The sequence below is a fragment of the Daphnia magna genome, linkage group LG4 (genome assembly GCF_020631705.1).
Source record: "Daphnia magna isolate NIES linkage group LG4, ASM2063170v1.1, whole genome shotgun sequence".
In the NCBI taxonomy this organism is placed as follows: Eukaryota; Metazoa; Arthropoda; class Branchiopoda; order Diplostraca; family Daphniidae; genus Daphnia; species Daphnia magna.
The window spans coordinates 7891740-8015757 of record NC_059185.1 but is presented as its reverse complement, the minus strand read 5'-3'; the positions used below and the strand labels follow the sequence as shown (position 1 = coordinate 8015757).

Here is a 124018-nt window from a genome sequence, read left to right as displayed (position 1 = left end):
TCCCCTAAGACGCATACTTTTCGTAGTATACTGAACCGGAATCAACATAACCTTTGAAACTTTTAACAACTAACAAGACCTGGGGTTAGATGAGGATCCCTCGAGACATCACAGACTGTGGAAGATGTAGCCTTCATACCTGCCCGTAGGTTGTTTCTGGTTTTAGTGCTGTGAGGTTATCTTTGAACAATTGTTTAGTGCTGGTTTGTGTTTTTAGTGACGATGGCGGAAGCGGTCGAAGAAGTACGCCAAGATATACGAGTGACTTTAGTTCCTGGTACACGGAAGAATTCCTTTAGATACAACACGGAATCAGGTTTTATTTTTTACAAAAAAGAAATGAGGTTAGTTCATAGTTAAATGGAAGGTTATTTAAGTGAGTAACAATAATTTACCCTTTAGAGGAGATACACTACGCCTAGAGTGTATTAACCGGAAGATTGGCTGCCACTGCAGAATGACAATGCGAGATGGAGTTTTTACCCAAACTGGTGCACATAATCATGATGCCCAGTTTGGAGAACAACATCGGGCAGCTGCAGTGAATGAGTGTTTAAATTTAGCACGGGCTCCTCGAATGGGACGGCTAGCACCAAAGAGGATTCTCGAGGTGGCTCGCTCTGTGCATTGCGAAGCCAGAATTGCTTTACATCCAGCGCTAGAGCGACGGATTCAGCGGCAGAAGAGAAGCAACCAGCCACTCCAAACTGTATCGATCGACGATATGATGGAGTCCATGGAATTTCACCCTGTTTTCAAGTAAAAATATTTAACATATCATTTATGAACAAAACTAATAATTTTTGTTTTGTTTAGAGAAACCATCCTTGGCGACCTTTTCTTCAATGGGACTGTCCGTTCTGATGAAGACGACGACGTTCCGGGGGTTGCAGAGATGTGCACAAGCAAATTTTGTTCAAGCAATTTTCGATTAATCAAGTAAATTTTTGCTCGAGTAAATAAATAATTTTTTTTCTTGCTTGGGTTTGTTTGAACAAAAGTCAAACAATTTCAAACAATTTTTCCATTGTTTTTTGGTTTTGTTCAAACAATAAAAAAAAAACTCAAAAGTTTCCAAGTTTCCAAGGAAATGATGACTAGCGCAACATGTTTCTCAGTGACAGTAACCAGTCAAGCAAAGTTCGACACCAACAGAAAACTCAACGTGGACAGCAAATACGACAGCGCCATCATTCATCTAGCAAAAAAATCAAAATACCGGCCTTGTACGGCATCGTCTTGGATGCGGAACCTGCTACAAATGGAACCCGAGAAGAGCTTCTGAAGGCTGAAATGCAAAATTCCTCGCCATTCCAAGATTATCTGCCGATGAAATGGACCAGCTAGATATCTTGTCTTGGTGGAAGGGGCGTCAATACGATTTTCCGCTTCTTGCAATATACGCCAGACAAATATTAGGGATACTTGCTACCTCGGCACCGTCTGAAAGAGTCTTTAGTACCGGAGGAAATGTTGTCACTCAACAACGCCAGCGTTTGGATCCACAAAATGTGGACAAATTAATCTTTCTCAGTGCAAATTCTGCCGCCAAAAAAAAGTAAACACCTGTGAATTCTAATCAAAAATCATGTTAACTGTGATTACTTTTACTATTATTCTAAGTCTTTGACATCCAGTCAATAAGGAAATCAAATGTTTTCGAGCCTGTAACGTTTAAAAAAGAAAGTCAAACCTTTTGTTTAATTGTTTCTTGGATCTCTGTTGTTATCCAAGAAAATGTAACCGTTTTTTTGGAGCGTTGTCTGCGTTGCCGAAATTTTTTAAAGGGTTTTTGTTCAAACAATAAATTTTGCTCAAACAAACTGTATTGTTCAAACAATTTTATTTGTTTATGAACAATTTTGGACGAGAAAATTGTTTGGCAAATTGTTCAAATAATTCTCAATTAATCGAGCAAACAAACAAAAATTGGCAATTGTTTTTGTTTGTTTGAGCAAGAAAATCTTTGCTTGCGCACATCTCTGGGGGTTGGCTTGATTTTCGTTTCCCTTCTGCTTCTTGGTCAACTTGGAGAAGCGACTTCCATGCACCTTGATGGCACTTTTCATACGGTGCCAGCGTTGTTTTATCAACTACTGACAATTCAATAATAGCTTATAATAAAGTAGCTATAGAGTTTTTGGGTAAATTAGAAAAGTAATTTAATAAACGTATTTTAGGCATTTCCAGTGGCATTCGTTTTGATGACGAGAAAGACCCGTGATCTTTACACTTCCGTCCTGCGATTTATTATCCAGATTTATGAAGATCGCTTCCCTGAAAAGCCAATCGCAATCTACGACATGGTCACCGATTTCAAACTTGCCTTGATGGGGGCAGTTTCCGATGTCATGGATGTTGAATCAAGAGGCTGTTGGTTCCATTACGGCCAGGCCATCATAAGAAAGTCAGGGATGCTGAATCTCAACCGGAACTATCGGAGGGGGGGTTGCGGTAGCCCATATTATACAGGAGTTAATCGGCCTTGCCCTCTTGCCGGCAGAAAGAATCTATGAGGGATTTGAGGTAAGTTTAATTAAATAAAAATAGATACATTGCAATAATATATCATACTTGCCTTCTGAAGGACATACGGCGATCCCATCGTCGTCATTTGGCTCTCGAATCTCGGGAGACTAATCAGGCAATGAATTCTTTATACACATATTGGACTGGACATTGGCTTGGCACTGTCACTCCAGAACGATTTAGCTGCCATGGAAAAGAAACTAGGACAAATAATTTCATTGAGTCATGGCACAGATGGTTCAACAAACGCTATGTCTATTCCCATCTAAATGTCTGGGATTTTCTTGGTAAGCAATTTCTTTTGTTTTTCTTTTATTTAAAACATTTCACCTTAATTGTGTTTATTAGATGAATTAAAAGAAGACGAAGAGTCTAAGTCCCGTGATTTCTTAACGGCTGAGAACGGTGACGCGATTGGGCGTGGGTCAACACCAGCCCAGAGGAAAAAAAAAATCGTAAGAAATTCGTCCCTCCTTGAAGACGGTTATTTAACTATCCGCGAATTTCTCGAGCGGACTAGGAAAACATTTAATGTTCCAGTATGATGATCAAATATCTATCCCTGAGTTGATATAATTAGATAAATGCTTTGAACTTAATTTAGTTACCTGCTGACGACGAAGCCGCGGAAGACGAGCTCAACGAAGAAGAAGCCCCCGAAGATATACAAGGTGATGTCTCTAATGAGGATATTCCAGATATTCCTTACGGTCACGGTCGACAACGATTCCGTGCAGAAGTCTGCCTCACTGCCCGTCAACGCAGAGCAATCGAGCGGCGGGATAGGGCAGCAGCACGGCATAACCGCCGGGAAATTTTGGAAAATCTGCCTGCGCGGAATGAAAGTCCCCCACCAGGCTCCCCCAACTCCGGGTTCTCCTCTAGCGCGTCCGGTGACACCTCCAACTCGCCCAGATACCCCACTATTTCCTCCTCGTCCGGTAACCCCATTGGTGTCCCCGTTTCGCCCAGAAGCCCTAGAAATACCTCCCCCGGTTACTCCGGAAACACCACCAATTCGCCCGCTGACTCCGGAAACTCATTTTCGCTCGATGGCTTCACCATCTGACCTAATGTTCGCCGATACTTCTCCACGCCAGGTACGCCATAAATGACATAGAAAAAAGTATCTCCGAATTCCTACGTTGCGGCGCATTCATCATCACCCTCAGAAAATACTTGAACAACGGCTTTTAGCACTACGTGCTAATAGGGTTGGACAACATGACGAATCCCGTCGTCTCCTACGCGAAGAAATTGCGGGCCATCAAAGGAGAGCTGTAGCCAGAAACCTCTCTCCACCAAAAATGAAATGTTGATAAGTATTAATGTTAACGTGTTTAAATAAATTTCAATGTTTATTGAACCCAGATTTTAAAAAGTACACTGTCAATGTCCTGCCACAAACAGCATCCATTCGTCATTAAGTGCAGTACTTCAGTATTCTGTCAGTTGTGGGAATGGCACAACTGGGGAACCACAGGTGGCTTTTCCAAGGCATACCAGGTAGGTCGCGCGCCAGTCATGAACTAGATCACGCTTATGGTATCATCTATGATTACTGGTCAACTTGGTTTCTGTCCTTTCGTAAAGCTTTAAAACAATAAAGATAAGAAATTAGAAATCATGGCGAGTATTCAACAAACATATGGAGTATCTGAGTGATATAACAGCTCAGGTCAGGATTGTTTTCCGACGGCTGGTCAAGCAATAACGATCCATTTCTGATGAACAACCTGTTTAAATGAGCAAACTCTGTTACACTGAGATACTCAGTCAGGTTGCATCCATTCAGGACATAGTCTTCAATTTGTATGAATTTTCAACAGTGACGTGCTGAAAATCCATCGGTCCAGTGGTGGGTTGGACATCATTCGTGCCCGCCATCTCAACACAATCGTTGAGAATCTGCCTGTTAATAGCTCGCAACTTGATATTTATGATTTCAGATAATCAAAGATGCAGTTACCAGTAATCTGGTTATCTGAGACGCTTTGTTTGAAATTCAGATGACCCACCTTAAGTAAAACCAAGAGTGACATCCTTTTTGACAGCGATAGGATAGGGTGTTTTCTTTGTTCCACAGATTGTTTTGGAGTCTGCCATATTCACCACTTGACTTAAATATTCCTGTGTCTTCATGTCCCGTCTGGGAATAGCACAACTGACAGAGAACATTGAACTCGATTGTTCATTCTTGATATACGACCGTAACACCGTAAACCGTAACCATAAACAAACAAACAGTATTTGAGAAAGACGTGTTTACTTTGAAAACTCAATTGAGAAACTAGTTCATAATCGACCGCTAGATGGAAAATGAGTAGGATTTTTTTTTTAGGAACACAATTAAAGTGAGGGCAAACCGGTTGCCATATCTACGTAGTAAAAACGAATTTCAGAGGGGGGATTTGGGGGGGCTGGTGTCGTGCTTCTACACGACACCAGCCAACCTTTACTTGAACGAATTTAAAAGAGGGGGGGTTAGGGTGTTTCACTTCCGCAGTATTTTGGAAATTAATATCGGCGTATAGACATCGAGGTGTCTTTTGACTTAAATTGTTTACTGAATTTTTTATTTGATTTTTAAAATAATGTTTAAGGGTCGCCGTTTAAAAAAAACGAGCTTTTGAACCTTTTTTCTCACTTAATTTAATATATATTTTTTTATTAATAGAATTTAATTACGGCATGTTCAGAAGTTACTAATAAGAATAAGAAGAACTTAAGTTTAAAATTTGAAAACCATCGGACTTAGTTTAAGGGTCGCCGTGATTAAAACTCTTTAAAATTCTTCTCAAATTTTCGCCAATTTATTTGAAATCCCTCTAACGATATATTATTTCTTGACAGAATTTAAATTTTTTTCAGCATAGATGGAATATTCTTTCTGTGATCTTCTACATCTTGTAAGAGAAACTGGCGCTGTGTTTCGTCATCTGTGTAGTCCTTGAAATCGTCGATCAGTTTGACTCCTCTTTCTGCGCAATCGTTTGTGACTTCAAGTCTCTTGACGAAATCCCTAGCGTAGCAGTAATCGCTCATTAGAGGCCAAAACGTTGGTGGCAACTGAAGCCAATCTTGAGACTTATTTAGCTGTAGTATGGAGAATAAAAGCCAGGATCTTGGTCCGATGAACTGGTGAAACAATGGAGGTGTGTCCAAATCAATAGTGGGAAAAGTTGGCTTGCCAGGTTTAAACGAAGTAGGCCGGCGAGTATAAAAAAATTTTTTCGTCATAAGCATCCTGGTAAAATCAGATAGGCTCTCATTGAACAAGGCTAGAACTACCAGCTCTTCTGTGAGATACCACAGATGCCTCTTGATTGAAGCGAGGACTGCGGTAGCGATTTGATCATCTTCTTCTTGATACCATAACATCGAAGCTAAGAAGTGAAAGTCATCGTTTGGGGCGAAAACAGATATTTTTGAACGAAGAAACAACTTGGCATAAAACAATGCAATGAAGTCAGCCATTCTATGTACAATTCGTCTTTCTTCCGGCAACATGTGGAACAAATGGGACAGCAGCTCGATTTTCAAAAGATATATCGACTGTGACATGAACCGGGCGTGATGAACCGCACCTGGTTTACGGAATCGAAAACTTGTCACCTTTCCCCCAAGGTATACTACCGTCAACTGTACCAACTCTCGATAATCTTCTCTGGGGAAGGTATTGTCTTTCAAGCATTGTTCTGCCCAAGTTAAGACAGATTTTGCTTGAATCCAGACGCGAGATAGTTGGTCCGCTGGCCATTCAAATAAAGTCAAGTTTGAATAATCGATGTCGAAACTGGAGTAATCACTTTGAAACCTCTTGAATATTGGTTCATCTGGCCAATCACGTTCGCCTCTAAGAGCAGTGAATGCGTGTTGGATGTGCAGTTCGCAGTGATGGTGACGACAAGCTAAATACAGGAGTGCTCTTTTAAGTTCAGATTCGATTAAAATAGCAGCGCCTTGTCTAGCACCAGTATTACTAGCAGTCGTGTCAAAACAGACTCCAATAATATTATCTTCTATTTGCCATTCTTTCGCCATTTGAAGGGCGGCTTGAGATTGATTCAGTCCAGTAGAATTTTCCATTGGTGGTATACCAATAAGCTTTGGCCTTTAAACAAAAAAGGTGTTATGTTCGTATTCGGTGAAATTGTACAAAAAAATATCTTTTACCCTTCAACTGAGCCACTGACTAGTACTGCAACTCGGTCTTCTTTTCGACCAGAAATAAGAGTAATAAGCTTTGAATCCCAATGAAGTACACAAAACTTTGGTTTCGTCGACAACCATTTTTCTTTTAAGGCCGCAACAGTTTTTTCACGCGCTGCTCTCCTTTGACGAAAGACAGATGAAACCGACATTGACATTTCATCCAAAGAACCGCCGTTGCTGGTTACAATAGTAGATTGTATGAGGAATTTTTGACGAATAGATAACCCACTGCGATCAGCTGCTGATGCCACGACCTCCGATAATCGCTGAGATGGTATTTCGAGAGAAACTGTTTCTGCTGTTCTTCTCCTCTTTTGATTCGAGGGAGTAAACATTACCGAGTCTTCCAGTTCATCCTCGCTTACTTCTGAAAGTTGTTCTCGATTTTTATCATCGGCCAAAGGAGATATAGATGATTGACATTCAGAGGCTCTTTGTTTCTGTGACTGATATTTGGATTTCCTTGAAAGTTGTCGTTGAACAAACCCAGAAACATCCCTGTCGTGTTGTGTCATATAAAAGGTTCTATTTCCTCTCTGATTTTCCAAAAAAGAATAGTCTTCTTTCCAATTCGGGCGACGTGATTGAGAAAGCTTCTCATATGCATCCTTAGCAGAGATGTCACACAGTTGATTAAGTTCTTCTTCAAACTTATCAATCTTTGACTTCGATGTCTCATTTTCCATGGTACGATTTTTCTTTTCCAATTTTTTTACGATTTCCCAATGTTTGAATAAGCACAAAAACTGTTCAACGCACATTCGATCTGGTTTGAGAGGTACACCTGCTTTTTCCCATACAACTCTCATCTCGATGAAAATATTTTTAAAAATTTGTCTTGTAGTTTCAGTTGAAAACTTTGAACGTAAGTGGACATATCTCGCCAAAACAGCTTTGTTGGTAGGAAGTCGAATTGAACGAGACAAACTTTCACTATCACTTTGGCCGATTAACCAACAATTTTTTCTCAAAATTATTTTTGAGATCCTCTTACCTTGAGTAACCGTAGCTGACCTCGGCAATGGGAACTGAACTGAGTTAACATCTCTCTCGAAGTAACGTCACGTGTCAGAAAATTAGGCACGAAAAGACGGAAAACAACGTTGCAAATTGTTATTTTAATCACGGTGACCCTTAAACTAAGTCCGATGGTTTTCAAATTTTAAACTTAAGTTCTTCTTATTCTTATTAGTAACTTCTGAACATGCCGTAATTAAATTCTGTTAATAAAAAAATATATATTAAATTAAGTGAGAAAAAAGGTTCAAAAGCTCGATTTTTTTTAAACGGCGACCCTTAAACATTATTTTAAAAATCAAATAAAAAATGCAGCAAACAATTTAAGTCAAAAGACACCTCGATGTCTATACGCCGATATTAATTTCCAAAATACTGCGGAAGTGAAACACCCTAGGGACTCTGGTGTCGTGCTACTACACGACACCATCCCCCCTTAACTTGAACAAATTTTACAAGGGGGGGCTGGTGTCGTCTTTTGTGCGACACCAGCCCCCCCCCATCACATAGTGGGGGAACAATATCGGGGGGTGGCTGGTGTCGGGAGGGGCTGGTGTCGAGGTGGGGCTAGTGTCGGGGGGCTGGTGTCGGGGTAGGGGTGGGGGTTGGTGTCAGGGGGTCCACTGTCCGCATGCCCTGAGGAAGGGTGAATTCATGTGAAGATGGCGGGAAGAGCCAGAGGAGGCTGGAAAATAAAACCAAGAAAAAAAAATTTTTCAACTCCCCCAAAGAGATGTTAATCCTGAGGACCTCCAGGAAGCCATTATTTCCGTGAAGGAAAGATGGCGTTTCTGGTTCGTGTATTTAGCGATAGATGGCGATGCGTTATCTATATTTACAGATATAGACAATCGTTATCGTAGTAAACGATATCGATATATATCTAAAAGAAGCGATATATCTATTCGAGTACAGATATTGTAAGCTATTGATATTTTAACTTACTTTTTCATTGTCGTTTCTTGGAAAGTATATTTGCAGTAGCACAAAAAAATTGGGGAACAACTCTTTACGAACTGAATTGTGAAAGGTGTCTCTCTATTTTCTATAGAACCAAAAGTTTTTATACGGGGTTCGTGAAGGTCGAACTACAAGAAAATCAAGTTGAATTTTTTGAAGGGTAAAGCAGTCTGTAAGACGTCTAAGGAAGAAATTACATAGAAAAGAGGGGCGTATAAAAAATTAATATTACGTAAGAATAAAGGGTAGGAAAAAATAAGGAAAATAATAAAGAATAAATTGTTTTGGTTCTTTACAATGTACACACTGCAACCTTTGAAAAATGAATGAAATACAAAGTATAGAATTTGTCGTCTGCAACTTGAAATTATCCGTATGTGCATGTTAAATTTTAAAATCTATATATATAAAATTTACACTCCATCACATAATTTCCAGAAAACTAAAGTATAACTAGATTTACTTAAATAACTAACAAACAAATAAAGTCAATTAAGAATCATTCATGAAAACTATAAATTACATAAATGTATATATAAAGTCACAACACTGGATAAACTATCTACTGCTGTCATCTGCTACAAATTCAAAAACATCAAAACTACAATTACATATATATACATATATATTACGTATATTATAGTATAGTATAGTATAGGTTAGTATAGTATAGTATAGTATAGTATAGTATAGTATACTATACCGGATTTTTTACCCGATTACCCGAGTTTTTCCCTGAAATCAAGTGACGCCCTTTGAATTTCTCGCCACAAAAAAATTTTTTTTTGCCACCCTCCCTTTTAATTTAACTTGGGGCTTTGCAAGCCGCCATTTTCCAAGATGGCGGTTGTATTTTGTTTTACGAACGCACCTTGGTGTTTTAAGATTAGCTTTTGCGGCTGGAAGCCATGTTTGTTTCGAGATAAGCATGGCTGCGCAATTTTCTCTTAAAATAGTAAGTTGCGTTCGTAAAACAGTAGGGGGTACGCGTCAGTCACTTGCTCTATAGTACAATATAGTATAGTATAGTATTTCTAACTTTATTATCATAGACATACAATAGTTAACTAAACTATACTTTTTAAAATGTTGAATTAATAGTAAAGTAAATAGTACATTCACTTTGTCATCTAAATAACTAATTGAATATACTATATACTTAACATACAATGTTAAATATACATCCAACAACTAGATTTGAACCAAGATCCTTTTTCTAAGTAATCCAGTGCTATATCACTGAGCTAGCACAGTTATGACTTCACACAAATATTTTGCAATATCTATATACGTATTTAATAGATATTACCAATTAATGACGGCAACATTGCATTCCTACCTTTGGCAACATTAGAATTCTAGCAGAGCATTTATTCAGTTTACAAGTAGATACAGATCAGTTCAGTATACTAGGTTCTCTGAATTCAGTAAAAGTATAGTAACAATACAGTATATTTGGTCGGGTAAAATAGATTTTATCCCACGTTTATTTAGTTATAATTAGAGGCATTAATTTCTAATAGTGTTATTTAAGGTTAAGCTATATACATATGTTAAGTGTGTTCGCTTCGTTTCCAACACACGAAATATTTCAAAATATCATTACTGTATTATTTTACAGTGTTCTGCCGAATAAGAAAAAAATTTATTTGAATATGAATACGAATAAAATGAAAATTGAATCGAATAAAGAATAAGAATAAAGAATAAAAATAAAAAATGAAGAATAAAGAATAAAGAATAAAAATAAAATTTATTTTTATTCGTATTTCGAATAAATTTTCGAATAAATTTTCGAATAAAATAAACTCTAATGATTTTCTTAATTTAACGATGATGTTTCGATTTTTGAATCATAAAATTAAAAACAATCAATAGTAAATAATTAAGCAAGTGATTTATTTATTTTAGTGACACAGCCAGTCCAATCAAATCAAACAAAAAAAACTTCAAAATCAACGGAATCCAGATTCATGGAACAGTAACAAAACGGAAACGGAAAAAATATTGAAACAAGTCCAAATCGAATTAAATGCTTTTGTTGATTTTCAAAATTAACAGCGTTTCAAAGAATTCGTCAGATAGACGATTTCGTCTTGCAGTTAAAATAAGCGGACCTGCACTAAACAAGCGTTCAACAGGAGCGCTTGACGGAAGTCCTGTGTTGAATCGAAGAAAAAGAGCTTTAATCCGTGGATATTTGTGAAGGGACTCCAAATTAATATCCGGATCAACCATAAACAAATCTAATTCGTTCATATATGGGGTAGCTCTTGATGGGATATAAAGAAGATCATCTGTTTCAGTTTGGGCCCTGACATTTGTAGTTGAATCTAAAGGGCATAACTCTTCAAGTTTTTGCTCCAAAAGACGACGAACATCAGAGGCCAATTCCTCGTCTTCTTTAGGAATCCAATTGAGTTTGAAGCGTGGGTGGAGGGTAGTTGCAAGCATGAAAGACTCCTTTTTTAAAATGGGATCAAACCTATATTTTAGTCGTAAAAAAAGTTTAATGAAAGTTTTATCTTTATGGCAGCGGAAAAGTAAAGCTAGAACTTATGTCAGTAATGTGGCAAAGTGTTTACCTCCGGTTTATATGATTCACAAGTCCACGTCGAATGTTTGCACCATAGCCATTGGGAGCGATATCTGTCACGTTTGCTATAGCTGATTTAATCTTTGTTATGCAAGGGATCACGCATCCCAGATAGGTGTTCCTTTCTCCTTGCATCACATCAAGATAAATAGCTATGGGACCCATTACAGCTAGATACTCTTTCAAGAGTATGCGATCACCGACGTTCAGAGGTACGAGCTTCAGTTTCTTGAAAACTCCGTCAAGTTTTACTTGATCTTGCTCCATTATGAAGTTAACGGAATCGTACTCCGAGTTCCAGCGAGTAACTACAGGAGTTTTTAGTTGGCAACCTGTAATTTGTGATACGTGAGAAAACAAACTATTAGTATAAGCAAATTGTTTTTAGAAATAGCTTTAATATTAGAGAATGCCTACCCAAGTCATTGTAAATAATTTCGGACGACTGAATGCTTCTATTACTCAAGTTCCATATTTTTCTAAGCTTTCCAAAAGCTTCTTCATGACTACTTTTGAAAGTAACTGGTCGAATAGCGTCAAGAACTTTTGGAAATCCACGGTTGCTACTAAGTCTAACGAATGCGAAGTGCATGGGATGTCCTCGCATAGTTTAGCAGGAATATCATAGTCATATGGTGCTGCTACCACAACTTCTTTCAGAATTTCAGCTACTGATAGCTCTCGCATTTCATTTTCAATGAAGTCCTCATCCAATTCAATATCCAAATCTAAATAAACCATATCGTCGTCGACCTCCGTTTCGGTGTCGTCAACTTCCATCATTGATTCGTTGGTTTTAGAAGGATTGTCTAACATTTGAGATACAAAAATAAAAATTAATTATTATGGCATATAGTATTTCAGAAAAGAAAGTCAAACCTTTTGTTTAATTGTTTCTTGGATCTCTGTTGTTATCCAAGAAAATGTAACCGTTTTTTTTTGGAGCGTTGTCTGCGTTGCCGAAATTTTTTTAAAGGGTTTTTGTTCAAACAATAAATTTTGCTCAAACAAACTGTATTGTTCAAACAATTTTATTTGTTTATGAACAATTTTGGACGAGAAAATTGTTTGGCAAATTGTTCAAATAATTCTCAATTAATCGAGCAAACAAACAAAAATTGGCAATTGTTTTTGTTTGTTTGAGCAAGAAAATCTTTGCTTGCGCACATCTCTGGGGGGTTGGCTTGATTTTCGTTTCCCTTCTGCTTCTTGGTCAACTTGGAGAAGCGACTTCCATGCACCTTGATGGCACTTTTCATACGGTGCCAGCGTTGTTTTATCAACTACTGACAATTCAATAATAGCTTATAATAAAGTAGCTATAGAGTTTTTGGGTAAATTAGAAAAGTAATTTAATAAACGTATTTTAGGCATTTCCAGTGGCATTCGTTTTGATGACGAGAAAGACCCGTGATCTTTACACTTCCGTCCTGCGATTTATTATCCAGATTTATGAAGATCGCTTCCCTGAAAAGCCAATCGCAATCTACGACATGGTCACCGATTTCAAACTTGCCTTGATGGGGGCAGTTTCCGATGTCATGGATGTTGAATCAAGAGGCTGTTGGTTCCATTACGGCCAGGCCATCATAAGAAAGTCAGGGATGCTGAATCTCAACCGGAACTATCGGAGGGGGGTTGCGGTAGCCCATATTATACAGGAGTTAATCGGCCTTGCCCTCTTGCCGGCAGAAAGAATCTATGAGGGATTTGAGGTAAGTTTAATTAAATAAAAATAGATACATTGCAATAATATATCATACTTGCCTTCTGAAGGACATACGGCGATCCCATCGTCGTCATTTGGCTCTCGAATCTCGGGAGACTAATCAGGCAATGAATTCTTTATACACATATTGGACTGGACATTGGCTTGGCACTGTCACTCCAGAACGATTTAGCTGCCATGGAAAAGAAACTAGGACAAATAATTTCATTGAGTCATGGCACAGATGGTTCAACAAACGCTATGTCTATTCCCATCTAAATGTCTGGGATTTTCTTGGTAAGCAATTTCTTTTGTTTTTCTTTTATTTAAAACATTTCACCTTAATTGTGTTTATTAGATGAATTAAAAGAAGACGAAGAGTCTAAGTCCCGTGATTTCTTAACGGCTGAGAACGGTGACGCGATTGGGCGTGGGTCAACACCAGCCCAGAGGAAAAAAAAATCGTAAGAAATTCGTCCCTCCTTGAAGACGGTTATTTAACTATCCGCGAATTTCTCGAGCGGACTAGGAAAACATTTAATGTTCCAGTATGATGATCAAATATCTATCCCTGAGTTGATATAATTAGATAAATGCTTTGAACTTAATTTAGTTACCTGCTGACGACGAAGCCGCGGAAGACGAGCTCAACGAAGAAGAAGCCCCGAAGATATACAAGGTGATGTCTCTAATGAGGATATTCCAGATATTCCTTACGGTCACGGTCGACAACGATTCCGTGCAGAAGTCTGCCTCACTGCCCGTCAACGCAGAGCAATCGAGCGGCGGGATAGGGCAGCAGCACGGCATAACCGCCGGGAAATTTTGGAAAATCTGCCTGCGCGGAATGAAAGTCCCCCACCAGGCTCCCCAACTCCGGGTTCTCCTCTAGCGCGTCCGGTGACACCTCCAACTCGCCCAGATACCCCACTATTTCCTCCTCGTCCGGTAACCCCATTGGTGTCCCCGTTTCGCCCAGAAGCCCTAGAAATACCTCCCCCGGTTACTCCGGAAACACCACCAATTCGCCCGCTGACTCCGGAAACTCATTTTCGCTCGATGGCTTCACCATCTGACCTAATGTTCGCCGATACTTCTCCACGCCAGGTACGCCATAAATGACATAGAAAAAAGTATCTCCGAATTCCTACGTTGCGGCGCATTCATCATCACCCTCAGAAAATACTTGAACAACGGCTTTTAGCACTACGTGCTAATAGGGTTGGACAACATGACGAATCCCGTCGTCTCCTACGCGAAGAAATTGCGGGCCATCAAAGGAGAGCTGTAGCCAGAAACCTCTCCCACCAAAAATGAAATGTTGATAAGTATTAATGTTAACGTGTTTAAATAAATTTCAATGTTTATTGAACCCAGATTTTAAAAAAGTACACTGTCAATGTCCTGCCACAAACAGCATCCATTCGTCATTAAGTGCAGTACTTCAGTATTCTGTCAGTTGTGGGAATGGCACAACTGGGGAACCACAGGTGGCTTTTCCAAGGCATACCAGGTAGGTCGCGCGCCAGTCATGAACTAGATCACGCTTATGGTATCATCTATGATTACTGGTCAACTTGGTTTCTGTCCTTTCGTAAAGCTTTAAAACAATAAAGATAAGAAATTAGAAATCATGGCGAGTATTCAACAAACATATGGAGTATCTGGAGTGATATAACAGCTCAGGTCAGGATTGTTTTCCGACGGCTGGTCAAGCAATAACGATCCATTTCTGATGAACAACCTGTTTAAATGAGCAAACTCTGTTACACTGAGATACTCAGTCAGGTTGCATCCATTCAGGACATAGTCTTCAATTTGTATGAATTTTCAACAGTGACGTGCTGAAAATCCATCGGTCCAGTGGTGGGTTGGACATCATTCGTGCCCGCCATCTCAACACAATCGTTGAGAATCTGCCTGTTAATAGCTCGCAACTTGATATTTATGATTTCAGATAATCAAAGATGCAGTTACCAGTAATCTGGTTATCTGAGACGCTTTGTTTGAAATTCAGATGACCCACCTTAAGTAAAACCAAGAGTGACATCCTTTTTGACAGCGATAGGATAGGGTGTTTTCTTTGTTCCACAGATTGTTTTGGAGTCTGCCATATTCACCACTTGACTTAAATATTCCTGTGTCTTCAGGTCCCGTCTGGGAATAGCACAACTGACAGAGAACATTGAACTCGATTGTTCATTCTTGATATACGACCGTAACACCGTAAACCGTAACCATAAACAAACAAACAGTATTTGAGAAAGACGTGTTTACTTTGAAAACTCAATTGAGAAACTAGTTCATAATCGACCGCTAGATGGAAAATGAGTAGGATTTTTTTTTTAGGAACAGAATTAAAGTGAGGGCAAACCGGTTGCCATATCTACGTAGTAAAAACGAATTTCAGAGGGGGATTTAGGGGGCTGGTGTCGTGCTTCTACACGACACCAGCCAACCTTTACTTGAACGAATTTAAAAGAGGGGGGGTTAGGGTGTTTCACTTCCGCAGTATTTTGGAAATTAATATCGGCGTATAGACATCGAGGTGTCTTTTGACTTAAATTGTTTACTGAATTTTTTATTTGATTTTTAAAATAATGTTTAAGGGTCGCCGTTTAAAAAAAACGAGCTTTTGAACCTTTTTTCTCACTTAATTTAATATATATTTTTTTATTAATAGAATTTAATTACGGCATGTTCAGAAGTTACTAATAAGAATAAGAAGAACTTAAGTTTAAAATTTGAAAACCATCGGACTTAGTTTAAGGGTCGCCGTGATTAAAACTCTTTAAAATTCTTCTCAAATTTTCGCCAATTTATTTGAAATCCCTCTAACGATATATTATTTCTTGACAGAATTTAAATTTTTTTCAGCATAGATGGAATATTCTTTCTGTGATCTTCTACATCTTGTAAGAGAAACTGGCGCTGTGTTTCGTCATCTGTGTAGTCCTTGAAATCGTCGATCAGTTTGACTCCTCTTTCTGCGCAATCGTTTGTGACTTCAAGTCTCTTGACGAAATCCCTAGCGTAGCAGTAATCGCTCATTAGAGGCCAAAACGTTGGTGGCAACTGAAGCCAATCTTGAGACTTATTTAGCTGTAGTATGGAGAATAAAAGCCAGGATCTTGGTCCGATGAACTGGTGAAACAATGGAGGTGTGTCCAAATCAATAGTGGGAAAAGTTGGCTTGCCAGGTTTAAACGAAGTAGGCCGGCGAGTATAAAAAAATTTTTTCGTCATAAGCATCCTGGTAAAATCAGATAGGCTCTCATTGAACAAGGCTAGAACTACCAGCTCTTCTGTGAGATACCACAGATGCCTCTTGATTGAAGCGAGGATCTGCGGTAGCGATTTGATCATCTTCTTCTTGATACCATAACATCGAAGCTAAGAAGTGAAAGTCATCGTTTGGGGCGAAAACAGATATTTTTGAACGAAGAAACAACTTGGCATAAAACAATGCAATGAAGTCAGCCATTCTATGTACAATTCGTCTTTCTTCCGGCAACATGTGGAACAAATGGGACATCAGCTCGATTTTCAAAAGATATATCGACTGTGACATGAACCGGGCGTGATGAACCGCACCTGGTTTACGGAATCGAAAACTTGTCACCTTTCCCCCAAGGTATACTACCGTCAACTGTACCAACTCTCGATAATCTTCTCTGGGGAAGGTATTGTCTTTCAAGCATTGTTCTGCCCAAGTTAAGACAGATTTTGCTTGAATCCAGACGCGAGATAGTTGGTCCGCTGGCCATTCAAATAAAGTCAAGTTTGAATAATCGATGTCGAAACTGGAGTAATCACTTTGAAACCTCTTGAATATTGGTTCATCTGGCCAATCACGTTCGCCTCTAAGAGCAGTGAATGCGTGTTGGATGTGCAGTTCGCAGTGATGGTGACGACAAGCTAAATACAGGAGTGCTCTTTTAAGTTCAGATTCGATTAAAATAGCAGCGCCTTGTCTAGCACCAGTATTACTAGCAGTCGTGTCAAAACAGACTCCAATAATATTATCTTCTATTTGCCATTCTTTCGCCATTTGAAGGGCGGCTTGAGATTGATTCAGTCCAGTAGAATTTTCCATTGGTGGTATACCAATAAGCTTTGGCCTTTAAACAAAAAAGGTGTTATGTTCGTATTCGGTGAAATTGTACAAAAAATATCTTTTACCCTTCAACTGAGCCACTGACTAGTACTGCAACTCGGTCTTCTTTTCGACCAGAAATAAGAGTAATAAGCTTTGAATCCCAATGAAGTACACAAAACTTTGGTTTCGTCGACAACCATTTTTCTTTTAAGGCCGCAACAGTTTTTTCACGCGCTGCTCTCCTTTGACGAAAGACAGATGAAACCGACATTGACATTTCATCCAAAGAACCGCCGTTGCTGGTTACAATAGTAGATTTATGAGGAATTTTTGACGAATAGATAACCCACTGCGATCAGCTGCTGATGCCACGACCTCCGATAATCGCTGAGATGGTATTTCGAGAGAAACTGTTTCTGCTGTTCTTCTCCTCTTTTGATTCGAGGGAGTAAACATTACCGAGTCTTCCAGTTCATCCTCGCTTACTTCTGAAAGTTGTTCTCGATTTTGATCATCGGCCAAAGGAGATATAGATGATTGACATTCAGAGGCTCTTTGTTTCTGTGACTGATATTTGGATTTCCTTGAAAGTTGTCGTTGAACAAACCCAGAAACATCCCTGTCGTGTTGTGTCATATAAAAGGTTCTATTTCCTCTCTGATTTTCCAAAAAGAATAGTCTTCTTTCCAATTCGGGCGACGTGATTGAGAAAGCTTCTCATATGCATCCTTAGCAGAGATGTCACACAGTTGATTAAGTTCTTCTTCAAACTTATCAATCTTTGACTTCGATGTCTCATTTTCCATGGTACGATTTTTCTTTTCCAATTTTTTTACGATTTCCCAATGTTTGAATAAGCACAAAAACTGTTCAACGCACATTCGATCTGGTTTGAGAGGTACACCTGCTTTTTCCCATACAACTCTCATCTCGATGAAAATATTTTTAAAAATTTGTCTTGTAGTTTCAGTTGAAAACTTTGAACGTAAGTGGACATATCTCGCCAAAACAGCTTTGTTGGTAGGAAGTCGAATTGAACGAGACAAACTTTCACTATCACTTTGGCCGATTAACCAACAATTTTTTCTCAAAATTATTTTTGAGAATCTCTTACCTTGAGTAACCGTAGCTGACCTCGGCAATGGGAACTGAACTGAGTTAACATCTCTCTCGAAGTAACGTCACGTGTCAGAAAATTAGGCACGAAAAGACGGAAAACAACGTTGCAAATTGTTATTTTAATCACGGTGACCCTTAAACTAAGTCCGATGGTTTTCAAATTTTAAACTTAAGTTCTTCTTATTCTTATTAGTAACTTCTGAACATGCCGTAATTAAATTCTATTAATAAAAAAATATATATTAAATTAAGTGAGAAAAAAGGTTCAAAAGCTCGATTTTTTTTAAACGGCGACCCTTAAACATTATTTTAAAAATCAAATAAAAAATGCAGCAAACAATTTAAGTCAAAAGACACCTCGATGTCTATACGCCGATATTAATTTCCAAAATACTGCGGAAGTGAAACACCCTAGGGACTCTGGTGTCAATGCTTACGACACCATCCCCCTTAACTTGAACAAATTTTACAAGGGGGCTGGTGTCCCCGTTTGGGACACCAGCCCCCCCCATCACATAGTGGGGGAACAATATCGGGGGGGTGGCTGGTGTCGGGAGGGGCTGGTGTCGAGGTGGGGCTAGTGTCGGGGGCTGGTGTCGGGGTAGGGGTGGGGGTTGGTGTCAGGGGGTCCACTGTCCGCATGCCCTGAGGAAGGGTGAATTCATGTGAAGATGGCGGGAAGAGCCAGAGGAGGCTGGAAAATAAAACCAAGAAAAAAAAATTTTTCAACTCCCCCAAAGAGATGTTAATCCTGAGGACCTCCAGGAAGCCATTATTTCCGTGAAGGAAAGATGGCGTTTCTGGTTCGTGTATTTAGCGATAGATGGCGATGCGTTATCTATATTTACAGATATAGACAATCGTTATCGTAGTAAACGATATCGATATATATCTAAAAGAAGCGATTTATCTATTCGAGTACAGATATTGTAAGCTATTGATATTTTAACTTACTTTTTCATTGTCGTTTCTTGGAAAGTATATTTGCAGTAGCACAAAAAATTGGGGAACAACTCTTTACGAACTGAATTGTGAAAGGTGTCTCTCTATTTTCTATAGAACCAAAAGTTTTTATACGGGGTTCGTGAAGGTCGAACTACAAGAAAATCAAGTTGAATTTTTTGAAGGGTAAAGCAGTCTGTAAGACGTCTAAGGAAGAAATTACATAGAAAAGAGGGGCGTATAAAAAATTAATATTACGTAAGAATAAAGGGTAGGAAAAAATAAGGAAAATAATAAAGAATAAATTGTTTTGGTTCTTTACAATGTACACACTGCAACCTTTGAAAAATGAATGAAATACAAAGTATAGAATTTGTCGTCTGCAACTTGAAATTATCCGTATGTGCATGTTAAATTTTAAAATCTATATATATAAAATTTACACTCCATCACATAATTTCCAGAAAACTAAAGTATAACTAGATTTACTTAAATAACTAACAAACAAATAAAGTCAATTAAGAATCATTCATGAAAACTATAAATTACATAAATGTATATATAAAGTCACAACACTGGATAAACTATCTACTGCTGTCATCTGCTACAAATTCAAAAACATCAAAACTACAATTACATATATATACATATATATTACGTATATTATAGTATAGTATAGTATAGGTTAGTATAGTATAGTATAGTATAGTATAGTATACTATACCGGATTTTTTACCCGATTACCCGAGTTTTTCCCTGAAATCAAGTGACGCCCTTTGAATTTCTCGCCACAAAAAAATTTTTTTTTGCTACCCTCCCTTTTAATTTAACTTGGGGCTTTGCAAGCCGCCATTTTCCAAGATGGCGGTTGTATTTTGTTTTACGAACGCACCTTGGTGTTTTAAGATTAGCTTTTGCGGCTGGAAGCCATGTTTGTTTCGAGATAAGCATGGCTGCGCAATTTTCTCTTAAAATAGTAAGTTGCGTTCGTAAAACAGTAGGGGGTACGCGTCAGTCACTTGCTCTATAGTACAATATAGTATAGTATAGTATTTCTAACTTTATTATCATAGACATACAATAGTTAACTAAACTATACTTTTTAAAATGTTGAATTAATAGTAAAGTAAATAGTACATTCACTTTGTCATCTAAATAACTAATTGAATATACTATATACTTAACATACAATGTTAAATATACATCCAACAACTAGATTTGAACCAAGATCCTTTTTCTAAGTAATCCAGTGCTATATCACTGAGCTAGCACAGTTATGACTTCACACAAATATTTTGCAATATCTATATACGTATTTAATAGATATTACCAATTAATGACGGCAACATTGCATTCCTACCTTTGGCAACATTAGAATTCTAGCAGAGCATTTATTCAGTTTACAAGTAGATACAGATCAGTTCAGTATACTAGGTTCTCTGAATTCAGTAAAAGTATAGTAACAATACAGTATATTTGGTCGGGTAAAATAGATTTTATCCCACGTTTATTTAGTTATAATTAGAGGCATTAATTTCTAATAGTGTTATTTAAGGTTAAGCTTATATACATATGTTAAGTGTGTTCGCTTCGTTTCCAACACACGAAATATTTCAAAATATCATTACTGTATTATTTTACAGTGTTCTGCCGAATAAGAAAAAAATTTATTTGAATATGAATACGAATAAAATGAAAATTGAATCGAATAAAGAATAACAATAAAGAATAAAAATAAAAATGAAGAATAAAGAATAAAGAATAAAAATAAAATTTATTTTTATTCGTATTTCGAATAAATTTTCGAATAAATTTTCGAATAAAATAAACTCTAATGATTTTCTTAATTTAACGATGATGTTTCGATTTTTGAATCATAAAATTAAAAACAATCAATAGTAAATAATTAAGCAAGTGATTTATTTATTTTAGTGACACAGCCAGTCCAATCAAATCAAACAAAAAAACTTCAAAATCAACGGAATCCAGATTCATGGAACAGTAACAAAACGGAAACGGAAAAAATATTGAAACAAGTCCAAATCGAATTAAATGCTTTTGTTGATTTTCAAAATTAACAGCGTTTCAAAGAATTCGTCAGATAGACGATTTCGTCTTGCAGTTAAAATAAGCGGACCTGCACTAAACAAGCGTTCAACAGGAGCGCTTGACGGAAGTCCTGTGTTGAATCGAAGAAAAAGAGCTTTAATCCGTGGATATTTGTGAAGGGACTCCAAATTAATATCCGGATCAACCATAAACAAATCTAATTCGTTCATATATGGGGTAGCTCTTGATGGGATATAAAGAAGATCATCTGTTTCAGTTTGGGCCCTGACATTTGTAGTTGAATCTAAAGGGCATAACTCTTCAAGTTTTTGCTCCAAAAGACGACGAACATCAGAGGCCAATTCCTCGTCTTCTTTAGGAATCCAATTGAGTTTGAAGCGTGGGTGGAGGGTAGTTGCAAGCATGAAAGACTCCTTTTTTAAAATGGGATCAAACCTATATTTTAGTCGTAAAAAAAGTTTAATGAAAGTTTTATCTTTATGGCAGCGGAAAAGTAAAGCTAGAACTTATGTCAGTAATGTGGCAAAGTGTTTACCTCCGGTTTATATGATTCACAAGTCCACGTCGAATGTTTGCACCATAGCCATTGGGAGCGATATCTGTCACGTTTGCTATAGCTGATTTAATCTTTGTTATGCAAGGGATCACGCATCCCAGATAGGTGTTCCTTTCTCCTTGCATCACATCAAGATAAATAGCTATGGGACCCATTACAGCTAGATACTCTTTCAAGAGTATGCGATCACCGACGTTCAGAGGTACGAGCTTCAGTTTCTTGAAAACTCCGTCAAGTTTTACTTGATCTTGCTCCATTATGAAGTTAACGGAATCGTACTCCGAGTTCCAGCGAGTAACTACAGGAGTTTTTAGTTGGCAACCTGTAATTTGTGATACGTGAGAAAACAAACTATTAGTATAAGCAAATTGTTTTTAGAAATAGCTTTAATATTAGAGAATGCCTACCCAAGTCATTGTAAATAATTTCGGACGACTGAATGCTTCTATTACTCAAGTTCCATATTTTTCTAAGCTTTCCAAAAGCTTCTTCATGACTACTTTTGAAAGTAACTGGTCGAATAGCGTCAAGAACTTTTTGGAAATCCACGGTTGCTACTAAGTCTAACGAATGCGAAGTGCATGGGATGTCCTCGCATAGTTTAGCAGGAATATCATAGTCATATGGTGCTGCTACCACAACTTCTTTCAGAATTTCAGCTACTGATAGCTCTCGCATTTCATTTTCAATGAAGTCCTCATCCAATTCAATATCCAAATCTAAATAAACCATATCGTCGTCGACCTCCGTTTCGGTGTCGTCAACTTCCATCATTGATTCGTTGGTTTTAGAAGGATTGTCTAACATTTGAGATACAAAAATAAAAATTAATTATTATGGCATATAGTATTTCAGAGCTTTAATGGAATATTCACTTTCAGTTGTTGATTGCTTCACTTTCTTAGCCTTGCTTTTCTCAGATTTATTCCCTGCCTTTTCCTGCCGTTTAGCTTTCGCAGCTTCCATGGATTCCAGTCGACGAGCATTCTCTCTTTGTTCTGCACAATCCTGCATCGATCTCACTGCCTTTCTTATATTGGCACCGTTATCTGTAACAATACAGACAACTTTTCCACCAATTTTGAATTTGTTGATCTGTTCTTCAATAAGTCCAGATATTAGATCATACGTGTGGCTTCCTATTTATTAAAATGTTAGTTTTGGGCATAGTTCAATTATAACATTTAGTTTCTGACCTTTGATTCTCTTGCAACAAAGAGCCGCCGATTTCTTCTCCAGAGTTTTTTCATCTAACCAATGGGATGTCATCCCAATCCAGCTACGGTGAGTCGTTGACCACATATCGGCAGTAAGACAGACGTTGGCAACCGAGCTACTTTAGCTTTAACCGAGTTACTTCTTCTTCAAATACATTTCGCTCATTTTCAATCATTCTTCTCAACTTTTTGGCCCCATAACACTGGCTTTGGAATTTAGACCAATGATCATGGCCATAAAAGCTGTGTCGTCGACGGTACTCACTGGTCTGGCATTACTAATGACATAATTCATTATCAAGACATCTATTTTCTTTTGAAGAAATGCTGGCAAACGTGATGGTGTTTTGGCCGACTTAAATTCAAGCTTTGATTGTCTTGTTCTTTCTCGCTTTAGTCTTCCAGCTATCTTTTTAGCAGAAACAGGATTTGAGGGATCTAGATTTCGCTTCAGTTCTTTGTCTTTTATGTAACCAGTATGAAGTGTAGGGTGTGCCTGAATATAATCATAATTAGATCAGTAAATAAGATGCCATAATCTAGGAGGTATGTTACCTTTTTAAGATGATTAATCCAATTAGTCGTAGAAGAAATCCTACCAGAAACAGTTTTGTTGCACTTCTTACATTGCCCTTTAATATTTTCATGTGGCATTGGACGTGTTTTCTTCAGTTGAGCTCCAAAAGTAAAGTATGACAAACTTAAACTGTTGTACCATTTTTTTCCCTCTGATTCATCTTCGGATACAGCTGTAGCACTTGGCGCAGTAGAGTTTGGTAAAATTGCTTCTTCAGACTCGGGATAGTTATCTAGAGCTGAACTTTCATCTGAATCATCCTCTGGAGATATACCTTTGGCAACCTCTGAATCATACTCAGAACTATTTCCAGCTTGTCTTGGTGTTGAAACTGATGCCATGATGACAAGCAATCAGCCAATTACACTTCCAGTCAAATGACTCCACGTTTCTGAAGAGCTCACACCTGTCTTACACTCACACGAGTCACACCTATTCAAAATTCAAATAGCCCTATTGTATATTAGCATTCAATTATAAAAATAAATGGCATTATTAGATAATTTTATTACCGAAATGCCTAATTCCAGTTGCAAGATTTGATACACTTTAATACGTATACGTAACAGCTTAGTTTTATACTTTAAGTTCTTCCAGAAGTAGTATCACTAATTCAAGAGTGTGCTAGTAGCAGACAATTATTGGCCTCATGACATTTTCAATGGCTAAACGGAAAAAATAACTCCAAACAAAAGAGCAACGGCTAGCGGAAACAAAGATTTTTAAACTTAGAGGAACTTTATTTTTTATTCGATTTTTTCATTTAAATTTTGGATAATCGAATAAAAAATAAAAATAAAATACAGGTAAAAAATATTCGAGAATAAAGAATAAGAATAAATCGAATAAAAATTTATTCGAAATAAAGAATAAGATTTTATTCGTATTCTTATTCAGAATACGTTTTTTATTCGAAAGAGCTTTATTCGGCAGAACACTGTTATTTTATTTCAAATGTATTTCATTATTTAACATACAAAATACAACAGTTCCAAAAACACACATTTGAAATAAATTTATTCCTGAACTACCTAGATGCATTAAATAATGCATTAGTTTAAAAGAAAATGTTAATTGTTTTATAATTTGAACTTGGAAAATTTTTTTTTAGGGAGTTCTGTAGTCCTTCGAAATCATGTGATTTGGAATCCCAAAATGTGAAAAATAAAAATGAAAAGGCTAATATGAAGACTTTACCAATTTAAATGTATTATAATTAAGTTACCTGATTGTTTAATGTATTGATTTATTTTCTAGTGGTACCAAAGTTGATATTTTTCACCATAGTGGAGAATTTTCTTCGTGTGTTGGAAACGAAACCAACACACTTAACATATGTATATAACTTAAACTTAAATAACACTATAAGAAATTAATGACTCTAATTATAACTAAATAAACGTGAGTTCCTGTCAAAGAATTAATTGAATTGATTAGTTATTTACAAAAATGTTAGATTACCAAATAGAGGATTCCTCGTGGAAGTGAAATACAAAAGTTTTGCTCATTTAACGTTTATTCTTTCCTACCAGGAGTAAAATACATACATTTTATTATAAAATAAACACACATTTTAATCTAGCTTCAATAAAACTTACATTGTAGCAAATAAACAAGAAACAAAAAATATAAAATAAGTTTTAAAAAAGTAAACAAAACAGCTGAGAAGTTGTCAACGAAACCACGGGAAAGAAAACATATGAAGGCTGTGCCCCGTGTGCCATGGAACAACATAGGGTCCTATGACTAAAATTGGGCCGCTGAGGGCAGCACATTGAAAGACCCGACGTAACGGTACGACGAAGTGGTGGTCACATTCGTCCTAACGGTCCGACACGTTGGCTGATATCAAGTTGACGGAACGCCAAATTACCCCCTAAAATTTCAGCACCTCGACTAGGGCCATTTATTTTTTTTTTTGCAGAAAATAATCACCATCCACCAACACCATATAGCGACCACGATACGCACCTTTTTAAAATCCCACCCACTGGAGGAGGAGCTGAATCACTATCGATCTCTACAACCATTTCCAACAATTAATATCGATTTTATTGTGCCAGTGCAGATAAAGGTGAATGTCTCTGTGATAATAAATTTGTTTTTGTTTTAAAACCAGTTTTAAAACAAGACACAAAAAAGAAAAGAAAACAATATACAATTTTGTCTGATTTTATTAAAGTAATTAATACGAAATTATCATTTCTGATTCGCTTGCAGCAGAAGATACATCAAGCTTGGGAAGTCAAATTTGCAACCGAAATAATAGTTTTGGCAATAATTACTAGAGGCTTGGGTCAAAAATGTTCTTTTTTGAATCCCACTTTCAGTCCGACTTCCTCTGTGGGCTTTTGATCTAAATTAAATGCCACTTCCAGTTTTTGTTTATTGACCCCTTGGATTTGTTCTAGGATTCCATGAATTGCAGGCGAAGGGTTGCTATCCGAGCAGGGACAAGCAGGGCAAGTCTTGGGAGGGGTTAAAATGGATGTCATTACCACAATAAACATGAAAGTAGCAATCAGGGTTGTTAATATCGCTAAAATAAAGTATGTTCGATTGCGATAGCAATACTGGTGTTTTTTTTCATTGCCGACTAACGATCGATGAAGTTTCAAAAAAGTATCGGTGCGATAATCGCCGATAGTCGCCGATACTTTTTACAACGTTGCCAAATTGAAAAAAAAATTCAAATATTTTTATTAACATTTTTTTTTCAAAAGCAGAAAAGCTATATTTTTAAGTTTTTATTTTACAAGCTCGACAGAAAAGAATAATTTGATTTTAAAAACACGATAATTTCAAAATGAGTATCACTTAAAAGAGTTCGGGTAGGGGTCAATACACGACCACCAAGAGAAAACAATCTCTCAACAGCAGCGGAAGATGGAATTCCGGCATTATATTTACAAAACAATGTTTTTAAGTTTGGGAAGGAGTTGAGACTTTGTATATCAGATGTCGTTTTTTCATTTAGATACTTTGTTAATTCAATGTTTCCATTAGAGAGTGGCTGCTGATATTCAGCTGCTTGGCGTAGAGATGCGTAAAAGTCATGAGGCTCTGTAGGACTGGTTTCTTTGGTGTTGGTCGGCACGGTTAGATCTTGTAAAAGGACTTCTACTTTAGATACTATTTTTTTCGAAGCTTCAGATCCTTTTCGCTGTTCCCAAGCCAATTAAATTTAAATTGGGGATGTAGCACGGCAGCTAATTGAAAGTGTTCTACATTGAACAAATTACCAAATCTCTTTTCTAATCCAGCCAATAGTGCGTCAACAAGAGTAAGAGCTACTAAAAGTTGGTTAGCACCTTCTAAATGATTACGTTTTAGGGAATTTAACGAGTTTCTAATGACAACGATTGATGGCAAAACATTTCCAGAAGAAACGTTGTGTTCTCCCTGCAATAGATCTAGACCGATAGCAATGGGCTTCATCACCTCAACATATTCCGAAATAAATTGGTAATCCGTAGAATTGAGGGGTGTGACTTTCAATGCTTCGCAAAAGCAGTCTGCTGAAATAAAAAACTATCGCTATCGCGTCATCGGCGATGAAAACGCGATTATCGATCGATACTCATTTTAAAACCTATCGCGCGATAATCGCTCGAACAAAAAATTTCATTTCCGATGACGATTTCATCGTTCATCGCGGCGATATTAACAACCCTGGTAGCAATTAGAGCTACAAGGAAGAAGGGCTTCCACGATTTTTCCAAATTAAATTCCGACGCTGTTATTCCGGTACCACCAACTCTAATTCTACCTTCGTTGTAATTTTCCGTGTTTGATCTGCTACGCACTGTAGCGGCTGATGGCTCTGGCGAGTAGTAGAGCGGTAGAGTACCTTCCTGGGGTATGCCAAATAACCATCCGATGAATAGGTAGAGCCGTTCTAGCATTTTTTTTTGCAGCTATTCGCAGACGATTTGATTCAAATGCATTCGGCTCTACTTCAGTAGTCCTGTAGACAAAAGACCACTGATAGAACTATATTTGGACCAATAGTTCCAGCTATTTGAAAAAGTATCATTTTTTCAGACATTATCCATGCGCCATTAGATTTGAAACTATTTTTCGCATATATTTCGTTATATTTATAGTTTTTTTAACAATTATGTTTATAAACTAATTTAGAGTTATTCATGACGCCCGTCAACGCCCACAAGACAATTGTGGTTGTATCCGATATTGCATCAAGCAGCGCCTCTGGCGCCTACTTGTGAAGCTTAGCAAAAAAAGGGGAAAAAGCATAGCCTACTAAATCACAGCCACTCAGCTGGCTATCTCTCCTGTACCGATAAACCCCGCCTAGTGACGTCATGGTCAGATCACGTGCTCTTCTCTGAATGGCTGCCCCTTTCGTTAACTTCCTTCTATCGCGGGCGCTCCAAATCCACACAGTCCTCGTCAGTAAACTGATACAGATCCGATTCCGTGTTGGTCAAAAACGGATCCCCCAAGTGGTGGAGAATGGATTCGTTTCCGTTCTGTGACGCTGTAGTTGCATAAAGGAAATAACATTTTGCTACTCCCTCACTGCTTCAGAATCGGATTCGTTTCAGTTAACCGACATTTCAAAATCAGCATGTTATATAAATCACTAAACGGACCCGTTTCCTTTCTAAGATTAAAATTATTAACGGATTCGTTTCAGTTTAGTATCAGCTTGTTTTACTAATAAATAAACGGAAACATTTCCGTTCAACGTTGACAGATTCGTTTCCGTTTAGACTACTACGTTTTTAGTTAACGTATTGTTTGGTTATTAAAATACTGCATGTGATTATGTTAATGCACATTTTTGGCTTTTTTTATAATGCCTATTTCAGAAGAACTAAGGGTAAATCTGGTTATTTTCATAATATTGTCACGTACAAGAAACGTTTATTGGCTATTTGGAGTCGGGGGTGGTTCACCCCCTCAACCCTCGATAGGTTAAGGAACAAGGGGAAACTAAAACGTAGTTAAGTCGTAGTTAAGTCGTATAGTGCTAGTCTGTTCGGGGCTCTGTCTGATTGTGGATGTGAGCCTGTTGTCTGCGCCGTTGTTCCGATTCGGCCAGCGGCTTGGTGAGCACGACCAGCAAGTAGTGAGGCGACGTGAACACCCTCCCCCTATCCGTGTGAGCGTGACAATATAATTAAGAAGAAATAAACCTTATAGCCTATTTGGTTGTTTTAGAAACTTGTTGCTGAAGGAAAAGTAAACAAGAAAAGGCCCACAGCAGAATCATTGACAATAGGGAAAAGATGGGATAGAGTCCAAACTGTAAAAATTAAACTAGGAACACTTAATGAAGAAAATGAGGTGCAGTATGCTGTGTTCATGGTGTACCCCAATCCTAAAGGGGATCCTTCACATTATCTCTTCACGCAAGGAGAAGAAATTGGAAAGTTAGTAAAAGAAAGCCAACTATTCAGCGAGTCTTTTCTCCAGGAAGCTGCGGTAAAACCTCGAAATATGATAAAAGTTCAGTTCTTAAAACAAGATGAGAAATTCACGAAATGATACACACTAACACAGCGAGAATTGTATTCAAACAATTAAACGTCGACACAATACAAAGGTTCCCCATTCTCTATCATGAGCTCAATTAAATTGGTTACAGCGTGAAAAAAACGAGGGTGTCAATTTAATGAATGGCGAAACCTTTGACTCATGCAACAAAACCGTTTTATTCTCTAAGCTCTAATGGTAAGCAGCCCGGGCTGATAAGTCAAAGGATCGAGGTTCGATTCTCGGCTAAGTCAAAATAGAATTTTCCAAAAAAATTGAAAATTGAAATTTTAAAAGACATTAGCACCAGTCACTGCAATATCATGCGGTTACATGTTGCATTACAAAAGTCAATGTCCTGGGTAATGGATAGCAAGCAACCAATTGGACCCATTGTTTAACTCGATATCGCTATGGTGTAGTGGACATCAACCTGGGCTGACACTCATGGGAATTTAAATTCGATTCAAATTCGAATCTCGATAAAGTCGACAAGAGAACTGAGATTAATTTTGAAGAGATAAATCGTTAAAAAGCTTCCGGAGTTGATGGAAGACGAAGATCGGTGGTAAGTCTTCACGACCGCGACAAGATCGTGAGGACTGTGGAGAGGACAATGGAAGAAGATAGAGATCATCCAGAGCTTCAAAATGAGTATAATGTCACATTTTTAAATGTTCCTCGACTTCTTCGTTAATGACTAACTGTAAAAAAAGGAGGTAAGGAAATTTTTCATGGTCAAAACATTTATTAAAATCAAGACAAAAAACATTAAACAAAAAGAAGTAATAACGAAACAAAACTTAATCCGTATTAGCAGCTTATGATCTTCTCGACGAAAAACTGCGGTATAAAGCTGTCAGAACACAACTCAATAAAAAAAGGAGAATAAAAAAATTTCTTGTACAACTCTTGTAGTTTAATATGTAAATAATTACAATTTGAATTAAACAAAAAAAAATGTTAAATCTCAACAAAAGTGACTTTCATGTCAGATTTTTTAACACTGTAAGAATTTTGGTACGCAGTGAGATCTGCAATCACAAACGCACTCCCGTCAGGGGTTTTAACCCCAATAAATTGATACGAAGCTTTAGCCGTCTGGACTGGGATGGGAAGGGGAATCTCAATAACTGCTTGAGGAATAGCATCCACCGAATCACGGTTGTTTTCCAATTCATTGTTCAATGCAACTATTTTGGGGTGAAACTGGGAGATTTTTTCGTTTCTTATGCTAACTTTGGCAAACAACGAATCAATGTCGAACATCACAGGGGGCCAACTATGTTTAATATGGGTGGTAGAAAAACCAGGGCCGTTGCCAACCAAAGAGAATTCTACCTCGGTTGAGCCTCCTGGTAGAGATATAAGAATGAAGACCTTCTCTTGCAGTGTTTCAGGATCTTTGTACACGGTGACAAGTGCAGGCTGATTGTGATGAACAATTTGCAAGTCTCGGCCCTCTAAATCCTTCTCTTGAGTGTCATCAGTAAGAATTGACGATCTTAGTCGCTTTGACGATCCAGAGGGACCACTTGCACAAAGAGAATCATCTTCAACTTCATTTGACACTAAAATAAATGTTCAATTGATCAAGAAGTGCACAATTTTTAAATCTTACTAAGAAAAACTTACATGTCAGACCATGAGCATGTTTTTGCTTATTAAATTATCCTCTGAAGGGGGTGAGACTAAACCTCGACCATTCGGGATCAGTTTTCCAAAATTTTTGGGCAGTATCTTCACTTTTAACATTTTTATCCTTGAACAGTTGTACGAGCTTTAAATGAGCGGGGCACGGTGGTAAGGTTTTCCACTTTTGTATAACGCACGCCATTTTAACCACGAAAAGTGGAATAGTAAGAGCCATTGGTCGTCTGCTCTATTTTAACGCTACAGAAATGTCAGCTTTTAAATTTAGTTTAAATTTTTAATTATTATGGAACAATATCAGAAAAAAAAATTATAAAAAGAGGAAATTTTAATGGTGTTAAAGAGGCAGTGAATGCTAAAAATTCATATTTTCGAAGACGAAACTTTTGAAGACGAAACTTTCGAAGACGAAACTTTCGAAAGTTTCGTCTACATCGAAATATAGCGAAAATTTCGAAAAAACCAAAACAAAACAAGAGAAAAATTTTTTATTAATGTTTTTATTGTTTTTGTTCGTGTGAAACTTTAATTTGTAGATATATTTTCACCAAGTTTTGCATTCTAACTCTAAAAAAAGGTAAAATCGCATCGAAATCGATCAGCGAAAATCCGAATTTTTTCCAAAATTGCGCAAGTTTCGGATCATTCATATAACATACCTGATTTTTTAAATTACTCGTTCTAGTTCTTTTTGTACTTGGGCCGTTCCTCAGTTCTCTCTTATTACGACTCTTCGTCGTCTTTCCAGCAAGTTGTTCCTCATGAAAATTTATTATTAGGTTTAATGTAAACATACAACGCTTATCTTATTTATACCTTTACATAATTAGGAAATTTTTGGCCAACATTTACTTGAGATGGTTTGAATTTTTTTTTGTATGATTTGTATTTTATTTACTTAACAGTTTCAGTTTCATGATCAACATCAGCATGCTCATAAATTTGTAACAAATTCTCTTCAACATTTTCATCAGCAGAATCATCAAATTCTAAATGAAACAAATTTTTTGCGTTTAATCGATCAAGCGCAGTATTGGACCTAAGCGACAAAACGCAAAAAATTTGTTTCAAATGGAACTTTTTTCCATTTCAATATTTTTTCATGAAATTCACCAAATAGATAGCCCTTTTAAATACCTATCGATTGCCGTAAAATTTATGTAAATCCGCTGAAAACTTAGAACGTAATTAATTATTTTATTTTATGACATTTTAGCGGGGGGAGGGTCAAAAACAGACTTTTTTGGGTACGTTGTTTGGTTACTAATATACACCAAAATAAAACATAAAATTTATTTTTGATATTCTTTATTATCTCTAGCACGTTTTGATATGATATTTTACTTCGATTTTTATAGTTTAAGAACCGCAAATTACAATAAAATGTACCTCCCTTGGCCCCTTCCCGGCACCCATTGCGGCGGCCATTTTGATAACGCGCGTAATTCAAATTTGAATTCTAACTTTTACTTATTATTATTCCAACGTTTTAAATTACCAAGAATGTATGTAAACCCAAGTACTTAAAAAAAACTCAGTGTATTTTAAAGAGTAAGCAGCAAGTGTTTTATTCATAAACAACATAAAGCAAATACAATGAGTGAAGAGTGACACGAACAAATTGTTTTGATTGTTTCATTATTTAATTACATTTGTAAATTGAAAAATACATAATTAGTTTTAATGGTATAGTCTTAGTTATTGATGGTAGGCTAAGAAGGTTGCTTTCTAATTGACTATTCAATTGTTGGTTGTTGCCCCGGTCAACCTACTGGGATTCCGATACCTGGAAAAGGGAAAATAAAAGAGTGATGTCAGGGCTATAACATTAAAATTGTGTGAAATAAGTTACCTGTTTGATAAGTGTGTTAATTTTTTTACAATGCCACAATAGATTGCCTTCTTAATCAAAAAGTGTACTTCCCAACGTGGATGAAAACGTGTTGGAATTATTGGCAAACCAAATGACAACCTTGCTGTTTAATACTAACCCGAGGGTCGAGACTAAACACGTTCCAAGCAGTCGACGTCTGCTCTCTCTCTGTATAACTATTCTAGTCTCCTTTTGGAAGTCAACGTGTTCTGTCTCTTCAATTTGGTATGTCTGCTACTATGTATAAATTGTTACTGCAATAAAAGGCTGTCACTAACTGTTTATATAAGACTCAGTGCTATACTTAATAATAATTCTTCAATAGGTTATGGGCCCAGATGTTCGCAACGATTACACATGTATACCTTATAAATTTTTTTTCCCTCTATATAGTAACATGGCGAACGCTAACGTGACTAAAGACACTGATCATATTGACCAGTTTAATGGGACCAATTTTCCGTCGTGGAAATATGGAATATGGATGTACTTGGAGAAGAAAGGGTACACACGAGTGGTGGAAGGAATTGAAACTTAACCCGAAAAGGTAAAACATATTCCTGTAATGACCACCTATGCCACAACTCATTCCTTCAGTATCCCAAGGAAGTGATGAGAGTATGAGTCTGATACTCAGTTGTTTTAAAGATACTTTTTCTCTTACTAACAGTGATGCGAGCAAAAGGCTCAGTTATTATTTAGTATATATCCACTTACAAACAACAAGTGATGCAAGCAAAAGGCTCAGTTATTATTTAGTATATATCCACTTACAAACAACAAGTGATGCGGGCAAAGTGCTCAGTTAAATTCAAAAGTGAAACTGTTACAAACAATTTACTGCAAAATTCTGATATTCAACTATCTAGATATTGGATGAAACAGGAGAAGTGGTCAACCACGACCTCATATTGGCCTGGAAACAGAAAGATGTGAACGCAAGGCTCAGCATTTATTCAGCTATCAGCTCAGAACAACAATCAAACCTTCACGGGTGTCAAACAGCATGTGAGATGTGGAACAGGATTCTGACTGAGTATGCAGAGGTCGCTATAGAGAACAAACATCTGCTGATGGCTAAATTCTTTGACTATAAGTTTCAACCAGGTCAAACAGTAATGGCGTTCATTGCATCTGTTGAACAAATGGCAGCACAGCTCAAAGATCTAGATTCCCCTGTATCGGATTTACAAATCATGGCCAAGATAATTATGTCGCTGCCTCCAAGTTTTCGACATTTTCATTCAGCATGGGACAGCGTAGCATCAGAAGAAAAGACAATCACAAACCTGACGTCGCGGCTTATCAAAGAAGAGAAAATGACTAAGCTGTACAACAAAGGGCAAGCTGATCCACTGGATGCTGCGTACTTCGCTGGAAATTTGGTTCCACCTTTTCAACCACGCACATCGGATGGCTTTCATCACTTTGCTGCTCAAAGTGGGAGTTTCCGTGGAAATTACAGAGGGGCATATCGCGGAAATGGAAGAGGAAATCGTGGTGGACGTGGAAATGGACGATCCTGGGTTGTTTGTCACTACTGTAACATTCCAGGCCATGTAATAGCAGTTTGTCGGAAGCGCATAAGAGCCGAGACAAATCAAACTCAATCTCAAGAACAACCTAACAACAGACAACAAGACTTTGGGTACTCATCCAGTATTTGCTTCTCTGCAAGACGGTCTTATGACTGGTATGCTGATTCCGGCGCCACTCATCATATGACAGATCAACGGTCAACACTACACAGCTTCGAGCAAATTGAACCAAACACTTGGGTTGTCACCGGTATTGGCGGAGTAAAGCTTTTTGTCCAAGGAAAAGGAAACATCCATGTTGTCTCCACAGTTAATGGACAATCTCTTCGGGCTACAATCAAGGACGTTCTGTACGTGCCAGACATTGGGACGAACCTTTTTTCCATCGCGTCAGCAACGAGCACTGGATCTGAAGTTCTGTTCGTGGGGGAAACGGTTCGATTTTCGAGGGGAGGAAGAGCAGAAATAGAAGGCCAACGAGTAGCAAACACACTTTATCATCTCAACATACTAGCACAGGAGGCCCCACAAAGCTGTGCACTCGTTACAGCAAAGGTGGAATCTCTCTCTACCTGGCACCAACGATTTGCTCATCTAAATCACAATACTATCCTCAAGATGGCGTCCACTGGCTGTGCTAATGGACTCGGAGCGGTCAACAACAACGTAGACCCATCTATACCGTGCTACGGATGCACACTTGGAAAAATGCATCGACTTTCGTTCAAACCCGGACGAACAAGAGCGAGCCAAGTTGGAGAATTGATTCACACTGACATCTGTGGACCAATGTCAGTGCCACCCCAAGCGGCTCTCTATACTTCTCTGTCTTTAAGGATGATTTTAGTGGGTAGTGTGTTACTCGACTACTCAAGCTGAAGTCACAACTTCCAGATGTCCTACAACTATTTGTAGCTCAAGTAAAGAACGAAACAGGCAAAGAGGTGAGGACAATCCGGTCAGATAACGGTGGAGAATTTCTTGGCAGAACCCTTGCTGACTGGTTAGCGAAATCCGGCATCCGCCACGAAACCACTGCACCATACACACCTCAACAAAATGGAGTAGCGGAAAGGGCCAATAGGACTCTCATGGAAGCAGCTAGGAGTCAGATGTATGCCACGAAAGTTCCAGTCGAGCTATGGGGAGAATCGATATCGTGCGCCACCTATGTATTAAATCGATCCTTGACAAGTACATCGGAGAAGACACCATATGAACTCTGGTTTAACAAGAAACCCAACGTCTCACAAATACGTGTTTTTGGATGCACAGCGTTTGTCCATGTTCCTGATGCCACTCGAAAAAAGCTGGATGCTAAGGCACGTGAGTGCATCTTTGTAGGGTATAGTGAAACATCCAAGGCATATCGTACCTGGGACAAAGTCGCCCGAAGAATTATCATAAGCCGAGACATTATATTCGATGAGAAATCTTCATGTGCATCACAACAAGAGGTAAAAAGCTATCATTTTGACTATCCAGTTGCAGATGGAGATGTCAACACTGCTCAGCCTCAGTCACACCAAGTGTCAAAACCACAAATTCCCGTGAATAACCTAAACCAAACACCGGAACTACCCAGGCCAACTCAAGAAACCCAAATGGAATCGCCAGAAGTAGAAGACGAATCCATGGATGTTCACGATGAATCAGAAATCCAACCGGATGGATTCCATGGATGGGATCAAGAAGAACTCCTGTCATCGGCCAGACAAACAGATCCAAGAGAAGAAATTCCAGCGCCACGCAGATCACAGCGCACACCAACATACACGGAGAAGTACAAACAGTACAAAGGTATATCTGGCTTGACATCACTGGCGTCCAGAACAACTGAACCCCAAACTATTAATGAAGCTCTGTCCTCTCAAGAGGCTCAATTCTGGAAAGAAGCCATCCAAGAAGAGTACGAGTCGTTAATCAAGAATGGAACATGTACCATAACGAATCTTCCAGAAAATCGTACAGCCATAAAGTGTCGGTGGATTTTCAAAATTAAGCCCGGCCATAACGACATTCCCGAACGCTACAAGGTTCGGTTAGTAGCCGAGGGATATACGCAGAGGAAAGGTATTGATTTCCAAGAAACTTTCTCCCCCGTAGTAAAACATACCACCCTACGCCTTGTACTTGGACTCGTGGCTGCTCTTGATCTTAACATGGTTCAACTAGATATAAAAACAGCCTTCTTGTATGGTCATCTTAATGAGGAAATATACATGGAACAACCTGAAGGTTTTGCTGCCAAAGGGATGGAGAATCAAGTTTGCAAGCTTGTGAAGAGTCTATATGGACTAAAGCAGTCACCAAGGTGCTGGAACGTGAAATTCAATGAATTTCTCCTAAAGTTTGGACTAAGTCGCTCTACATCTAACCCATGTGTATATTTCTGTCGTCAAGGGGAGGAGTTTACCCTAGTGGTCATATTCGTTGACGACAGACTGATATGCAGTAACAAGGAAGACTCACTCAACAACATCCTGGAACACCTACGAACAGAGTTTGAGATGCGGACAATGTCTGCTGATCGGTTTCTTGGTCTCAATATTTTTAGGGATCGTAATCAACACCTACTTTTTCTCACTCAGACGCACTTCACGACCACTGTTCTTGAAAAATTTAATATGTCAAAATGCAATCCGAAGCTAATTCCAGCAGATCCTGGTACGAGACTCAGCTCAAACATGGGACCTAAAGACAACGAAGAGATGGAAGCAATGGCAAAAGTTCCATACCGAGAGGCAGTGGGATCCTTAATGTATATCATGACGATGACTCGTCCCGATATTGCGTTCGCGCCAGAATCCTGGCCTCATTCACTGGAGCGCCATCAAAAGAATCCTATCTTACCTCACCGGGACTTTACGCCATGGTATCTGTTTTCATCCAAGCAACACAAGTTCAATCACCGGATATGCCGACGCTGACTACGCCGGAGACCTTGATAAGCGGCGATCCACCACCGGTTTTGTGTTCCTATTTCATGGAGGTCCAATATCATGGACAAGCAGACGTCAGTCATGTACGGCCTTGTCAACTACAGAGGCTGAATATATGTCGGCTTGTGACTCATCTAAAGAGGCTAACTGGATATCGCGGCTACTTCACGAGATTACAGGAAAAGAGACTGGCCCAATTCCTTTATTTTGCGACAGTCAAAGTGCTATTCGTCTTACAAAAAACCCCGAGTTTCATCAACGCACCAAACATGTGGATGTTAAATATCATTTTGTACGGGAGCAGCAAAGCAATGGTATGATTGATATCAAATTTGTGGGCTCTGAAAATCAGGTGGCGGACATCTTCACAAAACCACTACCAAGGTCTCGTTTCAACAATTTGCGAGAAAAAGTCGGAGTTATCCCAGATAGGAATTGGTGTCCCGGGGTAGTTCCAAAGCCGTACCAATAGCACGACTGCGACGGGTTCATCCAAAAGATGTCTAAACCCGAGCCCTTGAAAAAATAATACTTTCCCGTTTACTCCTGTATATCATTGGTGCCCCGTTGATGTCCCTGGCCCGTCCCATTTATTTTCTTTTGGCTCTCGGTCAACACTTAGAAAATTTTTTGATCACATGTCTTTGTTTTAACGCGGCAAAATTTTCTTATTCCCTTTTATGACGGTGTTAACGTTCTACTCACTAGATGGCCAGTTCAATAAATTTTCTATGCAATTTTTTTTAAATAATATATTTTGATTTTCTTTATTTAATGAAAATGATCCTTCAAGCTTTAGATTTCTTATTGTTTATTCATAAATAATGGAACAAACTCTTTTTACTGGAGTGTTCAGTCAGTTTGGCAACGTTCACACTCACTCGGACTTGAAGAACGTCGTCTGTGTTCTGCCTCGTGTGAGAAAACTGGAAAAGACTATCTCTGTGTGTTGCTTCAGTTAATGGATTTTTTTCCTCAACAAGGTATTATTATTACTAAATATCCAAAGCTGTGTTTGTTGATTTAGCTTACAACATTATATTAGAAACAAATTGTGTCTGTATACATGAGTTGCGTGCGAGTAAAGCAATAACTTAGACTCCAATCTTCAGCGCTAGATGGCGGACGGATGTTTTTAAATTGTGGATGGATGTTTTGACGTTTTACAACTTCAATTTACGCCATAATACGGTATATTACGAAGTAATACGGCCATACGTTTTATTTTGTTCCAATTAATTTGTATTTCTATTTATGAACGGTTTTCGGTAGGGACTTGTAAGATTCAGTGTTGACAATAATGGCTGCCAGTGTTTCTTCAAGACAAAAACGCAGACGCATTCAGCAAATATTGGTTAACGGAAGTGCGTTTTACCAGGAAGATGCCGAGCAATATTCCTCTGCTAACCAAAGTGTGACTGGTGCCAGTGAATCAAACAGTGATCAAAGTGATATATTACATAACAACTCATTACAAGATTATTGCATTGCAGAAGTTGTCGACAGTGACATGAATCATAGTGATACAGAACCTGACAGTGACAGCGATGATGAAATTTATGTAGACTGTGAAGAAGAAACTGAAACGTGTTATGAAGTGGAGGAAGATGACACATTTTTCGACTGTGAGGAACACAATATTAACACATGTGAGTTTCGTGAAAGTCTTGCCTCTTGGGCTGTTCAGTGCCAGATTCCGCAATCGCATGTAGACAAATTACTTGTGCTCCTGAAATCATTCTCAGACTTTGACACATCCAACCTTCCTAAAAGTTGTCGAACACTTCTGAAAACTATTCGTCGCACTGCAACAAAAGTAGTTGGCCCAGGACACTACTATCACTGTGGTGTTGAAAAAGGAATCCTGTCAACTCTTCAAAGAATGCAAGTGAAACGCATTCCTTCTAAACGTATCAAATTGCTGATAAATGTTGACGGTGTGCCCATAGCTAAAAGTTCCGGTAGCCAATTTTGGCCGATTCTGGGTAGACTTAGTGGCTTTCCACATTCCAAACCTTTCTTGATAGGTATCTATCATGGGCCTTCCAAAGCCATCTGATGCAAATGTTTTCCTTGCTGATTTCACAACAGAAATATTAGATTTGCTTGAAAAAGGCATATTGTATAACGGTGAGGTACTGACACTCGTTATATTTGGATTTGTTTGCGATGCGCCGGCAAGGGCTTTCATTGCTTACACAAAAACACACAGCGGTTATTTCAGTTGCTCAAAGTGTACAGAGGAAGGGGATTTTGAAGGTAGAATCGTATTTTTGAACGAGAAAGCCCCATTGCGTACCGATGCAACTTTTCGAAGTCAACGACAAGACGAGCATCACACAGGTCGGTCAATTTTAGAGCAGTTGCCAATTGATATGGTGGCCACCTTTCCCCTAGATTACATGCACCTTTGCTGTTTGGGGGTCATGCGTAAATTGTTGTGGCAATGGATAAAAGGTCCTCTTTCGTGTAGATTAAGCCAAACTCAGAAAAACACAATCTCGAGCTTTTTAATTTTTTTGGCAAGTTACATTCCTTCAGAATTCAGTCGTAAATCGCGGTCGTTAGCAGAATTAGCAAGGTGGAAAGCCACCGAACTAAGAGAATTTTTATTGTATACTGGTCCGATTGTATTGAAAAATGTGCTACCAAAACGCCTTTACGAACATTTCCTTCTTTTTCATGTTGCGGTCAAACTTTTGGTAGCACAACATTTCTGCAAAGAGTTTAACGACTACGCCAAACAGTTGCTTGTGTTGTTCGTGACGGAGGCAAAAGAAATTTACGGCAAAGAATTTCTCAGCTACAACGTTCATAATTTAATTCACTTGGCAGACGATGTACGTCACTTTGGCAATTTTGATTCTTTCAGCGCTTTTGCTTTCGAAAATTATCTGCAGGACATTAAACATCTTTTGCGAAAACATAATCAACCCTTAGCCCAAGTTATCCGAAGACTTGATGAGATCCAGTTAAATCTAGTACCACGGATAAATTGTGCTGTCTCACCTTTCGTATTGAAAAAGAAACACACTCAAGGGCCGATGATAAATGGCTGTCGTGGCGTTCAGTTCAAGTTTCTCCAATGTCACTCATGGACTTTTCGTACAGATAACGATGCAGATTGTTGCGCAATTCTTCAGGACCAAACGATTGTAAAATTGCCAATTTATTGAAGAGTGAAGAAGGAATTTTCTTGGTCGGGCATAGTTTTCTTCACAAAACTAGCCACTATTCTTCCCCCTTACCATCTTCCAGACTCGGAATAGTTTGTGCAAGACGACTTTCTCAATTACAACGTTGGCCTATAAAGTCCTTGAAATGCAAAGCAATGCTGCTGCCAACAGCAGTTCATAGTCTTTATGACTTCGCTGTTTTTCCATTGCATATGCAAAGCAACGCATAGCTTCAATCTTGCAAGTCGATGTAACTGAAGATTCCATTATTAACATCTCTCGGCTTTTGAAAGGTTATTTACGGCTGATTAAAGTTAATTGGCTTGCAAAAAGAGTATCTAATTTTTTTTTTCAGGATTTCCAAATTTTTTTCCATTAAAAGAAATGCAGCGATTATTTTTTTATTTCCTCTACGATGTTTCATTCTCGATTCTTCTTCAAGGGTATTTAAAAGTCAGTACATAACGTAATCCTAATATTTATATTTTTTTGGTTAATTCCAGGTGGTCTTTTAAGAAATCTGACAACTCCATTTTGTAGCGTCTGTCTTCTGCTCTGTTGTCTCATCAAGCGTCGTGTCTCGTGTGTCTCGTCTCGTGTGTCTCATGTGTCTCGTCTCGTGTGTCTCGTCTCGTGTGTCTCGTCTCGTGTGTCTCGTCTCGTGTGTCTCGTCTCGTGTGTCTCGTCTCGTGTGTCCTGGAATTTATTTGCTTTCAATAAAGGGATATTAACATATGCCAGAACGGGGTAAATCTTACAACAAAACGTATATAACTTTTAAAAATTTACGGTCTTCTTGTTCATTTGAGATTGTAAAACACTAAAACGTATGCGGTTTCCTTTCAAGATGTAGCTACAAATCAGCCTTTTCAATCTTCTAATTGCATTCTTTCGCAGGTGAAATGTTTCTTATAGTGGAGTATATCATAGGTGAACATGAGACCGAAGTAGAAGTTGTCCCCAGTTCATGGTACTCATCAGGTCAGTGTTGGTGGCCTCCAGGTGCATTTGCTCGTTCAACATTGGAAAAAAAAGTATCGAAGTCAGTGGATTGTGATAAAGCTACATGGGACTGTTATGATGCTCGCCTCATTGCTACTTTCAGTAAGTATTTCATGTACTATTCTACCGAGGTTAATTTTTAAGGTAATACCGATTTCTTTCTGCAGAAACGTATGCAGAAGCCAAGGCTAAGTTGCCTCTTGCTATTGCTGGAGAATCAGTAGCTCCCAGCTCGACTGACGTTGATGGACATAAAAAAGGAAAAGGAAAGCGAGAAAAACAGAAAACAAGAAGGTATCTAAGTGAAGATACGAGTGAATCTAGCGACGACGGAAATAGAAAGAACAAGGAGAACTCGTCAAGAAAGAAGAAGAAACGTAGTAAGCACTTTAATTTATTTTTCTCGAAGTTACTTTTTACAGAATTGATGTTTTTAGGTCCAGCAAGACCTTCCCAGAATGATGCTTCGGTATCAGCAAATTTATCAGACACACATATGACATTGCCACCTGTTCCGAACAGTCTCAACATCAACACGTTTTTTTCTTCTCAATCTTCAAATGAAGTTAGCCACACCAGGCCAAGAATCGAATCTACTGAGAACGGTAAGTACGAGTACAACAATTAGTGGAAAATTTTGAGTATAACATTTATCTTTTCTATCCATTTAGAAAGATCCAATTCCTTTGGTGACAGGAATGGTGTTACGGATGAGATTATGTCCTCTCCTGTTATACCACGACAGCAGCTAGCCGTAGCTAGAAAATCAAATCCATCACCATCAGCTCCCACCAGCCCGGAAGTGGATGCAAGTAAGATTTTCATGTAGTGTTGATTCCAGGGAATCTATTTTTTTATATGCGTTTTCTTTATCTTAGGAAAAATAGGTGTTATCTTGCAACGGGTGGAGGCGTTAGCTAGAGGCATTGAAGTTGTGAAGGCTAATCAGCGGGAGGTGCTAGACCTACTGACGTTGCTGTTGAAAAACAGTGCTCCACCCCAACCGGATTTACCTTCCATTACGGAATTGTTTCAGCTGCCTATGAAGACTTTACAGGATGCGAGGAACTTGACAAAGCTACTGAAAATTCAACATAATGCATCTAAAATGGTAAATTTCAAACATTCCTCTAATAAATAATGATCTAAATTTTATATTCATCTTGGTTATTGCAGAAGACGTTCGTCATTGGGATAGGAGGGACTACGAATTCCATGGTTGGAAGGGTCATGAAGTCAATCATGACCTACCGGTGTGGCAGTTGTTTCTGTTATCTAGGCCTAAATGAAGATAAAGTGGCTTTCAAGTCAACCACTATTTGTGAGATTGTAATTGGTGAGTGCTTAGTATTTAGAATACATTTTTATTTTAACATTTCTTCCGTCAATTTTTTAACGTTTTTCATACTTTTACCATTTCAGATGGAGTTCGTGAAGCACACAATTCTTTGACAAGAGATGCAGTTGAAGCGAAGATAAAGAACTGGCTACGTCATTGCCCAAGATATGCGTCGAAACAAACTGACGATGGAAGCCAGAGTGGAGAAGACGAGGAACAAGAAGAAACCTACTAAACTAAAGACTAATTTTTCATTGTCTCTGCGAAGTAATTTGACTATTTCATGTTTCTGTTGTATATGAAGAATTAAAATAAATTTGAGTTTGTTTCCAAAATATTACTGAGTCTCTTGATTTTATAATAAATTGAGCGTGGTTCATTCCTATTCAGCCATGTATGCATCCGCGATGAAATTTAAAAAGAACGAGGATATTATTCGTATAAAAGACGTTTAAAATGCATCTCAATGGTTCCATTTACATCTAAATCCCGTCCAAATCCCGTCCAAGGTCCATCCAATGGCACCGGATAGGAGCCGCTATCGGATCTCGTCGAAGCGGACATTGGCCATACGTAAAAGACGTCCAAGGCATGTAAACTTGGGAATCTGCTATGTTCCAAGTACATCTCAGACGTCTCAAAGTGACGTGTTTGGGACGTCTTTGGGACTGCACTGTGCTATCTGGGATGGAACCTCTGCCCGGGCATTTCGTTTGAGGGGAGGTGTTGGAATTATTGGCCAACCAAATGACAACCTTGCTGTTTAATACTAACCCGAGGGTCGAGACTAAACACGTTCCAAGCAGTCGACGTCTGCTCTCTCTCTGTATAACTATTCTAGTCTCCTTTTGGAAGTCAACGTGTTCTGTCTATTCAATTTGGTATGTCTGCTACTATGTATTAAATTGTTACTGCAATAAAAGGCTGTCACTAACTGTTTATATAAGACTCAGTGCTATACTTAATAATAATTCTTCAATAAAACACAGCCAACACACTGAATGCAAATTTAAAGCTTTGGCTGAGTAACACTTTAAAAAATTTTTACATTTTACCACAGACTACGAAGTAAAGACTACGAACGGCTATAAACCCCTTGAAGCTATGCTCGTCCTATGCCGTATGGTGGCGCGTCGAACGAACTTTCTGAAAGCCATTATTTTTTCTCGTTTGCTTACTGATTTGGGTCTTCACACACCGTAAACTTGTAAGTAAACCATTAACCTTTCAATGTTGTATTTTTTTGTAGATAAAGCTTAGATATTCCCCTTGTTGTGTGAATTTTTTTAAATTTCTATCTGATCTCTAGTCATGATCTATAAATTCCTTTATTAAACCACCTTTTTCCCCCTTTTCCCCCTTTTTCCCCCACCCCCTCTTTCTTTCTTTTGAAAAAGGGGGTGGGGGAAAAAGGGGGAAAAAGGGGGTGTAATAAAGGAATTTATAGATCATGACTAGAGATCAGATAGAAATTTAAAAAAATTCACACAACAAGGGGAATATCTAAGCTATATCTACAAAAAAATACAACATTGAAAGGTTAATGGTTTACTTACAAGTTTACGGTGTGTGAAGACCCAAATCAGTAAGCAAACGACGAAAAATAATGGCTTTCAGAAAGTTCGTTCGACGCGCCACCATACGGCATGGGACGAGCATAGCTTTGATCATTCCTCTCAGCCCTATCCCCGATCGTAGTCTTTACTTCGTAGTCTGTGATTTTACTAATCCTTAATAAAATTCGTTAATTGGTAAGAAATTCATTAATATTACCTATCAAATAATAATATATTCTTACTTCTGTTCTAATGTCAAATTTGTTTCGTAGTTCTAAAAGAAATAAAATACAGCCAAAAACAAAAAACGTGTTTCACTAAAAAATTTATTCTTTTCAAACATATATATAGATTTTAAAAATACAAACACAAATACAACTCACTTTAAAACCAAATCAAAAGAAAAAAACAAAAACAATAAACGTAAATAATGGCTGCGATAACTGGCAGCTAGACGACAAGTTTCAACTATAGACGATAACTATCACTCACCTCTACAGAAAAAGTAGCGGTGCAGCTTTGCCATAGGCTTCGTCTAGGCGTGCGCGACCAACCTGATTCATGGCAACTTGCGAAAAACAAATTTGTTTATTTATTATGTTAATTTGTATTGATATTGGAACCCCATAATGTTGCGAACTACAGTTCTAATGAGTTTTATAAAGAGGAAAGCATCTTTGGATTCGTATCGTGTTTTCGGCATAAGCAGAATTGAATTTGCAAAGAATATTCAAACAGAGCCTCCTAATAAAAGTGACTTGACTCAACATAAATTCACTACAAAAATTGAAAAGTGGGTTGCAAGTTTATCACCTACACAACACAGTATTCTTCTTTCTGTGCTGTTAAAGCAAACTGAAGGTAAGATATATTTCTATATAAAAAAGTTCTTGACAGCAAAAGTGTTATTATGACCAACAGTGTCTAAAGATAGCTTGCCACCACTGCCTCTAACGACATCACAGCTTCTCCATGGTAAACAATAATATTAACTTTTGTTAAATTTTAATAACATTTGCTCAACCTCTCATTTCAGTTGGGATACATTATTCACTTCCATTTCTTGGGTTTGGTTTTCTGGACAATTTCATCATGATTATTGCTGTAAGTTAAACCAAGAAGTGAAATGAAATTGTTAGTGATTTTAATTTGTGAATGCTTTTGTTTCTTCAGGGTGACTACATAGATTTAACAGTTGGAAGTATGCTTGGAATTTCTACAATGGCTGCAGCTGGAATAGGGAATGCAATATCGGATGTTGCTGGAGTTGGATCTGCCCAGTTTGTTGAGTCTTTTTCACAAAAATTAGGTATCCCTCAACCAAAGCTTGAGCCTCAGCAGTATGCTTTTCCATCAACGACCTGGGCGATTAATATTGGGCGTGCCGTTGGTGTTGCTATCGGATGTTTACTTGGAATGGTACCACTTCTGTTTTTGCCAACATCAGATAGCAAAAGGCATACACAAGATGCTAGCCAAGTGTAGTTGGAGGATTACTGAAAGGTAAAAATGTTTTGAAGACCTATCCTGGAACATTTTACTGCTTATCCTGCTACTTTTTACTACCCTATCCATGAATTGAACATCTTTGAATCATTCCAGTGAACTATTGCTGAGATTTTAAATGTTAAGTCATCACGTATTGACTGTACGCGTCAACCACATGCTGTATTAAATATGAGCTTTGGTGAAGAACAATCCCCAAAATTGCCATGTTTCAGTAGATTCTATTCTAGCATAGTTGTCCCTTAGATAAATAAATTAAAATGAAAAACCTCTCAAGTATTCATTTTATTAAGATTATCTGGTGTAATTACAACACAATTTACGCAGGCCTTGAACGAACTTGATTGAATAGACGATCTTTAATTACTTGGGCTAACAAACCATGAAGAGCTTCTATTGAAGTTTTCGTAGCATCGCGCGCTGCTTTAGCCAGCCTATCTTCTGATCGCCTATCTTCAATGCTGGAACCGCTTACCCCAACTCCGCTGCTAACTAAAGCGGCACGTCCAAGGGAATTTTCCGCTTGCTCGAGTTTTTCGGAAAGATCAGACACTTGACCAGTTGTGTAGTCAGCATTCTGCTCAACCAAATACCATAATGAGTGAAATTATAATAATGAAAAAATCAAATTTGAACTTACGGTTGTGAGAGAAGAAGAACTCAGTGTACTGACCCAGTACTTATTCCACAGAGAGTCTAACAAACGGCGATCCAAAGAAGATTTAAAGTAAGAAACCTCAAGAGCATAATATTGCTTGCAGTGGACTCCAAAATCTTCAACCTTATTGAGTGGTATGGTTTGGTATTCACTGGGCTCTTCATTTGGTGGTTTATAGCCCTTAAGAATTACATAGGATTTGAGCTACACACACTATATTTATCAAAATATATTATTCACCTTAGGGTATGTTCGAAATGCTCCAAGACAAACTTTACCCGCTGAAATGGTCCTGACTGGATCTACAACTATCGCAACAAAAGGTTCTTGGAAATTTTGGTTTAGCATTTGAGTAGAAACATCAATTCCTGAGAGCCAACAACCATATCCAGGATGGGAGTGATACCAACCAATAGCATTTTCAAGACGATTAACCTACCAGTTTTCACAAATGTATGTTCTATTATAAGATTAGAAAAATATTGGTGGTAAACAACATTCTTGCCTGTTTGGCAGATTCAATGTACGCTGTCATATATTCATAGGCCTGTGATTGTGCATTCACTCTTGTTTCTGTTCCTTCAACTGGCAAAGCAAAAGCATCCATTACCACCATTGTGTTCGCATCAACTTTGCCCAAAAGTAATCCCATCACTTCTAGATGTCCTCCGGACCGAGCATGAGTAACCATCTTCAGCAATGCTAAAGCTGATATACGGATCTCTTTGAAGAAATGAGGGCTGGAATGGAAATTTTGAGATAAAAGTAAAACTTCTACTTAGCAAAAAATGTAAAAATTACTCTTTATCCCATGGTTTCGCAGCCAACATGTCTTGTTGCTGTTTCCTATCATATCGGTATATTTCATCGACAGAACTTATGTTTTCCACATTGTTCGCCATCAGCCAATTATTTAGAGCTATATTTGACTGTGAACTCATATTCGATGTGAAACACGAGAAACCTTTATTCTTTACTTTACCGTTTTAATTTTCGAACCCTGCCTATTGAAAATAAAAAATATACAGACAGCGGCGAATTATTCAATGAACTGTCGACGAGCAGTCGAGCACTAGACACAAAACAAAGGTAAAATCTATTTCCCCCCGGCAGCCGGTGGGCGCTAGTGTCAAAATTGTCTATTTCCCCCCGGCAGCAAAAAGGGCGCTGTGCCCTTTGCGAAGCCTGTGCTGCACAGACAGACCAATTAAATGTGTATTTAAAACCTAATCTGTATTACTTAAAATCCTAATCAAATGTATTTTACTATTAAGAAACACAAATAAACTTGACTCACAGTTGTTATCTTAGTACTGGGTACTGCTTTTTATTGAAATTAAAATATCAGGTGAAATAAAATTAAATAACAAGCAAGCAAGCGACTTGTTACATAATTTTATTTTTTACTGGTCGTTTTCTTTTACTTGAAGCAGTGGTCAGTGTTGACTCTGCTTGAAGTAACAACTACTGTACTGTATTTTCCCGTAGTATCCACCTGATTGTGTTCACTGATTCAGGTGTGCAATAGCTATTTAAACACCAACGCCCCTACTGGCCGGGGGGAAATAGACAGTTTTGTCACTAGCGCCCCCCGGCAGCCGGGGGGAAATAGCACATTTTGACATTAGCGCCCCCCGGCTGCCGGGGGAAATAGGCGTGACCCAAAACAAAAGCTTCGTCCAAGAACGCACACAGAATACTGGGCACCACTAAAACTCGGGGTTCGGGGGTCGGGGAACTAAAACTCGGGGAATGGACTCGGGGGTCGTCATTTTCCCCGAGTTTTAGTGCCCTCAAACGGGGAACGGGGTAAACAAAAAAAGACTAAAACTCGGAGAATGGACTCGGGGGTCGGGGCACAGACTAATATTAGAAAGACCACTTTCTCCTATACAGCCATCAGGATAATGCTCGTGGCTCCCGCTGCGGCGCTGCGAACGGTTTAAAGGAGACTTTTTGGTGAAATTTCCTTTATCCCTACTGATTAGAGTCTTCACACACCTTAATTTTAAAAATTGACTATTTGTGCTAAATTTTTACTTTTTCCTGTGTAATTTTGTTCGTGACTTCTTGACCATGTATTGAAAATGTCAAAAAGATTGGTTTATTGAATGGTGCCTTAAAAAATTGGTTTTATAGACACCCTTTCTCGCTTATTTTGTGACGATTTATAGTGAATCGTGAATCGCTGTATTCTTGTGTTGTTTGGAATTTAGGATAATTTAGGCGCGATGTGTAAATTATGATATTTATATTGTACGAATAAAGTAACAAAACCCAGATATATTATGTTATTCATTAAATTAATCAATATGTTACGAATTTTATCATTAAATTGACTTTCTTTATTTTGACTGTTTGACATATCGCATATTTACAACTTTTATCACAACATTGTACCGTAAAAATGAAATAATATTAATAAAATAATGTACATAAAATAATCTTAATTTTTTGGGATGTGTTACATTAGTAGCAGCACCCAAGGTTTTCTTCCCACGATAATGATTAGGACAACCTTGAATGAAACAATATTCTGGCATCTCTTGTCCTTGGACAACAATTTTAGTTGAACAAATCACGACACATTTGTAAAAACTGTTATTCTATTTAAGCTGCTTTGCCATGGTACGGCTGACTAAGACTAAGACCACCACTACTAATAAGACTATTTCATTTGGCGCCTAAATTGTCCTTCTTTCCCAACAACACAAGAATCCAGCGTTTCACGATTAATTATAAATCGTCACAAAATAAGCGAGAAAGGGTGTCTATAAAACCAATTTTTTTAGGCACCGTTAAATAAACCAATCTTTTTGACATTTTCAATACATGATGAAGAAGTCACGAACAAAATTACACAGGAAAAAGTAAAAATTTAGCACAAATAGTCAATTTATAAAATTAAGGTGTGTGAAGACTCTAATCAGTAGGGATAAAGGAAAATTCACCAAAAAGTCTCCTTTAAACCGTTCGCAGCGCCGCAGCGGAAGTCACGAGCATTATCCTGACGGTTCCTCTCAGCCCTATAGGGACGATCGTGGTCTTTCTAATCTTAGTCTGTGGTCGGGGTAAACAAAAAAGACTAAAACTCGGGGAATGGACTCGGGGGTCGCTCTGCCAGGGCACTCTGCGGCTGGCGTTTTTACCCCTATTCGTACCTTATAAGCCAAAGAAATTTGCTCAATTTTCAATATGTTGTTGTCCTTTATATTGTCTATCTTTTTCACTAATTAAAACTATTTTTGATTAGCTATTTACCCCTAAATTTAAATAAAACCAGCTTCTTGGCGGCTATTTGGCGCAGATTTGGTGCGAGCTGTACCAGATCGACAAAACGAAACGCTTACCTACATTTTCAGGTTTTATATTTTATTTATTCTGCTCCCATATGTCGCTTTACGCAAGCTTTTTTACCGTTAACTGTATGCTAATCTTGTATAATGCCTAAGTGATTCGATGTGACAACTAAGATTTTATTGCAAACTTCTGTTTATTAAAAAAAACGCAAATGCACACATTCTTAGGTTGACAATATTATTGAGTAATTAATCCTTCAGCTTCATCCTCTTGCATTTCATCCTCCTCCTCTTCCATTTCATCCTCCTCCTCTTCCATTTCATCATCATCCTCTTGTATTTCATCATCATCCTCTTCATCGTCTAGAAATTGTGGAACTTCTTCCGCTACTACATCTTTCCTGTAAAATTTTGCGTAACTTAATGCAACTTCTCGGAGGTCTTCTAATCGCCTGATTTCCTGAGCCTTTAGAAATATGTGAGCAAGCAGGATCTCATCAGTGGAAAGTTTGTGTTTTAGCTCATTTATTTCAGTGGTTAATGAGTTGATGCTACAACCAACAGAAGTGATGAATTGTGACATTTCCAGGAACGAAAGCTCAATTTGTTCCTTGTTTCTATTCCGCTTATGCCAACAGTCGACGAGTTTAAATTTTTCCTTATACGGCCCTATCGTAATATTTAAACTAATAAATTATTCTTTACTGAAGATACATGATTTGGGTAAAGTACTTAGGCTAGCTGGTTCCCAAGGGAAAATCCCTTCTTCAAAATGTTCTATGGTAATGAGTTCAAGAGGAGTTTCTTCAAGATCTTGACCTTCTTCAAAATGTTCTATGGTAACGAGTTCAAGAGGAGTTTCTTCAAGATCTTGATTCACAAATTCGGTGGTTTTGGGGCGAGTTTTTGTGATCAGCTTGTTGATTTCCAATATTTTTTCCCCTGCTGAAGCGTATAAGGTCCCTTGCTTCCTCCTCAACTTCGTTCTCCATTTACACCCCTCTGGTTAAAACGATGGTAATTATGACAGAAGTGAAATATTTAAATAACGTAAAACAAACCTGCTACGGCAGACACTCTGTTTTTTACATTTATCCACTCGTAATGTAACCATTCTAACTCATCTTGTAGTGTGGAAATATCGGTTGTAGTCTTCCGCTTTGATCCACTCTCTGATTATGAAGTAGATGAGGAAACATAATTAAGAATTAAGAATGATATATATTTTATTTACAGTATGCATACTGTATTCGAAAGCTTCTTTTATCAGTTCCTCTTGAATGGATGGCAAATCTTCCTCGGTCAACTGGTTTGCATCCAACAACATTTGGAAACGAGCTGTGTAGAATTTCAGTCCAGCAACAGCCTAAAAATTTAAAGCCGATATCACCTTTAACAGATTTTTGTTACACACATCTCCCCAACTACCTTGAACATTCTAATTGTTATTATTCGTGGTATGTTCCACTCTTTTCTTTCATTTATATAGAAGCCTGCACAAGTGAAAAAGTCAATCCAGTCTAAAGATTCAAATTCTATTAATATTAAGTAAAAAATGAAATATAACCCATTTTGCAACATTACTTCCTTCGCTAATGCATTTGGTTGAATTTTGGAATGGTCCATAAATCGAAAAAAAGCGTTCTGTTTCTTCCCCTAACAACATACATGCGCCTTCCTTCCAGTGGCCAAAATATATAACCTACAAAAAATAAAGTGAAAAAAAAATAAATGAAAGTTTTCATGCTATTGAATTAATTCAGTTACTTGACAATACCAGCCGTGCGCTTGACCATGCACATACGACAAAAACGGACTCATATTTTCCGTCAGATACTTGTATTTTGGCAAAAGGAATCCTATATTTCTCGCAAAATCCCAATATTGACAAATGACGTCGTTGATCAAGAACTTTGCATTAAAATCCCTGCATTTAATATGCGCTGCCAAAGTATCTCTAAATGTTTCTCCCTCGCGCATTTCGACAGCAGTGTGAACAACGTCGTGACCACAAGAAGCCATAACAATTCCTGTTGCTTCCAATTTCTTGTATTTGGTCGAAACTTCTCTGGCGGCAAGAAACTGAGAATTTCCACATTTGTTGCTATTGTGCTTTTTCCGGGAGGTCTCACGAGATTAATTTCATCCTTAACTTTCTTTGCATTTTCGCTAGAAACTATAAGTTTATCACCAAACCAAGCTTTGCCTTTCTTCCTGAAATTCGATTATAAAAATGTTATCTTTTTATCCAGTGAAAAGTTTTTACTTAAAAGCACAACTCACTTTTTATCCGTATACCTCCTTACGCATTTGTGACACCAGTCACAATGCAAACCAAGCGGGCACGGTTTACCAAATTTATCGGTACAGGCTCTGCAAATAGTTTTTCTCTTTCCTTTTACATACTCGTCCAACAGGGAATTGAAGTATTCGTAAAGCTTGCTCGCTTTATTAAACAACTTTTTGTTAATTGTTCCACGCTAAATAAACAAATTACAAAAAATTATAAAAATATAGTTGTTATTATAACATGTCAGACTTTTTTTTACTCTTCCTAAATCAGCAGATATCGCCATAATTGTTTCCAAAAACTTATATTCAGAGGTACCTGGCGTCAAGTATTTTAAATGACGCCACAAACGCAATAAATCGAATGAAAAAAGATATTTTGTAGATACAGGAGAGCCAGGGAAGTATCCAGAAGTAATAAAGTCTGTGAAATCCGCTTCTTGATTAGTCGAACAGTTATCACAGTGAAAAATAGTTCTATTTAAATCGAATCTCCCAATAAGAAAATAAATTTGAGGTTTTAGATTTTAAAACTGATTACGGAAAATGTATGAAACCAACCTTTTGGCGTGACGACAGCGTGAAACGGGTAACCAGCAATTTGTGACATGTGTGTATCGCATTTGTCGCATTTTGGGGAACACAACGGGATAAAAACGCTCTTTACTACAATCTGCCCCTGATGATCCACAAACTCAGTCGGAAGCAATTGTTTTCCAGGCCGAGTATTAGAATAAAATGATCTTTGATTAAATGGAATCCGCAGGTGGATTTTTTCGTCACATTTTCCACAGAGTTTTTCACTGCAATCAAGGCAGTTGATTATTTGATTGCTTTGGTCACCACAGTTCTTGCAACTAAATCCCCTAATGCCATGGTGATGCTCAAAAGCTTTGAAAGCAAGGGACTCAACATCAGTCCACAAACAATCAAGATCCTTTTCTTCAGATTTTCTTTTTTTCTTTTCTTTTATTTCAGGGGACATGGAGTCAGCTATGGCTTGATTGGCTTCCAATTCATCATCAATTCTTTCAGCTTCTCTCGCAACTGCTGGATGGCATTTTCCTTTGATCCTTGATCAAACACTAAAAAGAAATTAATTGATTTACCTATTCTTAATTCTTGAATTTAAAATATACCTGAAGAGTTCACTGTGTTTTCATTGGCATATGAGTGGTCCATTCGTGCTTGATCCATGCCTTCTAGATCCGCTAAACAATCCAAGTCTTCATTACCTGTCACACAATTAGATGATTAATTAGGGACAATAAAAAAGGATGGATTATGTGCACTAATAACCAGCTGAGCTGCTGCTCTTTGTGTTGTATTGTGGTTGGGTTTTATGAGAACTTTGTTGGGCTTGCTGTTTGAGTTGCCGTTCTTGGTTGTTGGTCACTGACTTCTCAGTTAACTCCTTTGCATGCCCTAGAACAGGACACATGTTGAACTTGGGTTCTCGTTTCGCTCGTTTTGCTGCATTTCGGTTAGCCGCCTTTCTTAGCTGACTTTCTTCTTTTTCCTTCTCTTGCTGAAGCCTTTCCTCTTCACTTTGTGGGGTTGGTTTACGGCCCTTACGAATCATTTTGTCAGTGTGCCTATTAAACTGCAGATTGAATCACACGAGAACAGCAATTACTAAATTAATTAAGAGCACTCTTGACAATTAAGCGGTACAACACGCACGCACACATGCAGTGAGCTAGCTCAGGCGGGGGTGAGCTATTTACAAAAGCCCAGCAGACGCAAAAACATTAAATGCACCCTTCAGCCGCTAGGGGTACCGTACCGTTTACGCGCTCACCCCCGCCAAAGCTAGCTCACTTCTACTCGTGTTGTCTTCATTTTTACCCTCATACTAAGTTTTTGTTGTAAAAGACAAATCAAATTAAACAACACAGAAAAATTGAAGGTGAGAACGAGGAAAACCTAGGTGGGGGAACCTTTTAATTGCTAGAGCTACTTACGAAAATACGGAAAAAATAGTCGTTTCGCAGTTTTACCTATTTTTTAAGTAGCTATTTAGATCTCAGATGCAGGATGTCATCTTCGCCAAACACGAAGACAAAAAGTAACAATTTCAAAGCACTGTTGAAATTTAAAACGCAGCAGTGAGCTAGCTCAGGCGGGGGTGAGCGTTTTATCAAAGCCTGGCAGACGTCAAAACACGAGTTGCGGCCCTCCGCCGCTAGGAACGCTGGAAATAGGGTGCCGTGTACGCGCTCACCCCCACCTGAGCTCGCTCACTGCAACCCGTGTTGTAACAGCATGATCACACGGGTGTGCCTAAAATGCGCGCAACGCGCCTGCGCGCCTGAACCCCCTAAACTGCGCGCAATCCCAGCGCGCTTGGACCACTAAAATGCGTGCTTACGTTTGCACGCATTTCGCCCGGATTTAGAATTAGAATAAAAAATGGATTGAGCCTATTGGTTCTCCACCCCTAACCTTTACCTAACCCCTATTCTTGTTTTCATTGAAAAAAAACTTTTTAATATCTTCAGGTACGTAAACAATTCACGAAATTCAGGTGCCAATTAATCATTCTGCTTCGTCTGCTTTTACAGGGAGACCAAGCCGCACTTTGTGGAGTGTTTGCGTATTCGGTTCTGAGGAGCCACTTGCTCAACATGTCAATCTGCATTTCTCAACTCATATTTCCAATGGTAACATGCAGTGTTCATATTTTTAAACCAATATACAGTAATCATCATTCACTTTGAACGCTTGTGCGTTTTACCATAAGCGCCCGTGTTAAAAGCGCACGACTCCGACCCGCTTATTCTGGTCAAACGTATAAGCTATTTCTTATACATTTATATCGCTTAATAGCTAAAAATATTTTCTATTTATTGGTGAGATTGAAAAATTTTTCTGATTGCTGGTTTTCCCATCAAAGTAAAACCCAGCTATCTTTGAACATGGTGTTTCTTAAATGTTAGCTTATGGAGAAAGGGTGTTTTTATTTCTTTAATTGTACACAAACGGCTTGAACCATTTGCATGCCGTTTGTTGGCATTGATGCGGATTTCATTCCTCTTTAGATGCTAGAAATCCTGTACTAACTTATGAAATGAATTCCCTGAATTAATTTTTTGTCGACACATGTGTAATTTTAAGCGAATCGGCGCGGTGTCCCCCTCTGGCATACTCCCAGTACCACCCTCTACTTTGTACTTACAAGCGCGCGCTGAACAAAGGTTCAGCGGGTGGTACTGGGAGTATGCCAGAGGGGGACACCGCGCCGATTCGCTTAAAATTACACGTGTGTCGACAAAAAATTAATTCAGGGAATTCATTTCATAAGTTAGAACCAGGGGATTTCTAGCATCTACAGAAGAATGAAATCCGTATCAATGCCAACAAACGGCATGCAAATGGTTCAAGCCGTTTGTGTACAATTAAATAAATAAAAACACCCTTTCTCCATAAGCTAACATGTAAGAAACACCATGTTCAAAGATAGCTGGGTTTTACTTTGACGGAAAAACCAGCAATCAGAAAATTTTTTCAATCTCACCGCTAAATAGAAAATTTTCTTAGCTATTAAGCGATATAAATGTATAAGAAATAGCTTATATGTTAGACTAGAATAAGCGGGTCGGAGTCATGCGCATTTAACACGGGCGCTTATGGTAAAACGCAAAAGCGTTCAAAGTGAATGATGATTACTGTATATAACCCCCAGATGATGTTCCACCGCTACCCGAACCCGAATGCAGCATTTTACGTAATCATTTGCGTCAAGCATTAGCAAGCATGAGCGGTGAAACCATTCGACCTGGCGGAAATATGGCCAATCAACAGCAACAGCATCATCGTGGAAGTCATGATTTCTCTGCGTCATCGGAAATGGGCCAAGGCCACTTTAGTCCGTTTATTTATGGCAACGATGTCGATTCGGTGGATATTGCCACTAGAGTGGCAATGGTACGTTTCTTCAACTCTCAGAATCTGCTGGCCAATTTCGCTAAACACACTCGAAGTGGACTGACACACAGCGAACAATACGAACCGCTGCAGTTCGTCGTTTGGGACGAGGCCAGTTCAATGGACAGCGCTCTCCGCTCTCTAGGCAAACACGATCAAATTCAAACCGGTATTTTTAGGAACTCTAATCAGAGAGATAATTATATCTCTCATCAATTGTGCTGTGTGGAAGGGAATGCTGAAAATGTTGATAGCTGTCACCGCAGGTCTGGAGCAGACGTACATCAATCACGGCTCTGGAGGTATGGCATCCTCCTTCCAGTTGCTGGAAATCGCTCACACCCATTATTGGACGAAAGACGTGAGTGATGGCAAGTTTTCGGATTTCGCTTCAACCAGCCTTCTGATGACTGTAAAATCCTACGTATTGACGCCTACTGACGGGCCCAAAACCATCCATTTCCTATTCATGACGCCTACTGCGCAAGCGTCATTGGTAAAAAGGATTTTACCTGGTGGAAGATCGCAGTGTTGCAAATGATAGTGAATTTTTGAAATGTTTTTAGCGTGGCAGTCCAATGGGCAGTCGAGAAAACCTACCGTCACCTCATAGTCCATGGACTAGTGTTTTGGCTACAGAGTCAGATAGAAGTTACAGCAATTCACCGGAAGCAGCTGGAACACCAGTTCCATCTCGAATGTCACGAAGTGACGCGTCCAGCCCAGAGCCAGGCAATCCAGACATACTGCGTAAACTGTTGGAGCGCAAACGAAACCTTATGTTGCTCTCTTTACAAGGGGAATCTCAAGTAAAAACAAACAAAAAAATCGTTTCCCTCTTTCCGTGCAGCATTTAATAGTGCACGTGTTTAATGAAAACGTTTCAGACTAGCCTTGCAAGCGGCGACGGGCAAGGATCGTGCAGTGCTTCTGAGGCTGGGAGTATCATTACCAATCCGGCCTTTTACCGTCAGAAACTCTCCCATCAATCCTTTAGAAGCACCATGTTGGTTGGAGAGCCAGATCAACAACAGATGAAAACACAAATTGAAAACATTTTAAAAATTCTTTTATTTATTAGGCAATTGATTTATTAGGTTGTTCGCGGTTTCGTCCGGCAGAATGCAGCTGGCTGGTCATCGAAATCTTCCATTACGACAGGCTACCGCTAGCATGCTGGCAATATGGTAACAACAGCCGGCACTCCAAGTCCCGAATCCGTGCGAATGTATATTTTCGAGGGCCTTCTTGGCAAGGATAGATCCAGTTTGCAAGGAAAGCAAGAAGATGCTTTCCTTGATGCAGTGTCCCAGGAAAGGGATTTAGTCGGGATGGGTCAAGGACCTGGTGAAATGATGGAAAGGTATTACAAATCATCTTTCATTTGCACACCAAGCATTTCATAACTGTTCATTAGGTATAAATCTCTGAGCGAAACGGAACGGAAGAGATTGGAACACGAAGAAGATCGATTGCTTTCAACGTTGCTTTATAACTGGATGCTTATAAACATCTAAAGACAGCCCTCCGTGTTCCATTTGTTAGCCAGGCCTAACAAGGATTTTGGTTTAGAATTAAGCTAGCTAGGGTTTGGGAGCAGGGACTCTTTCTTTTTGTTAGCCAGGGTTCTGACGAACCTTGGTTTATTAAAGAATGGGTCCTAGGCTACCAAGTCTTGGATAGCTTTAATTCGCTAGCCAATATCTTGTAAGGCATTGGTTTATAATGGAACGTGAACCTGGAATGTTTGCTCTATGTTCGGTAAGTAAGTTTTTTTTCTAATTCTTTTTAATTATAGATCTTATTTTTAAACATTATTTAATATTACTTTTTTATTTATTTATAGCATTTAGAATCAGCCCTCCGTGTTCCATTTGTTAGCCAGGCCTAACAAGGATTTTGGTTTAGAATTAAGCTAGCTAGGGTTTGGGAGCAGGGACTCTTTCTTTTTGTTAGCCAGGGTTCTGACGAACCTTGGTTTATTAAAGAATGGGTCCTAGGCTACCAAGTCTTGGATAGCTTTAATTCGCTAGCCAATATCTTGTAAGGCATTGGTTTATAATGGAACGCTCTCTCTGTGGGGTTTGGACCAATTTCTACATTTTCGAGTTATAATCCATTCCGTCATCCAATTTACAGGTATTGTTATAGTTTCATTAGTATTAGTCAAATTACCTAACACTAATTTATTGCCTTTCAAAGGGATTCAACGATAGTCAGTCTCGCTGATACTTTTACTAGTATTCTAGCTGGAGTTACGATTTTTGCAATTCTCGGTAATTTATCTTACGAAACAAATCAGCCTATTGAGAATGTCGTCGAAGGAGGCACGGGATTGGCGTTCATTTCCTACCCAGAGGCTATTTCGAAATTTGATTCTGTCCCCCCGGTGTGCATATTTATCTGGGTTTAACTTCCCTATTGATGCGATTGTTGTATTGCTTGCTCCAACCTTTAGTTATTTGCCGTGCTGTTTTTCCTGATGCTCATAACACTGGCTATCGGTAGTGCCTCTGGACTTGCTGGATGTATTATTACAATCCTTAGTGATGATATCCCTCAGATTCCTCGATGGATTATCACAGCAGTCGTTTGCGCGGCCAGTTTCCTCTTCCACCAGGAAGAGCCCATTTTCAGATGTGGAATCGTCATTTCGCCTACCACTGACTGGTTGAGATACGGTAGAAAACAAGCCATCGTGTTCCCAACGTTAGAATTGCCTTTCATGTGGTTTATTTTGCTCAGAGGCCAGTATAGCTGAAAGGTACTTGGGAGATGCAGTTGATCAGCAATATTATGTTCTGTCAAAGACCGACAAACACATTCAAATGATAAAAAATGATACGATATTGTTGATGGATTCATTCCCATACAACCCGGTTCAACATTTTCAATCAGTGAAGTTCAATTCCCAGTTGACAAATGCGGGCATCCGGTTTGACTACAAAGTAAATTAAGTTTCTAGATGCAGAGTCTGGTGTTCATAATCTCATCTTTATTGGAATTTCAGACATATCCTCAGGCTGGTATTAAGAAGATGATCGAGTACCATTCTTATCTTTCCTTGGAACATTTCATTACACAATGTCTGAAAAATGGTAATTAACATGCTGTTTCTTGAAATAAATCCGGGGTAAGAAAAGTTGCCTGAAAGCAGAGGCATAGATGACTTAATAGGTTGTGTAGTTTATAAACATCGACAATTTTGAATTTTTAGGTGCTGACCATCGAAAGCTAAAACCCGCTGCACAATGCCAGCCGGTTGACTATCCAAAGCCTGATGGGAAAATAACTTTTGATCTGTTGACTTTAGTTGCGTTAACGGGAACGAACCACTAACCACCGCTTATTAATTTCGCCCGGAATGCCTGTTGGTCTGTTCACTGGAGTTAGTGTTTCAGGCCTACCAGGTACAGGTAGGTGGTACTCGCATGGTCTAAGATTAGATGGTCAACCTAGTGTGCGTTTTATCGTCAACCTGTAGTTGAGCTGCTCAACGTTTTGGTTGACCATAAAACGGTTTTTACGTTGGTTGAGTAGAACTTTTTGGTTGAACTACGCAGTTAACCATAAAACGAAAATTGATCTCTACATGTGGAAAGCTCCTCCTACTTTCCCATCCCTTTCAGAAATGCTTAATTGTAAATTTGATACAAATAAAAAAAAATAACGGTGTATGTAAATTTTTCAAAAATATTGATAATAGTAATACGTAGTTTATTTAATTTTGCTAAAATTTTTAAATATATTGATTAGTGTGGAGTAGCAGACGTAAAACGTCAACATAAAAAATTTGTAACAACAAAATGCAGATGACACAATTTCTTCAATGTCTATTCAATAGTTATTTACTTATCTCTAATCTCCAATTTCTGGAATGGTATTAAATGTTAATGTAGGAATTATTACAAAGTTTAACATATTTTTATTTTATATTTTTTTATTTTATATATTTTTATTTATTTTATTTAATATTTTACCTCTTGGCCTTAAAACACCTTCACACTTTGTATTCATTGTGATAGAAAAAAAAAATTACAAGCGTGTACCACGACCCCCGTGCCACGTCCTTATCTAAAGAAAGCCGTCTGCTGTGATGGCTTGAACAAAAAAAAGGTTGCCAGAATAAAGAAAATAAGAACTATTATAAAGTAGAAGGGTCAACCAACTTGAATTTAGTTCAACCACAGTCTGGACTGTGGTTGAACTTTTGTGGTTGAGCTCGCAAAATTTGGTCGATCACAACCTTGGTTGAACTTTTAGTTAACCATAAAACGGAAATCGAGCTCAACTGTGACGAATTGGTTAACGAAAAAAGGGTGCGTTTTATCGTCAACCTGTACAACATGGTCGCAGACTACTCGTCGATCCTTAGCGACGAATCGCACCGTCACTTTTTCTACTGAGGAAAGTCGATTCTTATCGACTAGTCTATAAGGGTGCGTTTCCGCGTCAACCTTTTGTTGAACTGTTGAGGTCGACTGCTGTTTTGTTGTCAACTGCCGCTAGGGGGTTCTACCAAGAGACAGTTCAACCTCTGTTTTCGCGTCAAGCAAAATTCCAAGTTGAACTAGAAAAGTTGAATTTGCTCAACCGTGGTCTGGACCACGGTTGATCTTTAGTTCAACTTCATGTCATACATCTCCCCGCCCCTTTTTGTGCACATGAAAGTCATTATATAAATAAATGAGGCAACGGTGTTCCATTATTATACATTTCTTTTTATTTTTCGTTCAGGCATTACATTCTGATTTGAATGCGTTTAATTTACCAGAGATAAATCTTAATGAAAATGAAAATTGAAAGTAGTATTTTGCCTGATAATAGTGCTTTAAAGGAGTGTTGGAATGGTGGGAAAAGGACATCACAATTGAACATTGATATGGATGCAACAGAACTATTATTGAGTAATCTACATTGTTTTACATATCTATTATTTATAGTATTTCATTTACTTTTAATATTTTAGATCTCTTAAAGGAGAAGTGGAGTCTCCTTATTGAAGACAGAACAAATAAAAAGCAAATTTGGAATGATATTGCTACTGGTCTTTCTAAACAAGGATTTCTTGTACGTGGTGAAGATAAAGGTGCAACATGCAGAACCAAATGGGAAAATCTCAGGAAATATTATCGAACTTATATTTCAAAATTCAATCAGTCTGGTAGTATAACATTATGACATTTAGATAACCAACTTGTCTTGGATATCTTTCTAATACAATGGAATTAAGAACACCCATGCATTCTTCATCTTCATCTGAATATTCGTCATCAGTACTTGAATCAAATAAATGTTCAACGGCGTATTGGGTAGTTAATAAGTATAGGATTATTTTATCGGTAGCAATTTCACCTATAAATAACGAAATAATGTGTCCAACACTCTTTGCAAAATTATAAACAATTTTGAAAAATTAACTTACAAGTTACAACAGTTATATGAAGACAGATTTCACTGATTTATTGTAGCTTTTTCACAGTTCGAAAAGACTTTTGTAATTTATGTCTACTTTGTTTACTTTATGAAAAACAACAAAATTAATTAAAAAAAGCTTCTCCAAAACAAGGAGGGACAATGGGCGGGAACAGAAAACAACGCCATCTAGAATTTCCATTTTGGCGTGAAGTTCAACTTCAACTATTTTAGTTGAACTAAAGATCAACATCTATTTGGTCGTGAACTAATCAGTTGAGGTTGAACAGAAAAGTTCAACAAAAGGTGGACGCGGAAACGCACCCTAAGAGTCGACTTGTCCATTAGAGTGTGCCTTTTTGATAGCTAGTTTGTAATGATTATTGTAGGCCTATTAAATCGTTTGAATCTAGGGTTTAAATATAAAAACGTTTGCATAATAAATTTATTTTAAATTCTTGTGTGTATTGTTGATGAACGCTTGATTTTAAAGTTAAATTTTAAAAAGGTGATACTCTCACTTGATGCTGGACTAGTGATGCGTAGAATAAATTTACAAAAGTGTTACAGGAATATACATAACTGAAGTTTTATTTAATTAGAAACGTAAACAGTATTTGTAAATATATATTTTGATCTAATTTAATCTAGATTACGCGAAAAATTGCTCGCTAACCAATGGACAATGTGGTAATCGACTCCTATAGACTAGTCGATGCTTTCGGCTTCGAATCGATTTATTATTAATTTAAATTTTAATAACTCCAAATTCTGTTTATGAGAACTAAATCAATGAATATAACGTAAATTTTATTTCCTTGTATAAATGGTTGATTGATAAATTAATTAAAAAGATTAATTAAAAGATAACCTAGCCCTAAGTTTCATATACCTTTGTAAAAACCGCGTAAAAAATGGCCGCCGTCATGCTCGTCGAGGATTGGTCAATAGACATTTACAAATTAAACATAAAAAACACTTTATAAAATCTTTTTTTCGCATCAAAGCATTCTTCGTGAAACAAGGATCACGAAAATATAAATATTTACTATGTTTATTAGTGTTAAATGCGCAAACGAAGAGCCAAAAGTCTCGGTGTGTAAGGTTGTCTCCCCTCGAATCGAAAATCGGGGAGTTTGCCCTGGTTGCCCCGATAATAACCCGACCCAAATTCATTTGAATTCAGGTGCCATTTTTGCAAACTGCATCGGGGCAAGCGGGTTAACCTTGATTTTTGCCCCAACCCGCCCCGGGGCGCGAAATGGCACCCTGATTCAGCCCCGATTGCCTTTTTCCGGGGCGGGGCGGTTAACCCGATTATGGCTAATTGGAGCCGATCCCTAGTTGGGTCGTCTGCTTCGGTTCTGGTTCTACTATGCTCTAGGACCATGGTAGAACTCGGCCATATAGACTGGCGGTTGAAGTTGAACCTCAACCAAGGGGGGAAATATCAGTTGTCACCAAAACATTGGTTCAGTTCAACCAGGTTGACACAAAAATGCGGTTGATCGCAACTCAACCTCATTCCTGATCAACCAGGTAGACGCCAAAACGCGCCTTAGAAGAATTCAGAAAATTTTTTTCATTAACCCAACGAAGATAGTGCTGCTTAGTGAAACACACTGGAACAAAACATTCAATGTTAAGTTTAACGCCTACCACACCCTGAAGAAAGACCGCAAAAACAGGATAGGCGGAGGTGTAGCAGTATTAGTGCACAAATCCCTACAATTCATACCCACTCTATTAAGAAACACGGACATCATAGAAGCAATAGGTGTAAAAACCAAATGCACAAACAAGAAATCAATTACTTTTACCTCAGTTTACATTCCTAAAGCATATTGTGAAGTGGAAGAAATAGAAAGTCTAATCAGTGAACCAAATGCGTACGTAACAGGAGGGGACTTTAACGGACACCACAGCATGTGGGAAACAAACACACGGGAAAACAAAGCGGGCAGATCAATCCATGAAGCCCCACTCAACATTCATTCAGCTTGCCGCTTGCCTAATAACACCAGAGGACATGGGACTAGAGTTGACCCTGCAACGGGCAGAGAGACAATCCTAGACCTAACAATCACCTCACCCAGAATAGCCAACTCATCAACAATTGCACTAGGTCTACACCTGGGCAGCGATAACCTACTCATAATCATCACTATAAATGCCGCACCCAACAGGGAGACAGGACAGAAATGGGAGGAGTGGAATGGAAACATAGACGCTTCCTTAAAAAACAAAAATTTGAAGCAAATAATGGATCCAGAACAAGCGGTGGAAATATTTTCTGAAATCTTAGAAGGAACCAACGAAAAAAATTTCAAGAAATCGGGGACACACAAACCAATTTACACGGAGCCCGATAGGCCATGGTGGAACGAAAATTGCCAGGTTTTGGTAGAATTGGCAAGAAAGGCATTCAACACATGGAAAAAAGCCTTATTATCAATGGAAATACGGGATGCGTGGAAAAAGGTCAAAGCGAAAAAGAAAAAAGGCATAATTACGGCAAAAAAAGAAGCCTGGAAGGCATTTATCACGGCGGGTCCGCGGGATCAACCAAAGATGTGGTCATTTGTCAAGTGCATGGTGGAGAAAGGATGTAACCTATCACCTGACTCAACGGAGATCAGGATCAGCGAAAAACTTACCGATGACCCCAGAGAAAAAGCGGAATTATTCCTGTAGATCTTCAGCAAGATTCACACTACAGGGAGACAACACAGCAATTCGAAGATTTGATAAAAAAAAAATAGCGTTAGATATCCAAAAACGCTCTCAATGACAGGATCACACCGGAGGAACTGGAAAGGGTACTTCCAAAATCCAAAAGTAAGGCAGCTGGACCCGATCTAATCCACAATGATATAATCCGGAACTTCTCAACAGAAAATAAAACCCACTTACTGCACCTGTTTAATGTCCTACTAACCAACAAGCACGTGCCGATCCTATGGAATAAATCGATAGTGATCGCACTTTGGAAACCAGGGAAAGCGAAGGAAAACCCGGCATCGTACAGACCGGTATCCCTTACGTTCTGCCTGAGCAAAACGATAGAGAGAATCATCGCTAACAGACTCCACTGGTTCCTGGAAACAAAAGGGAAAATAAATAAAATACAGGCCGGATTCAGAAGAGGTTGCAGTGGAAACAGATATCTTAACGAGCTTCAATGAAAAGAAATCCACAGTTGCCGAATTTTTAGACATCGAGAAGGCATATGACTCAATATGGACACGAGGACTCCTATTTAAAATGGCCATATTTGTCATTACAGGCAATATCCTTTCTTGGATTAAAAACTTCGTAACGGGAAGAAAAATGTGTGTAAGGATAGACGGGTCACAATCCAGACTGAAACCCATTAGCAACGGGGTATCTCGTTCATAAGCCCCATCCTGTTTAACATTATGATGACGAACATCCCTAAACAAAAATAATAAAAAAGGCTAGTATTCGCAGACGATGCGATGATATACGCACAAGTAGACATACCCGCAGACGCGGAAGTAATACTATAACCCGCTCTCGACAAGATATACCACTGGGTTAAGGATTGGAACCTTAAATTCGCACCCGCAAAATCAACCACGGTGGTATACACAAGGGCCTACAAACCAGGAGCAGACCCCCTACTATTCCTAAGCGGACACAGAATAGCATCAAGAAGCTCCTTCAAATTCGGAGGGAGGTTGTTTAACCAAAAATTACTATGATAAGATAACATAGCGCAAGTACACCAATCCTTTTTTAAACCGGGAAACCTATTCAAAAGCATAACAAAAGCCAGAATAGGAATCTCCATGAAACACTCATGATACTTTACAAAAGCCTAGTCCGAAGTAAAATAGACTACGGACTGATAGCATACGGAAACTCTAGCAAGTCCAACATCAAGAAACTGGATGTAATAAGCAGATCTATTCTAAGGATAATACTTGGATCTAAGTGCTCTACCCCAACGGAAATCCTATACGCCGAAACGGGAACGGAGCCGATTGCCTCTAGAAGAAGCTGGCTAACAACCAAGTATATCATTAATCTCAGCAATAAGCCGCACAATCCAACGTAACACACGGCCAAGCAAGTATATGAAAACTCATATACAAGACAAGAAGCTCACCGCCTCAAGAATGCCTCAAGATACAGCTTGACGTTATGAAATCCATAGACATACAGTATCCCTCACAAAAATCCGAACACCGATTTAATTTTTTAAAGCCACCTATTGGCGGGGTAAAGGGTTTTTTGTTTGTTTTTCTTTAAGAGGGAGGGCAGACGGGGTGATGGACACATAGGGCAGGGTTGGGTCAGTCTAGACATTTAAAAAAAGTGCCTTAAGGTTATGCGCTTTAAGGCAAGTTACAGGTCGGAACATTTTTGCAACCCCCAGGGTGGTGTGTTTTTTTTAAACGACAGTTGGAAATGTTGGACTTAGGCTGTGTAATTTTCCTAACCCTAATAAATTATATAGCTGCCTGTGCACAAATATGTCTATACCGATGGCATATGTGTAGAGCCTATGATTGCGGCGCCGTTGATCAGTATTCGATTCCCGTTAAGGATTGCAAAATAATTAGTATCTTTAAAATATTCTTCATTTGAATTTGCTGGGATTATTAATTACTTTAGAACGAAGGGGATTATTATTTTTAAAATTATTTAATAAACAAAAAAGCACATATTGCTTGATGAAAATTTATTTTATATACATGAAAGAGAATTTCTCGTAACGTAACCACAATAATTCATCACCTCACCTGGAATCGAACACCGATCTCCAGTATCACATTCAGAAATGCTACACCTACGCCATTGACAACGACTATCAAATTCACTGGCAGCTGGAACATAAGCTATATTGTTTCGGTAATCAACATTGCCAAGCCCAAGCCCTAAATTTCCAACTGTCGTTTATTAAAACGACGTAGTTGATCTCCAGCCTTTTGTTTTTTAACAATCGCCTGATCTTTTGGCGAAAAGATTCGCTATTTGGGTTTTCTAGTTGGTCTAGATGATTAACGCCGTTTGTTGAAGGAATTTTGCCAGTGCGTTGCGAGTTTAGAATTGGGTGCGTGTGTCTTTATTGGCGTTGAGACCCAGGATGATCTCGTAGCTGATCTCCAGCCTTTTGTTTTCTAACAGTCGCCTGATCTTTTGGCGAAAAGGTTCGCTATTTGGGCACGTTTATAAAATGTGTTTTGGGTTCTCTATGGCTTCGCATCCGAAGCGGCAGCTTAAGTCGGCTTCTTTTTAGATTCTATGGTTGAAGGAGTTTAATACATAACCGTTTAACCACATAACAATTTAATGCAATAACTTATCCTAAATCTGTCTTACTAGGACATGCAGTACTGTACCGCCAAAGGACGTTATAAGGACGCGCTTAAGCCACGGTCCTTTTCCAAAATAAATCACGTTCCTCAGAAGACGTCTTATTTTGATCGATTTCTTTAAAAGCCACGTTGCCACAATTAACAGTGTAGCATTGGGTTTCAACTTTGTTAGAATTACGTACACCACATCAAATAATAATATAGAATTTGTTTTTTCAATAAGTAGTGATTGGTTAAGAAGAAGAAGCTCAGTCTTTGATGCGGGAGTCCATTGATGAAAACTCATTACAATTATGTTTCTCTTCTGGTATTTTGGTCAAAGACCGCAAAGTGTCGATTTATTAAATGCTAAATTTTATTCAAAAATTCATTTCTTAATTATGGAAGTCAAATAATTTCACTCTATAATTGGTCAGTCTAAAAGTGTCTGTAACATCAATGATTATTGCGTATGTGGCTAGTTTTTAGTGGGGGTTTCCAAGGGGGAATTAACTTGTATGAGAGGGTGCGTTTAAATTATATTAAATTATGGCTAAATAAATTAAAAGATTTTTAAAAATGAAAGATATGAATAGATTAAAATAAAATGAAAAATAGCTATTCTACCGGGAAAGGGGTTTCTACATGGAGTAGGGGGATCTCCTCGTCTTCGGGGTTTGGTGCACCATAATGGAAGTGGGAACAAACGATTTCCAGTGATCCCTGGATTGCTGCTAATCGGGCCTTGCATCGGAATGCACCCCAGGACCGAACATCGATACCAAGAATCGAGTGAATATTGAAACCCCGTTCCTGGGGTTCCATGATCCAAGGGACCCGATAACCAGGGGAAGAATCCTACCAAGCGAAGAATATTTTTCAATCTTTCGCGGGTAAGCATTCTCCATGCTCCCTGGTTGGTCATTAGGGCGTTTCATTCCCGACGAATTTTTTTTGTTTACAACGGCGTTTGGGGATCGGGGTTCTTTTATATGTGAAAACTCCGTTTATTTTTTATTTCGAGGGAGAAAAATTTTTTAGGGGTTGCGCTGCGTGAAAAAGCATGAAAAACAATACTTTTTATTGGTTTTTAGCCCGTCGCACGTCAACCGTATGCATGAAAATTACGGCGTTTGGGGAGATAATAGCAGATGATATAAGCTAGGCTTCCCCAAAATATCGCCCATTTAAAATAAAATTTAGGGGTCGCACATTAAAAAAATATATGCAAATTTTCAGAAAAATCGGGAAAATATTAATAAAGTGCTTATTATAGCCGAACCATGAGTTCTACTGCATTGATTTTTTTATTGCACGTACATATATATATCAGTAACATTCACCCAAAAAATTGAAAAAATAAAATTAAAATTAGGGGTCCCGCGGTCAGATTTTATTAATCATGATACCTAAAAATGGAAAAAAGGACACAACGCAAACAAAAATTTAATCACATTATCAAACAAAATCATAAATTTAAAAGAGAGTTCTGGGTAAAAGAAGGAAATTTTTTTCTATGTTCTTCAACACTTTGAAGTAAAAATTGGAATTGCTCTTCGTCTTGGGTTATGTGTGAAAAATCTTCAACTAATTTTAAAGCGCGTTCTGCGCCGTCATTAACAACTTGCAAGTTAACACAGAAATTTCTTGCAAAACGGTAATCAAACATTAGCTCCCAATATTTCGGTGGAAGTTGAAGCCAGTCCTGACTATTAGTGAGACCAAGCAAAGCAAAAATAAGCCAAGATCTTGGTCCTATTAAAGATGATAAAAAAGGAAGATTGTAATCGTCAATAGTTGGAAATTTTGGCTTTCCACCATTAAAAACGTCCGGTCGTGGGGTTGAAAACAGTTTTTTCGCCATAACAGATCGTGTAAATGATCCCAATTCTTCATTGAATAACGACAAAACTACCAGTTCTTCACTTAAATACCAAAGGTGTCGTTTGATTGATGTTATGACTGGAATGGCGAGATCGGGATCTTCATCACTGTACGAAATAATTGATGATAAAAATTTCAAGTCGTCCAGGGGAGAAAAACAGCTATGCGTGATCGTAGAAAGTACTTGGCATAAAAAAGTGCAATAAACTGAGCCATTTTATGAACCTGTCTCCTTTCTTCAACACTGAAACTAATCCGCTCTGTCATTAGCTCCATTTTCATTAAATAAATTGATTTACTCATGAAACGAGCGTGATGTATTGTTCCGACTTCTTGACAGAGGAAAAATTTTCGAGCAGGAAGTTCCCCACCACCAAGGTAGATGAAGACTAGTTCAATCAATTCGCGATAATCCTCCCGGGGAAAAATATTTTTTAAGATACATTCTTTGGCCCACTTGAGAACAGTCTCAGCTTGAAAACAGAGTTCAGTCGACATTTCCGGCCATTTGAAGAGGTTCAAATTACTTGTATCTCGATCCAAACTTCCCCATTCCGCTTGAAATTTTTTAAATAGCACGTCTTCTGGGCCAACTGTTTTTTCATTTCTTATTGCTTGCCAAGCATGATTGATGTGTAATTCGGTGAAGTGATGACGGCAAGCGCACCAAAGAACGGCCCGTTTCAGTTCCTTTTCCATCAAAGAACAGCATTCATTTCTGATCCCCGAATTGCTGGCTGTTGTGTCGAAACAAAGCCCAATAACTTTTTTCTTTTAAAGACCAATCTTCAAGCATATCGAGAGTTGAAATCATTTGAGATCGGCCAACAGAATCGCTGATTGGTGGAATTCCGATTATCTTAGTTCTAATAGTTATTGAAAAAATAAATAAATTGCAAATATAATATAAATTTAAGGAATTCTTTACCCTGAATTACTTCCGCTAATAATAACAGCAATTCTTTCTTGTTTTTTAATTAGAAGAAATTTGGAAGATTTTCGTATCCCAGTGAACGATAAGATGTTTAGGATTTTCTTTCAACCATTCCAACTTAATAGTTTTCGCTAATTCTGCCCGAACTGATGATCTTTTTCTCCAAATGGATGACTTTGACAAAGAGAAATCACTAATATTTCCTCCCCCAGAGTTGACGATTTGCGATGTAAGCAATAGTTGATTTGAAATGGAAATACCGCATCGATCAGCGACTTGAACGGAACAATAAACGTTACGTGCAATAAAAAAATCAATGCAGTAGAACTTATGGTTCGGCTATAATAAGAACTTTATTAATATTTTTCCGATTTTTCTGAAAATTTGCATATATTTTTTTAACGCGCGACCCCTAAATTTTATTTTAAATGGCCGATATTTTAAGGAAGGCTAGCTTATATCATCTGCTATTATCTCCCCAAACGCTGTAATTTTCATGCATACGGTTGACGTGCGACGGGCTAAAAACCAATAAAAAGTATTGAATGCAACCCCTAAAAAATTTTTCCCCCTCGAAATAAAAAATAAACGAGGTTTTCACATATAAAAGAACCCCCATCAACAAACGCCGTTGTAAACAAAAAAAATTCGTCGGGAATGAAACGCCCTATTGGTCATAGCAGACCACGACGTCAACCATCACCCGGGAACCAGATAATATAAATTATACATCTGGTCTTAAACGTTGTCCTGGGTTGATTTTGTTGACAGTGACGTTGTGGCCTTGCTTGACTAGCAGCGTTTCCAGGAGATCTTGGACGGTGCCATGGTGTGAGGTGGGAGGCGGCAATCTTGTCGAGGTTAGGGATAAGGTCAGTTGGTGGTCGGAACCGCAATTTTCCGCCGATCGGTGTACCAAGATATGATTCTTGGTCGTCTGGACCCAAGCACCGAATTAATTGACACCAACTCGGCACTGGGCGTCAGACGGCTTGCCTTTGTCGAAGACCAGGCAAGCACACTTTCCGGCATTAAATTGCAGCCCCAAGGTGTTTGCGGTGAGGGAAAAAACTTTTAAAATATTTTGGAGCTCGGAGGGAGAATTTGTAACCACGGCAATGTCGTCAGCAAAGGCAGTGGTTTCCACGAGAAAGCCAAATAATAAAAATCCGGGGTTAATATTGGATATTCCGGTCCTGACGAGGGGTTCGGAAGCCAGGTTAAAAATAGGGGAACTAAGAGCGTCACCCTGGCGAACACCTGCTATCCGGAAAATTCGGATGGATTCTTTGACCAGAAGGTCCTTGTTAACCGAAAATCCCGACTCAACTGCTGCGTTCCCATGACCAAGAGTGCGTATTAATTTGAAAACGTTACGCAGTTGTGGAACTTGAGTTGAAATGAATTGATGTAACACATCTGAATAAAATTTGTCCAATTCGTTTAGTCTCGTCCCATTCCACGAACTTTTAGCTTGTGGAACTTGGTTTAGATCCGAATTTTTAAAAAGTGTAGAACACAAGGATTCTAATTTAGCCCCCCAATGGTTGTCAATTAGATGCAGAATGAGTTTTTTCATGCGTTTAGTGGAAGACTTTAGGTCGCTCCTGATGAAAATTGGACAAAAGCATGATCCATAACAAAGCAGTGGGTAATTCAGAGGACTTCGATCTAACAGTTTTTCAGGCATCGCGCAAAGAAACATTTGACCCCCACTGCGAAACCGCAATATTTCCCGTTCTGAAACAGGAGTACGGCGATGTTTTGGCGGATTATTTAACTTCAATTTCAGCATTTGTTCCCATTCCAAGTTTTGTCTTTGAAAGGGGCAACAGATCTGTTTCAAGTGTCAAGTCAATGGACGCAAGTTTTCTCGCAGAAATTGTTTCTAGCTTTGTCGGAACTACAATTCTTTTCAAAAGATTGGACATTATAAACAAAATCTCGTCGTATAAAAGAGGAAACACTGGATTTTGAGTTTGAAAACTTTGTAGAAAAGGTTCGACATCTTGGGCGACGGAGATCAAAAAAGAAATTTTCGCCTTGAGAAACGGGTCTTTGAATGATTTATCTAGCGTTTGCCAGCTTGAAAGGGCCTTCGTTCTTAAGCTTTTCACATTTTCGACATAAAGTTTCAGATTGTCAAATATTTCAAGAAAACGTTTTTCGACGGAAACATTCTCTACCCATCTTGTTCTGCAAAACTTCTGGGGATAAATTGAACTATTTGTTGCAACTTCATAATCCGCCCTTCTGGCGGGACTATCATTTAGTAAATAGAAAGCAGAACTTAAAGTTGCACAGATTGTCCAGCCACTTTTCAAGTAGTCCGTTAACAAAGCACCATGTGCAATGTGAAGGGGGCAGCCTCCGTATTCCAAAAATCGAGGAGAGTTTATATCAGAGTACACCAATTCCTGCTTCAAAAGATCGATTATTTTCCAGTTCACATGGGGTCCGTCCGTTGACACCTGAATAATTTTCTATAATGACAGGTCTTTCATAGCTTTTTTAAAGTGAAACAGTAAGTTTTCAGCAGTGGCACTTCCGACGAAGCTTGAGTTATAGTAATGGGTGACAGTTTCGCAATTGTTCTTCGTCGTAGAATTTGATCACTATGTCCATCTGCCCTTTCTTCGCATCTTTGTTGAAATTTTCGTCGAAACTCACTTCGTAAAATTGGCACTTTAATAACTTAGAATAAATCAGCTTCCTGAAATATGGAGCAAGTCCATATGAGATTAAATAAGACATTTTGGTTGCTCCTACTTGCAGTTTAGAAGCAATGGTGCTATCGGGAAACATAATTTTAAAAAGAGAAGCGATACTTCCGGCACTACGCAGGGAATGGTGGTTGATCAGAGATGTTATAGACCAAATAATCTCAGCCTCCGTGACCTTGTCCGAGATATATATTAGATGTACTTGTAGATGTTTGGCTGTTTCCAAGATTCGATTGAACATCGTCACTGAAAGCGTTTGTTTCGAGAGATGGAAGTTCAGCAACCATTTCGCTTTGCCGGAGATCTCGCACATTTGAATTTTGAACTACATCATAAAAAATACCGAGGGTGGACATTTTGAAAACGACGCTATTCTAATAATGTAAAATTACCTGCTGGCTGAGGAACATCCTTACGAATAAATGCAGTAACAGTTTGTTGGCTTTTTAGCTCCTGAAATTTTTTTAAATGTTTAGCGCCATTTGCATGACTCTTAATTGCGCTGCGTCCCATTATATTCAATTCAATAGTGCCTTTTGAGGTTTTTTACCCAATAAACAAACTGCCACAGTGTTGTCACTAGGATGTCTGCGGAGGCAAGAAGCCCACTCTGGATTTTCTTCGTCGGTTATCCACTCGTCTTTAAAGTACGTTTTGCCCTTCAGTTTTCGAGACATTGTGAAATTCACATTCACTTAGAATTCACAATCAGAAATGCTCAAATATACACTTATCTTAAAGATCTCGACTCGCACTTATCTAATAATCTCTCACGGCAGACGAGGCATGATGACTAAGGCTTTGGCACTGTTTAAACTAAAGCATGGTACAGCGAAAATGTTTGTGTGCTTCAGCTAGCCAAAAAATTAAAGCGGAGAGCGTTGTTGTCGGATCACACAAATTCAAAATGTCTCTCTATTAAAAAAATTTAAGAATCCATGATATTCGATGATTAATTTATAAATTCAATGATATTTCACTGAATTCCAGAGAAAAATCTAAATCCATGACTTTTCCCGATTTTTCCTGATTTCCAGAACGCTAGGAGCACTGCTATGTTGAAACCAGAGAAATTAGTAGCACAGGTGGTGGTGTGTGTATCCGGGAAAATAGATTCAACAGTGGAGGCGGCGAGCGTGTGTTCGGGTTGAAGTTGAAGTAGGGTGTTGAAGAATGACACCGTTCCTGCTTGGTTGTTATTTTTGGTATTGGAAACCAAGCGGAGGGTAAACAGGTAACGAGGACGTGGATGATATGCCAGGGAACGTTTTGAATTAAAAATTTTTAAAATTTTTCATTATTTCTCCGAGGCAGAATCCACTTTTCTTGGGGTTTCCGGTGTAGTGGTAGGTGGGCTTGAGGAGTACATCAGGTTGTTGGGTTTGTGACAGGATAATATATTTGCTTGTAAGCCAGTTCCTTTTCTCGTCAAGCTGGCTTTGCCGGATTCGGCATAAAAGATTTCTTAGGGAGTTGATAATTTTGAACCTACTATTGTTCTGATTATTGCCCTGTTGACGATGTTAATTTTTTCTTTGTTATATTTGCTTGCGTTTCCCTAAGTTATAAGGCCTTAATCTGTTTTGCTACAGAAAAAGCTTTGGAATAGGAGGGTCAGCGTTTCAACTGATTGGTCGAACTTGGAGTTTACTATGACGGTGAACATTCTTTTGAGGTTGAAGCACTGCTTGTGGTCATGATCTATGTGCATCTTCCATAGGAGTTTTTGGGCGAACCATACACAGAGAAATTATGAAATCTGTTGCGAGGAAATATGGTGTCCGTTTATGGAGAGTAAGGGGTCCGCACCGGGTTTGTAAGATCTAGTGAAGACCACAGTGGCTGATTTATCCGGGGCAAATTGTCGATTGCTCGAGGAAACGTGAAGCGCTTCCGAAGAGCAATCTTGATTGCACACAATAAATGGAGGAGACCTCAACGGGGTTGACACAGTGTATTTAGCTCCTTAAAAGAAAACAAAAATCAGTCCCTCTAGCAGCAACGCTGAGCGTTACCCCTCTCCCTATCAGCCTATCCTCAGACCTTAAGTCTTGGACCAACCGGGAACTAGAGGGACTAGAGATCAAAAATAGAAATAAATAATCAATAAATGGTCTGCTTAGCTCCAAACTTGGGGGCCGCGTAATAAGGCAAAATCAAAATGTTAGAGGAAGCGCCGAAGAGATGAATCAACGCCCGCCATGAAAACCACCACGGTGACCACGGAAACTGTAAAACAGACAAAAAGAAAATTTTAGTGAAGGCTGGATGAGGGTGGGATTAGGAGACCGTTGAGGTCTCCTCCATTTATTGTGTGCAATCAAGATTGCTCTTCGGAAGCGCTTCGCGCTTCCTCGAGCAATCGACAATTGCACCCAACCATTACGTCAACCTCAACGGTGACTTTAAAGCACGGGGCACTCCAAGGAATTAAAGACGGCCCCAGCCATGGTGGAAGTGTCCAGAGAACGATGATAAAATCGTGCAAATGTGGACTGGCTGGACCAACTCGCCGTCACCAAAATGGAGTCTATGGGGACACCCATAGATGCGGCCTTGGAAGATGCTGCCCCCCCTCGTAGAATGAGCGGAAAAAACAAGAGAATTCACTCCAGCTAAGGAAAGGTAATCCTTGACCCAACGGCCAACCGTTGAACCTGAAACCTGCCTATGAGGTTTACGAAGACCAATGAATAATTTTGATTGATTATTTGCATTTCTTAAAAATTCGAAATGGAAGACCTATTGGCCCAAACAATCAACTGGGCAAATGAGCGTATTGTCAATGCGGCGCAAGCTGAAAGATTGAAAACCTCCAGACTTCTGCGTCTTACGTAGACGAGAAAGAGAAAAAGAAACGCCATCGTTAGAGAAAACAACCGAGTCTCTGGCAATGGAAGCAATCTCCGAAACCCGGAACAGGGTTGCCAAGGCTATGGAAGTCACTAGTTTTTTGGACAAGGTGGCGAAATTTAAATCCGAATTGGCTCCAGATCGGGACATAAAATCCAAAACGATAGTAGGGTCCCACATGCTAGAATAGCGGGGATTCGGTGGTCGAGAATGAAAACAACCTTTCATGAGCCTCGTAACTAATCGATGTTGACCGATTGGTACCCCCTCAACAGAATCAAACGTGCCAGATAACATGGAGCTATGGAGATTGATCGTGGAATAGGACTTGCCTTCACTATGGAGATCATCCAGATATTGGAGAATCAAATTTACAGAACCAGACAAGGGATTTGAATTTCTTCTATGGTTCCAATGACACCAGGACCTCCATGCTGACTGATAAGCAGCTGACGTGAAGTCTCTGTTACTTGCCAGCAATAATTGGACCACGTCCTCCGAAAGGCCTTCCCCAATGAGCCGTCCCCGGACAACTTCAAGGCGGATAGTATCAATGAATTGTTGATTGTCAGCGGATGAGGAGCATTCAGGCAAGAAACGAGGAAATCCGGCCGGAAGCGGAAGATTCGGGGAATGTCGCAAGCCAGATTCAACAGGAGGGGGAACCAAGGTTGGCTGAACCATAGTGGGTATACAAGCACCAGTTCCACTTCCTCCTTCCTCATTTTCGCCAGACACCTGGCTATGAGGGCGAATGGGGGAAAAGCTTGAATCTTCTCCAATTGAGCGAGAAGGCGTTCAGAGCAAATGCATCTGGTTGGATCATCCATGACACGAAGGTCGGCAATTGGGCATTCCATTTGTTCGCAAATAAATCGACTTCCGTCTTCCATACTGCTGACAACTTTCGGAAGGTCGACCGGCAGAGCATCCAATCGCTTGCGTCGAGCGATGTCCTGGACTGTTCGTCTGCAACGGAATTTAGAATGCTAGGTAAATGCGTAGCGGTAAGGGATAAATTGTGAGATTCGCACCAGCTCACTATTGAGGAGGAAATATCGGATAAGGCGCGTGAGCGTGTGCCTCCGCGCTTATTGATATAACTGACGGCTCTGGAGTTATCGAGGATGAGATTTATCTCAAGATTAGCGGACTGCGCAGTCAGTGATTTAAGGGCATAAAAAGCCGTCAACAATTCGAGCTCATTTAAATGACGTAATCGATCCGATCCTGCCCAGGGACCCCTTGAACAGACCCCGTCGCACACGAAACCCCAACCGTGAAGGGATGCATCCGAATAAATGACGAGATCCGGATCTTTTTTAAGAAAACACAAGCCATTGGAAGAAGAGAGATTTTTAACCCACCAACGAATATCATCGCGCGCAGAAGACGAAAGCGACACGTAGCGAGACAGATCATAATTAAAGGACTTTGAACGGTAAGTGTAAAGGCGCTGTAGATGGCGATAATGTGCCTGGGCAAAGGGTATAGTTGGAATGGCCCATGAAAAACTACCAATCAACGAAGATAAATCGTGAAGAGAGACGACACCTTTCAATAGGGACCGACGGCACATTTCCAACATAGAGAGGACCTTGTCAGGAGGCAACGTGAGAGAGAGGGCGATGGAATCAATCAACAAACCCAAAAACTCTAAAGACTGAGAAGGTAAAAGCACAGACTTTTCCCAAATGATAAGGAAACCTAAGCTAGTAAGCAAGTCGATAGCAGTCGACACATCTGCAATAACACCTTCACGGCTTTCGTTCATAAAGATAATATCGTCAAGGTAAATAACCAAACGAATTCCCTTTCTACGAAGGGCTCCGATAACTGGCTTTAGCAATTTAGTGAAAAGTCGAGGAGCAGGAGAAAGACCGAAAGCGAGGCAAGTAAACTGATAGCAAATATCCAGTTAACGGAAACACAAAAGGGGTTGATGTTCCAAGCAAACCGGTACCGACAGGTAGGCGTCTTTTAGGTCGAGTTTAACCATCCAATCCCCGGGACGGATAAGGCGCGGTACCGAATCCATACCCTCCATTTTAAAATGTTCAAAACGAATGTGTGAATTTAAGTTCTTAAGATTAATGATTGGGCGATAGCCCCCGGTTTTTTTTTGGAACTAGAAATATGCTGCTGAAGAATTTGCCGGACGACTCGGGAATAGGAAAAATAGCCCGTTTAACAATTAATTCCGAAATTTCTACGTCACAGGCACGCTCCATCTCCGAGGACATATTACAATTTGTGGGGCGATTGGATTGAGATGGAAGCGACAAAAAAACTAGTGAGACTCCCATAGAAACCATATTCAAGATAAAAGGGTCCGAAGAAATAGAGCGCCACACGTGGGCAAACTGAGACAAGCGGTCCCCTACCGGTGTATAAGGGCAACTAATAATAGCGGAAAAAACGAAATATACTGACCCAGACGCGCGTTGAGAATTGCTTCCAGTTCCGCGATGATTTCCGGATGAAGGCCCAGCAGAGGATTTCTGAGTAGTTGCCCCGCCACTGCGAGCGAATTTATTGAAGGGACGTTTAGACGATTGAGAATGGCCGGCATTGCGCCCGATTTTGTTTATTTTATTCTCCTCATCAGCTTCCTTGGCCATAGCGTTGAGAAAATGGACACCAAATAAACGTAACATTTCACGGTTTGAAAACATTGTCGGATTAGACAAGAGGTTGAGGAAATCAGGAGCCATCTGGCGGGAAATATTTTTTCGCCGGTTCATAGTGACGTCACGAAAGGCTACTCCTCACAAACGAAGGGCCGACTTGATATGTTGTAGATGAGGATCGCTCGGCGGCAATGAGTTCCAAAGCTGAATTAAGGGACGAGCAATGTCCATTATTTTGTAGTGGGTCGAATGCCATGTTTTCTCGACGAAGTCGATCACAGAACTAGAGGAACCTTTCAACCTCTTCAATGTACGACCCATAGTTTCGTCTAAAATAGGGCATTGAAGCTTGAACGAACCTTCGTACCACGGATTGAAAATTTTGCGAAGAGCCTTAGCTTCAGCAGGAGACAGCCCGTTTAACATCCACGAGCGAAGAGAACGGAATTTTTCACGGGAATGCACAGTAGCCGTATCTGAAGCAAGAGACCGACAAGGAGCCCTAATGCGATCACTACTGGGGAATCTGTATCGCCTACGAAGCGGGGACCGTGAACGTAAACGATCACTTCGTCGTGCAGTACTGGCAGGTGAACGGTAACTGCGTGTAGAAGATCTGGAACGCGACCGTCGATTACGCCGTGGAGATCTGGAACTTCGTGAAGAAACCGAGCTAGAATGCTCACGCGATCGGCTATGAGATCGATCATGCGATCGGCTTCGAGATCGAACACGCAAACGGCCTCGAGATCGACCACGCGAACAGCTATGTCGAGCTGGCGACAAAGAAACCACTGAACGAGTCACGTCACTGTTATTATCAGGTGGGAGAACCACATTCTCAACGCGAGAATCCAAAGAAGCACGAGGATTGCTTCGATATCGACGGATTTCGTTTTCACGAGAACGAGAACGAGAGGTAGAGCTAGGCATGACCGTATGTACCAAGAGCTTAAACTGGTCTGAGGATAGGCCGATAGGGAGAGGGGTAACGCTCAGCGTTGCCGCTAGAGGGACTGATTTTTGTTTTCTCTTAAGGAGCTAAATACACTGTGTCAACACCGTTGAGGTTGACGTAATGGTTGGGTGCAATTGGAATTTCCACTTTCTGCTCCAGCTGTGTATCCTGTTAAGTTCTGGTTGTAGGATTTATTCCACGCCTACTTGTCATGGACTGGTAGCGTAGATGGTGATGTCATCGGCAGAGAGGAGGGTTTTTTTTGGGGGGGGGGGTGAGAGAGGGGATATTTGTTAACATGAGGTTGAAGAGGAGTGGGCTTAGGACCACTCCTTGTGGCACAACATTTTCGATAGATTTGGGTGTAGACAGATGGTCTCCAATTCTGACGCGCATAATACGTTTGGAGGGGAAATCTTTTGGCAGAGCTAGAATGGGACCTGTGATGGCGAGCTTGGCCGTTTCGTACACGAGGCCTTGGGTCCACACTGAGTCGTAGGCCTTTGAGATATCCAGGAACACTGCTACCGTCGATTGCTTTTTACTGTAAGTCTGTTTGATGTCCGTCTCTAGTTGTATTATGGTTTCCGAAGTACTACATCCTCTTCTAAAACCTGCTTGCTCTCGGTTCAATAGTCCTTTAGACCCAAGGAATCAATGTATATGGTAAGCAAGGAGCCGTTCCATAGCTTTGCAGAGGCATGAGGTGATTGAGATAGGTCGGTAGGAAGTGGGGTTTTCCGCTAATTTGCCGGGATTTAGGAGGGGGATCACGATACCCATATAGGACATTTTTGCCATCTTATGTCCGAATCATGGCCGAATATCCTATAGATATCCATGTACTCAATGGGTAGTTCCATGGATGTCCATCGGCTAGTTACCTTGGAAGTGCAATGGATCTGCAAATATTACATTCTACGGACCTCATTCCAAAAGGCAAGAAGATTTTCAATTGTTCCATTTAAGGATAGGTCTCGAGCCAATCAGGGGCTTTTTTGCCAATCGGGATTCTCATTTCAGGCCATCGAAGCATGGCTCAGGGTGGAAAATTCGTTTCCCCGAATTCAATTGGAGTTTAATCGAGGTACTTAATCGAGGAAGCTACACCAATTGCAATCAATCGATTTATGCAAAAACATAATCGATTGATTGTTTTACCCAATCAATCCGATAGCAACCCCAATAATAGCTCGTTCTACCCACCTGTCCCGATTTTTACCCTGAAACCTTACAACGGCCATTTTCTTAAATGGCGTCGGGTTAGTCGGGTTAACCTTGATTTTTCCCCTGCACAACCCCGGTTGAAAAAGTGGCACCTCAATTCAGCCTTAAATGCCCTTTTTTGGAGCGGGGCGGTTATCCGGAATAGAACTAATCGGGGCCGATCCCTAAGTTTCATAATTGATTGTCAAAATCTATTTTGTTCCAAAAGAGGGGGACTTAACCGTGTTCGAATTTTGCCCTAGAACGTATTTTTAATAAATTTAAGTCCAGCATTTTCTACGGAAAATATTAAAAAATAAAGGGGTAGTTATCTTTTTTCCGGTATGGCTTATTTTCAAATTTATTACAAAATTATGAATAAAATATATTTAAGTCGTGAGTTTGTTTGCTCAGGCTTGCCGTTTAGCTTACGGGAACCAAGCCATTGGAAATTAACTTAATCTATAAAATAATGAAGCGAAGAAAATATATATTATTCTGCATTTAATAATATTCAAAGGAAGCATACTTATGATTATGACCATACTTATGATCATACTTTATTATGATAAGAATCGATTGTGCCTAATGTCTTTCCCAGATTAGATCACACATGTTATATTTCAAGCAAAATGAAAGTCTGTTTGGATATCCTTAGAATGTCCGACGGCGCTGTTGAGGGCGGTCAAAACCACAAAAAATTACATCCATAGAACATCCAAATCGGATATCGGGCTGTCCGGTGGATATCAAAAAGATGTACTCAACATCCGACCTCGACATCTGTCGGACATCCGACGGACTGCATTGTGTTATGTGGGTAAATAGATATCACGATATCTGTTTGTCGCAGAGCAGATACGCTTATGCCACTAGCTCCAAACGGGCTCACCTATAAAAAGGACTCAAGCCAAATTTACTTGAGCAATCTGGAGGTTGAATTCTATCCCCTGTGATGATTTTCTACAAAAAATAAAGCGGTACCAGGAAATGACCTCCCAGCACGACAAAAAGAATGGGCGATGGGAGTAGTTGGGAAGCAGGAATCGCCAACATGAAGCCACGAAGATGAACTTGATTTAAAAGATTATGGAAGGACTAATGGGGGCCGTAGGGTGTCCCATTTTTCAGTTTTATTTTTTATTTTCAATGATCATTGGGATTGGGTTGTTTTTTGGGACAAAAAAATGTTCCCAAAAGATGAAAGCCCCCAAAAATATTTAACCCCCCCCCCCCCACAATTGGAAAAACAGCAAAAAACTGGCTTTTTTAATAAAAAAAATTCAGCCGCACAGTCAAAAATTCTAAAAACCTACATCGATCATTTCACGTTTGCTTCTTTATTATGTAAGCTAAACGCGTGTCAAATTTGGATTAGAAATAATTACAATTAGGGTACCCACCAACGGAAACATGTGGGTATCAGTATCTATTTCAAGCTATAGAAGATCATCGTAAGCATTTCAATGCTCCTAGAAAACAAAACTTTGTGAACGTTTAAATTGGCGAATCACATACAATACAAGTTTTTCTTCAAAGTGTTGTAGCTCTTTCCCTTGGTGGGTCCCTTAATTTTAATTATAAACAAACAGCCGTGGAGGTACAAGGGGTCGGACACCGGAGAAAAGGATCGTATGCTACAAAATGTGAAGAGATCGGGCTCATGTGCTACGACCTAGGGGGGGCTCAACAACTTTAACGGCATGTGCGCTTCGCAGGAGAGGGGGGAGCTGGTCAACAGATGATTGGACTGGTAAGGACGGAGGATATCGAACCACAGAGGTTTGCATGGCCAATACTGAAGATTGACATCCAAAGGATTGTAGTGCTAGACGTATTGTGCTAGGGTAAGAAAGGAGCTACAGTTAGAGACACAGGAGCTTTGGTGTCCGTATTTCCGCTGAGACTAGTAAACGATCGAATTGGGGCTGACAGTGATGCCCTGAAGCGCGAATTGCCTGGTCTCGGTCGATGGTAAGGAGATGCAGCCGGGGGGAGCAACTCAGAGGTAATCGGATAGATAGCGGTAATCAAGTTATCGGATCACAAGCAGTGGATCGAAGCTAGAGCGGTATTGGGTTAAATCGAGACGGTGACTGAAATCAATGATAAGGACGCCCCAATAACAACCGTTGTGACAGCGGCAGAGGAGGAAGCGTGTCACATGCACGACTTTGAAAGCAGGATCCGAAAAAACTGAGTGTGACATACTGTTGCAAACCGCTCTGCCAGCGAGCGGTCTGGTCGATCGTTTGGGAGAAAAAAAGTGAAGGAGAAAGCTAAACTTTAAATAGTTACAACACAGACAGACAGAATGGGGTTTAACACAAAATTTTTTTGGAAACTCTTAATAATAATTGTTAATTTGATATCTAATATTAAACGTGGGGGTAGCAAGAACACACTTCATTAGGCCACCTGTCCTGAATTCACTCTCCTCTCGAATCCCCTGTATTTTTCCCTCGGCCAGATTAAAATGAAGACCATGACAGCTGTGGTGCCTCTCTAAAAAGCCCGAGACACACAATAAGAGAGTGGGGTAATGAAGGAGAGACTCAGTTTGTCTGCAACATCTGGCCCTTCCTGACTCGATTAGACAACGCAACACAAACAAAATTCGTAAGACGAAACTGAAAAAAAGAAACTAACAAGCTGAATTTCTTTAAAACAGTCACAAATATGGATGTGCAACGGTAAAATTGAAATATATTTGGAATGGATAATACAATATTAATAGTAATGCACCACTTGATGCGAATGAGGGACAAAAAACAAATAAAAATAATAATATAAAAACGAAACAAGAAAAAAAAATTCACAATTCTAGGACAAAATGGGACTTTTATGATGTCTTAAACTTAGGAATAGTAACCCAACGAAACTAACGAATTCGAGCATTATTATTTAAAAAACGAAAACAAAATAAAAAAAACAAAGCAAACAAACAAACAAAACGCCATCTTTACGCAGCATGAAACTATTCCAAAATTTTCCCACCAGTTCGAGCGATTTATTGTTCTTCCGGCGCTCGACTCTCTTGTTGACGGAAGGGAAACTTCGATTTCTCTGGATGGTTTTACTTGTACTGGAACAGGCTGAATTGTTTTTTCTGGTGCAACTAGCACTTCATGCCCAGTATCCTGCACAAAAATCCGAACACCGATTTAATTTTTTAAAGCCACCTATTGGTGGGGTAACGGGTTTTTGGTTTTTTTTTCTTTAAAGGGGAGGGTAGACGGGGTGATGGACACGACAGGGAAGGGTTGGGTAAGTCTACACCTTGTTTTTAATGCCTTAAGGTGTTACGCTTCAAGGCAAGTAACACGTCGGGATATTTTTTCCAACCCCCCCCCAAAATTATGTGTTTTTTTAAACGATAGTTGTAAATTTTGGGCTTGGGCTTTGTAATGTAGCTCTCCGAAACAATTTAGCTTATGTTGTAGCTGCCTGTAAAGGTTTACGTCGTTGTCAACGGCGTAGGTGTAGAATTTCTGACTGTGCTGCTGGAGATCGGTGTTGGATTCTAGAAATGGTAAAGAATTGTAGTGGTCATAAAGTGACCACAAAAAGGAAATATTGCTCATATTTGAACAAATTTTTATCAATTTATTTGTTTTTTTTTGGTTTATTAAATAATTTAAATAATAATGATTCCCTTCGTTCTAGTACAACATTCCAAGCAGATTCGAACGCAGAACAGTATAAAGATACCATGTGTTTTGCAATGCTTTATCGGTAACCGAACACTGATCTCCGGCGTCGCAGTAAGATGATCTGCACATATGCCATTGGTATGGATATAGATGTGCACAGGCAGCTATATAATTAATTTGGGCAAGGAATATTACATAGCCTATAAGTCTAACATTTCCAACTGCCATTTAAAAAACACAACACTCTGAGTGTTGCAAAAATTACCCGACTTGTTACTTGCCTTGAAGCGTAATAACTAAAGGCATATAAAAAACAACGTATAAACTTTCCCAGGCCTGCCCTGTCAAGCCGTTACAAGGGGTTAAGCCGCCACCAATAGGTGGCTTTTGACATTTAAATAGCTGTTCGTATTTTCATCGGTTCATCTAACAGTTCACCTCGTCAGTCGTCTCATTCTACGTCTTCTTTCGGGTAGAATCTATGAATTTGGGCAATGCGGGCGTTGAAACGGCGAAACCTTTTTCTTTCTTTGCTGAGTAGTGTTGGCGATTATCTAATTTGGTTAGATACTAATTATCTACGCCCACTTTTAGTAACGATACGATTATCGATAAGGTATCTAACTATCCCCATCTACTGACCAAAAATTATACTGTGTACATGATTATATCGATATAATAATCACGGTTAACATTTTTTTAAAATGATATTCAAGAGGGATTGGGAGTTGTGGTAACCACGGTACTACTAACAAGCCTCAAAGAATAAAGCAAAAATAAAATGATAGTTTTTCTAATTTGCATCGATAGTCGTCAACAAGAACTTTAGGCCGGCGAGAATTCGAGACTATTAAGTTTGCCGTAGCGCTAAGGTTGACGACTTGCTATGTGACCATAAAGTTCAGAGTTCCAATCCAGAATCGGCTGTACATTGTTTCTTGATGATTGGCTCTTGAAAATACATTTTTAACGCATTTGAAAGCCAGCAGACGACGGAAAGATGAGATCTTTGTTTATTATAATACAAGGCTAGTGATACTGAGGAATGGGGTCAAACCTGATCGAAGTATATTTTTCCGAGTTTTTATTGTTGGGAAACCTTGCTTCAATGTTTTTTTACGGGATTTTAGAAATCAGTTGCAGAACAGACCTATATTTTTTGAATTCTTATGTTTCTAATTGTAATTTGAATTGATAATTAATTTAATTAAAAAATTATTAGTAATTGTGGTGGCAACCCTGATATCAATAGTAAACTAATTTGCTATCCAGCCAAATATAGTGTTGCAGACGACGATAATTTTAGATTTTCGTCTGCAATCGATACTAACCATTAATAGTGAATTCTTTTCAGCTTACGTAATAAAAAAAAACTTGAATGGCATAGTGGTATAAGACGATGCTTATGACAATGATGTTCCGTGTTCTATCCCGATAACCTCCAAAATATTTTTTTTATTACAAATTTGTCTGGAAAAATAGTGATATGATAGTCCTTATCGTTGACCATTTCAAGGTTTTACATTTACTGTCTTCTATTTTTAATCGAAATTTAAAACACAGAAGGTAGAACTTGAAGGCAACAATGTTATTTTCTTCAATACACAACATATAAACAAAGGAACAATAATAATGAACACATAAATTTAATGAGACACTATACATTCCTATGCATTTTTGTTCAGAAATAAAAGCATAATGACATTGTCAGGATGTAAACGATGTCTACTCTTTGAGATTAGTTCTGAAGCAGTAAAAAATAGCTGTTCAAACGGCACAGATGTAGCAGGGATACATTTAAATTTCCCTGCAACTTTGGAAAGAGGAAGCAGCTCATCTCGGTCTCGTTTAATTTTTCAAAATTCCAATGGATAAGCGGAACAGGGCAGTACAGGCAAATCCTTGTACTCCGCTATACAAATGATTTTTTTTTGCTTCGTTGCTCGGTCCTTGGCCTTTCCTATTAGCGTTGGAAACAGTCATGGTATAAGCATGATCGTTCCAAATCGAGTTTTTTGTCGTCTTTGAGATAGTGGTACGGGTACTTCTACTGGAGGAATGATTTTTTTGTAGTAAAACCAATTTGGACCTTCGTACGCAACTCAGCTTCATCCGAAACATCCTTTGGAAAGTGTAGGGTGAGCTTCTTGAATCTATAGAAAAATCTACAATGATTACACTTTGATACCTGTTAGAACAAAATATCAGAGAAGAGTTTTGTCAGTTTAATACTCGAGTAGAGTGTATATTTTGATTCCTGATTAGCATAGGAGATAAGTTAAATGAGACTTACAAAAACACAAGAATTCAATTTCACACAGTACTTCAATAACACTTGTACTCTGTCAGAGATACCACACAGACCGGACGTATCTTCCAACTTTTCTGCATCAACGTCGAGAGCCGCAGCGTCATCACTCAGACGTTGTCTTCCATGTTTTTCTCAGAAAATCATAACGCTTCCATCTAGTTCTGAATGAGTTCAACACAAACATCAACAATACTAGTTACTCTAAGGTGTTGAATAGTTCAGTGTTATGCTGAAAAGAGGGCTCAACAAGCACAGAAGATCTTCGTTGAGCTGGGCCAGACATGAGATGACTTCCTTCCTTCGATTCAAGAAAGCAATTACCAATCGAATCGAAGGAATAACTTCCGAAATCGACGGGTAATGCAGGGATGATAAGGCAGTTGTGACTTCGTCGAAAGGCTGCAATAATTCCAGTGCTGATACAAGAGTTACATCATGTAGCTGTAAGTCCAAATCTGAACGATCAATGGCAGGTGATGAGAGAGAATCTTGCACATACTTCTTAAGCTCGACTAAACTGGCTATCATTGTCAGCATCGAATTCCATCGAACCACGTCTTGAGCCAAAACCTTACTCGTTCGGTTTTTGCATAAGGATACTAACTTAGACGTGGTTTTAGCACTTTGATGGAAGAAAGTCACGATGGCTCTTGACCGTGCTAGAATTGAAGAAATTCCGTGATTTCTTTCAATAGAGCCCTTGACTACAAGATTTAAGCTATGTGCAAAGCATTGAATGTGGCGCCATTTGCGATTGGTTTCTTTGACAATTTCTACAGCTCGAACAATGTTGTAGGCATTTTCAGAGACTGCCCCAACCACTGTAAAAATTGTCAAAGGGAACGTTATTTAGGAGAGAATAACGAAATAAGTTACAAATTAACGATAATTATCCTTGTCAACCATTTTCCAAACGTCAGCAATCCTTTTAAGTCTAACGGCTGAATTCTCCAAAGGATTCTTCGAGGTGTTCTGTGGCCAAAACACGAGAAACCAGAGCCATCGAAATTTTTTATTGAAATGAACCGGTACAGCAAGGTAGTGACGATTGTTTCGGCACGTCCAGGCCTCCGTGGTGAGCACTTCTTGCGGGTGTGTTGTTTCATTCCACGCAGAAAACCATTCGTCGACAGATAGCAGTCCCACCGGGCGGGAAATCACTCATACGCCCCGACCATGCCCCGACCCCAGACCCTCGTTTTCTTGTATAGTAATCCCCGCAAGAGGGTACCCCTTTTCTGAGAGGGAAAATAGCCATAGTGGAGGAACCAGGCGTTATGACTCTGATAAAACTAGCTTTGCAACATACTGTTTAGCCATAAATAAAGCAGACAAGGATCAGTTCAGATTTGTATTGTGCAATTTACATCGATATTCGGTAACAAAATAATTGTTCTTTGCATGTCTGTATACCGACTCAATACCGCTGTGGATGAAGACAGCTTTCGAATGTCAAAGGTTCGGAGTTCAAATCCACCTATAGGTTAAACATGAAATACACCAGAAGTAGTAACGCCTGCAAAACAGCTTGAGCTCCGCATGTTAAGCTCCGCAGATGGCATGGCGGGTCTGGAATTTGAAGGAAGGGAATAGCAGGAAGCAGACTAATTTTGAATTGCGTCAACAAACAAAAACATTAGTGCTATGGGTGTTGATCTCATGCCCCCGAGGATACATCTTAATATACTGTTTTGTGTGGTTTCTAGTTTTAGGATTTTTATTTTCGGTGCCGATGAGATCAAAATTGCTCCATAATCTATTTTTCTGAGGATGACGACGATATAGATACGGAAAAGGAGAGAAATTTGTAGTGGGTGTTTGCCATACCCGTACGAAAATTTTTGGTGGTCAACAGCTAGGATTCAGCTAGGTAACTTGTACCTACTAACTAAAAATAATTAGCTAGGATCCAGGTTCTTTTGTCCACATTTTTGCTAGCCAAATTCAGTTTAATATGTGGTTTATAATCAGCTATTTGTTAAGTTGCATCTTGCAAAATTTTTCTTATTGATTTTAGGCAGCTAATAAAAAGCTTACAGAAACTAGTTATTGTGTAATGAGGTAAAAGCTTATTCGAATTCACTATTTGAATTTCATATGTAACCACTTAAAACAAAGTAGCTTTTAATATTAAATTTGTAGCTGCTCCTTTTGATAATTTTCCGGATTAATAAATTTTTGTATTGCAAGATACAAAACAGAATAACAACAATGAAAACCATTGTTGAACCAAAAATTAGAGCGATTTACACAAAGGTAAATTTAATCAAGATTCATATCTTGCTCCTGGTCAGAATCCGGACTCATTTCTCCAGAAGCCGTATTCGATTGCTGATTATTCGTTTTTTTGGGGCTAATTTTCATTAAATTATGGCAGCCAATCAATCTTGCACCAATCGCCACATTGATATTTTTTTCTGATAAGAGGGCTACACATTTTACGTTGTTTTTTTCACCTGGTAGTAAAAGTCTCATCCCATATTTTTTGCATGTAGTCTGTAAAAAAACACAAACGAATAAAGCAACAATAAACTGTTAAGATAGCATACTATGGCCTACTGTGAATTGCTGAGATAATTTCCGGTGGTAATTTTGGTTTCGCCACCCGGTCTTTCCCTAGACACTTCCGTCCAGATAATGACATGTTAGCCAATTCTTCGATGGTGTATAGGTCATCGAGAATCAGGGCTGCAATACGGTTACGACACGTATAAGTCATTTGATCGGTTTTCAGAGCAATAGCGATTTTTCGGATACAAGATTCGCTGACCATCAAATCTCCCCATAGTCTTTTCTATTAACAAAAGATTTTATCATGAATCAAGGATCGGAAAGAATGAACCGGAATTGAACTATACCATGCGAGTGCCAGTATGAAGGCCAGCATTGTTAGACTTTGCTGAAGTCAACGCATTATTTCCAGCTGATGCTGATGAATCCTGAAGACGAAGGTGCTGTCCTTGAATTGGATGGGCACGAATATTGTGAACTAATGTATTCATTTCGGCCAGGACATCTTTTATCTCTGCGTCAACCAAAACGACCAGGGTTATTATAATGACAACATCTCATAACTGAAAAAATAAAATACCTTTGATAAGCACCATTGGCTGTTCATTTTCCAATTCAACAATCTTTTCGTTCAGCTCCAGAATTTGTAACTCTTTTGAGGCGAGCTGGTTGTAGTAAATTTCTAGATCCATTTCATTGATAGAAATCTTTTCTTTTTGCGATTGATTTTCCTGAAATAATATTGGAATTCTTAAAATTATCATGTCATTTTGAGAAAAAATAAGTAAACTTACTCTCTGCAATATTTCTATTTTTTTTCATATTCGGATAACTTTGCTTCTGAATTGTGAGACGAAATTGTTGTGGAATCACAAATAACACTATCGTTAGCGTTTAACTCAGCAGCTTCGAGGGATTTCAGTGGAGATGACAATAAATTATCATCATGCACAGAGTGAGCAAGACTACGTTGCATGCAACTCGTTGCTTTTTCTTCAATGATGTTTGATTCTGACACAATTTGATTTCTCTTTCCAAGTGAATCTGCAGATTTGGGTTTTTCTTGCTGCTCGTCACTCTCACTCACAGGAGGAGTCATTGATTTATTCATAACTGATTTCTTCTTTGCATTACGTGTACTTCCAACAGCCTTCCCACGAGTTTTTTCCAAGTTTAGCTGTTTTTTTTTTGTTCACTTTTATTTTCTGGTGTCACGTAGTTTGGTGGAGAAACTTCTGTTTTCCATCTGTGCTTTTTAGATATTTGCTTTCATTTCCTTGCAAGATTAGCTTGCCCCGTTCTTTCCTGATCTCATCTATACTTTCTAGAAAATCAAAGAGAATACGTAAACCCTTGGTGTGTGAAAGATTATTTTAACAAGTAAGTATACCTGAATAGAACAAGATTGTCTCAGACTTCAGAATACTACCATTGTGAAGACTTTGTTTGCTCTTATTACAATCTGCTGGTCCTTCATAGTCGAACAAATTCCAAGAAGTGTAAACGTCAACACCAGCAGGCCACCTATATGTAATATAAAAGGACTTAAAAACAATAAACTTTCAATTCTATAGTTCACAGACAATAACTTACCGTACGGCTACGGCTTTTTTCGAATTCAACCAAGATTTAAGCAGAACCAACCAGTCTTCAATGTCTGATTTTTGTGGCAACTTTGGTTTAAAGAATGATTTGCCTGTCGAAATTCCAAAGGTACCATCGGTAAACGTGACGAGAATATGCAGCACAAAATCCTGTTTGTTAGAATTGTTAGAGTTTTGGTCTGCCATTTCATATTTTTAACACAATCTTCTGTATAAGAATAATGGTGATGACACACGAAGCTATGCGTATCTATATAGGAACACAACTGAGACGTATACTGACACCGTGCATTACGAGCGCGGGAAACCATATCAGAGTTATCAACGTTGCCAATTTGTTGCCAATTCGGACGAATTGCTTTATAACTCCGTTTATAATGAAAATACAATAGTAAGGAATAATACTATTATTACACAAATTAAATGTGTTTGCAAAATTAATGAAAGAAGTATATTTCCATTATTCACACCCTATTACACACCAATTTTTAATCCGTTTCTTTACTGTTCGAAAGTAAGGTAAGGATGAAAGTTTCAGTAAGAAGATTACACAAACTAGCAACACACTTTGATTTAATTTCGATGGGATCATAAGCAAAAATTTCTAGAGACAGGCCACTTAGCTTAGTAGTTTGACCAGGTATGATAGAGAATACAGTGCCGTGAATAGGCGCAGGGAGATATGTTTGTTTTGAAAATTTCCCAATTATCTTACCAACTGCAAGCGCACGACAAATCAAATTTGTTTTGAAGTGCCAAATACTTTCAATGGATAAAAAAATATTATCCTTCATTAAAGCAAAATGATTAATCCTATTTTTAGATCGCGTGTACCTTGCAGTTGTAAATACCGACAGAGATTTTAAAATTTGAAATCTAGCATACGAATTAATGCACTCATCAAAATCGTCCTCATCTTTGAGCAAGGAGCGGTATTCAACATTAGAAGTTAAAAAATTCCTGATTGCCACTTCTTCTTCAATTGTGATTTTGCGACGATTATCCGCTTTCCCCATGAGTTTGATTTTATCATTATTAACTAAAATTCCCTTTGATAATTCCCTTGCTCGGGGCAAATGCAGCAATTCGGTAAAAAGAGAATGCACAGGGGAGGGTACTTGATGACTCTTAGTTAATTGAAGAACTTCGTCTCTTACTGCTGATTTCAACAAGTAATTCCCAGCCATTTGTTCAATAACATGTTGGGTCCCATTAAACAATTTTAGCAGATCCCCATTAAATGATTCAGGGAGAAAAGTGGATGTCGACCAAAGGCAACCCCAGTCAATTACACTTTGGGACAAATGTGTTAAAAAATTAATATTTATGGTGATATTTTCTTTCCCGTAAAGTTTTTCGAAATCTACAACGAAATACTTGAACAGAATTCCAACTTTAACCACATCATCAAGAGAAACACGATCCTGAAGTAGTACAAATACCCCATACGATAAACTGCATAAACGGCGAAAATAAACGGAGGGCAAAACATCCTCAAGGACGGGAAAGAGATATAGAAAGACATGGCGGTACACTGATGATTTCCAATCAGTAAAGTCATTAAATGAATTAACCACTCTTGTGATTTCATATGGAATTTTTACCTGGGCCAGTTTCGCATTAATTATTTCCATTTTGTGCCCTAAAAACCACGGCTCGTTTCCGTTTTTCGTCGAAGTAAATAAAGAAGTGTAAATCTTGAAAACACCTTGGCACACCGAGTGCATGTACTCTGGAACGAACGATTTAACAAAATCAAAATTTTTTAGTTTTGTCAAGGGAGTGGGACCAAAAATCCCATTAACGGGTTTTTTTTCAGTGGCACTTTTCAAGTCATTAAGGTGCTGATCTAAGCATCTTAGGGGAAAATCAATCGGAAATTCATCATTTGGATTTGGTTCTGGATAAACCCTAGCACCCCCCACCGTTATTCCCTTTAAAAACTCTTTCTCCTGGGTGGAGACAAAAATTGCAGCCATATTTGCCGTTGAACTGCGTGGTGTTAAGAAGAAGTGGGCGAGCAACAGTATCCGTTGTGATTATTAAAACTCTAATTTTATAAGAAACACCATTAAATTCGAAACCATCCCCTTCGAGGCGATTAAGGTCCTCAATAACACTATTGAGAAAAACCCCAGCAGGCGGTTTTTTGTTTCCAAACCAGAGAGCAAGAAGAATGATGTAGGAACGTCAAAGTTTATAGGGCACATCATTTATGAGTGCCATCAAACGCCAAAAGCTAAACTTACTTTTTTTAAAGCAACTTGCGCCATCACCATTGATTTGCAGAGTTATGGTGCGGCTGTTGATTACTCCTTCTTCTACAAGTTGTCGATATAGTTTTCCAGAGTTTACGTCACTTCTTTCGTTGGGATTCACGACTTCCGTCATGATTTCGAGCAGACCGTAATGTTCCAGGAAGTATCGGAGTTGTTGTTCGATGGGTAAGTGAAGAACGAAGCAACAGTTGGAGGAGTTGTTTATGTGCTTGTGACCGCAGTTTTGGATAACTTTCGGGTAGCCATCGTCCCCACACTGAAGAAATTCTTTGCAAGATTTTTCGCGACACACATATTGAATGTGAAATTCGCTTTTTAGTGAAGCGTATTTTGCCAGCAAAGTGTATGGACTAGCTAGTTTTTTTATGAATGGTGAATTGCTATACTGAGTATTTTTAGATGGTTACTCAGAGCGGATTTTGTCAGTCCATTTTTAAAGTAGAATGAAGTGCTAAGTAGTGGCAGATAAACTGACTGGTGCAACTGAGGCATCATCTATAATAAAAAAATTAAAATGAGACAAGACAACGGGATTTAAAAACTACTGTATTAATACTGCAACTTATTGCTCATCACTCGGATAACATATTTACAATTTTTGTGTGTGTTTTTCATTTGTAATACCAACAACAGATAGATTATTTGACAAAATATAATATTGAACAAGAATTATTAGATAATACATCTTAATAAAAATAAATCATACCGGCAAGAGAAGGTAGCGACTCTCATAGTAATATTTTAATACAAAAAGCATAGTTTTTCTACATGGATAAAATATGTCCCCATTTACCTGGTGCTTTTTTAATAAACGGGTAAACAACTATAATTTACACCACATTGTATCATGATAATATGATATATCAACTTTCTTAATAAAGCAACGATCTTTTATCAAATTTCTATAGTTTACCTTTTCTGAAAATACTTTAGACAAAAAAAACAATATCACGTGTACCAAAAAACTGTAATTTATTGTTCTGGAAAATATCATGTAAACAAAAAGTAAAATACATAAATAAAATGCTCTTAAAACCGTAGCATTTTTATGGATATTTTATTGAGAGTCATGAACCCTATAGAGTTGTTAAATACTATAATGATAGGACTATATAAGTATAGTCTATACTGCAGCTTTGTTATCGAATAATTATTATTTAAAACTTACTTCATCATCAGTGTCATCACTGTTTAGAGATTCTTCGTCTTCATCACCATCACCCAAAGACAACTCAAGTTCAGTGGATGTGGATGCCGGAAATGTTTTTAACTGAAATATTGACAAAAGAGTATAGAACACACTTTAGAAAATGTTCCACTTTAGCAAAATTATTACTAAATTTTAACTGACCACAGCGGCATTTGTTGATCGAAGGTAATCTGTAAGTACAGTACTTTCTGATCTTGAAGCTTGACTGCGACTTCCACTATCTGTGACGTTGAAGATAGCTGAGGCCTCAGCTGAGTCAAACTAAAAATTAAGTTAGAACATTGCTTTAAATTAAAATAATAAAAGCAATCTATTTTCTGTTTTGTTTTAATACCTCATCATCCGGGCATGCACGGTCCAGCAAATTTTCTGCTGCTGGACCAGTAGACATCAACACTAACTGTTCCACTTCCGACACAGCACCTTCGTCAGCATTTTCCACCACAGCAGTTCTTAAAACCTTCAATTTGTAATCTGCATCGACGGCAGTGGTAGCTCTTCTTTTTAATGTTTTCTTATGGCGGCCAGGGTTAAATCGTTGAGACGTCATTTTTTAAAGACGGAATTTCTAGCAGCAGCAGCAGACTACAAAACAACAGACGTCAATAAATGACTATTTATTGAACTATTTTTAGAACTATTGATCCATATATATATATCGCGGACGCAATCGAGGGGGTATATATACTTTTTATATTTATTCTGACAGCTAGCTATTTTATAACATCTTGCTGATAAGCAAGCTGATAACAAATAATATTTCGCTACGAACCTGTTATATCTTAATAACTTAACTTTAGTTGAAAATGAGCTATATTTTGTAACATGAATATTTCTACCTGAAAAATAGCTTGCGAGTAGCTTCTAACGGAATCAAATAATTAATATATTACCTTATAGCTTAACCGTAGCTGAAAATTTGCAAGATTAATTTAACTTGAGAATTTCTGCCTGATAAATAGCTTGCGAATAGCTAGTAGCAAATCTGGCTAGCTAAAACTTTCGTACGGGTAGGTAACCATTTTCAGTAAGTTGGCTCTTTTTTGTATGCTAGTGTTGAGGTGGTTGATATTTTGGTCCCATGATAACCTTGAGTCAAACAGGATACCTAGGAACTTGTATTGTTTAGTTACTTTGATGCGTTCGTTGTTGATGAGTAGGTTTGGCTCCCGTTCTTCTTTTGTTTTCCTTGTGAATGTAACAGCTGCGCATTTGGGGGCTAAGTTTCCAGTGTTTGGTCCATCTGTCTCTTTTGTCGAGGTATGGTTGTAAGACGGTCTCTGCTTGTCGGTTGTTGTTTGTGGTGACGTTGGTTTCTATGTCGTCAGTAAATAGGGATGTTTTGATGCCGGCTTCTGGTAGTGGGAATTCGGCAATCATGATGTTAAAAAGTATCAGGCTCAAGAAGCATCCTTGGGGGGCTCCTCTATTAAGGTATCTTTCTTCGGACACCTTGATTTCCATTCTGACAGTAATTCTTCTGTCAGTAAGAAAGTTTTGGAGCCATTTTAGCAGGTTCCATCTGATGTTAAATTTGGAAAGTTTGTAGATTAATCCTGTTATCCATGTGTTGTCATAGGCCTTTTTCAGATCCAGAAATACTGCTGTGGTAGATTTCTTCTCGTTGAATCCGCTGGTGGTTGCGGATTCAAGGCGAACTATGTTATCGTTGGTTGTGCACCCACTTCTGAAGCCTGTTTGGAAATTTGGTAGGAATCTGTGTTTCTCTAGGTACCATTGAAGTCTATTATTAATGATTTGTTCCATTATCTTGAAGAGGCATGAGGTCAGTCATATTTGCCTGTACGAGTCGGTATCTTCTATAGGTTTGTTTGGCTTTAGGATTTGTATCTCAACGGCAGTTTTCCAGTCGGTAGGTATGTATCCTTGGTCAAGTGATTTGTTGAGTAGGTGTAGTGAAGCTTTGAGGTTGCTATCGTTCAGGTTGCTGATCATTTTGTTGTGGACTCTGTCCTTTCCCATGGCCTTGCATCTTAGGTATTTTAAGTTTCTTCTGAGTTCCACTTCCGTTATAGTTGAGTTGAGTGGGTAGGCTTGCTGGTCGTTTATTGCATCCTGGATAATCTGCTTGTACAGTTTTGTTCGGTCGTCACTCTTCTCTCTTCTTCCTCTTGGGCAGAATTGGGCCAGTTATGAGTTCGACATTTACGTTTTTGAGTGGCTTGCTGGAGAACGTGTTTTGAGGAGAGTTCATGACGTTTTTTTTTTATTCTCCAGAGTGCGTGATTGTTTCTTGCTCACTCAACGCTGTTATGTATTGGTCCCATGAATGGTTTTGGCAGTCATGATGGTTTTCTCTTTGATGGCTTCCATTTTATTGAGAGCGGTTTTGTCAGATGGGAGTAGTATTTTCCGCCAAGTGTGGTGTGCTTTACGCGCTGCTCCGGTGGCTTTTTTGCAGAGTGGTGCCCATTATGCTTTGTTTGATTCTTTTATGTTGGTGTAGGGGGAAAAGTGTTTGGTCGTAGTTTTGATAATGGCCAAGTAGAAGATGTACGCTACGTCTGTTTCTTGGGTTGTCATTATGTTTTTTTCTCTTAATTTCTTTGCTAGTTCATTATTCCACTCTTCCCAGTTTTTGTCTGAAAATTTCCAATAGTTGTTGTTTGTGATGGTGGGTGACGAATTGATGTGTATTTAGATGATGATGATGGGGGGGGGGGTGGTCACTGCCCCTGTAGGGCACAGTTGTCATGGATGTTAGGTGTGCGATGGCCGATGAGGCAAAGGTGAGGTGTATTGTGGAGCTTCGGTTTACGTTGGGGTTGGACCACGTACCTAGGTTTTTGGGGGTACATAGGGTGAGCTTTTCTTCATTTATCAGGATATTAGTTATGATACGTCCACACTTGTTTTGAGGGTGTTGGTCATCCCAGATAGGTGAGTGTGCATTTATATCTCCACCTAGTATAAGGCTATTGCTGGATGAGTTGATAATGTCCATTTCTTCTGCACTGGTTTCCATCTGGGCAGTATATGGAGAGGACGTCAATTAATTCGTTGTTTTTTAAATTTTACAGTTATCCCGATGGCTTCCATTTCTCCGGGGGCTGGTATAGGGTCAGAGGAGTGGCCTGTTTGTTATTTTTAATTAGGATGGCGACACCTCCACCTTGATTTTGGCGGTTCAGGTAATGAGTGTGGTATGCTGAGAATTTCGGTATGAAGTTATCGTTCCAGAATGTTTCACTTCGTAGAATAATGTGTGCGTTGGTGATTTTAATATTATATCTCAATTCTTGCAATTTATATTTATAAAGGCTTCTTGCGTTCCATTGTGTAATTTTTAACGGTCTTGTCATTTCTTGTTTATTGTTGTTGCTCGGCGGTCTATCGTATTTGGTGGTTTTGGTGGTGGGCGTTCACTATTGTTCAGTTTGAGGCTTTCCTTTACCAAATTCATAAGGGTTTCTAGTTGGTTATGCGTGGCTTCAAAGTCGGAATGCATGTTTTTTTGTAGGTTATTGACTTTTTCTGGGTGATTATCTAGTGAAGCAATTTTTTTCTTCATATTTTCGACAGTAGTTTCGAGGGCTGTAAATCTGGCTTCTGTCTGTTAAGGTGGTTGGTGGTTTTTGAGAAGAGTGATTTGGGATCTTAGGTAGTTGATTTCTTGTTTGATGTTGTCCAGGTCGATATAATTTTTGTCAGTTGGGGCCATGTTCGGTATGCAGATCGGTTTCATGCCTTGCGGTTTGCTGAGAAGCTTGCTGTCTTCTCGTATAGGAATTTTGTTTTCATAGGCGAACCTAATTATCTGCTGTTTGTTCTGAAAGATGGGGCATTCTGTTGTTCCAGCTGCATGTCCAGGTTTTCCGCATGAGGGGCATTTAGATGGGTTAGGGCAGGCTGGTTCGAGCGGTCGAAGTGAGCAATATTTTCAAGTCTGTTTTGTTTTGCAGGATTCCTCATGATAGACAAAGTTCCATCATATTCTGCAGAGTAATGGTCGTGGGATAAATTGTTTAACAGGGAATATTTCGTGGGCTACTACTACTTCCCGCGGGAGAGATGATGTGCTGAAGAAGAATGTGACCATTTTGGTTGGTACTTTTGTCCCATCATCTGTTATGGTTGAGAATCTTTGTGTTTTGGTGACTCCCTGGTCTGTCAGAAGTTCTGCAAGCTCTTCGTCTAAGTTGTTGATCGGTACATTTCGTATGATGCCCCTTATTTTGGATTCGGACATGGCTGTGATAATATGATGATGTGTAATATGTTGAGATTCGACAAACACAACCTTCACCGAGTGACCGCTAGATGGCTCTAGTTGCACTCGTTCTGTGCTTAATAAAAGCAAGTCCCCGGCCTTTGGGTTGTAGCCTCTCTCCCCCTTCTCTTCTCCATTTTTCCTTATTCTGCTTCTGACCACGTTTAGTGAACGAACACGAAGTTTTTCACTCTCTGCAGAATTATCTAAATTTTCCTCTTTATTTTGTGTGCTCCATTCAATCTTCAACACTGGTAATTATTGTAACTGCTATCTTGATAATTTGTCATGGCACATTATATATATATGTATGTTTATTGTATGATGGGAAAAGTTATCGTTTCATAATTCTTTTTACCTCTCTTGGTCATTACGCATGGACGTTATCGTCACACATTTCATTATTTTTCATTATCGTATGTATATATGTAAATGTGCCATGCTCTGTTCCAGATTTTTCTGTTCTCTTTCCTCCACTAGACGGAGTGTTCATTTACCTGGTTATACCAGAAGCTCCACATGCTGGAATGTTTGATTTTCTTTTTTTCCTGGTTTGACCAGAAGCTCCACATGCTGGAATGTTTGATTTTCTTTTTTTCCTGGTTTGACCAGAAGCTCCACATGCTGGAATGTTTGATATTCCCTGTTTTCATATACAGAAGCCTCTCATATTCATTCTTGTTTATTTGTATATTTCAACATAATAGATTTGGAATTCTTGCACTGATTTCAGTTCTGAGAGCTGTTTTTCTGTCCGTTGGACATCGGGTAGATATTGAGGTCACCCCGAACAACATTTTTCACAATTTTCTACAGTTAGTTAAATACTCTCCGTAGCTGGGCAACGTTCTCAACCAAAAACTCCGCTGCATCCTTAGTTGTAGCTGCTGCTAATGCTCTCGTCTCACCCACTTTGATAGATAGTCCAAAAAGCAAAGCTTTAAGATATCTTACCTACGTATGTCCAGGTGGAATTTATATCCGTAGTTTAATCCTTTGTTGGCCTACCGTGCGCAAAGCTTTCAAACGGCGTGTTGGGTCTTGTTCCAATACCATAATTGCTTTTTTCCATTGTGGGACGGATTTCTGCCCCTAACGGATCCTTCCTAAATTTTCAGTGAGTGTAACTATAAACACGATAGAGGTTAGGTGATTTTGTAAAAATTGCTGATAAATCTTCTATAATATGAACACAGACCAACGAAACTTATTGCTTGTTTGATTTTCTGAGCTTCAGTCCCATTGGAAGGTTGCCTAATAAATTCACGGACTCCGCGAATATTCTCCGGGGCCAGAGTGATTCCATCCTTATCAACTTCGTCTCGTAGCGCTTGTAACCTTGTTTGCTCAAAAAAACATTTCTTAGGTTTCACCATCAGATTTGCCCTCTAAGAAACTCCAAACCCACTTTGGAGACTCCCCACGTGTTCTTCCACCGTTCGGGAATAAAAAATTCAAATTCCAATCCATAGGGAACCAGATCCAGCATTCTTTGAAACGTTCCGGGCGAGGAGTACAGACCAAGCGCCATCACCTTAAACAGGTAGAGTCCGTTAGCTGTTAAAAAAGCTGATTTGGGACAGTCACTCTCTATTATTGGGATCTGCCAGTATTCTGATTTTAGATCCATTATTGAAAAAAAAAAATAGAAACCTCTAGTCTTGCGACGGTTTCCTCAATCAGGTGTAACGAAGTACACGTCCTTGAGGGTCACTGCGTTTAACTTTCTCTAATCCACACAGAGCTGCCAGGTCCCGTCCTTCTTGCGCACTAGAACCATCGGTGAATTCCATACCCCATTGCAACTTTCGATGACTCCGGCATTTTCCATCTCCTGGGCAAGCATCCGAATAAGTTCCCGCTCTTTCCACTAGCTTTGTAGAGGCTTTGTCGGATTGGACGGGAGTTTTCTGTCTTCATCGTTTGCTCAACCACATTGCACACGCCGAGTTTGTCGTTGTCCAAAGCGAAGCAATCCTCAAATTATTTCAACCATTCCACAATCCTGTCAAGTTCCTCCACCTCAATCTCCGTCGATGCATACTCTTGCGAACTCTTTCCGGCATCCTTTTTGGTTTTCCGATCCCATGAATGCCACTACTTTCCCTACGTTAGTCATTTTCTATCCTGACACGGTGATTTCCTCTAGCTTGACTAAGACCATGTTTCTAGGAATATGCATGTTTATGTATCATGTACTGTATCCTGTACTGCGATCTAATATATTTGTCACAAGCACTTGATCGAACGTTCCACAGTCTGTCACTAACAGTCGTCCCGTCGAAACACCATTTTCTTCTAATCCGCTAATTGAAGGCTTTATCATTGGCCTTGTCTCACTCTTGGATTCTTGAAATTAGCTCAATTTCGATCACTACAGTCGAATGAGCTGGAATCATGCGTCCTACATTGGACACATTAAGTTTTTTTAAATTTCACTTTCGGTCATCATTCCAATAGTAATGTCTCCAATGATCAATTAGGATAGGGTACCTATCTTCATCCTCGTCCTGAATTTCTCAAGGAAGTCCTTACCCACATAACAATTAAATGCAGTAACTCATCCTAAATCTGTCTTACTAGGACGTGCAGTACTGGACCGCCAGAGTACGTTAAAAGGACGCGCTTAAGCTACGGTTATTTTAAAAAATAAATCACGTCCCTCAGAAGACGTCTTATTTTGATCCATTTCTTTAAAAGTCACGTTGCCACAATTAACAGCGTTGGGTTTCAACTTTGTAAGAATTACGTACACCACATCAAATAATAATCTAGAATATCTCTTTTCAATATGTAGTGATTGATTAAGAAGAAGAAGCTCAGTCAATGATGCGGGAGTCTAATGATCGAAATTCATAACAATTATGTTTCTTTTCTGGGACTTTGGTCAAACAGCGCTAAGTGTCGATGTATTAAATGCTTAATTTTATTTAAAAATTCATTTCTTAATTATGGAAGCCAAATTTATTTCACTGTATTATTTTTCAGTTTAAAAATACCTATAACATGAATGAATGTTGCGTATAAGCTAGACTACTCGACTCCTCTAAACACCAGAGACTCCGATGCGTTCGCCCACGTATTGTACATATTCCTCGCTGCATCCAGATTTATCCAGATGTATTCCTTCCAAAAACTCGCCTGGAACAACCAGTCCTCAGACTGGGCTGTACAGGACATGAGAACTTTGTAAATGGTGACGGCTGGTACCTGGATGGAAAATGATTTTAGGCATACTGTTTCTTGTGGGCAGGTTACCGTGAGCTATAATGCGTTGGCCACCGACAGCCCCTACCTGCGATGCTCAAGGTAGACGGCGTCCTGCCCGCGCCAGGGGGCAACCGCTGCGGTAAAGTCTATTTGCATGCGCCCTTCTTCTGCCAAGAAAACCGCGACGCTGCACACACCTCTGGCTTTTTTTCGGTTCACGGCTTGTTTGATTGGACATAGCGCCTGGCCAGGTGAACGGCACTGTCCTGCTATCTCAGCGTTTATTTTCACAAACATCTCTCGGTCCGAAGAGACCGCAAGGTATGCCGGTAATCCTTCGCACTGCATACCTCTGGTAGATTTTTGTGTGGCCCGTGACAGACTGATCACACGGTGTAGAGTAAGGGCCCGTAGAAACTCGAGCACCGGAAGATGAATAAATAACCACACCTCATTCTCTTGAACTGCAACTACCACCCTGACTTCTTGGTAGTCTCTCCACATTTCTCCAGCCTGAAGTGCTGGTGTCAGTGCCCATCCAGGAGGTAAACTGATCTTCATCTCTGCGAGCACATTTTTAAATTGTGTTCTTGTTGAATAATGTACACGAACAAGGGTTAGCCTTCCTTAGGGCAACATAATCTTTGTATTGGTATAGTTTGTTACCTTCTCTATATATTATTAGAGGGAATTGAAATGCCGTCTCGTCGTGTCGAGGGCCAGATAGTTGATGTAGCTCAACGACTGATTCTGATTACAATATATATGCATTTGAGATAATCATATCATATATAAGGATAGGGATGTAATATGAAGGATAAAAATTAAACTTACTGTCGGACACTACGACCGAGATGTAGGGCACACAAGAGAAGATGGAGTCTATCTAGGATACAAAGAAGCCTGTTTCGGAATATAAACGTTTCTTGATAGGGAGCAAGAGAGATGACAACACACGATGTAACAAGACGCACGAGCAACGACAATGACGTGAGTTGAGAACAAAAGTCGAACGGGATGCAGTGACATGTTTGGTTTGTAACTCCAACACTTCCCCTCAAACCAATATGTATCGACGCTTCCCCTTAGTCCAGAGAGTGATACGCAGTAGAGAGGAAAGAAAAGAAAAAAATATAGAAAGAAAAAACAAATAGTGCGTTGTTCAGTAGACTTCTTGATTTTTTAAATGTTTTATCGGCATCTTAATCTTGTGGGACTGGAACTATGCCAATGCGAGAGCGATTCATTTTTAGTTCTTGGGGCTTTAGGGGCTTCGTGAGCATATCTGCCAATTCATCCTCAGAACGGACGGATTGCAATTCGATAATTTTGGCTTGGTACTGCTGACGAACGTAGTGGTATTCAATATCAATGTGTTTAGTGCGATCGTGAAAGACGGGATTCTGCACCATGAGCATCGCACTTTTGTTGTCGCATAAGAGAGGTGTCGGGCCAAGTTGTTCAAAACCAATTTACTTTTGAAGGCTCTGCAGCCAAGCGATTTCTCTGGAAGCGTGTCCTGCAGCATAATACTCCGCTTCTGCAATTGAGTTGGCGATGGGTTTTTGGAGTTTGCTCGTCCAGGAGACTGGTCCCCCATTAAAAATAAAGATTAGGCCGGAGGTTGACCTTCTTGTGTCCTGGCAGTCAGCGAAGTCAGAGTCGGAGACGAGGTGGTCTACCGAATCAGTTTCACTATAGCAGAGCCCGTGATTGATTGTGCCGGCCAGATAGGAGAGGATCCATTTCACCGCTGCCCAATGAGCGCTACCGGGATCTTGATTATAACGGGACGTGGCAGTGACAGCAAATTGGATATCTGGCCGTGTCATCTTTGCAATAAACATGAGTCCCCCGACGTCTGAACGATATGGAGTGAAAGCGAGAGGGGTCGAACCGTTTCGCAAGGGACAGTCCATTATCGTCAGGTGAGATCCGGGTCAGCTGGAACGCTGCTTGGGTTTCAGTTCACAAATTTTTAATTTGTGCAGGAGATCGGATGTAATTTGGTTGGGAAATAAAGATTTTTTTTCTTCTCGTCTTCTGGTGATCTCCAGTCCGATGAAGAGGCTGGCTGGCTTAGACGTCATCTCGAAGAATGTCTCCAGATGTTCAATCATTGCGGTAGCTTTTGCTTTTGCCTTCATCGGTTGCGAGTATGCCATCATCCACCCAAATGCCAAACAAAGTGAGATCGTCGGTTCCTTCGCATTGGTGGAAATAAACACACGGGTTGGAGATTGAACGCTTCATGCTGAACCTTGTGATGAATGAATCAACCTTCTCATTCCACTTTTTTGCCGACTGGACGAGACCGTTGAGGAGTTTTGGTAGACAACAGACTAAATGTTGGTTGCTGGGTTCGACGAAGCCTTCGGGTTGCTTAACGTATAGTTCTTGGTCAAGGTCGCCATATAGAAACACGGTTTTGACGTCCAGTAGAAATAATTCAAAATCATGGACTGCAGCGATGGAGCACATGGCGTGGAATGAGTCGTGTTTTAATACGGGAGAGTAGATGTCAGATTCCTTGTAGTCGATGCCGGGACATTGAGAATAACCTTTTGCAACAAAATGAGCTTTGTAGATTTTCTCGGAGGCCTTGAACGCTGGCTTGATCTTGAAAGTCCACCGAGTCCGTATCAGTGAAAGGTGGTAGGCAGCGACGCAAGCTCCCAAGTATAGTTTTTTATTAGCGAATTATATTCCCTCTGGGTGGCTGCCTTCAATTCTGAAGCCTTGTTGCTAGTCATGGCATCCTGGTACTGGTCCGGCTCTTCCTTTAGGATTAAAGTAGTGTCAGCGGCGAGGGATGCGTGCATGCTGACGATGTGCTTTGGGTGTGGCGCACGGGAAGAGCGACGAAGGACGGGGAGTGGTGGACTGCCAATCACTTGAGATTCTTCCTCGGTGGTTCGAAAATGCACTGATCTTCGCTTCATTGCTGGTGGTGTGATCGACGTAGTCTGTTGTGCGTCTTGGTGAGAGGAAAGTTGTGATGGTTTCACAAAGTCCACGTCCACTGCCCGTGGTTCACCACATCCTCTTCGAGTGCACGTTCTGCATCATTTTTAAGTGAAGAAGTCGATGGTTTCTGGATGCGTCGATCCGGGGGGGGTGGGGTAGTCGCCGTTCTGGGGGAAAGGTTCCACGTTGCTTTGCACAGTCATCAGGTTAGAAGATAGATGGGGTTCGTAGTGACGACGAACTGGCGTGGTGTCGCGGCTTGTGTTTCCGAGTTACCTACGAAGTATACAAGGAGCCCGACGTCTTCGAGTTTGCCTTTTCTGATTTGTTTTGGAATCAGTATATAGAATTCGGAACCAAATATGCGCAGAGTTGACAAATCAGGTTTCACTTTGTACCAGGCTTCGTGTGGAGTCATTATGGGGCAGGTACTGGAGAGCGACCGATTTAGGACGTAGATCTTGTGATTGGTAGCTTCTGCCAAAAGAGTGATGGGCAAAGACTTGTTGGAGGCAAGGAGTATACTAACGCCTTCAAATAGGGTGCGGTTATCCCTCTCTGCGAGTCCGTTCTGCTGCGGTGTGTGACGGACGGTGGTTTTGTGTCTGATTCCTTTCTTGCGTAGCCACGCTTCAAATTCATACGAGCTATATTCCGTTCCGCCGTCGGTACGGATGCATGCCACCAGCTCCCGGGTCTGAGTGTGGAGTAGACTAATGAAATATCTGACCAACGCGGCAACCTCCGACTTTGTCTTGAGAAAGAAGGCAGCTCGATAGTCACTGCAGTCGTCTCGAGAAGTGGAGCAGTATAAGGCTCCTCCGATGCTCGGCACTTGGGCGGGGTTCCATACGTCGCAGGAAATTAGTTGACCAATGCGAGATGATTTGGGAGTAGAGCTGAGGTTGAACGAACAGCGTTTCATTTTTCCCGCCGCGCAATCATGACAGCTCTCCACTGGAGGCTGAATCCCGGATGGGAGGTTGAGATCTACTACGGCATCGCTGCGTGCTATCTTGATAATTGTTTGGTAGTTTGGGGCGGCGTTGGTGCCACTCTTGAATCGAATTTGGGGATGGTCTGGTAAGAGCTGGGAGTGACGCAACAACTGGGTGTGGCCTGGCGTCTTTTGTATTTGGAATAAAAATGTTAAGACGATAGAGAATTTCGCCGATGCGTTTGCCGGTGAGTAGCAGGATTCCATTTCGAACGACGTTTCCGTGGGAATTGGCGAAACGTATCTCTCCCCCTTTGGCTGTAATAGATCCAACGGAAACTAGGTTGATTCCAAGGTTAGGAGCATATAAGGCGCCGAGTAGAGTTATAACTTGATGAGCCCCTTCCATTGATGATGTGATTGTAATGTCTCCTGTCCCAAGGATCTTGACACGACTTTTTCCGATTCCGCTTATCCATCGTAGTCCCGACTGGATGGGTTGGAAATTGGTGAATAATGAACGTTGATAGGACATGTGTTGGGTGGCGCCTGAGTCCAAATAAAAATCACTGTCTGGGTGAGTTTGAGACGATAGACATGCTGGATGGGCCACGAGACCGGCGTTCGGAAAGGTGAGATCTAGTTGGACAAAATCGCCACTGGGATCTTTTTTCTCATAGAAGGCGGAGTTGGCCTGCTTGTTATTCTGCATGGATTCATCTTGTTTCTTAAAACGGCATTCTTTCGCCCAGTGGCCATAATAGCCACAGTAGTTGCAATACCCATTTCTCATCGGATTTCCTTGATTCGACGACTCGAAGCGATTGTTTCGACCGCCAGATCCTCTCTTTCCTCCTCTACCTCTTCCCCGTCCTCCTCGTTGAGGGTAGGGGCCCGAGTGGTTGTTAGAAGAGCCTCGGTGAGATGGGCCCGGAGCGAAAGAATGTGATGGTAATGAGTCTGGTGGTCCCACCCCAGAATGCTTTATTATGACTGATTATGTACTATATTTAGCGAGTTTTTTTGGAAAAAAACCAAAACCAAATAAATGTCAAGGAATTTGATTCAATCAAAGCCATTGTATTTTGTTGTAAAGGGTGTTTGTTGATATCAGAATATCAGTATTTTTCCAAATTTATTGTACTGGAGATGGAGAGACCGCTACTTTACAACCAGTGTTAAGCTTCTTCAACTTCGGTTTCGTGTTGTTTAAAATATCAGAAATAGCCTTTTGGACTTCCGCTTCTTTCTTTACCTTCACTTGAGCCTTGAATAGAAAAAAATCCGATGTCGCTTCTAGGATTGTTTGAAAAAACATAAATGATTTGAAATAAAATATTGCATTGATACTAATATATAACTTACTAATGATGCTGGCCAATTCCTTGTCGTCCATATTTTTCTTTCCAGTCAAATTCGCAGCCATCGTATGCGTGCCCAGATAATGGTCAGTGAGACGAAGTAAAGACGCCACGAAGCGACTTTCTGATTTTTTGGCGGAAGCAGGAATCTGATCGATAACATCTTGTGTAATGGGAAACGGATTATTGTACAAATCAGACGCATATTTCTGCCGGTTCTGAATGTCATCGATCTGAATGTCAGATTTAGTCAACCAGGTGGTGGTGAGGAACTCGGACTTGCTTGAAACTGTGGTGGAGCCTCCGTATAGGAAAGTTTTGGTGTTCAGATATTCTGTACATTTGATATAGCAGAAGCAGGTGGGGCAGCTGGAGCCTGTCGAACACATTCCCCCTTCTTCTGCAGCTCTTGCATGGACTTTTGTTTCAAGATCAACTGTTCAATCCAAGTTCTGACACTGCTGAACTCTATAAAACATATCACGGTGATATTAAAAAGGGAAGTGCCGCAGTTCTTATGACATAGATTTACCTTGAAAAAACTGAACATCCTTCCTCAAGCGATCATTTTCTTCCTCTAGGGCGTTGATCTTCCTTTTTAAATGGTTATTGTCTTCAATTGAAGCATAGGAGTGGCCTATCATATTCGATTTTAAAGATGCTAATAAATCCACTGCTGATTTCGACTCATTTTGGGTAAAAGTAAGGGGATCATCCACACTCAAAAAGGATTCTGCCGAGATGGGTCGTGACGGTTCTTCCAGTAGTTTATCCAGCGGGGGGAGCTCCACACACTGCTTTCAGAGGCAGAAGAAAAAAAATCATTCAGTTTCAGTTTTTAAACAATCTTAAAAAATCTGTACATATTTACATCAAAATTGTCGTCCTCCTTGTTGGAATCTGTCGAATGACTTCGTTTCGTTGATTGCTTGGTACGTGACGTAGACACCGGATTCTCATGAACATCCGAAATGGTTGGCTGGCTGATATCAGGCTTATCCTTTTGCGAGTTGCTTAGCAATTCCTTACCAAATTAACCACATTTATAATCAAAAAAGATAAATGAGAATGAATGTTTTTAGTACCTTTTGTTTGGCAATTTTTCCCAACGTAGTTTTGTTGTTAAGCGACTCACAAGCCTTTTTGGTTTTTTTTTGGCTGGCTTTTGCATCAATACAGTTGAATTTGAAGAGTTTTTCCTGGCTTAGTTTTCATCATATTCTTCTTCGGGTGCCCCACATTGCTTCTTTTCTTTCAGTCGTCTTGACTGTCTTGCTCCATACCAGGATATAACGGACAGCTGGTTTGCTCAACTGTTGTTAATTTTTCCCACTGCTTCGTTCTGATTTTTGGGAACATTTCAACAGAAACAATGTCATCTGACAATTGATCACGATAGTGTTTCACAGTTGATAGATCATCTGATAATAAAAAATTGGGTTTCAGTTATAAAATTCAGTCTCGGAATGAAGAAAAAAACAATGTGAGATTTCCCCTAATCAATATTGTGGTCTGATACTTCAGCAGATGCAATGTCGATTTGACAACTTAGACCAGTACCCACAGTGCCATCGTCAAAATCATAAAGTGCATACTTCGGTAACTTGTTCGTTGATGGCATCACGCATCAATAATCAAAATCTCACCTTTAAAATCGAATAACTAATTGGATATTAATTCAAGGCAATAAGTAGAGAATCAGTAAGCATAGCGTCACCCGTGTTTCAATTCCCCACACTAAATTATGCCCTGGTTCTTCGTCTGCTAAAGGGATGTGATTAATCAGCAATTTGTCCAACCACATATAAATCAGTAATAAAATTAATTTCGAATTTTGCACGATAAATGCGATAAATTTATTGGTCATATTAATGAGTTATTTTTTTGTTTTATTTCTGCCGATTTTATAATGACAACTGGGTGAAATTTTGCATTTGTGTAACAATACCTAAACCGATTCTTTTGAGTTTCGCGTGCTAACGTAACCACACACACCCGCGTGCTGTACCCCGAAACCACACAGCCGTCTTGGTGAAAATGTTTATGTTATTATGTAATTGCCGTTAAACGTATCCGTCTTTCCGTATACTGATAGCCCCTAGTCCCCTACTTGTCAACGGTAATACCGATGACGCTGCTATCCCTCCTTGCACAAGTTTGCTGTACCTGCGTTGCTGCTCACTCATCTAATTCCCACTTCTCAAACACTCCTCATAAACTTCCTTAATCCCTTTCTGCTGGCCAACCTTTTCTGTCTCCTGCTCAAAATCTATCCTCCGCCGCTTCGTTTCCGGTCGTACTCGTGATTCTATACCTCAGTAGTTTAAGGTGCGCCGACCTGCTGGGTATTTTTCAAAGATCTCCAAACGAAATAAGCCTCCTTCACCGAATTTTCAGTGATAGATCCCGGCCTCAACGCGTAGGGCACCACAAAGAAAAGTATAACTAACCTTACCAGAATCTTCACCATGTAACGAGCGCGAGAATGGTGTGGTTTCACTAGATGTATTGAATTACTAACAAGTTTACAAAACGCGTATAATCGCAAGACTGTCCCCGTCTAATGCTCTTCTGTGGCGTCTTATAGCCCCCACTCATCAGCATGCTGGGAAATGGCAAATGATAGAAAATACGGAGGAAACAAAATTCAGGCAAACCGTAAGCCACTAAGCTTCACGGCAACCCCAACAGTATAAGACGCGTGGTACGCAACCAAAGAATAGTATGCATTACGTTGCTTCGCAGAATAAATCACATTACGGCAAGAAAAACCCGAGAGTCAAATGGATATTTATAGATTAAATATTCCTTTTGGATACCTTACTGCTGCTCAACAAGAAGACAAAATAATCCGAAATCATAATAAAAAAATATTGGGGAAAAAATCAAGCAATATTTTTTGTTCCTAGACAATTTTTTGTTCCTAGACAATTGTTTAGAACTAACACTTAGACAACAGAAACTTTAAACAGCAGTCGTCTCTTCGATATCAATAGGTAAATTGAAATAAATAGGTGCCGGTTTGGCGGTCCCTCTCAAATAAGACTCCACAGGACTCTCTTGGAAAACAAGACTGAATAAAGCTCAGAATATAACAGTGAATTAACTTTGAATACACATATTATTTTTGATCATGTTAACATGTAGAAATGTAAATATTGCCTGGACGTATAAAATTCACGGTATATTAGTGCATTGTAGCTACAATGTACTTTGTCGCTTAGCGCGGGATGTAAAGTGATGCAAAAGTCTTGTGTCAATGGACTTCCCGACATCGAAGTAAAATATGGGGATTCTTTTTTTTTTTCTTTTGGGGTTAGTCGACCCCATTTAGGGAGCCCATGTCAGTTGGTAGGAGGAGATATCAAGCGCTAATGGACTTTGCCACTATGGCGGGATTTCGGGAAACTCATAAGCACGACGCTGGCCGGCCAGAGGGGTAGTCTAGCTTAGTAATTGGTACTAGTTGTTAGTGTTGTATGCTGCGTTTGCTCTGTGTGTGCTGTTTATGTGGAAATACACCTCTTAACTCGGTGAATCTGTTACATAGTGGAGATAAATCTGTGTTTTTACTGGCCAGTTGCCCGTTTAAACTCAGGTAGGCGTTTTCTGTGAGGGGTCTCTGAAAGCTGGACTCCATTGCTGGGCACGAGGCCCAAGCAACGGTCTGAGAGTGTTGGCTGTTAAATCGTAGTGGATCCTCGTTTGAATGTCACATTAGTGACAGGAAATTATAGGGGAGAGAGGTCCAGCTGGAGAGGAGTGCGAATGGTCTAGAAAACAGCAATGAGTGGCGTCGACCCTGGGAGCGTGGGACCAGAACGATCTGGTTAAAATTTTTATTGGGTTCCAGGATGTGTTCGCCGAGATCAGTGATTGTCTGGGTCAGTGCATCATTTTGGAAAATCCTATCGATACGAGGATGCGGCTCAGATTAAGCAACTACTAAGGAAGTGAGCATGACGAGAGCGGGAGCTGATCATTTCAAGGTAGACAAGATGCTAAGGCAGTGGGTTACTGAACCTGCACAGAGCTCTTGGTAGTCACCAATCGTCACTGTAAAGATAAAAGACAGGAAAAGAAGGGAAATGACGGTTCTATATCGAATACAGGCGTCTGAGTGAAGTGATTACAAAATATGTTGATCCACTTCCATGCATAGACGATGCACTGTCGAAATTGGAGGGGGTGGCGTGATTTGGCCTGTAGAACTTCAGAGTGGATAATGGCAGGTACCATTCGCGGAACCAAATAAATTGAAGACATCTTTCATAACACCGTACGGCCTATACCAGTTCATTGTAATGCCGTTTGGGTTATGCTTGGCACCGAGCACATACAACACATTTCAACGGCTGATGAACATGGTATTCGCAGGGCTGAAGTAGACCGATTGCCTTGTGTACATGGATGATGTGGTCATCTTTAGAGAAGACACAGGATAATAGCATCTAGAGAGAATTGGAAAAGTTTTGTCGTGCTTCCGAAAAGCTAATTTAAAGTTGAAAATTGAATAGTGTGTGTTCGGGAACGAGCGGGTGCGGATGTTGGGTTAAGTGGTGAGCAAAGCTAGAATCAAACATGATCCCGAGCACTGAAAAGCCATTGAGAATTTCCCAGTTCCGAACCTTAATGCCAACGAGAAAGGAAAGAGAAAGGGGGTTAAGAGTATTATAGGCCTATGCTTCTTTTACCGTAAGTTCGTTCTGAACTTCGCCAAGCTGGCGTACCCACTCGCGGTAATAGAGGGCAAAGGAATATTTTTCTGCGGTGAACAGGAAAGGACCAGTTTCATGGAGCTAGAAGTGGCACTGGTGGAGGCAACGCATCTCACCAATCCAAGGATCACATCATCATGCTTTATGTTAGCTTATGACTAAGCAAGAAATAAGTGATCGACTGGAGAGGTGGAGTTTGTCGTTACCGGAGTATGATATTACCATCTGCTACAAAAAATGAAGCTTACATGAGGATGCTGATGCACTGTTGATGTATGCAAAAAAGGGGTAAAGAAGAACAGGCGGCAGCTATGGATATCCTGTTGTGAGCGGAGGGTCAAGACTGGGTGAAGCAGTGGAGGTGGATCAATCAAGTTATGATCGGAAATAGCTCCATCTGGTACGACAATATTTTGCTAACAGATGGCCTGCCTGAAAACGATCCGATTCGGGCAGGAATTCAATTGACTTTGCGTGCTACAGGGGGGGAGGGCGGGGGCAGAAAGAGACCCTCTCGTGGGTTAATGATGGACCTACGGCAGGACATCTGAGTCAGGCGAAGACTCTTCAGAGAGCCAGGCAAAGGTTTTATTGGCCAAAAATGTACAGTACCTACCAAAACTCTTTGGAAGCCTGAGAGAACCTTACGTTAAAACGCCATTTTTGCGGTTCTCTCAGTGCTACAATTTTTACCCAAATGATACTATTTTTTGTGTGTACGTTCTCATACATAGTGAGAACGTCCCTAATTTTTTCAAGAATTTTATTTTAATGGGAAGGCTGGGTGAAAATTCGATGAAAAAGTCTTTAGAAAGCCGAGAGGACCTTATGCAAATGAGGCCACTTTGGCTTACTTTATTGAACAAACAGCTAGGGCTACGAAGATGCAAGAAGGCTTAAAAAAAAGAACTTTGTTAGTTCTATCTGTACCCTAATTTTCAGATTTTTCTCTATTTATTCTACGATTTTAGAGTAGTTTAAAAAACGAAATTATGAAAATCCCTTTTTTGCGGCATCAACTAGAGTTGCCGAATTCTTAGAAACCCTTTGTTTTTTTCCAACAGTTTTACAGCTTATATTTTTAATTTTTCAAAAAACCTCACTAGGGGCGCTCATGAGGCTTGATATTTCCCTTGTCTAGTGCAGCTTCAGCAAATAGCCAAACAAACAATTTCAAAGGTGAAGTTTCAAACACCTATTTTTGTGTGTTTTTTGAGTAAACTTAATAATGGCATTCTTCATTCTAATCCTTGATCATGAGACAAAGTTGCAGAGGAGGCAATTTGCGCAAAAATATTTGTGTTCTCAAGAACATTTTTGGACAAAGGCTGTGTTCGTTGACGAACAACGTTTTTCGTATGATATTTTTTCAGGTTTTTTTTGTGATAACATCAACTAATTCCTCAAACTTTTCTTTTATAGATTTGACGTTGATGGTCATATAAATTTATACTCTGGCAGTCATGGTAATAACATTCCAAACACAGTCCCTGTATGGAGTTGCATTGGTTTGAATATCGTGCCCAATGTCATAAAAAAACTTTCCTGCAGACTCGATACAAAACAGTACAAAGAGTTGCTGAATACTCATGTACTTCCTTACTGTGCTGGACAGAAAATCGTTCATGATTACTTCCCAGTCCACTACTCGTTATCAGTAAAGGAGTATATCAAGTCGAATGACCTCAAAATTTTGTCAGACTGGCCAAGGAAATCAGGGGACCTGATGCCTCTTGAAAATGTATGGAGAGAAATAATCCATCGATTTGAAACTGCAGGGATATTAGCAAGCAATATAAATGAACTATGGATTGCAATTTGTCAAGTTTTTAACGACTTGAATGGGGAAGGCTATTTCAGTGATGTAATCCTTGACATTCCTCAGAAATTACGCAAAGTAATAGAAAACGATGGAGACTGGGTTAACGTCAGTTAATTGCAATAGTACAACGTGTTTTCAAATAAAATAAAATTTTTGGAAAACGAAATGCTTTTCTCGTTTTATTTATTGTTTAGTAGCGAGTGTTACCGCCTTTTGCGTGTATGACTGCCATACACCTCTTTCTCATCGAAAAAATGTATTTTTGTAGAATGTCCAGGGGAATATCTTTCCATACCGCTTGCACCATTTCCCACATTTTTTCTTTAGACGTCCTCATACTTTTCTTCAAACGGGAATCGATATAGTCCCAGATTGCTTCAATAGGATTGAGATCGGGACTCTGGGATGGCCAAACCATCCTTACGATGTCCCCTAAAATGGAAATTGAAAATAATGCTTTTAAACAATAAAATTATAAAACTAGGTACCCAATTTCTCTTTTTTTTCAAGATAGTTTCTGAAAAATTTTGATGAATGTTTGGGGTCATTATCCTCCTGGAAAACAAATCCCTTCCCAATGAGTCGTTTTCCTTCTGGAATGGCTGTGTGCACTAATATGGAATGATAGCCTTTTTGGTCCATTATTCCAACAATTCTTTTTAGTCGTGTTACACCATTAGCCGATATACCACCCCATACCATGATGCTCCCACCACCGTGCTTTACCGTGGGCAAAAGGCATTCTTCATTGAATCTCTCAAAAGAACGTCTGCGGACGAACATGCGGCGCTTACTGCCAAAGAGTTCGAACTTGGATTCGTCAGTAAAAAGGACTTTTGTCCATTTTTTTCGGGACCATTTTACATGTTCTTTTGCAAATGCCAATCTTTTTTTAACATTGCGTTGGGATAGTAGAGGTTTTTTGGCAGCTACTCTGCCAATCAGACTCCATGAATGCAAAGCGCGATTGACACATGAATGCGATACGGGCACTTTGCGTCCATGATTAAAATCCTCTGTTAGGACGGCCAAAGTTTTGCGACGATCACGTAACGCACACAACTTTAAGTAACGGTGATCAGAGTAATTTAGTTTGGAGGGACGACCACTTCGTGGTAAATCTGCACAACTACCTGTTTTTTTAAATCGATTAATAGTATAATAAACTGTTGACATTTTGCACCCAGTTAATTCGCAAATTTTTTTCATGGATATTTTAACTTAAAAAAGGTGATTATTTCACTTCGTTTTTCAATACACAATTGGCTTCTTAAACCACCAGCCATCTTTTAGATGTGTCCTAAATGTTTGTATCTTACATACTGCCAATATTGTAAGCCCTATGAGTCATTTCTGTAGCAAAAGACCAAATTATTTAAATTAAGAGAGAAACCTAAGATTCGAACTTTGCGCATTTTTCTCTCCCTACCCCAAACGAATTGAGCTATGAGCGCCCCTAGTGAGATTTTTTGAAAAATTAAAAATATAAGCTGTAAAACTGTAGGAAAAAAAACAAAGGGTTTCTAAGGATTCGGCAACTCTGGTTGATGCCGCAAAAAAGGGATTTTCATAATTTCGTTTTTTAAACTACTCTAAAATCGTAGAATAAATAGAGAAAAATCTGAAAATTAGGGTACAGATAGAACTAACGAAGTTCTTTTTTTTAAGCCTTCTTGCATCTTCGTAGCCCTAGCTGTTTGTTCAATAAAGTAAGCCAAAGTGGCCTCATTTGCATAAGGTCCTCTCGGCTTTCTAAAGACTTTTTCATCGAATTTTCACCCACCCTTCCCATAAAAATAAAATTCTTGAAAAAATTAGGGACGTTTTCACTATGTATGAGAACGTACACACAAAAAATAGTATCATTTAGGTAAAAATTGTAGCACTGAGAGAACCGCAAAAATGGCGTTTTAACGTAAGGTTCTCTCAGGCTTCCAAAGAGTTTTGGTAGGTACTGTATAGAACAGTTACCTGCTATGTGAAAGCATGCAGGAGTTGTCAGATCCATATACCGGATCCAAGGAAAAAAAAGGGGCTGATGGAGATAACGCAGATGGGGGGGGCATCAAATGGATCAGCCCTTAGCCAGTTTCTGCGATCAGGCACCGGGAATACAAAAATCTTTGTAGCGGTAGACTACCTAACGAAATTGGTAGAAGCCAGGGATATATCAGATGCCACTGTGTGAGAAATAGCTAAATTCTTCGTCAAGCGATTGTGTTACGGCGTGGATTTCTCACTGGAATTTACGTTGACCAGATAAAGGGCTTTACAGCCGAAGTCACAAGTGAAGTGTTCGCCCTGCTGCGACATTCGCCTCGGATGACGATGACGGATGGTGGTAAGATGGTATGGGAGGAAAGCAGTGATCCCAACGCTGGCGGCAACGGAGCCAAAGCAGACGAACCTCATCGACACCAAGGACCTGATGAAAGCAATGACGAACTTAAGAGAAGACGTGAAGGACAGATTGGTCATAATACAACAGTGTCAGAAGACGTAGTACGATGCTAGAGTCAGCAAGGTAACGGTGTACGGCCCTGGTGACCTGATGTGAGTCTTCCGGCCATAGCGGAAGAAGGGCTCGCGGAAAAGTTGCTTCATTAATACGTTGGCCCAAACAAAGTGATCAGGCAGGTCACTGAGTTAAACTACAATGGAAGCCAAGTGAAAAGAAAACCATTGTGGTGCATGTTTCGCAAATTAATAGGTTTGGTGTCGAGTCGGACAAGGAGTCCGATAGCGCCGAGAAAAATAGGAAGGTGGCGCGTGCCGACACCGACACAGGGAAAGCATTCAAAATGAACACGGGGGAGACACCCGAGACTGACACTGTTGGAGCAGACGTGGGATCGGCGGTGGGTAGCACAGATGAGATAACGAGACGCCATCCATTGAAACCGATCGCAGAATAGAATGGTAGTGGAAGCCTACAAGACGGAGAGGATCCCGAAGCCGACAGTGAAGGGGTGGTGGAATCGCTGCCGGGTCGTCCAACCAGTAAAAGATGGGCTCCAGGATAGATGAAGAACATGCAACTCTTATGGGTGGTCTGCGCTTTAAGTCGGATGGGCTAGGTAAATGAGATTAAAGGAAAGTTCATTGTGACCGAAGAAGCCGTTTTTCGCCCAGTAGGAACTTTGGAGTTTGATGATTTGAATCGTATAGTCATTTATTTTCTTTACGCTGAGCAAGTCAAGCCGAGGAAACGGGTTGCCGTCTACATAGACGATATGTCACGCGCTTTTGACAAAGCAATCATGGGGATCTTTCCTTTTGAAATCAAACTGTTTTTGGAGAGCCTGGCTTTTGACTGGTCTAAAATCGAGGCCACAGTGGAGCGCCGAAGACAGGAATTTGAAGACAGGAATGGGAGCAAGCCCTGAAAAGCGACGGATTCAGGCAGAAGAGCAGGCTTGTCGACGCGGCTGGCCAGCTGCTGAGCTGGTTATTCTGGACTGCTACGACAAAGGACCTGGAAACTGTGTACTAGAGGCTTCAGTCATTCGTCAAGAAAGACTTAGAAGTGGTCTCCAGGAGCAGGTCCCCTGTTAAACGTGACACCCCAGGATCTTCCGTTGATTCCAAGATTCGAACGGATTTCGTCGTTCCTGGGGTACCATGATCCAAGTGACCCGACAACCAAAGGGAAAATCCTCCCATGCGAAGAATATTTATCATATTTCCGCTGGTAGGCATTCTCCATACTCCCTGGTTGATCATAGCAGACCACGACGTCGACCATCACCCGGGAACCGGATAGTTGAAATTCAACATCCGGTCTTAACCTTTGCCCGGGGATGGCATTGCTGATCGTGACGTCATGTCCCTGCTTGACTAGCAGCGACTCCAAGAGATCTTGGATGGTGTTGTGCCTCTTTGTTGGCGAGCTGGAGACCTTCTTCACAGTGGTTAAGCACATGAAACCCGGTCTCATTTTTCTTTCCGCATCGGCAACAACTCGTATCTTGCTCCTGTGAGCAAACCCATGAGTGCTTCCGAAGAGGAAGGATGTCGAGCCGGGCCCTGTGAAGATCTCCAGTCTCGGAAGGAGAGGGGTGTACGGCAGGATACCAGGCGAGCCATGTCTTTCGACTTGTCTTCCAGGGAGAGGACAGTGGCAACTACTCCCTGGTGGCTCTTGTCGGAAATTAGGTCCCTAGTATAGCGCTGCCGAGCTACTTTCCGAAGTCCACGGACTGCCTTGACTGGGCTTACGGAGACGTCATCGGCGACAATTCTTAGATTTTCGTCGCCGGATACATCAATCCACACTCCCAGTCATTTTGCTGCTTGGCGGGCAAGAGTCCAAAGATTGGACCCTGCCTCCGCGTACCTCAGTCTGTATAGCCCCCATCCACGGATCCCGAAAGATATTCCCCAACTGGCAACACTCCTGGATGTTCGTTTCTGAACCCTCGCTTGATGGTATCATGGAGCTGCTCTCGGCATATGTTCCTCAATGTTGGATCTCTACAAGTGAGGAGCGAGGCAGCCCTGGCGATGGTCCAGATATCGGCATCATCAGTGAGGCAGCATGTTCCTAGTCCCCCAACCCGCCGGTCCGCGTAGAAAAAGGGGACCGTTGCGTGATTGGGAAGGTTGCAAATAAGGCATAGGAACTTCCTACACTCAGTGTCCAGTTGGGTGAGGCAGTCTTTCAGGACCCAACCCGAAACGAGGTGATGGGAAAGGGAGGGTAGAAGGTGGCTACGGAAAATCTCCTGTTTTTGCCATGGTGCAAGGTGGGAGGCGGCAATCTTGTCGAGGTTAGGGATATGGTCAGTGGGAGGACGGAACCGCAATTCCCCGCCGATCGATGTATTAAGATATGTCTCTTGGTCGTCTGGTCCCAAGCACCGAATGGGTTGAGTACCGATTCGGAGCAGAGCCTCAGACGGCTTGCCTTTGTCAATGACCAAGCAAACACACTTCCCGGCGTTGAATTGCAGTCCTAAGGTGTCAGCGGTGAGGGATAAAATGTCTAAAATATTTTGGAGCTCGTCAGAACCACGGCAATGTCGTCAGCATATGCCGTGGTCTTGACGAGTGAGCCAAATAATAAAAATCTGGGGTTGATATTGGACTTTCCGGCCCTGACGAGGGGCTCGGAAGCCAGGTAAAAAATTGGGGCGCTAAAAGCGTCACCATGACGAACACCTTCTGTTGGGGAAATTCGAACAGATTCTTTCTGTACGGCAAAATCCATCCGATTCCCCGAGTAAATGTCCGACAGGATGCGCCAGAGGTCGTCTGGTATCGGAAGAGAAGCAAACAGCTCTCCAAGAACGGCGTGAGGCACAAAACCAAATGCATTGCACATGTCTAGCCATGCTATAGACACATGCCTACGTTTGGTCCTTGTCTCTTTGACAACGGTCTGCAAGAGCTGTGTGTGCTCTTGGATACCATGGACCCCCGGGAGGAAACCCTTTTGCTCGGGAGATAACCAGCAAAGATCTGAGGCGACCTCTGTGATTCTATGGCTGATTACTCCCGAGAACAGTTTGTAGATGGTCGGAAGAAGGGAAATGGGCCTAAAGTTGGAATAATCGCTAGGGTCCAACGTAGGTTCCAACAGTTAGGAATTCCAATCTTCCTAACTATTCTACAAACTGCTTCCAGCAAAATGCAGCCGGGGTCGAGGGCCCTTAGATGTCGATATTCTAGGCCATCGACCCCTGGAGATGTATTTGTAGCCCGGCGAAGATTAGCCTCAAGCTCTTTTTGGCTAGGCGCACGATTGAGGAAGTCCATCTGGTCCCTTGATGGATGGGACCAGTCGCAGGTGTCGTAGGTGACCCTCGCACTCTGGCACTCCTGCGAAGGTAGACTTGAGCGGTGGTAAGTCCTCTCGAGGTATCCCTCCGTAGCTTCAACAGTGCCATCGTACGAGGGTGAACGATCTCCGAGCACCTCTCGAACAGCTCTTCTTGGGTAGATGTTGAAGAGCCGTTGAATCATCCTCGCTTCGTACGCCTTGAGCTTGATCTATCGCCGGGCCTTCTGCATCTGCCAGTTTTGGTTTCTTTTTCTACCACTAGGGTTTTTTGGGGTTTTTCAGGGCTATGGTCTTCTAAAAGCTGTGCTTTGGGGAGCCAGTCAGCAGTGCAACGTTCGAGGACGCCTTCGAGATCTAGAAGATTCTCGCAGCTCAGAAAAGCAGGTACCCAGAGACAATCGAAATCGCCGCCTCTTTGGCTTTGCTCTTCTGAGCTGTCTTGGCTGCATCCTCGAACATTTTGCTGACTGGAGGAAAAGGGTTGGGTCTCGTGAAGGGGATCGGGCGGTGGCCCTTCCGGAGCTACAGGTAGTGGATAAGAAATTTCTTGTAGAGGGAGTTCGTAGAGCCAACTAAAATTTTGTGTATTAAAAGATGCGGCGAATTCCCTCCCAAGAATTAAAATGGGGCTTTGGGTAAAATTTGCTGGAGATAGGGCATTACTAGGCCCCTCCTCCACGATCGCCGGCATTCCTATCACGAATAACTCTTGACGGTCATCTTCTGTGACAGCGATCTTCTCTTGGAAGGTCGCGTTTTACAGAAGAATCCCGAACTGAGGTATCCGCGTTGAAAAACCGTGGTGACCGGATGGAGGGTGATTGCTGTGGTGCTGAGTGCAATCTCTGGTAATGCCCTTTTAGTGTAGGGCCATCTACAGCAAATCCACACACTTTGCATTCCCAGTATTTCAAAAGTCGGAGAGTGTAGGCTGTCTCTAGGTGTCCATGAATACTACCCATGGCTCTGGTGTTCTGTGCCAGGGTAGTCCATTCACACCTAGGACATTTAGTGGGTCCTCCAGGGTATCTTAAAATAATTTTGTCCCCCTCGATTCTACAAGGGGAAAAGTGGGGAGAGGCGAGTGAGCGAGATTTGGGGACCCCTGCGAACCACCGATTTCCGAAGAAACGGTGAGTTCGAGGGATTGGCGGAGAATACTGGAAGAATGGGACTCAGTGCAGGGCCTTGCATGCCTGCCGGCTGAAATAAAGAAATTAAACTTCTTTTTGCAGCCAATGCAGACATACTGGGTCGTAAACTGAATTCCTCTCTTCGAGTGTAGATCTTTGATGTGTTTCTCCGCCAACTGTCTCTTGCGTTCCCCTGACCAGGGCCCGTTACCCCGCTCACCCTTGCAAGCTCGTTCCCCACATCTTAATATGTTTGGCAGAGGAACTGGGATTTTAATTGCACTCCAATGGAGTCTTACTGTAGTAGCGTTTCTACTAGATGCTCCCTTCTCTGCCATTCTAACTCTGGACCACTTTCGTAAAAGATTAAAAGGAAGAAAGGAATAAAGGAATAAAAAAAGGTAAAAGAAGAGCAGAGAAATAATAAAGAAGGAATGAAAAGAATAAAAAAGTTACATATTTGCTATTGTTTTAAAAAGTTTCCCGAAAAATAAGGATAAAAGATCGTCTGTTCATGTAAACAAACGATAAAATCAGGAGCTTATAAAAACAGCCCTGCTCCGGACGGAGTCAGAAAAAAATTCCTCATCAGTATCCCCGCCTGTCACGCAGGAGACCGGGGTTCAATTCCCCGCCGGGGAGGAGGTCAGCTTTGGTGTTTCAATCTCCCCTTTAACCTCGCCCTCCGTTGTAAATGTAACGGAGAGACTTACCATCCGTCGGAAATGGTATCTTACACCTTCCAATCGCTTTAGCCTTAGATGGGTGGGATGCATGGTGCCATAAAAGCCGAGCAGAGACTGGAGTAGTGGGTAGTCTGTTAGTTTGATGAGTTTGTTGTGAGTTGGTCGAATGTTAACCTGAGCAGTTCTTCCCTTAGTGTAACCAATTTCCCCTTTCGGTATTCACCCTTAGTTTTGTTCATTTGTGTAGTCCGTCGGTGTTAAGACCAAATTCCGTTATTAAACGGTGCCGCCCGTGATCGCTCGTTACATGGTGGAGATGCAGGGTACACCTGCCTGCTAGAGCAAGGTAAGACCAAACCAGTTATTGGGATGTCCGTGGAGGAAATAGTGGTTGAAAGAACTAAGAGTCGGGTACTGTTGAAAGGTCCTTGGGAAGTGTGACCAGCGGGTACGGTTACCTTAAATTACTTGGGCATATAGGACCACAGTCCCGGCCGAACTTCTTGCCCCTTTGTTTTCCTTCACAACCAGGGAAGACCTTGTTCTACGCGGGTTAAATTAGAACTGAAAAAAAGTTAATCCGAACTAGGGAATACTAACCTTATTAAACACACAATTGATACCCAAGGACGAGGCCTTATTCGACAACGCCCATATAGAGTAACAAATAACCAAAGGAAATTATTAGAAGACAAAGTGCAAGAAATGCTTCAAGCTAATGTAAATCGATATTTGCAGTCCCCATGGGCTTCACCCGTGGTATTAGTAGAGAAAAAGAATGGAGAAATAAGATTTTGCGTCGATTATAGGGAATTATACGGTATCACAAAGAAAGATTCTTTTCCCATGCCAAGAATTGACGAAACTTGCTATATGGAAAAAAATTCTTCACGACTCTTGATTTAGCTTCCGGCTATTGGCAAATTCAAGTTCATGATCCAGATATCGAAAAAACCGCTTTAGTTGTAGAAAATAACCTTTACGAATTTAAAAGAATGGCATTCGGTTTGTGTAAAGCACCAGCCACTTTCCAACGAATAATGAATTATGTACTAAAAGACGTCTTAGGAAGTAGAGCATTAGTATATTTGGATAATGTCATCATTTTTTCAGACACTTTTGAAAATCACTTACGAGATATCAGAGAAATTTTTTTCCTATTAAGAGAAGCAAATTTAAAATTTAAACTTAACAAATGTAAGTTGATAAAACGTTCCGTAAATGATTTAGGTCATGTCATTTCAACGGACGGTATTAACCCCGATCCTGGTAAAATTGATAAGATAGTGAATTACAAGACGCCAACTTCTGTTGATGAAGTGAGATTATTTCTTGGACTTTCCGGATATTATAGAAGATTTATTAAAGATTTTAGTTCAATAGCTAAGCCGTTAACTCGAATAACGCATAAAGATCGAGAATAAGCTTTTCTCTGGTAACTCCCCCAGTCCTCGCTTATCCAAATTTTAACGAAAAATTTTTGCTTTTCACCGACGCATGCGATTATGGAATATGAGCCGTACTGTCTCAAATGCAGCATAGACAAGAGCATCCAATAGCCTACTCTAGTAGACCATTGACAAAAGCCAAAATGAAATACAATACAACCGAAAAAGAAGCATTAGCCGTAATTGATGCAATTAAACATTTTCGACATTATCTCTTGGATAAACCCTTTGAAACTATTAGTGACCATCGTCCTTTGCAATGGCTGAAAAATCAGAAAGATAATAACGGTAGATTAGGTAGATGGGCTATACTATTAGCCAGAGTTGAAACGAGTGCCCTCTGAGCTAGAGCGGAATGCAAGTGCGCTCGCGTTTTTCGGTGAGAGGCGAGCTAGAACCGCTCTATTTAAAAAATCACGAACTAGAGCGGGAGCGGACGAGTCACAAGCGGAAGTTCGTTACCATGGCGCCATCTATCAACCAATATTCTCACCAAGTGCAATTCGTCAATTCCAAAGCAAACAACAGGAGGCTGACTTCTAAATCTAAAGCAATGGAAATCGCAAGTGCAAATATAAGTCAAGGCATGGCTGACCAAATCACGCTATCAGCCTCTGATGGCTCTGACTCTGAATTAGAATCAAATCATGCAAATTCCTCGTAAGTAGAAAAAAGTTATTTTCATAGTGTATCCATTTAATGTTTTTCAATGTTGTGTGGCTGACTGGATGTATGTATCCTTCATGGCCTGTATCCCTGATTCCCTTTCCCTGTATGGTCGTATCTAATTCATTTGTCTATTTTTAAATTCTCCTTATTGTAAATTCCTCTTCTAACAAACACAACTCTTCTACAAACAAAAACTTGTTTGTATAGAGCCTTTGCTTTTTTAACAAAAAGCAAAGGCTTTTTAGTTAAATGCCTCATATGCCACAAGACAAAGACAAAGTTTAATCAAAAAGGCGACATTGAACTTCTGACTAATACCAACAATTCTGGCTACAATTCCAAGAGGCACATAAGAGTAAGTTGTTTTCTATCGTACTCATCAATTCTGAAAAAATTAATTTTTTTTTTCGTTTTAGACAATACACCCTACACACCTAACAGAATTTAACTCTGCTTGGCAAAGAAGAAACCAAGAACCAAGCGAAGAAAGACAGTCATCTTATCCTGTTCAGGCTGGACTCTCTACCACGAGAAAAGTAAAAAAGGCTAATCAGCCTTCTATAAAGAATCATTTGGATAGTTCTTGGAAGTATCAGCAGATTAGAACACAGGAAGATTTGGGCAAAGCTATCCTGGTGAGTTTTTCTTTACATTAGTCATAGTCTTATCTCATCTCATCTCATCCCATTCATGATTTTAACTTTTACTTTTACAGAACCACCTGATTGCTGACCTCCTTCCTTCTGGTGAAGTCGATAAGGAGGCATTCAAGAACTTCATTGGTGGATTGTCTGGGCCACTTGTTATAAGGAGCCGCCCCTTCATGGTGGAACTGTTAAAGAAGACGTACAACAAGAGTAAAGCAGATCTGATTTTGGAACTTGACAAAGCTGATTATGTCAGCACCACAACGGACTGCTGGAATTCACGGCGACGTAGCTTTCTAGGAATGACAGTTCATTGGATGGGACAAGACCTTGATCGTCGCATTGCGTGTTTGGGTGTTAGACGAATTTACGGTTCCCACACATACAATGTTGTTGGCAAGGCCATATCAGATATGCACACAGAATTCAAGATTTGCTCCAAAGTAAATTGCACCATTAATGACAATGGATCGAACTTTTTAAAAGCCTTTGACATGTTCAAACGACCTTCTTCACCTGAAAAAAAAAACCAGCCGCTGATGAAGATATGTCCCATGACGAAGACGAGGAAGACGATTTTGTATTTATTGATGTAGGCGACATTTTGAATTGTGGACCAGAGGAAGTAGATCTTGGTGACGCTGACGATAACTTATGCCTTGAAGATCATATTCATCTACCTCCCCACATGAGATGCACCTGTCATTCCCTGAATTTGGTGGCCACAACTAGGGTGAAGAATATTGACAGTGTACGGTTTCAAAAATTGAAGAGCAGTGTGGATGCAAAGCTTACGGAAATATGGAATAAACAGAGCCGTTCCTCCTTAGCATCCAATTTCATCAAAGCTACAATGGGTGAACTTTTCGCGATCCACAATGCCACAAGGTAAGAAATATGAATTTGCATTGTATTAAAATTATTGATAAATTGCTGACATACTGATTATCTATTCCAGGTGGAACAGCTATTATGATGCTTTGGTTAAAGTGGAAAACCTTTTGACGAAAAATAGAGATAACCTTGCTATTGCCTTTGATCAATTCA

At 39.8% G+C, this 124018-nt stretch overlaps 16 protein-coding genes, 3 long non-coding RNA genes and 2 pseudogenes across 29 annotated transcripts; 7 read left to right on the top strand and 14 right to left on the bottom strand.

Annotated features, from left to right (window-relative positions):
- Positions 1–5385: 5385 nt before the first annotated feature.
- Positions 5386–7259, bottom strand: LOC123471626. The gene is made up of 5 exons (XM_045173282.1): positions 7084–7259; positions 6706–6939; positions 6338–6643; positions 5821–5953; positions 5386–5625 (listed from the first exon to the last, which is right to left on the bottom strand). The coding sequence occupies exons 1-5, from the start codon at positions 7257–7259 to the stop codon at positions 5386–5388; spliced, it is 1089 nt and encodes a 362-aa protein (XP_045029217.1).
- An 8628-nt stretch (positions 7260–15887) lies between these two features.
- On the bottom strand, positions 15888–17760 carry LOC116923339 (annotated as a pseudogene).
- Positions 17761–21233: 3473 nt separating this feature from the next.
- Positions 21234–23080, bottom strand: LOC116927488. Its single transcript, XM_045172603.1, has 5 exons — positions 23008–23080; positions 22687–22950; positions 22219–22611; positions 21791–22133; positions 21234–21690 (listed from the first exon to the last, which is right to left on the bottom strand). The coding sequence occupies exons 1-5, from the start codon at positions 23078–23080 to the stop codon at positions 21234–21236; spliced, it is 1530 nt and encodes a 509-aa protein (XP_045028538.1).
- A 6521-nt stretch (positions 23081–29601) lies between these two features.
- On the bottom strand, positions 29602–30889 carry LOC116935449 (annotated as a pseudogene).
- Positions 30890–37973: 7084 nt separating this feature from the next.
- LOC123471366 lies at positions 37974–39172 on the top strand. The gene is made up of 2 exons (XM_045172602.1): positions 37974–38096; positions 38159–39172. The coding sequence occupies exon 2, from the start codon at positions 38414–38416 to the stop codon at positions 39170–39172; it is 759 nt and encodes a 252-aa protein (XP_045028537.1). The 5' UTR covers positions 37974–38096; positions 38159–38413.
- A 7-nt stretch (positions 39173–39179) lies between these two features.
- LOC123471365 lies at positions 39180–40289 on the top strand (the record flags this gene model as incomplete). The annotated part of the gene is made up of 1 exon (XM_045172601.1): positions 39180–40289. A coding segment is annotated over one exon (1110 nt), but the record flags the coding sequence as incomplete, so codon positions are not given.
- A 6-nt stretch (positions 40290–40295) lies between these two features.
- On the top strand, positions 40296–42965 carry LOC123466251. Of its 2 annotated transcripts, XM_045172451.1 has the most exons (10): positions 40296–40582; positions 40645–40732; positions 40793–41036; positions 41187–41393; positions 41459–41671; positions 41729–41896; positions 41963–42103; positions 42170–42402; positions 42468–42627; positions 42714–42965. In XM_045172451.1, exons 3-10 carry the CDS (start codon positions 41024–41026, stop codon positions 42863–42865), a joined length of 1287 nt encoding a protein of 428 aa, XP_045028386.1. In that variant the 5' UTR covers positions 40296–40582; positions 40645–40732; positions 40793–41023; the 3' UTR covers positions 42866–42965. The 2 variants fall into 2 exon arrangements, with proteins under 2 accessions (XP_045028386.1, XP_045028387.1); XM_045172452.1 differs by lacking the exons at positions 40296–40582; positions 40645–40732 and having other exon boundaries at positions 40759–41036.
- A 1712-nt stretch (positions 42966–44677) lies between these two features.
- Positions 44678–45962, top strand: LOC116919410 (transmembrane protein 65). 2 transcript variants are annotated; one of them, XM_045171936.1, is made up of 5 exons: positions 44678–45047; positions 45108–45161; positions 45223–45290; positions 45360–45689; positions 45789–45962. In XM_045171936.1, exons 1-4 carry the CDS (start codon positions 44816–44818, stop codon positions 45669–45671), a joined length of 666 nt encoding a protein of 221 aa, XP_045027871.1. In that variant the 5' UTR covers positions 44678–44815; the 3' UTR covers positions 45672–45689; positions 45789–45962. The 2 variants fall into 2 exon arrangements, with proteins under 2 accessions (XP_045027871.1, XP_032781284.1); XM_032925393.2 differs by having other exon boundaries at positions 44679–45047; positions 45360–45962.
- Positions 45963–47438, bottom strand: LOC116919409 (COP9 signalosome complex subunit 5). The gene is made up of 5 exons (XM_045171935.1): positions 47152–47438; positions 46856–47090; positions 46591–46785; positions 46333–46530; positions 45963–46269 (listed from the first exon to the last, which is right to left on the bottom strand). The coding sequence occupies exons 1-5, from the start codon at positions 47289–47291 to the stop codon at positions 46012–46014; spliced, it is 1026 nt and encodes a 341-aa protein (XP_045027870.1). The 5' UTR covers positions 47292–47438; the 3' UTR covers positions 45963–46011.
- Positions 47439–47992, bottom strand: LOC123471068. The gene is made up of 2 exons (XR_006645002.1): positions 47648–47992; positions 47439–47540 (listed from the first exon to the last, which is right to left on the bottom strand). It is a non-coding gene; the product is annotated as an uncharacterized LOC123471068 (long non-coding RNA).
- A 1848-nt stretch (positions 47993–49840) lies between these two features.
- Positions 49841–51787, bottom strand: LOC116930830. Its single transcript, XM_045172368.1, has 7 exons — positions 51417–51787; positions 51234–51351; positions 51078–51169; positions 50895–51015; positions 50711–50821; positions 50382–50651; positions 49841–50318 (listed from the first exon to the last, which is right to left on the bottom strand). The coding sequence occupies exons 1-7, from the start codon at positions 51669–51671 to the stop codon at positions 49888–49890; spliced, it is 1398 nt and encodes a 465-aa protein (XP_045028303.1). The 5' UTR covers positions 51672–51787; the 3' UTR covers positions 49841–49887.
- A 141-nt stretch (positions 51788–51928) lies between these two features.
- On the bottom strand, positions 51929–53535 carry LOC123466489. The gene is given in 6 exon segments (XM_045172369.1): positions 51929–52129; positions 52199–52434; positions 52500–52958; positions 52961–53023; positions 53078–53173; positions 53238–53535. Coding segments are annotated over 6 exon segments (1338 nt in total). The 5' UTR covers positions 53521–53535.
- Positions 53536–56089: 2554 nt separating this feature from the next.
- Positions 56090–56891, top strand: LOC123471288. The gene is made up of 3 exons (XR_006645689.1): positions 56090–56361; positions 56432–56674; positions 56753–56891. It is a non-coding gene; the product is annotated as an uncharacterized LOC123471288 (long non-coding RNA).
- A 1436-nt stretch (positions 56892–58327) lies between these two features.
- LOC123471287 (inactive dipeptidyl peptidase 10-like) lies at positions 58328–58986 on the top strand. Its single transcript, XM_045172453.1, has 3 exons — positions 58328–58546; positions 58611–58813; positions 58876–58986. The coding sequence occupies exons 1-3, from the start codon at positions 58348–58350 to the stop codon at positions 58969–58971; spliced, it is 498 nt and encodes a 165-aa protein (XP_045028388.1). The 5' UTR covers positions 58328–58347; the 3' UTR covers positions 58972–58986.
- A 16383-nt stretch (positions 58987–75369) lies between these two features.
- On the bottom strand, positions 75370–77045 carry LOC123471364. Its single transcript, XM_045172600.1, has 3 exons — positions 76962–77045; positions 76041–76898; positions 75370–75987 (listed from the first exon to the last, which is right to left on the bottom strand). Exons 1-3 carry the CDS (start codon positions 77043–77045, stop codon positions 75370–75372), a joined length of 1560 nt encoding a protein of 519 aa, XP_045028535.1.
- A 1002-nt stretch (positions 77046–78047) lies between these two features.
- Positions 78048–78561, bottom strand: LOC116935534. Its single transcript, XM_045171982.1, has 2 exons — positions 78463–78561; positions 78048–78422 (listed from the first exon to the last, which is right to left on the bottom strand). Exons 1-2 carry the CDS (start codon positions 78559–78561, stop codon positions 78048–78050), a joined length of 474 nt encoding a protein of 157 aa, XP_045027917.1.
- Positions 78562–85957: 7396 nt separating this feature from the next.
- On the bottom strand, positions 85958–86662 carry LOC123471363 (E3 SUMO-protein ligase ZBED1-like). The gene is made up of 2 exons (XM_045172599.1): positions 86641–86662; positions 85958–86577 (listed from the first exon to the last, which is right to left on the bottom strand). Exons 1-2 carry the CDS (start codon positions 86660–86662, stop codon positions 85958–85960), a joined length of 642 nt encoding a protein of 213 aa, XP_045028534.1.
- A 1253-nt stretch (positions 86663–87915) lies between these two features.
- LOC116935530 lies at positions 87916–90172 on the bottom strand. The gene is made up of 7 exons (XM_032942823.2): positions 89861–90172; positions 89658–89791; positions 89062–89591; positions 88848–88998; positions 88615–88781; positions 88316–88550; positions 87916–88252 (listed from the first exon to the last, which is right to left on the bottom strand). Exons 4-7 carry the CDS (start codon positions 88957–88959, stop codon positions 88209–88211), a joined length of 558 nt encoding a protein of 185 aa, XP_032798714.2. The 5' UTR covers positions 88960–88998; positions 89062–89591; positions 89658–89791; positions 89861–90172; the 3' UTR covers positions 87916–88208.
- A 2506-nt stretch (positions 90173–92678) lies between these two features.
- LOC116935529 lies at positions 92679–94386 on the bottom strand. Of its 2 annotated transcripts, XM_045171981.1 has the most exons (5): positions 94254–94386; positions 93695–93945; positions 93502–93621; positions 93319–93420; positions 92679–93226 (listed from the first exon to the last, which is right to left on the bottom strand). In XM_045171981.1, exons 2-5 carry the CDS (start codon positions 93908–93910, stop codon positions 93218–93220), a joined length of 447 nt encoding a protein of 148 aa, XP_045027916.1. In that variant the 5' UTR covers positions 93911–93945; positions 94254–94386; the 3' UTR covers positions 92679–93217. The 2 variants fall into 2 exon arrangements, with proteins under 2 accessions (XP_045027916.1, XP_045027915.1); XM_045171980.1 differs by having other exon boundaries at positions 92679–93420.
- A 110-nt stretch (positions 94387–94496) lies between these two features.
- LOC116935532 lies at positions 94497–99827 on the top strand. 8 transcript variants are annotated; one of them, XR_006645031.1, is made up of 4 exons: positions 94497–94620; positions 94689–94875; positions 94940–95069; positions 95138–98318. It is a non-coding gene; the product is annotated as an uncharacterized LOC116935532 (long non-coding RNA). The 8 variants fall into 8 exon arrangements; XR_006645032.1 differs by having other exon boundaries at positions 94537–94620; positions 94696–94875; XR_006645033.1 differs by having other exon boundaries at positions 94576–94875; positions 95138–95233; positions 96402–98318.
- A 2176-nt stretch (positions 99828–102003) lies between these two features.
- LOC116935536 (secreted RxLR effector protein 161-like) lies at positions 102004–102720 on the bottom strand. Its single transcript, XM_032942827.2, has 2 exons — positions 102278–102720; positions 102004–102223 (listed from the first exon to the last, which is right to left on the bottom strand). Exons 1-2 carry the CDS (start codon positions 102718–102720, stop codon positions 102004–102006), a joined length of 663 nt encoding a protein of 220 aa, XP_032798718.2.
- Between the last annotated feature and the right edge of the window lie 21298 nt (positions 102721–124018).

Coding starts and splice junctions, on each gene's coding strand:
- LOC123471363 (XM_045172599.1), bottom strand. CDS start 86,662: ATGGTTGACAAGGATAATTATC. Junction 86,578..86,640: donor GGTTGACAAGGATAATTATC/GTTAATTTGTAA, acceptor CAATTTTTACAG/TGGTTGGGGCAGTCTCTGAA.
- LOC116935530 (XM_032942823.2), bottom strand. CDS start 88,959: ATGGATCTAGAAATTTACTACAACCAGCTCGCCTCAAAAGAGTTACAA. Junction 88,782..88,847: donor GCCAATGGTGCTTATCAAAG/GTATTTTATTTT, acceptor TGGTTGACGCAG/AGATAAAAGATGTCCTGGCC. Junction 88,551..88,614: donor TTCATACTGGCACTCGCATG/GTATAGTTCAAT, acceptor TTTTGTTAATAG/AAAAGACTATGGGGAGATTT.
- LOC116935534 (XM_045171982.1), bottom strand. CDS start 78,561: ATGCCTAGCTCTACCTCTCGTTCTCGTTCTCGTGAAAACGAAATCCGT. Junction 78,423..78,462: donor ATTCTCGCGTTGAGAATGTG/GTTCTCCCACCT, acceptor TGACTCGTTCAG/TGGTTTCTTTGTCGCCAGCT.
- LOC116927488 (XM_045172603.1), bottom strand. CDS start 23,080: ATGACATCCCATTGGTTAGATGAAAAAACTCTGGAGAAGAAATCGGCG. Junction 22,612..22,686: donor GAAGCAATCAACAACTGAAA/GTGAATATTCCA, acceptor CTCAAATGTTAG/ACAATCCTTCTAAAACCAAC. Junction 21,691..21,790: donor GTGAATCATATAAACCGGAG/GTAAACACTTTG, acceptor ACTAAAATATAG/GTTTGATCCCATTTTAAAAA.
- LOC123471364 (XM_045172600.1), bottom strand. CDS start 77,045: ATGGAGGGTATGGATTCGGTACCGCGCCTTATCCGTCCCGGGGATTGG. Junction 76,899..76,961: donor TAAAAGACGCCTACCTGTCG/GTACCGGTTTGC, acceptor ATTTGCTATCAG/TTTACTTGCCTCGCTTTCGG. Junction 75,988..76,040: donor CCGATATTTCCTCCTCAATA/GTGAGCTGGTGC, acceptor GCATTTACCTAG/CATTCTAAATTCCGTTGCAG.
- LOC123471366 (XM_045172602.1), top strand. CDS start 38,414: ATGGCTGCCAGTGTTTCTTCAAGACAAAAACGCAGACGCATTCAGCAA.
- LOC123466251 (XM_045172451.1), top strand. Junction 41,394..41,458: donor TCGCCTCATTGCTACTTTCA/GTAAGTATTTCA, acceptor TTCTTTCTGCAG/AAACGTATGCAGAAGCCAAG. Junction 42,628..42,713: donor TATTTGTGAGATTGTAATTG/GTGAGTGCTTAG, acceptor TTACCATTTCAG/ATGGAGTTCGTGAAGCACAC.
- LOC116935529 (XM_045171980.1), bottom strand. CDS start 93,910: ATGACGTCTCAACGATTTAACCCTGGCCGCCATAAGAAAACATTAAAA. Junction 93,622..93,694: donor GTGCATGCCCGGATGATGAG/GTATTAAAACAA, acceptor CTTAATTTTTAG/TTTGACTCAGCTGAGGCCTC. Junction 93,421..93,501: donor GATCAACAAATGCCGCTGTG/GTCAGTTAAAAT, acceptor TCAATATTTCAG/TTAAAAACATTTCCGGCATC.
- LOC116935536 (XM_032942827.2), bottom strand. CDS start 102,720: ATGGACTGTCCCTTGCGAAACGGTTCGACCCCTCTCGCTTTCACTCCA. Junction 102,224..102,277: donor TGGCTGCAGAGCCTTCAAAA/GTAAATTGGTTT, acceptor CGACAACAAAAG/TGCGATGCTCATGGTGCAGA.
- LOC116930830 (XM_045172368.1), bottom strand. CDS start 51,671: ATGGCTTCTTGTGGTCACGACGTTGTTCACACTGCTGTCGAAATGCGC. Junction 51,170..51,233: donor CAAATGCATTAGCGAAGGAA/GTAATGTTGCAA, acceptor TTGAATCTTTAG/ACTGGATTGACTTTTTCACT. Junction 51,016..51,077: donor TAACAATTAGAATGTTCAAG/GTAGTTGGGGAG, acceptor TTAAATTTTTAG/GCTGTTGCTGGACTGAAATT.
- LOC116919410 (XM_045171936.1), top strand. CDS start 44,816: ATGTTGCGAACTACAGTTCTAATGAGTTTTATAAAGAGGAAAGCATCT. Junction 45,162..45,222: donor GACATCACAGCTTCTCCATG/GTAAACAATAAT, acceptor CTCTCATTTCAG/TTGGGATACATTATTCACTT. Junction 45,291..45,359: donor ATTTCATCATGATTATTGCT/GTAAGTTAAACC, acceptor TTGTTTCTTCAG/GGTGACTACATAGATTTAAC.
- LOC123471626 (XM_045173282.1), bottom strand. CDS start 7,259: ATGACACAACACGACAGGGATGTTTCTGGGTTTGTTCAACGACAACTT. Junction 6,940..7,083: donor GAGGATGAACTGGAAGACTC/GGTAATGTTTAC, acceptor ATTCCTCATACA/ATCTACTATTGTAACCAGCA. Junction 5,954..6,337: donor ATATTCAAGAGGTTTCAAAG/TGATTACTCCAG, acceptor TCGTTCAAAAAT/ATCTGTTTTCGCCCCAAACG.
- LOC123471287 (XM_045172453.1), top strand. CDS start 58,348: ATGCTCATAACACTGGCTATCGGTAGTGCCTCTGGACTTGCTGGATGT. Junction 58,547..58,610: donor CACTGACTGGTTGAGATACG/GTAGAAAACAAG, acceptor TATTTTGCTCAG/AGGCCAGTATAGCTGAAAGG. Junction 58,814..58,875: donor GCATCCGGTTTGACTACAAA/GTAAATTAAGTT, acceptor TTGGAATTTCAG/ACATATCCTCAGGCTGGTAT.
- LOC116919409 (XM_045171935.1), bottom strand. CDS start 47,291: ATGAGTTCACAGTCAAATATAGCTCTAAATAATTGGCTGATGGCGAAC. Junction 46,786..46,855: donor ACATTGAATCTGCCAAACAG/GCAAGAATGTTG, acceptor GAAAACTGGTAG/GTTAATCGTCTTGAAAATGC. Junction 46,531..46,590: donor CATTTCGAACATACCCTAAG/GTGAATAATATA, acceptor GTAATTCTTAAG/GGCTATAAACCACCAAATGA.